This window comes from Colias philodice, chromosome 6 (assembly GCF_061535455.1).
Source record: "Colias philodice isolate Cphi_HAF_F1 chromosome 6, ilColPhil1 Martin Lab GWU primary, whole genome shotgun sequence".
Classification (NCBI taxonomy): domain Eukaryota; kingdom Metazoa; phylum Arthropoda; class Insecta; order Lepidoptera; family Pieridae; genus Colias; species Colias philodice.
The window spans coordinates 13,384,928-13,529,106 of NC_143091.1; the positions used below are offsets into that span (position 1 = coordinate 13,384,928).

Below are 144,179 nucleotides of genomic sequence, written 5' to 3' on the forward strand. Positions count from 1 at the left end.
ACTATTAAATTGAAAAATCTTTTCCACGAACGACAACTATCTGTAGCGACTTCCATTCAGTTCATAATTTTTAAGTTTAAGTTGGCACAAATAAATAACCAATTATAAAAGTAAATACAAAATAGAGGTCATATAAATGATGCCAGGAAACATATTGCAACTAGATATAAATATGAACTTTAACAAACTGACTATTACTTTAACTAAATCAGTATTTAAGCCACGCTTTGAAAATTAATTAAAAACCTGTTATTCATTTTCAGTCCAAAATATCACAGCAAGACGAGGAGTCATCATTGTACGTACTTTCATTGTGAAGCTTTTCATTGCATTTTGTGAAGAAATGATCGTATAAAAGATCACTTTGCAGGTATAAGAAGAATAATCTCTCTTCTCATTAGCATTTAACTGCAAAAATTTAATTGTGGGCTGTATGTGACATTACTCTCTAAAGCCACTTGGAATTATCTGGGAAACTAGAATATGAGGTTCTCATTGTTGTCTCCCGATCCATTACTCAATGGACGAAATTCGACAGTAAGGTATAGATATTGCAACTACCGCGCCAAAGTTTTTTGACCGTAAGTTGAAAGCTCTGTGACCCAATTCTTGCTAAAGCACGCTGGACTCAAACGAGCATTCTCTAAACTGTATTACTTCAGCCAGAAATTGAACACGAGTAAATTTTGAAGCCGTAAATTCGATTACAATATACAAGGAAAGTGTCCCTGTTTTTTGCGAAGTAAATTTCGCTTTTGCTCGGCTTTTCGAAGAAATTCGCTCACAACAATGTGTTTTAATTCTGCTAATTACACCCGTAACACCAATTTTACGGTCACTCTCCCGAGGTCACGTAAACCATTTTAAGGCCCACTCAAGAAGCTCCAGCTATTCTGAAGGACGCACCCTCCCAATTACCTCCCATTCAGCCCTCACTCAATACATTACGAGAGGCCAAGAGGAAAAGCTTTGGAGCAGTAACTCAGTTTATAACATAAATAAGCTGGCTTTGCAACCAACATGTAAGTAATTGATAGAATTTTGTATCATTACTGAATACTGAATACGCGGAATTATTTATAAGTATAGACGTTGTTTTTATTTCTCCGCAAAAGTAACAGAAATAAATTGCCTCAAAGTTCAATTATATTGCGAACTTTAAATAAAATGATAATAAAATTAGAAAAAGACTTAATTTGCATTTTGTAACGATCTTTTCTTTGAAATTAGCTTTACAGTCTCCGTTCCCTAGCCTACTAAAGCAATTAGTAGCCAATTAAACAATAATATTATTTTGCAATAGCTTACCGTGGCTCAAAGAATCCAGGAATGCCTCAATAACGTCCTCGATACGAAACAAAGCCCCGCTCGCTTTGAAAGACGAGATCCTTTATCATTCGAGGCGATTGACTTTACTTGTTCAAAGGAAAAATGTTTAATAGACTCGGCGATTTTTAATTATCTTTGTCTTGTTTCTTTGGAAAACTCTAATTAAAATTCTCTTGAGTTCCAGTATTTTGAATCAGTATAGAGTGCTGTATTTTTTTAAACTAGTAGATAAGTTTGAAAAGGGGATTAAATTAATACGAATGAATATGAATTTACACTGAAATTAACTATGTTGCAGTTAAGACGAAATGTGTACGAATCTCGAACAAATGTCTCTAAATACAAATTACACTATTGTTGTTAAACTTGTAAAAATTTATTTCTATGAAGTTTATTCGGTCCTATATTATTATCCTTATCTAAAACAAGTTGAGGTGAAACTGGAGGTGTGTAATATAAGTGTAGCAGGAAATTGCTAGTAGATCAAGCGGAATCGTCCATGAAGTGGCGCAGTTAATCTGTAATAATCGGAGTGAAGGAAAAGTTCGACGGCGGCGGGGTGAGGGGTGCAGTGTGGCGAGAAGCGGGGGAGGGGGGGTTCATCACGTGATGAGTTTCGCTAAACAAGTAGCGCCTCCGGCTCAGCTGCCCGTAATAAACTTTGTGTTTGCGCCCGCTGTGTACTTTGATCTCGTGAGCGAAACCTCTTGAGGGAACACGCGGGCTTGGAGCCTTGGTACCGGCACGCCTCGTGGCTACATCGCGAATGATACTACCGGAGCATTGTAATTATGTTGCAATTGACTTGATACTTCTGAAAAATTCGATTACGTGTTTTGATTTGTTGCTATTGTTTCAAAACTAAACTTGATTACTGACTAAAAGTGATTTATGCTTGTATTTTTCAATAGATTTGTAATTACACCTAGGTAATATAAAGAATCAAGTAAATAATACCAGACACATAATAGCACAACAAACTATTTATGAAATGTAGAGCTAGATTATATTATTCGTCTAAACTTATTTATTTTTCGAAGTTCTTATCACAACAGTTTAAAGTATCCTGCGAATGGTAGGTATTCTGAAGTACTTTAACAATAAATAATTCTTATTTTGTGAAAGATTTTTTCTAACGGGTCGGTACACATTACCTCCCCGTATGTTTCCGTGCATTTTTGCCGCAAACACGATATCACGCTATTATACCACCGGCGATGAGACATTTAACACAAATTGTGTTTGCCTAAAACATTTACATGAGCTCGTAGCGGTTGAGGGAGCTTCTATGAACTTTATGTTTTGCTATTAAAGTATCAAGCGCGAAATGTTTTGTAAACAATCTTAATAACGTATAAGGTTTTAATATGTTATAATGCTTATAATATACGTATATTATATATTTTTGTATGTTTTTCAAAATTCGTTTGAAAACATAGCAAATAAGGGACTAGAATATTTGAGCGTATCATTCGTTCAATTTTTTTTTTAATTATACCAAAATGTTATAAATAAGAAGACATTGAATAATACAAGACACTTGCCACAAGTTCACATGATTAATATACTCTTTCCATTTTCTATATAAAGTCTCAGACTGGTAGGGAGCGACCTTCATGAACCAATGTATAGTGATCATAATATTATAGTGATATAATCCATAACACCGAGACACGTGACACGAGCTGCCCTATCTGTAATCTCGCTAATGCAAATTAATATTATCCCACTTAACACCTTGTTAGCGAAGTCTCTAGCACCCGACTTAATCGTATTCTACGATTAACAATTACGCGCAAACTAAATTAGGTATATTTTTAAGAATTTATTAAATTCAAAAAGACTTTTAAAAATAATTTGGAAAATCCAAAAGTGCACGCCTCATAATTTTTTTTTAATAATTATTTATTAATTATTATTTTTGTTTATTTAATAACAATTAAACCACCTCGAATCAGACCCTGAAAAATGAAAGGGTTCTATTCCTGAGCATACTCAAGCGTAAGAGAAAAAAAAAGACTCGATTAGTAAAGTATTTCGGTCGCTATCGTGTTAACAAGAAAATCCTCCGCACATACAGACACACGGACGTCCAAGACAGAACTTTTTTAAACTGTTTTTTAACTAGTTTAAATAACAAAAATGACGTCAAAAATATCATGAATGTTAAAAATAGTGTTTTTTCTTAATATGTGTGTGTATGTATTATCTTACAAGTGCAATGTATGATACATAAAGACATTTTAAGTTTGAAAAATCAGATGTTTTGCGCGAAGTGACAGTAGTACCCACCTCAACGCTTCGCTTATGAGGCGTGCAATATATAGATTAGTGATTACACTGAATCTAGATGGGGTCATACATAAATTTATGCTCCTCGTGATAAATTTTTCTATGCTTTATTTATTAGTTTTTCAGAAATCCATACTATCCATACTAATATTATAAATGCGAAAGTAACTCTGTCTGTCTGTCTGTTACTCAATCACGCCTAAACTACTGAACCATTTTTCATGAAATTTGGTATGGAGATATTTTGATACCCGAGAAAGGACATAGGCTACTTTTTATCCCGGGAAAATGACGCAATCCCGGAAATCCCACGGGAACGGGAACTATGCGGGTTTTTCTTTGACTGCGCGGGCGAAGCCGCGGGCGGGAACCTAGTTACTAGTTAATAATAAAAAAAAATTGGTCATCTGTCAAGTCGGTTTACTGACGATAGTTTAACGTGACAACGTCCGATTGTGCTTCTTTGTCGTTCGTTCCGCGCTCTCGCTCGCACTTCAAGCCTTACATGGAATGCCTCAGAGCGAGGTAACGCCGCATGAGTCATGTTTTTTCGTACGTGCAGGCGGCTCTATCGAATTATAAAACGTTTTACGTCAATAAAAATTGGTTGTCTGTAAGTCGGTTTACTGACGATAGTTGAACGTGACAACGTCCGATTGTGCTTCTTTGTCGCTCGTTCCGCGCTCTCGCTTGCACTTCAAGCCTTACATGGAACGCCTCAGAGCGAGGTAACGCCGCATGAGTCATGTTTTTTCGTGCGTGCAGCCGGCTCTATCGAATTATAAGACGTTGTCACGTCAAAAATTACTGACTTAGCATCCTTTTTATTGTTGATGTATTCCGTTATTATGTTAATTGTTGATGTACCCAATTTTAAAATAGTAGAGTATCTCTATTGGCGAGAAAATAAAATTCAATAAAATATTCATTCGATTTCAATTCATCTTTCATACGAAGCCACCGGGGAGCGTAATTCAAACTTATACAGCAAATGGAAACTCAATTAGTGTATCGTATGGAATATAAATACGCACCTACGCTTTGAAATAATACAGATGTTCATTAATATTAACCAACTTGTTATACAAATTAGAGAAAATAAAATAAACATTTTAACTATCTACGGTACCTATAATTGCCTGCGCGAGAAACGAAATAAAAACAATTATAAACGGATTATCCGACACACAAATGAGAGACCGGTGAATGTACGAAACTGTGAAATACCCTTTATTGCTCTTCTACTATTTTATTAGACCCACACTACATACAAGTTTTCCAATTATTTAAACCCTGTATTTTATGCGGATCGTAATTCACTACTCGTAGTAAAAATTTTTGGTCCTCAGTGTTTCTTGTGTCTAAATAGTTTTACAGATGTAATACGATATAAAAAAATGTACTATTATTTATAAGCTAGGAATGGATATGAGATCGCCAAAACTTTGTTACACAAAATCTAACCTGTTAAATATTTTTGAAACAATCGAACACAAACAAACACGTACATTTAAATCGAATTAAATACCCAACTATACACAAACTGTAAGCCTGTTTGAACGAAAACTTAACAAAGTTAACACAAACGAATCGGACACGCAAAGTGAATAACTTTGTTTGAACAATAAAATATTAATAAGAGAAACATCAAGCATATTTCACACTGCGTGGAGCCGGGCGCGGGCGTGTTGGCCGGCGGCGTACGGGACCGCTACAAAGCCTAATATAATTACAACGGTATGACACACGCAAAACCCACATACCGTATTATGTTTTTCTCACAATTAACACTGAGCTTGCATGACTTGATAACGACTGTGCGGTATTTTTAGCAACATTCACGTTTCTGTTTGTGTACTTTTATTAGAATTTATGTTACAATTCGTATAGGAGCTACCAACGTTGACAAGAGAGAATTTTAGTATAGTTGGTTCTTTGATATACTGTTTCTCTTCCTATTTCGGTTGAGTCCGGGCTGTCTGGCTGGCCGCAGTGGTTGCGTTTATTAGTGCGCATCTTATCTGCACACGAAAATATCCGTAATTTAAAGTCATTTTTTAACGCGTAATTTTTAATCTTTTGCCTTTAGATAGATCCATCAGACATATTGCACGCCTCATAAGCGAAGCGTTGAGGTGGGTACTACTGTCACTTCGCGCAAAACATCTGATTTTTCAAACTTAAAATGTCTTTATGTATCATACATTGCACTTGTAAGATAATACATACACACACATATTAAGAAAAAACACTATTTTTAACGTTCATGATATTTTTGATGTCATTTTTGTTATTTAAACTAGTTAAAAAACAGTTTAAAAAAGTTCTGCCTTGGACGTCCGTGTGTCTGTATGTGCGGATCCTTTTTCTTGTTAACACGATAGCGACCGAAATACTTTACTAATCGAGTCTTTTTTTTTCTCTTACGCTTGAGTATGCTCAGGAATAGAACCCTTTCATTTTTCAGGGTCTGATTCGATGTGGTTTAATTGTTATTAAATAAACAAAAATAATAATTAATAAATATTTATTAAAAAAAAATTATGAGGCGTGCACTTTTGGATTTTCCAAATTATTTTTTTTTATTGCAAGACCTTTTTTTCGTTGTTAAATAGGTGCCAGACGCAATTTTTTATTTCAAAATCATTAAAATGTCATCGAAATAAGTGAAATTTCATCAACATGAGTCCCCGTGAAGGATATACTATGTATAATATTCATTTTACTATTTACAATTTTTTTGCAACAATCTATCATGGTGCCTCCTTTTCCCAACGAAACTCAAATAGGACGTTAATGTAAACTTGATAAAAACCAAATATCATCAAATTCATATTAATACCCAAAAGTGTAATAAATATGAAACCATCTATTAAAAATATTAGTTCACTAATTATTCAATATAAGTATTAAAAAAGGATAATATAATATTACTTATATATATAATATTACTTATATTATATTACTAGATATAATATATATAGACTAGATATAATATAAGTAATATTATTAGATAATATAATATTACTTATATTATATTACTTACCTTTTAAGCGCCAAGCGGACTCATGTTAATGTAATTTCACTTATTTCGATGACATTTTAATTATTATCCATCCACTACCGCCAGCCAGACAGCCCGGACTCTAACCGAAATAGCAAGAGAAACAGTATATCAAAAACCCAACTATACTAAAATGACTTTTTTTAAAACGTTAATAGCTCCCGTACCAAATTGAATGAAAGATGAGTTGTGAAATTATAATTTTATATTTTATCTCAAAAATGTGTGCTATATAAATCGTTGTCACAGGTTGGCTTAGTAAACAATGCAATGTTAAATAAATGAAGTATTAATTGTATCTAATAAAGTATAGTTTTATATTTTAATTAAGTATAAAATTCCAAGTTTCTTTGAATCGAAAATGAACTAGCGACAGATATCAATCCCGGCTGACCTGGTAACCCATACAGCCATACAACTTTTTGTCTTTTTCCGTCCTCTTCCCCGAGCGTGGAGCGTGGTGGAGTGGAGTGAGCCTTCTCTGTCACATGCTAATATTTTTCCAAGCAATTAGCTAATGGCTAGTTTGCTGGGGTTCTAGTAAGAGCGATTGAAAAAAAATCTGGAGAAAATACTGTTGCTATTAGACTGAAAACATATTAAGATTTAAGTCGTAGTGAAGTTTTAGTATATTATATTATGTGTCTGTATATCTGAAACTAAAATCGAGAATTCTACACGTAGGTAGTTATATAATTATATGGGTTTAATGTTCACATATTTCGCCCTCACCATATTACTATTAAGTGTGACATTAAATTATATAATAATTTATTTAATTTAATGTATAAATATAATTTTCAAATGCTTTCTTCAAATGAATGTGTGCATAAACAACATATTGTGTGCGAATTATTAATACCCTAAATGGATGAAATGGATGTTACGAGTTTAGTTCCAATGAATTATAATAACTCACACAAGCGCGTGGACGCATGCCAAAACAAAATTTATATGACTTTGATCCTTTTTTTTTTTTTTTTTTTTTTTTTTTTTTTTTATAGTGGGGAAATCTTCTTAGATACCCCCGGCTCCCGGGGATGGAGCCGTGGTTATGTCGGATTTCTACCGACTAAAACCCCACTCTGTTCCATCGCGCTGCTTTGGACGGAACTGCGGGAACGGTTACGACTCTACCGCGTGTCCCGCCCAGCAGATGCCCGTTTCCAGGCCCACCACTAGAACCCCCCTCGCTGGCGGCTGCTGGAACGAAGGCTTACGCCACCAACGCGCAGACAATGGATCTTTCCCCGCTCCATCATCCGCGTTCCCCCGAACCCCCGACCCCATCACCGTCCGGCCGGAGGGTGCACTCCGGAAAGTCCTCCGATGTGTGAAATACACGTCGGGGGACCCTCCGGCGCACTTTTATAGAGATTACCTCGCAGCCCCCACCTCACCAGAGGTGGCGGCCCTCGGTCCGGCCCCACGGACCGGATTACGAGTTGGCAGACGGCCGTTTTACAGCGGCCGCCGCCCCACACCTCTCTGCAGGAGTCTCCGCGCGTCATCACAATGACGCGTCGGGATCCCGCCCTCCGCTGCACGGCGTGGCTTGCTAAAACAGCGAGCCCGCCGCGCCGCGACCTCTGGCCGCCATCCACCGCCGCATAAAAGCCGGCTCCTCTCTGGCCCACAAACAGGACCTCTGCCGTCGGGTCAGTCGAGGCTTTCCAACCCCAACTGCCGTTCAGCGCCACCTTTGCCTAGTGGACACGGGGTCCGCCAAGCCACGACCTCTGACCGCCATCCCACGCCGCACACAGCGGCCGCTGGGCCACACCTAGCCCTGGCCGTCGGGCCGGTTGAATCTCCCCGACTCTAAACCAGCCGTTCAGCCCCTCGCTGGTCCAATTTCGCTTCACTCAGAGGGCCATAACTCTGAGCTACTGAGCCCCTCCGCCGCGACAAGGCCTGGACCGTTGGGGGGATGACTTTGATCCTACTTTGTTGTCACAGATATATGGTTGGTTTTAACGCCAATGAACGTATTTATCTATTTCGTATTTTATATTATATTTTGTTATATTAGATACTAGCTCTGCACCCGCAGCTTCGCCCGTCTGAGAAAGTCTTGTCTAAGATCTGGAAATAAATACAAATATTTGGGCAGATGAGAGAAGCGACTTTGCTTTATACTATGTAGTGAGATTATTCCGCTAGATGTGGCGCCCCGTAGCAGCCGTGCGAGCTCACACGGAAGGATTCTTTAATCTGCATAATGCACGGCAGCACCCCGTGTGTCCCGCACTCGCTGATTGCTGCCGAGCTTCACTTCTCCGCTAATTAATATCCACGCGTCGTCTTTTTGCTCCAACCGCCTGCGATGGGAAATCGCTTCCTAGCTTTTTTCACTGAATCTAAAAGTATGGCAGACTAGTTTTTGTTGCTTGAAATTAGGACATTTCATGTATACGAACTAATGCTAATAAAAATCCATTACAGATAGACCGGGAGATACTGACACAAAATTTCGAGTCATTTGTAACAGGATGGCGGTTCTACAGGGTTCTTAGTACGCAATGATAAAAAGAAAAATGATGGTGTGAACGCTGGTACCGGCGGCTTAGTCGCGTGGGCGTTAGTCGAACTCGTCGGAAAATAGCGAAAGTTTAACGATTTGTAACAGTATGGCACTTATTTTTCCTGTAAGTTTGAGGATCAACGAATATAAATACAAAATTTCAAAGATCTAGGTGTTGGAAATCTTCACTTATATAAATTAATAATCAATAAATTTTTCAAGTATGACAGCACTTTTCCCCCCTACTAGAAGTATGGCAAATATAATAATGGTCACATTTTATCAAATACTCTCCAAAAATCCAAATGCAATACTGGTACAAAAAGTTTGGCGAAATAAAAATTTTTTGCAGATTTTCGGCGGTATGGCGACCATTTGGAATCGTCCGAAAAGTATGGCATGGCGATTTTCGTAAATGGCTGCACGACGATAGTTACCTGTGCAAAAGTTAGCCTGGTACAAATGGTTGAATAATTGTTTTATTTAAATCAACACATTCGCGTCGGTATGGCGGGCTGTAAGTCACACCGGAAAAGTATGGCATGACACTACCGCCTACTTCTTTTTTATGGGCTATCGGTAAATTCTAAAATTTTTGTGTTACAAATCGTTTGACTTTCGCTATTTTTCCGACGAGTTCGACTAACGCCCACGCGACTAAGCCACCGGTACCAGCGTTCACACCATCATTTTTCTTTTTGTCATTGCGTACTAAGACCCCTGTAGAACCGCCATCCTGTTACAAATGACTCGAAATTTTGTGTCAGTATCTCCCGGTCTAAGAGCACTTATTCAATTTAACTCGCTTTTTGTAGTTATCTGTATTTCGTCACGTAATAAAATAACGATAAAAGCTTTCAAATCCCATAAAAACATAATCAATTCGCAAATACACAACAATTACGTCAAAATGAAGTCTATTCAAGTTGGCTCTCAGCCAGGCTGGAGCAGGGACAGCATTACGCCCATTTGCATGTACATCGCTGGCTATAAACGTTATACACGGCGCGCCTGCCAATGTGCCGTGCAATGAACAGTGTAAAACGAAATTCTAGATTTTACGGCCGAAGGCCGAAATCCGAATAAATAGATTTACATAAATGTTTCAGACTTGTTAAAATGTACAAGGCGTAAGAAATATTGTGAAACAATGGATAGAAACAAAAAATGGTTGTTATTATTTTTATATTTGTATACAATATTATACATTTTACACACTACTTTTTGTTGAATCCGACCGATGTGACCGATATTATAAAATTTTATTATTTCCCTCACCTTCGTGCTTGATTGTAAAACCTTTTCTTCTGAAAATATAAAATAGAAGTCTCATATTTTGTAAATTTTAATTATATGAGCTGTAAAAATATAATGAAGTCTAAGCTAGATTCTATGATTTTTCAAACCCAAAGCCACTGCAACTGAAGCATTGTAATTCCTGTTTCATTTTGTACATAATTTTAATTTTTCATCCAGCTTTACCATTTGCTATTCCTCATTACAATACCCGTCGCAATACAAAACGAAGGTATACGACAATTAATAAAGAATCCGACTACATCTCGACAGTTCAATATCCGAGACAAAATCTCTATCACAATAACTCCTCGTGAAATAATACCGTATTTTCCTTCCATCCCACAGGAACATGCCTACATGCGACATTAAACCGTATTACATTGCTATAGCAACGATAATAGCGGATCTAACAGGCCTCTCTAAACATTGATTTCTAATGTATCCTGTTCCAACGGGATAAAGGGGCGTTTTGCTTGGCACATTTGCCACGTAATTGAAATCTAGACTCGTGATGCGTATAGAAACTATTTTATGTGCATGTAATAATTCAGAATAATGTGTTTGCTAGATGTAGACTAGGAGCTTTATAGGATTTTAAGTACTTAACACGTTATAATTATTAATTCTAAGATATCATATCAAGATATCATTAGAATGTAAAACGAGTTCATTCATAGTTGTCATTTTCTAAAGAAGTGAGCTATATACTATGATATATAAAAAAGCAGTTTAATAGGTCATTGGCTATATACAAAAAAATGGTTATCTGTAAAGTCGGTTTACTGACGATAGTTGAACGTGACAACGTCTTAGGGCCGATTGTGCTTCTTTATCGCTCGTTCCGCGCTCTCGCTTGCACTTCAAGCCTTGGAACGCCTGAGAGCGAGGTAACGTCGCATGAGTCATGTTTTTTCGTGCGTGCAGCCGGCTCTATCGAATTATAAGACGTTGTCACGTCAAAAAATCCTCTATTGCATTCAAATTCTACCTATATTTATGTTTTTATATTATACTAGGTTTCCGCCCGCGGCTTCGCCCGCGCAGTCAAAGAAAAACCCGCATAATTCCCGTTCCCGTGGGATTTCCGGGACTGCGTCATTTTCCCGGGATAAAAAGTAGCCTATGTCCTTTCTCGGGTATCAAAATATCTCCATACCAAATATCATGAAAATTGGTTAAGTAGTTTAGGCGTGATTGAGTAACAGACAGATAGACAGAGTTACTTTCGCATTTATAATATTAGTAAGTATGGATAGTATGGATAAGTGAGTTCTTGTAAAAGGTACTTTAGTTACCTTTACTCTTAATTAAAATGCGAAATCTCTTCGATGTTGAAAAAAGTCGTCATCTCCGGGAGCAGCATATGAGTCGGTTGAAGCGCAGTCAACAAGCGGCTTAGAGCGAGCACCGCATTAGGAGCTGATTTCTCGCTATCAATGACGAGTGCGCTGCGGGGACCAGGGTTACCAGCTTCTGTACACTTTTTGTTGCTTGATTACTAGCAAAGTCTTAGAAAAAAATACCTAGTGAACACAGTATTCTATGAAACAATTTTTGCTGTTAAGGAAATATTATTAAAAACCTTCCTTTCATTGATCATAAAGTATTTCACAACGAAGGTCTTTTGCACGACTCATGATGCGAAGCATCAGAGAGTGCTTTACGATCGAAAAATTTTTTTCGCCTCATTTTTGCAGCTATTCTTATTATTATAGCCTTGTTAGTTCACGGAATCAAGATATTTTGCATACTATTGTCGAGATAATTTAATGGAGATTAATCCCATACTTTTTAAAAATTGATTTACTTCAATAGAATTGGAAAAAAACACCGAAATAGGTCAAAAAATTTTCCTGTCCGTCATGTGTGAAACCTGAAAACACTATAACTTGTGAAAAAATCCATCATTTGAGTTAATTTTTTTTTTTAAATATTCTAATCGACGATTGTAGGTCACTGAATGCGAATGATTAATTAATTCAGTGTCGTTTAATTGCAATTAATAAAAAACGAAAACTACAACAAGTTTTTTTTTTTTTTTTATATATATTTCATAATTAAATGAGCATTATGAGTCGTGCACTTTTGGATTTTCCAAACTTTTTTATGTTTATTAATAACAAACCGCTCTTCTCGGCTTTGTCCGGGTTAGTTTGCGATAAAAAAAATATATCCTATACTAAGAATACAGTTTTCTGATGATGAATTAATAATGTTTTAACATGGCTCACTAGTTTTTAGATAAATCGTTACAAACTTACAACATAATCTTCCCTCGTAATAATATTGAGTAGCTTAATATCATCAAAAGTAATATTGATACGTTTAAATCCGGCTATATTATCAAACTAGCTGTGCCCGCGACTTCGTCCGCGTGGAATAGTGACTGCATAGTAGTTACTAATTAACACACAATTATTGAGTAAACACATCTTGAAACTACCATAAACAACTAAATTATAAGTACTTACAGATTATTTTACAGTTAAGAAATAAAATAAATAATAACACAAAATAACTGTTAGTAAAATTTATTACTAAACTGAGCTAAAAAAACTTAGGTACAAAAGTGTTCAAAATTTCCAGGGTATGGCTATCCTCCCGCTCCCATATCCTTCTACTTTCACAGACTTTCAACTTTTCCCTTTCACCACTAGTAAATGGCAGAAGCGATTTTGATGTAAACCATGTCTAATTGTACCTATATGTACACGTCATATCCTTTCGTTTGGTGCTCCATTTGGATTATTTATCCCCACTATATCACTCCTAAGGTGCCCTATATGTAATAAACAGATGAACCGATTTTGATAAAACATGACTAATTGTAATTCAGACGTCAATTGATATGCCGCTTGAGTATATTATTTGACCACATTCGATTATTCATTCCCACTTTTACCGCTATAATCCAATAAATGGATGAACCGATTTTTATTAAATACCTAGATGCCTCATTATACTTCTCACGTCATGTCATGCCCTTTCATTTGATATGCCACTGTCAAATATACCCAATTTGACAAAATTCATTTTTTTATTCCCACTTTTATATCTATATCCAATAAATGGATGAACCAATTTTGATAAAATATGTATTATTGTACTTTACACGTCATGTCTTTCATTAGATACGTCACTTGAGTATATTTGATAAAATTCATTTATTTATTCCTACTTTTACCCCTAGTATATAAAATAAATGGATGAACCGATTTTGATAAAATTTGACTAATTGTTTCTGACAGGTCGTCTATTTTCATTTGATACCTATATCACTTGGGTATAACTGACAACATTCATTTTTTCCATTCCCACTTTTACCCCTATATATAATAAATGGATGAACCAATTTTGACACACTATACCTAAGAACAACTAATGTAACAAAAAAAAACCGCATCTAATTCGTTTTACCCGTTAGCGAGCTACGGTTGCACAGACGGACACGCAAACACACATAGCGGACGTAACACCCCTCTTTTTGCGTTGGGGGTTAAAAATATAATACCTACGACATAATTTAAAAGACATTTTATGTAGAAAATTTACCTAGAAGTAACCATAATGCTATTTGTGCAGGTTTTAGACTTATGAGCAAAAATCGAAATAAAGGTCCTTTGATCCCCCTACTACCCCCTCAGCTAAACCCCCCCCCACCCCACGGTACTTTCGATATGATCATCTGGACATGTCAAGGAATAACTTTACCGTATAGTTTACGTAATAAAGTTATTCATGTAAGTTATTCATGTATAGAATGCCTTAGCAAATGTTCGCCGTGATTACTTAAATGGTCATAACTTTTTTATTTATGAACCGATTGACATGAAATAAACACTAAATGTTAAGTGAAGCTTACCACAATATATTAGTGAAAACCGCATCTAAATCGGATAAGCCGTTTCTAAGATTAGCGTGCACGAACATACAGACAAACAGACAAACCGACAAACAGACAAACAGACAAACAGACAAAATTTTTTTTAACTACAGTTTTGGCTTCAGGATCGATTTAATAATAACACCTGCTAAGTTTTTTTTTAATATATTCATTGTACAGACATCACTTTTCTACGATTTTATTATATGTATTGATGATGATGATGTATTGCTACCTTTACGGTCCACTCTACATAAAGGGCATACGATTTTTTCAAACGAAATTTAAACCAAGAACGTATTTTATAATAAAAAAATATCAAAACTTGTCACTGCCAGCCCTGGGCTTGGTTCCCGGAGAGGGGGCTCCAGGCTAATGAATTAACTTCTTTGTTTGCGGTACGCGGGGACAACGCTTTGTCCGCTTGCTTAGATTGTCTATTACTCGGGTATTAAACATCATAACAAGCTGGTATGAATAGTTTAGAACGTAGATAAAAATACTTTGTAACTGGATTGTTTGAGACAAAGAACTTTCTGATTAAACTCTATAAAGGGCTAAATATACGAAATTCTTAATCAAACGCAACGGATTGGGTTTTTAAAAATGTTCTACTTTAAAAAAAAGTTTAATGCATTCTGTTTATATAAAAACAACAGCATAATATGAGGAACAACAATATAGATGACCTACCTGATAAGAACCAGATATACATACATAGAAATGAAATATTTTCACCTGTACATTTCCCACCTCTAAACATTTTAATCATACGGGTTGCAACAATCCTTTTTGAATGTAGGTCATTTCCAACGCAACTAAAACATATTTGTATTTACCGGATTTAATTTCTATACGAAGTTTATGATGGAATAGTTTAATATGAAAGTTTGAAATTAGCTGGTGCTTGGGTGCGAGAGTGCGGGGTGCGGGGTGCGGGGTGCGGGGTGTTAGTGAGCGATCAAGTCGACAAGTCGCTAAATTACTTATCGCGCGCCGCACTCTGCTAACTTCATCTGCAGCTGATGCTACGAGTGACGAGACGCAGCGGTTTTTTTGTCAAGTTCTGCTGATTCAGTAAACGGATGCACTTTTGATTTTACGCGCGAGCTGTGTCAAATGCTTGTGATGTAACATTAACTCACCATGGCTTTCCATCAGCATACAGTTTTTACCTCAATTTTTTTCACTTATAATACCACAAGAGCTTCAAAATTATCGGGTATTTTCCGATAGGTTCGCTGCAAACAAATGAAGGAGTCAAGTTTTTAGTCAAGGTTAAAAAATCACGAGCGCGAAGCGCGAGTGATTTTTCCTGAAAAACTTGACGACTTTATTTGTTTGCAGGGAACCTTGAGGGAAATGCCAGATAATTTTGAAGCTCGTGTGGTATTCGGGAGATTATTTTTCCGTCCCAAATGTCGGCCAATAATTTCACAATTGAATTGAACCTGTCAGTTTGACGTCAACGACCAGAGAAAATTTTCAAAAAATTATCAGTATAATACCATGTAGGTTGTACCACGTGACGTCGAATGGTGCAATTCTATTGGTTGATATTTGGGTCGGAAAAATAATCACCGTAATTTTTAACCACTCTATCAAAATTTAAATCTAATCACAAAAGTATAACACCTATACTTTGAAACAACTAATTCCATCTTCTATTATAAAAAAATGAATTTGTGCTCATACTTTATATTAGTAATTATATTTTGAAATGATACCTACTTCGTTTACCATTCATATACCTACATATTTCTAATGATTGTTACTTTGTACATAAACTTCAACCTCAACTACAACCTACATTGAATTCAATCAATAGTCCCTTCTCACTCAAGGGCTAACAATATAAAGCTCTCCGCGGTTCTCCCGTCCCTTCGACCAATGCAGTGTGCATACATCGCGCCGATAGTCCATCCCGGGCTAGATTGAATACGCTCTCGACAGGATTAGCTGCATCGCCTTACTGACGTTTCTGATAACTATTATATTTTAAACATGCAGATTAAAGCGCTTTTGCAAGAAAAATTCTGAACGTAAAATTTTTTGAGCCTTTAACCATAGTTTACTAAATACATAGTTGCTTTAATGTTCCAACGGTCAAAACACAGAATATGACGGAATTTAAATGTAGATTTATTCATTGTGTTATTTCCTCAAACTTTGAAAGACTTTAATTTCTAAAATCAAACAAGAAAACACCAAGAAAAAGATCATAATCAGAAAGTTTCATAATCTTTGCTAAAAGACAGCTCCACAGACAGCATTTACAAGAACTGCACTATTTAGACTAGAGTAGATAATTTTTGAAACAAAAAAAAATCGCAGTCGGATGAAACCCATTAGAAAAGGAGGGGAATATGATGAAAATTAAAGGAAAAATAAATTACGGTCAATCCGAGTTCGGGAAAAGGGAGGGGGGAACTTTTAAGAGAAAAAAATGGTTTCTCTTGATTTCCGACAAAACTACAAGTCCTACGGAAAAAAGTTCAATCGCAAAGTTGTAGATAATAAAAAGATCTACAACTTTTGTATTGACAATTTTTTCACATAACCTCAAAATTTAGGTTAAAAATTCAAAAAACCAAGTTTTTGGTTTCTTATTTTTATCTACTTCAAAATTTATTTTTTTTCTACGAAATTTGGTGGAAACTTGCTTTATTATGTCCCAAATACACTGTAATTTATTTGACTGAAAATATTTATTTTTTCGCCTTATTTTGAATTAATACCAAAAATACAACCTAATTTTCAATCGAAAAGTCACCCGTCAAAATATCAGCTTTTTTCAAAAACTTGGAGAGTCTTTTATTCATTGAAATCTCTACTTTCATATGGTGTAAAAAAAATAAACATTACCATAGTAAATGTTCTCAGAAAATGCATACAAACAGTGTGAAAATGAGCTTTTACTAAATCAGGCACACTTCTCAAACTACCTGAAATGTTTTTATCGACATCATTTTGCTTTTGAATATGCTGTAAAATATTATACTTAGAACAGATAATTTATTTTCTTTTGAAATATTACCGAAAAGCCGATACAAGAGAAGATATAGAGTTCGAGAAGTGTGCCTGATTTAGTAAAAGCTAATTATGACACTGTTTGTAAGCATTTCCTGAGAACATTTACTATGGTAAGGTTTATTTTTTTTACACCATATAAAAGTAGAGATTTTGATGAATAAAAGGCTCCCAAAGTTTTTAAAAAAAGCTGATATTTTGACGGGTGACTTTTCGATTGAAAATTAGGTTGTTTTTTTGGTATTAATTCAAAATAAGGCGAAAAAATAAATATTTTCAATCAAATAAATTACAGTGTATTTGGGACATAATAAAGCAAGTTTCTACCAAATGTCGTAGAAAAAAAATAAATTTTGAAGTAGTTAAAAATAAAACACCAAAAACTTGGTTTTTTGAATTTTTCACCTAAATTTTGAGGTTATGTGAAAAAATTGTCAATACAAAAGTTGTAGATTTTTTTATTACCTACAACTTTGCGATTGAACTTTTTTCGGTAGGACTTGTAGTTTTGTCGGAAATCGAGAGAAACCATTTTTTTCTCTTAAAAGCTCCCCCCTCCCACTTCCCGAACTCGGATTGACCGTAATTTATTTTTCCTTTAATTTTCATCATATTCCCCTCCTTTTCTAATGGGTTTCATCCGACTGCGATTTTTTTGCACTTTTTATTATTTTTAAAGGGATCTACCCCAGTGTATATTACCAACTTCGCCGAGTTAACTCAATATGCAAAATGTAATTGTAAATTGCATGCCCGTAGTTTTTCCGCTGTCAGCTCCCTGGGGTAAGGAAGGGGAGGGAGGGGAGGAGTGTGTGAGCTGTATCGCTCAACCGTGAGGGATTTCATTGTGAGATCTAATTTTTGCAGCGATAACCCGACCTGATACGATTCGCTTCATGTAATTTGGATGGCGGATTTTTGCACTAACTCTTCAATATTTAGTAACTTTATTTTATAAAATATATTTATTTTTAACGTGGTATAATTGATTGTGTTAACGGTTCATTCATATAAGTTGCAAAAGTTATTAAAGAATGAACTATTATAAAAACGAAAAACGAATGATATTGTAATAAACAAGTAAATATAAGGAAATGTAGAGAAATCTTAAATAGAAAGACTTCACTTTATGAGACGTTCGATCGATCGAGAGTCGATTAATTGGGCCCAAAAATATGCTACATATATTTACCTGTCGATTTAAAAAAATTGATTGAACTAATTTTATAATGCCCAATAGTTTAATTAATTCCCAATTGACAAAAATAACATTATTACGAGCATATTGTTGGAAGTTATGTATCAATTCATTGTAATCATTCATTCATTTCAATACAACTGTGAAATTTTACTGTGTGTATACTTTATTTTATCATTATAATATTTGATGAACATTTCTGTAAAGGAGTACGCTTTCAGGCGCTATTGACAGACTATCGAATGTCCCATTAGCTCGGCTCTTATCTCGCAGATATTTAGACAAAATTAGACCAGTTCTAGGTCAACCTTCATCATGCTAGAAGGGTAATATTGACACATCAATGGCTCATCTTTCTCATTCAATGGGATCTCTCGTTACATGACCTAAATTAGAACAATTACAATAAAAATATTATAAGTAAATAATTAAGACTCCTATCTCATTCTAAACACGAGGAGAATAGATAAACTAACTCATAAATAGTAATTCGGAACACGTCGACGCATATCTAAATTATTATCAGTATTAAAATTGTCTAATAAAGGTAAATCAGTTTGAATTCATATTAATACGTTATACCTACTTTGTTATTAATATATATCACTTTGTCACTTATATTTACTTCGGTGGTGTAATACAACATAATATCGAATTTAATTACAAAAACATTATTCTTTTGTAGTATGACACCTTTAAATATTTCCAGTAAGCGTAGATAAAAATACAGATTGAAACAAAATGGAGCCCTCTTGAAACTCGCTAAAATATTTGAGTTGCAGTGTCGGTTGTTCGACACCACTCCACCGCCGAGGGCGAGCTCAAAGCTGGGCCGATACAGGCTCGATAAGTATCTCCGATAAAACTACGGAGGGGTTGCGGCCACGGTGGCGAGCGAGGCGACTGCAGGAGCGACTGCATTGGGTGATAAATATGTTAATTTCTCATTGCACTTTAGAGGTAAATAATATAATTCTACATATAGAACTTTAAAATTCACAATATGATAAATAATGTGTACGATGTATTTTGAGTACCGAGTTGACTATACCTCCACTAAGATGTTGATAGAGAATGACTTTTATTTAGTCTAAGTTAGAATACAAAGCAAGTGCTTTCAGTATGTTTATAAAATATTTAGACTATTTTCCAGTATTCGCTACGCTCTACACCAAGGCTGTGGCCACACCGGCGACCTGAATACAGTCAGCGTTTATATTGGGCGACTCGGGGCAGATCTGTAGCGCGATTATCGAGACTTACGGGAAAGGACTCCACTAACCACGCTAGTTATCCAATTAAGGAGATTAAGATTTCGATTTGGATTAATTTAAATTATTTGCCTCACCAAATAGTACAGAATTTTAATGACTTTTGAAATTTTATTTAACCATTTTTTTTTTTCTAAATACATACACACCATGTCGTGTTCGTTACTTTACTTTCATAGTTGTACTTGTTAATAATCTGCATTGAATTTATTATCGTACATAAAACATTTATGAATTTGTGACGTATTTCAACAGAAATTTATTGAAATATTTCAAACTAATCTCAAGGGCTCGTGATAAATTACACATTTTAATCCGTCTGCAATTAATTTCTAAAATTAAGGCCAGTTTCACAAATTCTAGATAAGTTCTATTTAGCTTATCTGTCCGTTTAAATGACAAATAGTGTAAGATAAAAGGATTAAACCCGTTCCTTAATATTATTTTTATTTGTAACTATCAACACAGTTATCGTAACCTTAATACCAACATTAAGTTGGTTTACAAACGCTTTGACGATCAATTCAAATTACACCATAGTTGATATACGAATACATAGGACTATAGGAGTTCAACTTCAACTGAATGCAATAGAGTTTACACGTAATCTGTTTGTAACATGAAACAAAATGCTATTCCTGGAATAAAGTAAATTGCGGGTTATAAAGATGTATCTCAGCGCATTTGTCAGGTTGTTGCTGACTCCGGTCACGTGCTAATGCAGTGATTTATACAGGATGCATCTGTGCATGAGGAATCTTCCGTTCCGCTGAGCTGTGCTGGCTGAAACTTTTGGCATAAATAAGGTTAAGTTTTTAAGTTTAGGTTGTAAATGTACATTTTAATGCATTATCAATTCAATGTCGGCGGTGTTGAAGAAAAAATTACCATTACCTAGTTACTTCACCTTCACACAAGCATCATCAAATTATCAATATGAATGACCTTTTGACGAAGCCACCTGAAAATAAAAGCTTGTTTCTATTTTACAATAATTTAATTATAGAGACAATACACAAAATAATGGAATTTAATGTCAGAATGAGTACCTACAAATTAAATTTGAAGTCACATTTAATAGAATAAAATACCCAATCTGGAAGGCAAGGCCACAGGCAAAATCGAACCAAAACATGGACCCGTCAAGGGAGCCTAGAGTTCAATAAGACGTATGTTTCCCGAAGCAGTCGCGTGCATAAGTTATCTCAATATTGCCGCTGGTCGCACGCCACACGTCAGCTCGTACGGCGCGGTTTACGGGCTCCTAGCCTGTAACTGGGATACTGATCAATAATTATGCAAACATGCAATTAAAGTTTGTATGAAAAACATGTAAATAAAAATGCTTTTGATATGAGCTGTGTGTTATATTAATTTATTCTCTGCAATATGTATAGTTTTTATATTTTTGCGAACCCATTATTTCAATATAGTACAAGAGTTGTTTTCCTGTTTGAAAATTAGATAAATTACGACGGAGTTTCTTAAGTGCTTTTCTATTTTCGGCATCGAAAATCTACTTGAATAAATCTCCTTGTATATTCTATAACATAATTCTACTTAATACCGAATATTTGAAGCTCCAATAGACGTCAGACGATATGATAGAATCGTAACATGAATCATTTCCTTACATTTCATGACCGTGTAGCCAGTAAAAGTTTTCTAAAAGCTATCGTTGGATATCAGTCCTTGTGGAGAAGGATACAGGGTTGAGATTGCAGTGTGCGTGTTTGTCTATTTCACGTTCGAGTAGGTAGTCCAGCGCGCCGTGAAGCGTGAAAGCGGATAGGGCCAGCGCGGGCAGCTCTTAGCCTCTGGTTCGATACGATACTGCTAGCCACAATAATATATATCATCCTTACTAAGAATTGACTATCTAAGAACGATTACTTTCAATTGTATTGTCCACCTATAGAAAGTATAAATCGATGAATAGCATATTTAAGAAATGAGCTAAAAAATCCCTTACGACCGGCAAAGTATCTGCAACATATTAAGAATGTCAAATGTCCATAGACGGAGATTATAGAAAATATGAGACCCGCAGGAGTATTTTACTAAAGATTTCCAAAATACGAAACATTATAAAACCGAATAATTGTATTTCAATAAACTGCAATTTGCAAATAGAAGTTCTGATTTAAAAGTCAAATTAACTTTTAAAGTATTTAAAGGGAGACGGGAATTAAATTATGCAAAACGTATGTCATGTCTCTGGGTTCCAGGGACCGAAAAATTATTTTGTCACCAAATTAGATTTGTTGACCTGAAAATCATTATTACGTATAGCTGAAAAAAGGAGTGAAATTTGTGTATTATATTTATTTTTATCTCAAAATAAAATAGATTTACAAGAGCGTAGAGGTTCAGTGTACTTGCCAAGACCCTTAACGTAAGGTCTTCGAAGTGATCATAATTAGACCGGGAGATATTGACACAAAATTTCGAGTCATTTGTAACAGGATGCCGGTTCTATAGGGGTCTTAGTACGCAATGACAAAAAGAAAAATAATGGTGTGAACGCTGGTACCGGTGGCTTAGTTGCGTGGGCGTTAGTTGAACTCGTCGGAAAAATAGCGAAAGTCAAACGATTTGTAACACAAAAATTTTAGAATTTACCGATAGCCCATAAAAAAGAAGTAGGCGGTAGTGTCATGCCATACTTTTCCGGTGTGACTTACAGCCCGCAATACCGACGCGAATGTGTTGATTTAAATAAAACAATAATTATTCAACCATTTGTACCAGGCTAACTTTTGCACAGGTAACCATCGTCGTGCAGCCATTTACGAAAATCGCCATGCCATACTTTTCGGACGATTCCAAATGGTCGCCATACCGCCGAAAATCTGCAAAAAATTTTTTTTTCGCCAAACGTTTTGTACCAGTATTGCATTTGGATTTTTGGAGAGTATTTGATAAAATGTGACCATTATTATATTTGCCATACTTCTAGGGGGAAAAAGTGCTGTCATACTTGAAAAATTAATTTATACAGGGTGTCCCACTATTGGTATACTAAGCACGAAAGGACTTGTAGTCTTGCATACACTGATCACGGAAAAATTACTTAAACAACAAAATTACGTCAAAAATAAATGCGTCTGGAATTTTATAAGTATTTTTTACGAACTCAGCGTATGCAAAACTATAACCTCCTTTGAGCTTAGTATACCAACAGTGGGACACCCTGTATAAGTGAAGATTTCCAACACCTAGATCTTTGAAATTTTGTATTTATATTCGTTGATCCTCAAACTTACAGGAAAAATAAGTGCCATACTGTTACAAATCGTTTGACTTTCGCTATTTTCCGACGAGTTCGACTAACGCCCACGCGACTAAGCCGCCAGTACCAGCGTTCACACCATCATTTTTATTTTTGTCATTGCGTACTAAGAACCCTGTAGAACCGCCATCCTGTTACAAATGACTCTAAATTTTGTGTCAATATCTCCCGGTCTATAAAACAATACTTACTCAAAATGTTGTGACATGTTTAATAATATTTTTTGAATACGTCAAAATAGATTTTGTCTTCACTTTTATTTCACAAAACTCAATTCAATAGAAAACTCTTTAAATAATATTGGAGATTTACTGCCAATGTTTAGAAAGCAAATACTTAGCGATCTAGCTTTTAGTCTGACTCCAGTGCGGCTCTCGAGCGAAGTGGAGCGAGGCTGGCTTGGAGTTATTGCGTCGAGACAGATTTATGAGACTTCCTCTTGTCCTGCGTGTGACTGTGCGATTGGCCTTCCTTGCTAATTCTTATTCTTATATATCTATACCGGCCAAAAAGGTCCAATGACTTATTATCAAACTGTTTAACGCTTGATACCTTTTGGAAATTATTGCTCACCCTCGTCCCAAGCAATTCCATTTATTCCTCTTCATGTTAATAGTAAGTGTTAACTGCAAATAAATAATTGAAGCATTAAACTTCCTCCTAAATGTCTGTTGAGTATGCACAAGTTACTGTTAAGGTATCCAACAATGAGCAAGGAGCCACAATAAATGACTACAAACCACAATATCCATTTCAGCCAGACATGACTAGAGCGGGTTCACGACTCAAAGTGAATATGACGAGAGACAACAATGATAACTTGCAAATTAATTTAATATCCAATTAAACAAAACAAATTGCCTGTCGAGAGGAATGTTCTAGTTAATTAGCTGTCTCCGGCCTCTATGTGTCGGAGCCGATCCATACCATTCGGTATGTGGACGATATTATTATGTCATCATTTTAATATTTCTGATTAGTTTTATTTTTTAGTTTAAACATATTGTCTGGGACCGGACATAATTGAAATTAATAAGAAATTACAATACAATATGAATATTAACTGTTTCCACTTTTTTTTTATTAAGTTAAAATATATAGCAATTTCTACAGGAATTAAATCAGTACGTTTTGTATTCGGTGATAAAAACAATTGACCGATGCCCTCTTAAATTCAAACATTTATTTATCTTATATATAAAAATGATTCGCAAAATGTAATGTAATGTAATGTAATGTAAGCGCATAACTCGAGAACGGCTGAACCGATTTCGATAATTCTTTTTTTATTATATTCCTTGAAGTACGAGGATGGTTTAAAATATGTACCACGAAATATGAAATATGTACCACGGGCGAAGCCGGGGCGGACCGCTAGTTTATAATAAATAAATTTATACATTACTAGCTTTCCGCCCGCGGCTTCGCCCGCTTTGTAATAAAAATTTGTAATAAAAACATAATAAATTATATACTAAAACCTTCCTCTTGAATCACTCTATCTATTAAAAAAAACCGCATCAAAATCCGTTGCGTAGTTTTAAAGATTTAAGCATACATAGGGTCCCTAAACATAGGGACAGAGAAAGCGACTTTGTTTTATACTATGTAGTGATAATATGTATATATAATAATATTATCTGCATATAAGTGTTAACAATTATGTCAAAGAACAGCTGTCCTGTGGTTCTTGCAAAATAACTTCTCATAAATTTTCATCTTCATTTTATATTTTTCTGGTCAAGCTGCCTTACGATATTATATCGGATCGCACATATAAACGCACTCAGGAAGCGAGAAGGCAGGAGGTCTTATTACGGCCTCCGATGGCGTCGCGGCCAAATTAAATTTGGCCTTAAATCTACGAGTTTCTTTTACATTATAGAGTCTCCTTTTTAAACGGTGTTGGAAAATTAATAAACTTTTGACTTGATGACTTCTGCTTTACTTATTTTCGTTGCTAAAATCGCTTTGTAATTTTATTCTTTGCGATTTAAGAAAATATCTCTAAGAAAAGATAGATCATTGGTAAATAATATAAATTTTTAGTAGTATTTTTGTTATATATTTTTTTTTTTTTTTTTTTTTTTTTTTTTTAATCTCCTCTAAACCTGCAATCTGCTTTATTAAGCATTAAGCTGGTGGTTAAAAGTTTTAATGTTGGCATGCATGGCAAACGCCCAGTGGCGTCTCCATATAATATTTTCTATGATCATGGTGAGTCTGATTCTACGGTTGAAGGAGGTCTTGTGGAGCTCTCCGTTTTATGCGCTTAAAAGTGCGAGTGGGCTCCATCATGTTCCAGACAAGTATGTTGGGGTGATTTTTTATACGGCTTTTATATGTCTTAAGTTTCTTGAGAATTTCCTCTTTAACAGTTGGAATAAACAAGTCACGGTGAAGATGACAATTGCTAATGAACCACGGAGCTCGAGATATGATACGAAGTATTTTTGACTGGAAACGTTGTATAATTTCCAGATTAGAGTGAGCTGCAGTACCCCAAAGTTCAACTCCATATGACCAAATTGGTTTGAGGATAGACTTGTACAAAAGAAGTTTGTTGTTCAGTGAAAGGCCAGAGTTACGCGCCAAGAGCCAGTACAATTTGCGAAACTGTACACTAAGAGCTTTCCTTTTTGTGAATATATGTTTCTTCCATGTAAGACGTCTGTCCAAGTATATACCCAAGTAACGCACATCTTCTGACTGGGGAATTGTTATTCCGTTAAGTTGAACGGGTGGACAAGTATCGCGTCTGAGGGTAAATGTCACTTGCACCGACTTCGTTTCGTTGGCTTTTATTCTCCAGTCTTTCAGCCACACTGAGACATCATTTAAGCTTTGCTGTAACATTTTCGAGGCAGATACAGGATCCTCATGCATTGCGATGAGAGCAGTATCGTCAGCAAATGTCCCAACGAGAACATCTTCTTTAGTCGGTAAGTCATAAGTGTATATTAGATATAATACAGGACCCATTACGCTGCCCTGCGGAACACCAGCCTTAATTTCGTAGAGATTTGTTCTGTCGTCTCCATGCTTAACATAGAAGTGTCGTTGTTGGAGATATGACTTAATGATTAGGTAGAAGTTTATAGGTAAAGCTTGGAATATTTTATAAAGAAGGCCCTCATGCCATACACGATCGAATGCCTGCGAAATGTCCAAAAAAGCTGCTGAACAATATTTTTTGTGTTCGTATGCGTTATTAATCATCTCGACCAAACGATGGACTTGTTCAATCGTGCCGTGACCTTTGCGGAAGCCAAATTGATGGGTCGGTATTAAATCAGATTTGGCTAGCAGTGGAGCCAGGCGTTTCAGAATGAGAATTTCCAAGATCTTTGAGGCAACAGGTAGTAGACTTATGGGGCGGTAGGAGGAAACGTTTTCTGGAGCCTTTCCTGGTTTGGGAATGAGTATGATTTCAGCCACTTTCCACTGAGAAGGTATGTATTCTCTTCGCAGTATAGCGTTATATATAGCAGTTAGTAAGTCAATGGCTACGGAAGGAAGTTCCTTCATGGCTTTAGTTGTTATTAAGTCATAACCAGGAGCTTTGTTCAAGCTAAGATTATTGATTGTGGAACGAACTTCACTTGCCGTGAACTTTTTTATGGGAGGTGAAAGCTGATGCGGTGTCGATAGAGCTTCTGTTACTTCAGATATCTTGCTAGAGCCGTCAGCAGAGTTCGGCGTGAACACTCGCGAAAGATGCTGAGCAAACAAGATTGATTTTTCAGCGTCACTTTTGGCCCACGTGCCATCATCCCGTCGAAGTGGTGATTGGAAAGATATTGGGCTTTTTAAAGATTTAGTTGTCTTCCACAAAGAGTAATCTGTTGCAGAGGTGGCATCTAGGCTGTGCAAGCGATTCTCTATTTCTATGTTCCTGATGTCTTCTAGAGTGTTCTTAACTTTCTTCGCTAGTTTGTTAAATTTTTTCTTATCTTCTGGATGTCTAGAGGTATGCCACTGTTTTCTTGCCTGTCTCTTTTTAAGTATTAGTTCGGTTGCTATTTGTGGATACATGGGTATGATCTTAATATCTCTGTGTTGGGGCGTAGCTTTCCAGGCAGCAGTTTGAATGCAATTGTTAAATCTCTCAACAGCTGTGGTTATATCGTCATCTGATTTCAAGGGTATATGTTTATCTATTGTGCTGACTATAATTTCTCGAAAGTATTCCCAGTTAGTTCTTCGAGAATGAATCCTGCAAAGTTTTGTTACTTCCACAGGCTCATTATACAGTACGGCTATGACAGGTGTGTGATCAGACGATAGTTCGTATGTAGATTTGCAATGTAGGGAAGAGATGGGAAGACCTTTCGTTACGAAAAAATCAACCAGGTCAGGATTCTTCTTTGGATCGGAAGGCCAATATGTCGGTTTTCCAGTAGATGTAACGCATAGGTTAAGTTGCTCGACAGCTTTCTTTAGTTCCCGACCCTTCGTAGTAGTGGTTCTTGCGCCCCAGTCAGTATGTTTGGCGTTATAGTCCCCCGCTGCAATGAATCTATTGCCGAGTTGATTGAAGAAAGACATATATTGCTCAGCTTTTAGGTTGTGCTTTGGGGGTATGTAAAGCGCTGAGACCAGTATTGGGCCACTTGCACTCTCAATAGAGATGGTAGTGGCTTGAATTTCATTAGTGCTTATTGGATTGTGGACGTAGTGTTTGACATTGTCCCTGACCAGTATTGCAGAACCTGCATGAGCTCCGCCATCAGGGTGGTTAGTGTGATATAATTTGTACCTTGGCACTTGGAAGTGGGATTTGACGGTAAAATGCGTTTCAGAAATAAGCATAAAATCAATTTGATGAGTTTGCAAAAAATATATTAGTTCTTGAGTATGATTTGACAGCCCATTTGCATTCCACAAGCCGAGGATTATGGGTTTAAATATACTTAGTTGCGGGGGGGCACGGTGGGCCGCCTGCCTCCCGCCTGAATAAAATCCTCGCAACTGCCTTGATTTGTCGTTTGCGATCGCCAGTCGGATATTACACTTAGCAAAAGGCTTGTCATGTTGTTCAATTGTTGCATCATTTGTTTAAGCATATCCAAGAGTTCTTTAATGTCATTATTGGTTTCATTGGACTTTCCAGTTTGTTGGGTTTGAGTTTTAGGCAGATTAGGATCCTGTAGCGGAGGAGCGTGAGTTGCAACTGTTACATGCTGAGGTTTGTAAAGCCTTTGGTTTTGTGGTTTCTTATTTAGACCGTTGCGAACGACGTCAGCATATGGCTGAATTGGATGTTGGACTTGATTAGAAGTAGGGATGTTCAGATCTTGTTGAGGAGCTCTGACTCGAAGAGCAGGGTATTTCTTTTTCTGAAGCTCCTTGAAGACAGAGCAGCCTTTATAGTTCGCAGGGTGATTTCCATCGCATAAAGCGCATTTGACGTCATCCGATCGATCTTTACGCGCACATGTGGACGATGCATGATTTCCGGCGCATTTAATGCATCTTGGACAACGACGACAATAGGCTTTTGTGTGTCCGTAATCAAGACAATTGGCACACTGAGGTATAGTCCGTTTTGGTTTTGGTGGTTCAAACTTTACGCGACAATATAGCAGGTTTTTAATTTTATAAATATCTTTATTATTTGAGCTAGGTTGGAGTTCGACTACAAACATATGCAACGGGGTTTTGGTCAATGCTTGTTTGATATTCCAGATATTAGTGGTGATGTGCCCCAGCTTTGCCAATGCTTCTTTAATATCATCAGTATCAGTTGATGGATGTATGTTCTTAAGTATGACTTTAAAGTTCCGTTCTTGTTTGGGTTTGTAAGTAAAATATTCTGTGCCCTTAGCATCTAGTTCATTGACAATGATCCTGTACGCGTCTGTTGTTGCTGGTTGAATTTTTACCTGATCCTTGGGTAATACTTTAATTTCAAAAAGATCTTTCACGGTTTCGTCCAGCAATTTTATTAAGGGACGAATATTATTCACTTTGTCGATGAATATAGGTGGAGGTTTTGGTATCCTTTCTGTTGGCTGGGGTTGATGGTCCTCTTTTTCTACATCGTTATCGAGCATAGAGAAGGAATTGTGTGTGGGTGTCGGCTGGCTTAGCCAGTATGTGCTGATTTTAGACTGTTTTTGGCTTCTATCTGCTTCGGGACTATTTCTTTGTCTCTTGCGATTTTGAATTTCAGTCCACTTAGAATTATCCGGGTTTTCATTGTCGTTAGTTATATCAGTAATGTTTTGGCTGCAATCAGTGAGGGATTGCGATCTTGGTCTATTGAAGAGACTAGGGTGAAAAATTTGTTGTGTAAGCCTTTTTTGATTGGTTTGGGTTAGGATAGATGATTGATTAGATGATTCCATTTTAGTTCCCACGAGTAGGGCAAATATACAGGTCACACAACCGGGTTACTCCCATTCCGGTCATGAAGGCTTACTTCAACTTAATTTTTTTTTTATTTTTTTTTTTTTTATATTTATTATTCTTAGAAATATTTTTAAAAGTTAATGAAATTTATCTTCTATTATTATTAATTTAAATAGTGGCAACACAGAGAATATTGTCTATGGATTGTCATAACATGTCAATGTCATGTCATTTTCACTTGACAATAAAAATGTTAGGTGTAATATTGAGGGTAGTCTGTAGATTGCAAACAGTTAAAAGTGTCACTATAAAGTTTTAGCACTAGTTTTTTTTACGAAAAACACAACACTTTCACTGGATAACAATCACACATGTACTTCAGGTTGTCTTTTCCACTTTTTTCACTTTTTAACGACATAAACTAGAATATTTCCCGTAGTAACGATTTTATATTCACGAGAGTATGTTTTCATGGTTATGACAGTTGTGACATAACATATTGTTATATATTAAGTTAGGTTGATGGATGTTATGGAGGAAGGTATCACCGGATACTTTTCTCCATAACAATGAAAACAATGAACGTCACAATTTGTTTCCACGGAAATGTCTTTAAAACGTGCATTTAAATTTTAACCTGTTTATTAATACCCCGGTATTCTTACTCCATATTGTGAAGGGATTGCGAATACAATATCGAGGAGGAATACCATACGACGAGTGGGTCCCGTGATATTGTCTTTTTACGACACCAACTCGGTGCGGGTGGGCAAGGGTCGCGGGTTCGAGTTCCGGCGTCTAATTGGGTTTTTGCTAATTAAAAGTTGGAGTGTGCGGTCTCTGCCCACTATCCAACTTTCACATCGTTTATTCCCAAGGACGGGTCTATTTAATTTACATTCCATGTGATGAGTGCTCCTGGCTACGTTCAGGCTTGGAATTGAGCTAACTTTATTTCACTTTGTACATACGTGTTCCGTTTTATTTATTTGTTGAATGTACGCAATCATTTCACGTTGTTTATTCTTTATTGATTACAAGCCGTATTTCTGCCCACGAATGCGAACACATACACTTTACCTCCACCAAAATTTAATATTTTCAGAATGTGTATTTTATCATGTACTCTGTTGCACATCGATCCAATTTGACAAAATATAGACTACAGGCCCATGTTGAAAAAATTATGGGTCATTTGACCCACCACCTGACCTATCTAAAATGATATAAGACCATAAAATAATAAGATTCAGCACTATGACGTCACTCGTAAGCTGTCCACCTGAGTGCAGATGAGAATTCGAAAGTTCAGGTAGAGATTTTCTCCCCTTGTCTCCATGATTTTTGTACGGCGTTGCGGAATAATGGCTTAAAAGCAGTATAGAAATAGTATGACACAGATGCCGTACAAAAATGGTGGTCCACAAAGTCGGAATTTATTTTTATTTTTCGACAGTTGCCGGGGTAAATTTGGTCATTTGATTTTGTACGGCATCTGTGTCATACTATTTCTATACTACTTTTAATCAATTATTCCGCAACGCCGTACAAAAATCATGGAGACAAGGGGAGAAAATCTCTACCTGAACCTTCGAATTCTCATCTGCACTCAGGTGGACAGCTTACAAGTGACGTCATAGTGCTGAATCTTATTATTTTATGCTCTTATATCATTCTAGATAGGTCACCTGGTGGGTCAAATGACCCATAATTTTTTCAACACGGGCCTGTAGTCTAATAGCAGTAATAAAATACATCTTACTCAATTGACAACATTTCAAAATATTAAGCTATTCATTTATTTTTAATGAAATTTTTTTTTTCTTTAATCGCAATTGCAAAATAAATAAATGCTTTTTTTTTATTTCATGGCCTTATAGAAAATGGAATCTTATTAATTTCATTAATTAGTAATTAGCATTATTTATTAAAAAAATTAAAATTTACGACATTAAATTTTGAAGTTTATAAGTAAAAAAGAAGTAACTTAACAATTACACAATATAATACTCTTACTCTTATCTACTCTTATCTGAAGATATAATATTTATATTTTAATTTTTAACAAACTGAATTCAGACAACAACCAGTCGCATACCATACTTTAATCCGACACTCAACATGTTTTCAGTTCCGGTTATAATAAGTGGGTGTGCACTCCATGCGAGTGCGCACTCCAGTCGGCGGGCGACGTAGGCCGTAGCAAGCGGCGTAGTGGGGCGGCGTAGCGGCGTAGCGCGTTACTCGCAATTACGTAGCGTGTGAGGACCGAGCTGCTGCTAATTTGAGTACTTATCCTTTTCTATACTCCAATTCGAGTGTAGAACATTGCGTGATCTTTTAATGTTACTTGTAGCGAAGCATATTATTCGTGTCTAGATTTTCCCCCTTCTAATTTGATGGTGGATAATACTTTAGCCTATTTGTTTCAGATTCCTGAAAATCATTGTGAATATTCGAAGATCTCTCTGGCATAGATTGTATTATTTTGGTTAAAACACGAGCCTGTTTAAAAATTGAATGAAAAATATATATATCCATTAATAATCATGAAGGAACGAGCTCGAGATGGCAATAACAATACATATAAATTATAGTATCATTATTATTATCTCATATTAATCTCACAAATATGTGTCATGTTATGTAAGCCATAAAGGTCATACATGTACACCGTACAGGTATACCTGCGCAGGTTAACCGTCACGCGTGTGGGAGTAGACCTGTGCGGTTTTTTTTACCCGTACAGGACCGGAGTAAGATCGAAAAAAATCTTCCGAGTGACACTTTACGGTATACCTGAAAGTCCCCACACACTTCAGGTGACCTGTACAGGATAAGGTGGTGGCTCAACATCCTGTTACCAATTCTATATAGTATTATTATTATCGATAAGTGGTGGTAATGGATATGGAAGAAGGAAATTGTTATTATTTCTTTGAAACACGAAGTACCCTCGCCAAACCATTGCAAAAACATTTCAAGTGCGCAATTCAAAAGTTGTTTCGCTACAATAGGTATTTTAATAAGTTTGTAGATACAGTTCAAAAAGTTGCAATGCGATCAAATACCAGAGTATTTTAGAGAGTAGTTTTAGAATTGCAAGTGGGCAAGTTATCGATGTGTACTCAGAAGCAGAAATAGAATATATCGTAAATACTTCCTGGAAACAAAATTTCCGAGAATCTGTTGCACTTGACCTGGTTTAGTGTAACTAGTTTATTTTTTCTTCAGGGAAACTCAGAGGAATTGTAGCTAGCTAGCTAGTAGGACCATAATATATTGATTTTCTGTATAAACTAATGGTTTTTCATATTTTCACCCATTTCCATAGCATATTTATCTTTATTAAAGTTCTTATTTCCGGCCAAAATTAAACTATGCCTTTTTATAAAATACTTAACAATAAAGAATCTATAAATAAATACAAAATTTATTAGGCTTTTGTAATTCAGGCGTACATAAATGAGCTCGCTCGCTCGCTCGATCGCTCTTTCTTTAATCGTAATTCGGGCAATAACAATTTTTATTTCATGAAATATATTTTTATTTCATATGCTTAAAACAGAAGAGTGAATACTGTATAGTAACTCTCAAAAAGTTGGTGAAACGGCAAAACTTGTATCCAGTATACAGAAGGCAGCGCGGGGAGCGGGGCGGGCGGGGCGGGTGGAGCGGGCGGGAGCCGCGGGCAGTTATATTGAAAATAATTGGAGGACCGCATCGTTCGGACTGTATCGCTTTATTTATTCGCTTGAATTTTACAAATATACTACACATTTTTTAGAACATGTTGCATTGTAGCGTGTAATATGTTTTTAACGTGATCAGAGAAAATTTATTACTTTAAATAATAAAATTGTTATAATTTAGAGCCTAAATGATAATAAATTTGTTTCTATCATAATGTACAAACACATATATTTCACACACACATGTCACATCTGTTATTTGTGCAAAACTCATCATTTCAACAATCAAATTCTAAAAGAAACATAACAAGAAGAGAATAACTTAATAGAAAGCGGAACATCTATTACCACCATTTGCATAATATCATTTGTATTGTTTTATTTCATCGCTGTACAAGCATTACACGCGGGTTATGAACAAAGTTCAGGAGATGATAATGTCGGTGCGAAATCCAAGATGGCGCCGAAGGTCGAGCTATAAATAATTGTGGCGCACAAGTTTTCTCATTTCCTGCAGACAGTTGTACGGCCCACGGGTTTGCTTACTCTATGCTTTTCGGAAAACGAGAGCTTTTTCGCCATAAAAATGAAATTATGAAACATTTTAGTTCTTGTTTGTTTAATATTCAGTTACGTTTCAGTGGATGTGAAAGATAATTTTTCAACTTTTGTTTGTAGTTTGGCTAAGTTTTCTTTTATGCTATTTCTGCTTATATGATTACAGGCATATTGTTTAATGTATGAAAAATATATAAACAAAAGACTAATCTTCACTTCGTACGAAACACAACAGTATTATTATATTCATAAAACGTTGACAAAAATGTTTTGGATGATGATCATAATCCCATGCTAACAATCGTACATGTGTATAATATTATAGATGAAATAAAAGCATCCTCAGACAGCATCTGTGTTAATCACATATTTTGTTGACCGTGGCTACACGATACCAGTAATAATAATTAGTATTCAAATTAAGATTTTAACTGATAATGATAAGCTCATCGAATGAAATCACACGAGTTATATTATATTCAATTGTATCATTGCCTCAACGGAGCGGATATTGCAGACAAATGTATATCTCAAGTTTTTTTTTTTTTTTTTTTTTTTGTGTGGTGTCTCTCAATGTTAGCCAGAAGGGCTTCTACATTTTAACGCGGACGCGGGGGTGAACTGAAGGTTCACCCTGGTAGCGACATGCACAAGGGCGTCCCCCCTTGACGGGGACCACGAACCTCGGCTTGAGCTGTCGCTTGAGTGGAGGAGGCCAGAAGGGCCCTAATCGGACGGGCGCTCACCCGGGTGGGCGCGGGAACGCGGAACAAGGGACCTCGTCTTCGCCGGCGAAGACGGTGTACGCTTTCTGCTGTGGTGTGTGCGGTGTCGCGGTTGGTTCGACGTTGGGCTTCAATCGCCGAGTCTAGCCGTGCGTTGGCTTTGGTAATGTCGTCGTCGGAGTCGTCCAAGACGTGTCTCGGCCGCCTGCGACGACGAGTGGGATCGGGATTCGCGACGTATGCGATGGCCTTTGTCACCAATGGGTTGGGGTGGTTTTTAGCCTTGTCGAAGTAGCGCTTAGACGCTTGCTTCATCCATTGGGCTATGGTGGGGAGTTCTAGGTCCCTATGTAGGTCCACGTTACGCGAACCAGGGCGCTCCAGTCGCCGTTCTCATGAACCGCGACTGAATCGTCTGGAGCTTGTGTATGGAGCTGGGAGCGCAATGCGCGAAAACTACACTACTATAAGTGAGGATTGGACGGACCACCGTTTTGTAAAGTGTCACCTTATGTCTAAGGGACATTTTACTGCGACTGTTTATAAGGTAATAGAGCCGGCTAAGAACATAGCTGGCTTTCTTACGGACTGCCTTAATGTGGGCTTTAAATGACATGTGTGCGTCTAGAGTGACGTCTAAGAATTTGGTGTGCTTTTGCCACGGAATGACTTGGCCATAGAGTTTGACACTATCTATGGCCTCGGGGATATCTCAAGTGTACAGCGCCAGGTAAGTGTAACATATTCCAATATTATATTGATTTCTACGATGTTGTTATAGGAAGTAACCTAGTAGTCAATGTAGAAGGAAACCGCTAAATACAGATGATGTATTCCGAATACCTTTATAATCCAATAACTTATTAGGTTTTATTTAAATTAGAACTAGAAAATATTGTTAAAATATGTTGTATTAAAAAGACAGGAATTACAAAAGTAAATGTTGTGAGTATTGCGAGTACAGAATGATGTATAAGTTAAATGAAAGCACAGGTAGAATAAACATTTGACTTGAGTCAAGACGAGAAGATACTTTGATAAATTACGACAGAATAAACAATTTGTTCGTTTCTCATTAAAGATAAAAAATGTTAAGTTCATTTCTACGTAATTTATTTCATAGAGACGATCTGTTCCCGTTTCAATTTTGTTTCACATGATATTGAATATCATCAGTATTTATAACTATATCAAGAACGAAACTCGAATCTTGGATTATAAAATATGAAATTTATTCAGCGAGGAGATCGAATTTGATATTTATACAAATTCAACAAAGTCTTAGTAAATTAATTTTACGTCGATAATACATCATGTAACCCAATCTCAAAGTTTCGTCAAGAGATACATAATATCGACGAAAGACATACATATTGTTAGGGTTCATACGCACTATGCGGGTAGCCGTCCGGCTGACCGCAAGCACAATTATGTACGTAATATTCATTTCTATGCGCACTGCGATGCGGCTACCCGCAGACCGCTCCGGTTGCTCGGAAAGCTGCGGCCCGAGTGACGGCCAGCCGGACGGTTGCTATACGCACTGTGCGGTTCAGTCTGCGGCTGCCCGCCATTGAGTGAGTGTGTGAACGTGGTTGCAAAATGCTTGCTCTCGTCTCGTTTTTGCAAATAAGGATGCACCCAGTACTTCTTCCTTTGCTTTTCTTCTTTACGTAACGTGTGTAAATGTAGTAAATAGCTGCAACTTCTTCCATTTCCATCTTTGAAATGGGTTGACATAACCGCAAATCGCAACGGTTCTTCAACCGCACGTTGCGGTTTTGAATGCGGCTGCCCGCAATCCGGCTGGCCGCATTCGCAACCGCATCCTGCGGTCAGCCGGACGGCTACCCGCAATGCGGCTACCCGCATAGTGCGTATGAACCCTTAGTAAAACAAAAGAAACACCAAACACATGACTGACAACACCCAGCTCAAATTACCGTTAGCAACACACGACGCATGCCGCGTAATTCGTGAAAACAACTTCAAAGCAGTCTCGCTCTTAAGGCGCTTATAATTTGGTTCGTATTTGCGTAAATAATTTCACCTGTAGCACATTACTTGGTACGTTTGTACAGGCAGTGAAGTGGAATAATATCATTAATATACACGCAAAGAGCGGAACTAGTGTAGCCCTTACAAATTAATACGTGTTTAACGAGATATTATACTCACTGTAAGGCGCGGGACATATACAAGCGGCGCGGCGCGCATCGGGCGCACTGCGGGCGCGCTTCCGGCGCACATCGGGCGCGCTGTCGGCGTGCATCGGGCGCGCTATTGGCATTTTGTATGAAATAATTTTGGAAAGGTGGCGCAACCGTGGCACAACCGTGGCGTGCCGTCTCGACGCCTGTCCAAAATTCTTTCATACAAAATGTTTATGAAGGACGTGGTGCAAAACAGATTCAAGAGGTGCGCTTATGGCACGCCCGCGCCCGCGCCGCTTGTGTTTGACCCGCGCCTAACGATTATATTAATACGCTTTAACTACGCGCGGGGATTACACATAATCCCTTAAAAGACTCTTTCTATCAGTAGTAAACTTAATATTAATTACGTTATCGTATAGCCGATAATTCACCAGTTAATCGCTTTTACTATAACATAATTAAGCTCAATAGCAGATCTCGTAAAATTCTACTTTTAGTTTTTACACTGTAATCAATTTTGTACCTTAATAAAGACTCCTCTGTGAAGAACGAAATTTTTAAAACGCTGCAATCTAAAAAATATGTTTTTTTTTTTTTTGTATGTCAGAGCAAGCAGAGGGGCAGGTGGGCCACCTGATGGTAAGTGGTCACCACCGCCCATAAACACTTGCAACACTTCAGTGTTGCAGGTGCTTTGCCGGCCTTTTAAGGACAAATAAGCTCTTTTCTTGAAGGCCCCAATGTCGTAGTTGTTCGGAAACACCGCAGGTGGCAAATCGTTCCACAGTTTCACCGTACGCGGAAGGAAGTTGCGGGTGAAGCGGACAGTGGTGGAGCGCCAACCATCCAGATGGTGTGGATGGAACAAATTTTTACGGCGTGTGGTCCGGTGGTGGAACTGTGCGGCTGGTAGTAGGTGGAACAATTCCTCAGAGCACTCCCCATAGTAGATTCTGTACAGTATACAGAAAGACGCAACGTCTCTTCGCACTGACAGAGGATCGAGCCTATCGGAAAGCCTACGGTCATCGACAATTCGAGCTGCTCGACGTTGGATGCGGTCAAGAGAACTCGTACTGTACTCGTTGCTCCGGCCTCTATAGATACTATGTTATGCTAGTGAAGTAAAATGCTGTTTTTTTATATTATTACTACTTACTTCTATTTGCTTTCCTATATTAATTTTGTATAAGGTTTAAATTTTTAAGAGTATTTTGGAACTTTATAATCTTTAAACTTATATTAAAAACAAAGAAAATTAAAATACTATGTAGGTATAATGTAGAATTTAATTATCTAAACCTTCTCTTCACTCAATAGGCAACTGCATTGTACGAAAAACTCGACATAATACTTACTTATGCACTAAATAATATTAATATTAACAGTCCGAAAACTTATTAATTTCGGTATTGAAAATTAATACGATAATATCTATATCTTCTTATATATAAAAATGAATCGCAAAATGTGTTGGTAAGCGCATAACTCGAGAACGGCTGAACCGATTTCGATAATTCTTTTTTTATTATATTCCTTGAAGTACGAGGATGGTTCTTATGTAGAGAAAACGTAAACATGTTTCACGGGCGAAGCCGGGGCGGACCGCTAGTACATATATAAAAGAAAGTCGTGTTAGTTACTCCACTTATAACTCAAGAACGGCTGAACCGATTTAGCTGAATATTAGCAGGGAGGTAGTTTAGAGCCAGGAGAAGGATATAGGATACTAAATATGTACCACGGGCGAAGCCGGGGCGGGCCACTAGTTAACTAATAAAAGACAATATTCACATTAAACATACTTTATACTATATTCAAAAGAATTACATTCAAATAATATATCAGCAGTTACTTTCGATAAGTATACTTATACACATTTCGCAGGATCTCGTTACTGGCCGGAAATGCTCTTCACAATGTCTCTAACAACTATTGCCTTTCCTCGATACACGACGAAACGACATCGATACGGGTTTCACTTGAAACACTTGCCTATATCCATTCGCATGAGCAGCCAAGGACTGCGGTACTTCAATAATAATCTTTATATTTATAAGGACATGTTGTCCCCGGGCTTAGATGTAAGTATTGCACCTAGAGGATTTGATCCCCGTGTCACACACCTCGTGGTATTCCACAAATAGTAGCTTTTTTTACTTTTAGTTAAAAAAATGCAAAAGTAAGTAAAGATTATTTTGTTGAAAAAATTAAATTTAGTTCATGGGAGTATTTCGTTAAGCTCGTCTAATGAATTTAGCTCAAACATCGCAGAAATTCCCCTTAACATCTATATTAGCCATTCATGGAGTAATAAGTAAAATCCACTTAAGTTTTTCACAGAATGGAGCACAAAATGTTCCATGATAATACGCTTTGTACAGCGAAGTAGCTCTCGCAGCGATTCTATTATGGGAACGCGCTCCCGCGACATGCAGCGGCGGCTTCATATATTAAGCGCTGCATATAAACTCCTTTACACAATAACGTTCGAATGTACTCCAATTTCGATTCTCTGTAATATTTTAGTTATGAAACAGATTTATTTTTGAAGAAATAAACATTACAACTTACAAATGTAAAGTAAATGACAAACTTACATTTTGAAAATGAAATAAATTTCACAAGATCACTTATTTAATAGCACTTTTACAAGTATTCCGAAAAAAAAAACATATAAATACAAAGAAAGGTATTGATTAAATTATTATTTTCACCTTAAATTTCACCATAGCACTTTCTTTCCAATAAGTAGACACTTAGTAGATTCAGATGAATATAATGGAATCTAATACGGACGGAGCGAGATCTATCACTTCACGCACTTAACAGACACGTAGTAACAAATTATAAATAATTCTGTATCATAGAACTTCAAAATATCTTGTTGTATACAGGTTTATAAAAAATGAATGTTAACGCTCGTAAAGAACGATAAACCCCAAGACAGACGACATTATGGCCGCGTCTCAAGCGGTATTTAATGTCACGTTATTAGCCCGCCGAGCGCCACCTGCCGCGCACTAAATTAAATTCATTATTTATTATTCTTATTAGGAAAGCATTTGTTCATATTAATTATGCACTACTCAATAAAACGGTACCTAATTTCCTTTTTACGTTTCATACAGAATATCATATTGTATTGCACGCCTCATAAGCGAAGCGTTGAGGTGGGTACTACTGTCACTTCGCGCAAAACATCTGATTTTTCAAACTTAAAATGTCTTTATGTATCATACATTGCACTTGTAAGATAATACATACACACACATATTAAGAAAAAACACTATTTTTAACATTCATGATATTTTTGTTATTTAAACTACCTAGTTAAAAAACAGTTTAAAAAAGTTCTGTCTTGGACGTCCGTGTGTCTTTATGTGCGGAGGATTTTCTTGTTAACACGATAGCGACCGAAATACTTTACTAATCGAGTCTTTTGCACGCCTCATAAGCGAAGCGTTGAGGTGGGTACTACTGTCACTTCGCGCAAAACATCTGATTTTTCAAACTTAAAATGTCTTTATGTATCATACATTGCACTTGTAAGATAATACATACACACACATATTAAGAAAAAACACTATTTTTAACGTTCATGATATTTTTGATGTCATTTTTGTTATTTAAACTAGTTAAAAAACAGTTTAAAAAAGTTCTGTCTTGGACGTCCGTGTGTCTGTATGTGCGGATCCTTTTTCTTGTTAACACGATAGCGACCGAAATACTTTACTAATCGAGTCTTTTTTTTTCTCTTACGCTTGAGTATGCTCAGGAATAGAACCCTTTCATTTTTCAGGGTCTGATTCGATGTGGTTTAATTGTTATTAAATAAACAAAAATAATAATTAATAAATAATTATTAAAAAAAATTATGAGGCGTGCACTTTTGGATTTTCCAAATTATTTTTTTCTCTTACGCTTGAGTATGCTCAGGAATAGAACCCTTTCATTTTTCAGGGTCTGATTCGATGTGGTTTAATTGTTATTAAATAAACAAAAATAATAATTAATAAATAATTATTAAAAAAAATTATGAGGCGTGCACTTTTGGATTTTCCAAATTATTGTTTATTATACTTATTCTTTGTACTTATGCTATAATATGTATAACGACGACTATTAATAATAATTTAGGATAACTTCTAGCCTATAAAATAGTATAGGTACCAAAACAGCCAGTACGAATTCAGAAAACATCGTATCCTACTAGAAATACACTATAAGAGCAATGCAAAATTTACAAAATGTCAGTATTTTTGTACGTACGAAGTGTCTATGGACCGTTGAGTTTCTCATATCATTTACCCGCGAAGAATAAACATATTATGCTTGCCTATTTACCCTCTCCAGCCATCCGCGAGATGCACCCCCTCGCCCCCGCGCCCCGCACCCCGCACCCCGCACTCGCGTCACATCGCGACAAAGCGCATCACTTCCACGTCGCTAGAAACGTCTCCGTCACGCGGACACAATGCATGTCACCAGTAAAATAGAAAAAACTACTCTTGTTAGAGCCTATACGCACTATGCGGGTAGCCGCATTGCGGTTAGCCGTCCGGCTGACCGCAAGCATAATTATGTACGTAATATTCATTTCTATGCGCACTGTGCGGTCTGCGGTAGCCGCATCGCAGTGCGCATAGAAATGAATATTACGTACATAATTGTGCTTGCGGTCAGCCGGACGGCTACCCGCAATGCGGCTGCCCGCATAATGCGTATACGCTCTTAGAATTGCTAGTACGTAGTGTATATTTTTCTAACAATATTCACGACAGTTTCTTAGATTAGACATTGTTACTTTCAGAACCTAAACAATTAAATGAATAATTAAATTGAACTTAAATCAAGGATTATTACCATTACTAAATGTTATTTTTTTCTTTCTGTTTAGTAGTATTTATAACTTATATAGATACAAAAATACTTGGTGAACTTTTAACTTCAAACAAGCGAAATAAAAACAAATTTATTTGATAGAAGCTCTACGTAGAGCTCTCTCTATGTAATTAACTTCGCACATATCTAATATGCTACCAGATTGTTATAACTGGTATGTATGTCTCACAGCTACAATTTAGAAATTAAACGCCAGCATTACGTTTAAAAGCCTTAACTAGGAGATGTGTTGTTGTCACACATCGCATATTAAGTTGTTTTCTCTCGCGAGCAAGTTGGGGAAGTATGAATGCAAACGTGGAGTACGGCCGCAGTACGCTCACAGTACGCCATACGAGGGGGGAAACTCTATTATCCTCTAAACTTACAAATACTATCATGTTTCCTGACGCTCTGGCGCTTTTCATGTGTTCTGAAATGTGTTCATGTTTATTGTATAAACTGAATATGGAAACGTAATATTCATTTTCATATCCGCTTATGACATGCTGCAAATTGAAACTGGGTATTAACTAACTGCATACATTTAAGAGTCTGTCTTGTCTGTTGAGTAATTGTTTCAACTCGCACTCGCACTCGCACTCGCAATAAAAAACCTTATTTCTACACAGAACACAAACTATTGTAATGCAGATCAATTTCATTAATATTCAATTAAGTAAGTACTCGTTTGTCTACCTCTGGAGTAAACGAACACTAACAACACACATTCGAAGCAAAACAGTAAACATCATATGCAATTATGTGAACGTAATTTATGATTTAATTAACGGATATATTTGGAAAGAAAAGCCTTTGTGCGGGCTCCGGCCGGTGATATAGCGCCCATTACGGCGGCGCGGCCATTAATGACCTCATTAATTGGGAACCAGTACTAACTTTTGTTTCTTATTTAGTTTTGCTATCTTCTGGAATCTAATGTTTCTAATTTTGGAACGTTGCTTCTGTTATTGGTCTAAAAGTTGACATAATAATATATTTTTAATAGTTCGGTTGATTATTATTTGGATATCTTATAAAATAAATTATTGCAATTATGCGTATTATTTATCTGCAGGTGTAATTATTTTTAACTTAAAAAAGTCCAGTGAATTTTAAAACAAACACTATTCATGTACATACCCCTTTTCCAATAACATACTGTAGCATTAATCGTACCTTCCCACGTAGAACCTGTATTTATTGCTAAGGGACCGAAGCTACGGATGTCGCACCGCAGCTACGACCGTAGCGCCGTAGATACGACTTGCGGCTACACCCGCACTACGAGCTACATTCACGTGGTGATATTATATTTCATTTTCAAAGTAAAATATCTCTGTTAAGTCTGAATAAAGAATTTATTTGTAACATACCTATTTTTTATTTACTCAACGCAATTGTTATTTGCATAGAAAATAAGCGAAGCGGCTGTCTCACTTTTAGAAAATGGGATTTGAGATAGTATTGTGTAGCAAAGGGCGAGTTACAAAATTGCATGCTCACAAGATTGCTTACATTCATAGGAGCCCGGCAACAGAGAGGCTCCTCCAAGAACAATGCCCTACGTGCAGCCAAGCAACGTCTTATTTACATTACAAGAGCATCAGCGCCTCGGCTCGAGGCGGGCGATAATCTCGTTATTGCGATCTAATCAGGTCTGCAGCCGGCCGCGGGTCAACAATACCATGAATCGTTAATTAGCTGCCCGTGATATCATATAGCTGTCGGCTGCCAATAATCTCCACTGCACATAGTTATGCGCTGATGATGGGAATAACGTACCACCCATGTTTAATATCTATAGTTCTGTAGTCAGATTAGTAGTAGAAGTGCGGACGTAAAAAAGGGAACAGTTTGCATGAAATCTTTTGAATATCGATATTAATGTCAAATTGTCAATCTAAAAATTGTTATGAAACCGGAGTATAACAATATAGGAACATTAGTAAATAATTTGGAAAATCCAAAAGTGCACGCCTCATAATTTTTTTTTAATAATTATTTTTAATTATTATTTTTGTTTATTTAATAACAATTAAACCACATCGAATCAGACCCTGAAAAATGAAAGGGTTCTATTCCTGAGCATACTCAAGCGTAAGAGAAAAAAAAAGACTCGATTAGTAAAGTATTTCGGTCGCTATCGTGTTAACAAGAAAATCCTCCGCACATACAGACACACGGACGTCCAAGACAGAACTTTTTTAAACTGTTTTTTAACTAGTTTAAATAACAAAAATGACATCAAAAATATCATGAATGTTAATAATAGTGTTTTTCTTAATATGTGTGTGTATGTATTATCTTACAAGTGCAATGTATGATACTTAAAGACATTTTAAGTTTGAAAAATCAGATGTTTTGCGCGAAGTGACAGTAGTACCCACCTCAACGCTTCGCTTATGAGGCGTGCAATACCACATATACCTTCTATAAAAGTATCGACAAGTCAAAAATCAATTTACTTTTATTGAGATATACTAATTAAAACACTAATCAGTAGCCATTAACGTTATTAAAAACAAAGTAAAAACTTATCAATTACTAACAGCCGTACAAATAAAAACTTGCTTATTCAAACCTTATGCAATGAATAGCAATGATAAGAATAAATAAAGAATAAGGATGTCATAATTTCTTACAAATAAATTTGGAACGTCTAGAACGTTTGGAACGTCGATGTAACTATGCTTACGCTATATAATAGGCGCGAAGCGGCAACGTAGCAATTCATTCACCAAATTATGAAAAACATTGAAATTGTCTACAGTTAAGCCTTGGTGCTGTCATTTTGACGCTCGTTTGACTTCGTCGAATTTGTTGTGAAGTTTCATCATACGATGTTATGTTTATTTATTTTTAAATATTTATTGGAAATAATTTAAATATATGTATCATTAAATATGCAAGCAAATGAAAGAGAACGCTATCCAATATCTGGAGAACAGAAGATAAACCCACCTTGAGATAGAGAGTTGCCAAATAACTGGTACTCAAAACCTTAAAACATACAACTCCAGGCTTAGAAGATTTATATTTTTAACGAAAGTTTATATTATTGTGATAAGCTGTTTAGAAATAAGTTTTATGTATGTATGGTTTGGCGCATGTTGTAAATAAATAAATCATTATAAATATCAAAAGGGTTTTTCATAATTTCGTATATTTTGACATTTCATACAAAATTTTCCATTTCAATAGGTACGTAGGTAATGAAATTATTAATTTGCTCAACTTTTTCTACTTCTCGTATTACTCTCATTGCTATTATCTCAAATTTAGATTGAAAATTGCTTCTAAAACTTGTAAAACACAGCACAATGTACTAAAAGATAGGCTATAAACTCGGTTATGTCAGACTTATACTATATAGGGTGGTAGCCGGAATAAGGACGAAATAGCAATGAATACTTATTACGAAGTTGTACTAGGTTTCATTTATTATGTGTTTATTTGTATGATTTTTCCTTATTCTTAGTTTATTCTTTTCATAAAATGTTATAACTCGTTTATTTGTACATTCGTAAGAGTTTTTATTTAATTCCTTTATCACAATACAATAGGTATTCAGGAAAATTCTAGACATATTCCGCGAATTAATTTATTCAGAAATGCTCGCGTTGTCTATTGTTATGTAACGCAATTGTAAAGAAATGTAATTCCATCGAGGTGTATGGATACACCGGCGCGTCTCTGTGCCCGCCAGCGTTCCGCCGCGGCTCCGCGACGAGCGACGCACGGTGCGCTGAGTGGCGCTCTGACGTGAAGCCTATACAATTATACATGTAAAAGTAAAATTCATTTAATAAAGGAGAATGGCGAAACTGCGCCTAATTGTTACAGAAATCATAATATATTTAAAATTCATTCTGTTAATTTTAATAATTATTTGTAAAATATTGACTTCTGATTCTATTGGAAAACAAATCTTTGAAAAAAAAAGATAAATCGTTCACTACCGGTCTTATCAAGCAGAGATGTCAGTGTTGTCAGGAGTAAAATAGTCAAATATATAGATTAATATGAATGAATGTTTATTTTTCATTTTGAGTTTTATTGAATTCAAATGGTATAAAAATCAGAAGCAAAACTTAACTTTTTTTTAACACAAATCTTAATTTATTTAGGTCATTCTATAAAATAAAAACATACGAAAAAGTTTTACTTAATCAACTAATTATAACATTTTTATTTAGGTAGCTGGCCATTAATAAATGTCAAATTATTAATTATACTTGTGTCAGTGATGAGTGATTTGTTATGTTTGTTGTTTGACTTTTGAGTGAAGTTTTAGTAACGTTGGTAACGTTATATTCAAAATTGCCTTAATCGTCTATTTTTACTCTAAAGATATTATTTGAATTGATTAGTCTTATTATGAAAGCGAATCCTGATTCATCCATTTATGAAGATATAAAAAATGTACCTACCTAGTGATTGTTGATGTTTTGGTAAGTTAAAATGTGTGTTGAATAATATGTGTTGGATCCATTGAGATATACATACGTAGAGATAAACTACGATAACATGGCGCGCCCCTCCAAAATTCAAAACGTTTGAAAGTATTTGTGAAAGTATTTACAATGCACCATTGGATTCACAACGCATGTGTGCGTAATGAGACGGCCGTCAAACAAAAACAAATCCACGGATTTGTTGCTCGACTAGTCACGCTCTAATCGCTCATTATTATTAGTAATGGCGCTGCACTGACGTATTCTATGAAAACGACACGTGCGTTGTCTTGGGCGCTCGGCAACTTATGATTAGTTGACCAACAAATCTGGACGTAAAGTACTAAAGACGAATACGTACAACTACATACAAACTCCTTCGTAAGGATGTCACTACACACATTGAAACAGTAATTTGGAGGGGCGCGCCATGTTATCGTATTTTATCTCTAGTAATATTATCTCAATGGTTGGATCCAATATTTCTATTACCTGACTGTTCTACTGTTCCCTTTTTTTAGCTAGACAATGTAGATAGAAAATAAACTTACTTGGACCTAGAAAAAGGCAGTGCTATTCATTTAACTCAAGCAAACTAACTTTTATTTTTGTTACTTTACACCCCAATATCTCTGCTATCCCATAGAACAGATCTATAATTATTACTAGCGGTCCGCCCCGGCTTCGCCCGTGGTACATATGAAAAATAGATGTTGGCCGATTCTCAGACTTACCCGATATGTACAGAAAATTTCATGAGAATCGGTCCACCCGTTTCGGAGGAGTATGCAGACTAACATTGTGACACGAGAAAGAAAATAAACTTACTTGGACCTAGAAAAAGGCAGTGCTATTCATTTAACTCAAGCAAACTAACTTTTATTTTTGTTACTTTACACCCCAATATCTCTGCTATCCCATAGAACAGATCTATAATTATTACTAGCGGTCCGCCCCGGCTTCGCCCGTGGTACATATGAAAAATAGATGTTGGCCGATTCTCAGACTTACCCGATATGCACAGAAAATTTCATGAGAATCGGTCCACCCGTTTCGGAGGAGTATGCAGACTAACATTGTGACACGAGAATTTTATATATAAGATATTCATAGAATCTGTATATTTTTATCTATTTAATCCTTTATAAATCATCAGTGTAACGATCAGGCCCAGAGTCCTATGGGAGTTTGCCATTCTCCTTTATTGAATATTCTTATGTTCATTTACAAAAAACGTAATCGTGTAATAACATTATTTGAATATAATCAAATTTTATTTTTTAAGTAGCGGTGTTTCAACATTTTATTTTATATACATTCTAAGTGTATTCTAAACACCCCAGAGATTATTCATCTCTAAACCTCTCAAATCACGTATTGATTAGAAATTTTAATCTATACATCTATACATCTATACAAATATTATAAAGAGGAAAGGTTTGATTTTTTGTTTGTTTGTTTGTTTGTATGAATTGAATAGGCTCCGAAACTACTTGGCAGATTTGAAAAATTCTTTCACTGTTGGAAAGCTACATCATTTCTGAGTGACATAGGCTATATTTCATTTTCAAAAAAAATAGGCATCCTTACTAAAATTACGATAACGTAATCCAAGGTGTGAAAAAAATATCAAAAAACTACCTTACATCGCGTGCGCTGCGAAAACTATTGATGATAGAACAAAATGATATACTACATTTTTTTAGAACACACCATTATCTACAAAAAATCAGCGGCAGCATATCTTACGCTTTTTCGATCAGGCCACGTGTCCTGACGCGAGTTTAAGATTTTACACCCAACGCCGCTAAAGAAGTTTTCACTTCAAAAATATGAAATAAAAACACGATGCGTAAAAGTTTTCATTTAGATTGAACGAAGTTGAACGGTTTAAAATGAGTGAGTAACATCGCTCCCGGACTCCGGGGTTTCATTACGGACACCTCTTTGTGTTGTAAGATGCTTCGAGTACCGTTGATATAACACTCTGCTGGATTTATTGAAACCAAATATATTTATACTTACTTCGATAAATTCGCCCAAGGCGACCCGGGATAATATGGCATTTTTCATGAAAAAATATAACTTTCTAGTGTTGAAAAATACTTAGGTAGGTGTCAATAGGTACGTTTTTAATCTTAACTACATTGCATTCAAACTTAAAGACACACGATAAAGCTTTTATATTTTTAATGTTGGTTAATTTAAATAATCGAAAATATATTATGTTTCATTGTTTCGAATCCAATAAATTGAACAGCCATCGGCAATTATCCGTATCCCTCACATCACATCCAATTAACTAATGTTAACTAAGAGCTCTTAGGACTTAATGCTACGTACAACGATCGCGATGGGAGACATAATTAAAAACGTTGTTACGCCTGTTAAGCGCGATCCTGTTCATTAAGTCCACACCATTTCATTAAATATATTGCCATCGCGTTGCTGTCCGTACTTGTTCACGCAGAAAGAAATTAATTTGAGTCCCGTCACGTCGCTCGTCAGTGTACAGTCCACAATTAAGTGTTGCACAAAATGCATGTCTTTTAATTCTTGTATCATTCCTCGTCCCCGCGGCCCGATCCCCCTCCCCTCGCCCCACGCCTCGCGCCCCGCGCCGCGCCGTTCCCGCGACGACACACAATGCCGTGCAATCTCGTCTGCTTCAGCTACACAGATCACTAGTGGATAGAGTAGCACCACTTGAATGCAATACTGAAAAATGATACTTACAAGCTTCTGAAACAGGCTAACGATAGCACATCATAAAAATATGTACGCTCTTTAAAGATGGCATAATATGTTTAATAGTCAAGAAAACCATTTCTTTGGTGTGCCACAAAAAATTCTTAATATTTATTATCACGAATTCTTGTTAATTAAAATAATTGCATCGTATTTTTCTTTTCCTTCAACACAATTATATTGATTTATGCGATATATACTGATTTGAATAATTACTACAATAATTTTTTATAAGTACATATCTCATACCGTGTCACTAGGATCTGTCTGCAGATTGAATGCTCTGTACTTGGCAGTGTTACATCACGCCGGTGCAGGTTTCATTTTCTTTTCATCAAGGTATCTTCACGCTCGGAGGACGTCGTCTCCGCGCCCGGCCCCGCGCCCCGCGCGCCCCGCACGCCGCCCTGCAGCCGCCCGTCGCTCGCAGCCGAGCCTCTGTCCCCGTGAAGACTCCTTAATTCAAGTCCAGTTTCCTTTTAAAAAGAATAAGAAAAAAAAACAATGATACGTAATGCTGAATTAGTTGGACCTTTTCATTTGGCAACTTGTTAAAAGCGGGAAAATTGAATGAATTGTTCTCCTTGTTTTAAGAGTTACAATTGTATGTTGTCCAGTTTTTTTTTAGGTTTGTATTAGTTATAAAGATTAGGATTAGTTATAAAGAGGTTCGAGAAATCGACAAAATACGATGTATACCTGCTCATTTTGACTTAATTAAAGACATGCACTACAATAAAACATTTAATACTTCGAGACTATAGCCTCCAGAAGCAAGATTCAAGATAGATTGAAAACAAAACCAAATAAATAAGTTTACATTGAGTTATGCGGAGTCGCTTGAAGGTCCTCATTTCGAGTGTCAATTATAAGACAATATTATCTGGGCTCGAGTCGTCGTGTCGTTATTAACGTTCCATTGTATTCTGTTTATTTATTTCTTCTGCAGAAATATGGCAAGATATTGCTTTAATTACAATATGCCTCGTTTGTCGAGTGCTTTAGATTTCACTGCTATCGTGAATAGGCTATATTTGCCCTTTCTTCGAGCTTATGTGTATTTTAATTTGAAGGAATTCCCGGTGTTTGTTTCGAATCTGATAGTCTTTCATAATATATACCAATTATTTTTACTACTTTAAAAGCGTTAATACATCGTGTGTGTGCGAAAAATGTATTTATTTATTCATAGACATATAACACAAGACGTAAAATATAGCATTGTGTTATACATATTTTATAAACGGTCCTCATTCACTTTGGCGTTAATAATGAAATATAACCTTAACATTAAGAAAACATTATTTATATTTTACCTATAATTGCAGCAAGAGACAAAAGATCTTTGTATTTATTGTTGAGTTAACAAAGCTCTAATTTTTTTAATTAATAGTAGACGCACATAGAAACAAAAACCTAAGTTTTCTTCAAGTCCACGTAGAAGAACATGTTTTATTAAATTTATTGCTCCGGAATGTTCTAAAGAAAGAGAAAGAAAAATAAACCCAGAAAAATGCGATAAAGTTCAAAGGAAGCCGACGCGGGTTTTAAGTTTCGAATATGTCTCTCCGCCTTTGATACCGACTGCTTTTCATTTAGAGCCGCTCTCGATGTGTTTTATGGCCCGGACGGACAAACTTATATGAAATAAACCCATTTACTGCAATAAAGGGGCAGATTTATATTATGAGGGCAATTTAAACAGGTTAATATAAATGAAAAAAAAACATACACTTCGATTAAAGTAGATAATATTAAGCTGTCCTGCTCTTGGTAAGAGTAATAAATACATTTTCATCTCTATATATAAAAATGAATCCCTATTTCCCTTGGTCACGGCATCACGCGTGAACGGGTGGATCGATTTCGATAATTCTTTTTTTATAATATTCCTTGAAGTACGAGGATGGTTCTTATGAAAAGAAAACGTAAACATGTACCACGGGTGAAGCCGGGGCGGACCGCTGGTAATAGATAAAAATAGACAACTCACTTGTTTATTAGAACAATCCATACTAATATTATAAATGCGAAAGTAACTCTGTCTGTCTGTCTGTTACTCAATCACGCCTTAACTACTGAACCAATTTGCATGAAATTTGGTATAGAGATATTTTGATACCCGAGAAAGGACATAGGCTACTTTTTACCCCGGGAAATAGGATAGGTTTTATCCCGGAAATCCCACGGGAACGGGAACTATGCGGGTTTTTCTTTGACTTCACGGGCGAAGCTGCGGGTGGAAAGCTAGTATTTTCATATAACATTATTCATAGAATATATTAACAGAGGGCCTATCTTCACGATTCGCCGGAATATCGAATTAGTCCCTCAATGGAGATGCGAAGTTTCATTTCAAAGCAATCGCCTTTATTAAATGTAGATTAATTTATCTCTCCGCTCGAGCTCTATACAGCCTGCTTTAAGTCCTTGAATATGAATCAGTTTGAATCCCAAATACAATTGCGAAATTTAAAGACATAAAACAAAGAATTGTTGAGCCCCGCTGTGGCATTGCGTACATTTATACGTTTGTGTAGCTCGTTAATGTTAACGTTTAATAAGTATTACATTTTATTTTGAATATTATTTATAATGAGAGCTGAAAATATAATCTTATTTTTATTTAGTACTAGCGGTCCGCCCCGGCTTCGCCCGTGGTACATATTTACGTTTTCTCTACATAAAAACCATCCTCGTACTTCAAGGAATATAATAAAAAAAGAATTATCGAAATCGGTTCAGCCGTTCTCGAGTTATGCGCTTACCAACACATTTTGCGATTCATTTTTAGGGTTCCGTAGCCAAAATGGCAAAAACGGAACCCTTATAGTTTCGTCATGTCCGTCTGTCCGTCTGTCCGTCTGTCCGTCTGTCACAGCCGATTTACTCGGAAACTATAAGTACTACAGTGATGAAATTTGATGGGAATATGTGTTGTATGAACCGCTACAAAAATATGACACTAAATAGTAAAAAAAAGAATTGGGGGTGGGGCCCCCCATACATGTAACTGAGGGATGAAATTTTTTTTTTCGATGTACATACCCGTGTGGGGTATCAATGGAAAGGTCTTTTAAAATGATATAAAGTTTTCTAAAAAACATTTTTCTTAAAGTGAACGGTTTTTGAGATATCAGCTCTCAAAGTCGTAAAAAGTATGTCCCCCCCCCTCTATTTTTATAACTACGGGGTATAAAATTCTAAAAAAAATAGAGGTGATGCATGCTAATTAACTCTTTCAACGATTTTTGGTTTGATCAAAGTATCTCTTATAGTTTTTGAGATAGGTTGATTTAACTGTAATTTATTATATTTGCTGCTACGGAACCCTTTGTGCGCGAGCCCGACTCGCACTTGGCCGGTTTTATTATATATAAGATTAATGTTTAGTATTCCGTGTTTAATTTCGGTTCCGACAGTCAAACAAGGCAAAGACTATATTGTTAGGCAGTGTATACTTCTTTGTAGTAATTTAATAGAATGAAAGAAATATATTTTATTATAAAATAACTAATAAATGGATCTTAATGGGATTTAGAAACTCCTTAGTAAAATATACTTAAAAAAAATTAAATGTATTAAAATACATTTTAGAAATCAAAGCGGCAATCGTTACAAAAGTTTACTTTATTTAAGACAATTGCGTTTAAAGGTCTCCAACTCAATCAGAGCAAAGTGCGAGCCGCTCGTAGTCCCGTAGCTCGGTCAGGAGTTTAGTTCGTCCTGCGCCGCGAAACGAGTCGCACATGCCGTGCGGTGCGCTACGCGGTACTCTACGCGGTTACGTCGCTACGAGGCTACGAACTTGCCGAACATTATTACATATTTAGTAATTGTGTAGTGAGTGTTATTTATGATACGGATATTTTAATGGTAAAGTATTATTTTATAAATTTTACTCATTCATATTATTTTCTAAAAGAGACCAACATACAAATTCAAAAAAGTTTTTAATTGTTTAAAATTTATATAAATAATCCGATTGAAAAAAAATATTACCAGTATATTTGATAAGTGTGAAACGTACTGCTTCACATGAATTAAATCTGTTTTTTCATATTTATAATGTTATATCAATAAGAATAACATCTTGGCCTTTTCTTTAAAAAACTCAAATTATTTATAGTTGTAATCTTCGGCACTTTTTTGTGGACCATTGATAAAAGAAGTTAAAATAAAATGAAGGTACGAAAATCATTTATTATTACGTTCAAGTGTTGAGAAAACTACCACGAGTAATAAAGACGATTATTACAATTATACTGTTACTAGGTTTCCGCCCGCGGCTTCGCCCGCGCATGCAAAGAAAAACCCGCATAGTTCCCGTTCCCGTGGGATTACCGGGATTGCGACATTTTCCTGGGATAAAAAGTAGCCTATGTCCTTTCTCGGGTATCAAAATATCTCCATACCAAATTTCATGAAAATTGGTTCAGTAGTTTAGGCGTGATTGAGTAACAGACAGACAGAAAGAGTTACTCTCGCATTTATAATATTAGTATGGATAGTGCATTCAAGAGAAGAAATAATAAAAAGTACACTAAAAATAATAAGAAATGCATATTGCATAATTTAAAAGAGCAAGTCAGTTTCAAAAGTTCGGACGTCAAGCGCCGGAGCTGATTGTGAGGTGCAAGAATAGACTAGGAGCTAAAGCACTTATTTATGTTGCACTTTATATAACACTTAATTTATATATTTTTTAAATACTTTATTTCAGTTTTAGAAAAAATATGTAACCTCATTACTTTGTAACAAGTTGAAATATTTTTTTTTTGCGTAATGACGCAGCTTCGCGTTTGTCTAAATTAAGTAAGTGAAGTGAAAAGACAATAATGTATACTATATATTATACTATAATAAAATAATGATAGTAAATAATAATCTGGAAGACAAATAAGCATCCATCCACCCATCATTCGATCTCTTCCTTATGTAATTATTATGAGTAGTGGTAGAATAGGACCTATACATATAAAAATAAAAAATATAGTTTGGTAAAGATTTCATGAAATAAGAATAAACGCTAATGGTTATTGAATCAATTTTAGTCAAAACTATTTCTATGCATTATTTTTTATTCGCCAAAAAAATCCGCAACTCTATGCCTAAAAAGTGGCATCTGAAGTGATAGTAGAATGAGGCCACTCTACTGAGTGAGCTCACTACACTCGCTGCACTCACAACTGCTCACACATCTGGTGGAGAAACCACACCAGATATCAAATAATAATGTATCAGTTAAAAATTCACGTAGTAACTGGAATAAGAAAATTATAGAAAAAAAAAGTAAGATAAAAAGGTAAAAAATTCCGCCGTTATTTTTATTGAGTCTCGTTATTTCTTCTGTGAATTGTGCAACTAATCCAACAGTGATTTTTACGATAGGTACCTATAGCAAAATTAAATAATAATCAAAATCTTTACGTTTACGTAGTCTATAAGCCTATATTAAATACATTGCCTTATCGTATTGAATTATATTCCCAGTCAAGCCACTCATAACAAATTCAATATTCAATTTAGTGCGAACACACAACACGCTGTAATCACAAGACGGGTCGAGCGAGCTTGCTCCTAGCGCCTGCTTCGAACGAATTAAAATTTGCTACAAAACTTACTAAAAATACGTATATATTAACATCTATCCTTATTTTTTTTACAAAGGATTTTAAAGAAATTCAAGAGAGGTTAAACTTTACTTAAACGTTACTTTTGTAAAGTTCGTTTGGTAAAATATTATAATTTGGAATCAGCAAGAAAAAATCACAGAACAAAATTCAGATCGTGTTTTACTAATGAGATACATTTGAAATGAAAGATGTTTCTCGAACGATCAACTTAATTACAAAATATTATATGTATATGTTACCTATAGTCAAACCCCGAAGCTCGGGTACTCGTAGATTGGACTTTTACTGAAAATTGATTTTAGTTAAACATTTAATTGAAGCACTAATATTCTAGATTAAAATGTTTCAAACTGCAAAGAATATGAAAAATTTATTAATAATCACTTTATAAAGAACTACAATAAAATTCTAAAATATTGCTTATGAAATGTTAAATGTTTTAATTTCCTTTCCATTATGCGGTGACCTTAAAAAACTTTTTTTCCTTAAAACATTCCACTGTAATAACGTTTATGCTTTTAAGATATTAAAAATAAATTTCCCCTGTGACGAGTTTTCAATCCTAATAATTATACAATCACATGAAATTATACTAAGAGCGAGCGCGCACGAGCAACTTAGTTGCCCGGCAACTATTTTGTCTCTGTCGCTGTCTCCTCGCAAAGTTTTGAACGATGCGCTCACGAAAGCGACAGCAACGCAACTTTTTCTTTAAAATTTTCAGCATTTATCAACATGGATTTCGAAGAAACGGTTGTGGTCTGTGCTCTTGTCCCGCATAGTTCCCATTCCCGTGGGATTTCCGGGATAAAACCTATCCTATGTGTTAATCCAAGTTACCCTCTATATGTGTGCTAAATTTCATTGTAATCGGTTCAGTAGTTTATGCGTGAAAACTGAAAACCATACATACATACAAACCTTTCCTCTTTATAATATTAGTATAGATATGTAATCGTAATTGAAAAAAGTTAAGTAAATGTGCAGTTCCAACAAAACGAAATAACATATTTTTCTATGGCGTCGTTACTAGATTACGTTGCTGAATTTTGTTGAACTGTCAATGTTGCCTATTAAAATGGCTCTACTATAGACAGAAAACTACTAATAATAAAAATAACTTAATTAAAAACAATATTATTAATTTATTAAATAGGTTTGAAGTCGGTGCCAAGCACTAAGCACTTAGTATTAAGCCCGTGCATCGACATCAAACCTTTTTAGTAAATAACACATCTAAATAATATGTAGTAAGTAATTAATAATATCAATATCAATCTTTTTTATTTTTTACTTTTCCGTTTTTGGAGTCGGTTGTTTTTAACGAAGTTATTTTTATTTAATACTTTTTAGTGTATTTTTCAACACGAATCAAACGAGCCCAAACTCGATAAAGTTGAGTCAATATATTACTAAGTTCCTATGGCCACTTTCCGATTCCATCATCAAATCAGCTCTATCTCATAATAATGTTTCATCGCTATCCAATTTACATGCGTATACAAAATTTCAGCTCAATCGGTTTCCTGAAAATGAATCAAAGTTACTTGCTACATTTCAATTAAGGGGGCGCATAAAGCAAAATAACCAATCTTCTATTAGATGATACGTGTAATATGCAAGACTAAATCTAAAAAATAAAATATATATCAAACTAGATGATATGTTCAACGGTGGTTCAACGATTCTGTTTAATCAAAAACATAAAATATTAAAATTTACTCGTTAAAAAAAAATCACCAAGTTAGCTCTAATTTTCACACTTTTACGTTTTCTACTTGACATGGTAATACTTATTATGATTTTTTTTTCATAAACAATTATATTAAAACATTTGCAAGATATTTGTCAGAGCATTTTGTGTAATAACTTTTAGTTTTGGTTTTATCTGCGATAAACCACTTTTGGCGCTCTTTTTTTCTCGAGATAAACGTTTGATTTTGGTTTGTGGTTTATCGCAGATAAAACCAAAACTAAAAGTAATTACACAAAATGCTCTGACAAATATCTTGCAAATGTTTTAATATAATTGTTTATGAAAAAAAAATCATAATAGGTATTACCATGTCAAGTAGAAAACGTAAAAGTGTGAAAATTAGAGCTAACTTGGTGATTTTTTTTTATCGAGTAAATTTTAATATTTTATGTTTTTGATTAAACAGAATCGTTGAACATATCATCTAGTTTGATATATATTTTATTTTTTAGATTTGGTCTTGCATATTACACGTATCATCTAATAGAAGATTGGTTATTTTGCTTTATGCGCCCCCTTAAGTCATCGAGATCAGACAAAAATGCTCACAAAATAAAAACTACTGGGCTTATCCGAATAAATTTTATGGGACCAATCCCACACCATTCTGCATCAAACAAAAAAAGAGTCACGTAAATCGGTTCAGAAACCTCGGAGTAATCGGTGTACATACATACAAAAAATATACCGGCCGAATTGATAACCTCCTCCTTTCTTTTGAAGTCGGTTAAAACTACTGTGTACGAGAATAAATACGTTGACATAAATACGTATTATCGCTACGCCGGTTACGCGGCAACTGGCCGGCGGCCGTCGCCTGGCAACATTTTTGTCGCCGTGCGCGCACTTGCATTGAAACCAATAGATAGGGCGACAGTTGCGTCGCGGGCTTGTCTCCGAACCCGCGGACAAAAAAGTCTCCCGGGAGTTGCGTCGCTACGTACGCGCACTTTCATACTAGCCCATGGCTGGAGAGACAAAATAGTTGCGGAGACAAAGTTGCTCGTGGGCGCTCGCTCTAAGACAGTGCGCGCACGAGCAACTTTGTCTCCGCAACTTTTTTGTCTCCGCAACTATTTTGTCTCTCCCACCCATGGGCTAGTATGAAAGTGCGCGCACGTAGCGACGCAACTCCCCATACAAATTGATGGGAGAGACAAAATAGTTGCGGAGACAAAGTTGCTCGTGCGCGCTCGCTCTAAGTAAAAATTTTGATTACTTGCGACTTTTGTTATACATTACAAATTTTATAAGAATATTAATTGCATTCAACTTAATTAAACAATATTAATACGAAATATAGTGCCTTTTCTATTAGACAACTCAAAAAAGATCAACAATATTGAAGAGTTATTAAAAAAACTGGAACAAATTCGCAGAAGTTGGCAAATTCTTACAGTCAACGATGTGTTCATATTAAGGCACGCGAAACGCGAGCTTAGAGTTCAACGAGCGTGTGCCTCGCCCTTCAATATTTAATTCGATTCCAGCCTAAGCTGGGTTAGCGTAAGCATTTTTTATGAAAATTAACTTTGTAATAAGTTGGCCTTCCTTTTTCGGGATTCGAAAACCTGATCAAAATAAATAGATTATAGGAGCGCTAGATTCTTGCTTATTAATAAGGCCGATGATATTGATCATTAAATCGGATTTACTGATATTAACCTTCAGAGCTCTTTTTAGAATAAAAAATATAAATGGACAATTATTATTTTTTCTAAGTATATCATAAACAACATCATTAATGATGCAATCGTGGTGTAATGAGCTCGCAGAAACACGTTAGTTTGGAGTGTAATAATGTGTGGTGAAAATTATAACTTATAGGTGTTTTGTAAGCTTTTAAATTTATTTGCAATTATTATCCTAATCTAAGTGGAGACAAAAACAACAGCCAACAACCAGTTGCACTGGAACTTACCTAAGGGAAAGGATTACCAAGTTCTAAGTTGTGTAAGGACACAACTTTCTTTTACATATATATATACACATACATATATATTACATACTATACAGATCGTCCGATTGTATACTTAATTATTTTTATTTCTACTTTATTACTAGTTCTACAATATTACGATAAATTGTCATACCAAAAGAAACGTAATCTCATATAATTTGTCTGCAGGTGACAGCGAAGCAGCGTCATGTTCCACATTACCCTGTTGTTCCTCACCTCAGTGTTCAACAGTAAGTAGTTTAGTTATTTATCACGAACTAAGCTAACGTCCATGGTTCTGCACACACGTCATCACACGCCACACAGGAACCCATGTCACGTTACCGATTTCATCTTGAAAGCTTATTTTCTCATAAAACTATTTTTCATTAAATATTATTTATGAGTGTTCGTGTTTGAGTGCAATTAATAATTTTAGTTGCACTATATAAATTAAATTCCTAAATTGGATACACGAACTAAATAATTGGAAATATCAATTTGGATCTGTTTCAAGCGTATAATTATAAAATTAGAAACAACAAGAGTCATAAATCCGTTAACAATTATTAACATAATATTTCATCAACTAAACGCATTGTTATAAGGTACAGCGTGGTATAGTGGTATAGCCGTTGAATGTTATTGAATAATCAAATGTAATTAATTTCCCAAATGCTGGCACACGTCAAGTCCCAACAATGCCGCTGCTCATTCAACCCGTATTCCACAGCCGATAGCTGCGGCTCGGCCCCACACACCCGTAGATTCGGTTTCACAAGACGCGCATTGTTCTCTCCTCCGACATAAAGCCAATCCAATTAAACGAGAATTCCGTACCGTTGCTATTATTCAAACCTCTAACGTGACTACAGATAAGGGCGGCCGTAGAGCGGCGCTCCCACATCTCGTATAAAATTAACATGTTTGTGCGGAGGAACACAGTCAACACGCTGGATTGGAACTCCACTAGAATAATGATTGGTAGGCGTAGATAATTCCAGCGCAAAGTTTAGGAAAGTTCGGTACTTGTCGAGAGCATAGCGCCGGCGCTCTTTAACATTATTGATACTTAAAAGTTTAGTACTTGCACGTAATATGTAATAATTAACAAAGCAGGCGACTAAAATGCAACCGATTCTCGACTAATCGCTTATATAAGGTCGGTCTTACTAGGATATTCTATTCAATTATTCGCCAATGAACCGTCGACTGTAACTGAATTCTGCCTAAATCAATGTTTCAATTTACCGCGCTTTCTACTTCACAATTATGTCAGGAACACGCCTTGATTAAATCAATTCAGCGCGGGATATTGCACGCGTTCGCGCAGTAATTAAAAGCACTGCCGGGGCTTTGTTTCATTTAGGTAATACAGACAAAATTAGTGCAAATGTTTTTTTATAAACTTTATTCATCTTTCTTAATCTCATCTTCACTCATTCTCGACACTGAAATGTTAATACAACTGATGCAGAATAAAACTTATAAAGTTGATAAGAAATTTGGAATCCTGCGGTAATAAACTTTTATGGTTAGTCGCAAGTTAGCGATAAAACTAAAACACGAACAAACAGTAAACTAGGAACTTAAGAGAATTACGCTTCTGAGGACAATCGCCAAGTTGCTCCGCTTTTTTAGGTCGAACAGTTTGAAACTCCACTTTTGCTGTTGGACTTTTAAGTGGCTCGGAGTTCGGTTTGTGGCGACATTCCGCTCAACTTCACGTCACAGCGTCTCCGGATAAAGAAGCTTCCTTCAAATGTAGTAAAGTGCGTGTACGAATTCGGCTTACGTACGTAATAAAACTTACTTTTTATAAACATGAATACTAAATTACATTAACATCAAAACAATAATTTAATAATCAATAATATTGTTGTTTTTAAAAAAGTAAAGAACACACTTAAATTTATTAAATTATTCGGTATTGTAACCGATCCGTCCAACTAATAAAAGTTTAAATAATAATATATTGTCAATAAATCTAATAAAAATGAGTAACATACTACGGGACACGGGCATAGAATTGTTATAAGAATAGAGTCTCGCTTATCGCACATGTTTGCAACAATATGTTCCGTCAGCAGGCGTGTGGTCGGACGGGGTGTCGCGCGCGGGGCCCGTGTTCACGGAGGAGCCGCCGGCGCTGGTCCGCTTCGCGCGCACGGCGGGCGCGCGCGTGGCGTGTGGGGCGCGAGCCGCCCGACCCGCGCCACCGCCGCGCCTCACCTGGCTCGCTGACGACGGCGCGCCGCTCACAGATCTGCCCGGAGTCAGGTAATACATTTTTTAGCATTGGCATATCAAACAATATGTAGCGGGTAGCCAATCGGTGGTAAGTGCAGGGGGCCCATTACCATCGCAACTACTCCGTTGCTTTCCATAAAGCAGAATCGTCATATTATTTATGTACACACACACTTGACGTACAAATATACGAAACATTTCATAAAGTAAAATAGTTTGGAAAATCCAAAAGTGCACGCCTCATAATTTTTTTTTAATAATTATTTATTAATTATTATTTTTGTTTATTTAATAACAATTAAACCACATCGAATCAGACCCTGAAAAATGAAAGGGTTCTATTCCTGAGCATACTCAAGCGTAAGAGAAAAAAAAAGACTCGATTAGTAAAGTATTTCGGTCGCTATCGTGTTAACAAGAAAAAGGATCCGCACATACAGACACACGGACGTCCAAGACAGAACTTTTTTAAACTGTTTTTTAACTAGTTTAAATAACAAAAATGACATCAAAAATATCATGAACGTTAAAAATAGTGTTTTTTCTTAATATGTGTGTGTATGTATTATCTTACAAGTGCAATGTATGATACATAAAGACATTTTAAGTTTGAAAAATCAGATGTTTTGCGCGAAGCGACAGTAGTACCCACCTCAACGCTTCGCTTATGAGGCGTGCAATAAATGACAAATATGAAATAACCTTGTAAGTATTAATTTATGTTCTATTTTTTGTTCAGTTTCTATAATATTATAACATCGGGCGATGAGGTGAAAAGCATGAAGGAAATAACTAATTAACTGCAATGATATTTTATGCACGATTTTGTAACTTATGCATCTAAATACCGCTGTAAACTATGATGAACACGCGACACCGTCTAAACTGCATTTGCAAGGCATGCAGAGTCGCGGGAGCGTCAAGTGACGCGACATGAATTAGTAAATTTGAATATTCGTTAAGAAAAGGGGCGAGCAGCGGCGACAGGTGCCGCGTACGCTGTAATTACACGAGGACAAATTGTGGCCGGCGCCGCGGCCATTACTTCACCATTTTCTAAAAAATGGCTCTCGTTAGCACTGTTTGTTCCTGCTCTGATGAATTCACGTTAATTTTTCATTGTCTCTAGAATATTCTCCATTACTTTCAACGTTCTAGTTATTTTGCGACCTGAAATATTGTCGCTTATTTTCCCAGAATTTGCCTTTCATAGATAACTAGAGGTTCGCCCCGGCTTCGCCCGTGGTACATATTTCGCAATAAAAGGTAGCCTATGTCCTTTCTCGGGTATTAAAATATCTCCATACCAAATTTCATTCAAATTGGTTCAGTAGTTTAGGCGTGATTGAGTAACAGACAGACAGACAGAGTTACTTTCGCATTTATAATATTATATAAGTATGGATTTTTGTAATGATAACCAAATTTCATTCAAATTGGTTCAGTAGTTTAGGCGTGATTGAGTAACAGACAGACAGACAGAGTTACTTTCGCATTTATAATCTTCTTATATATAAAAATGAATCGCAAAATGTGTTGGTAAGCGCATAACTCGAGAACGGCTGAACCGATTTCGATAATTCTTTTTTTATTATATTCCTTGAAATACGAGGATGGTTTTTATGTAGAGAAAACGTAAATATGTACCACGGGCGAAGCCGGGGCGGACCGCTAGTATTATATAAGTATGGATTTTTGTAATGATAATTTACAACTTATCTTTCTTTTTTATGTTATTTTTAAACGTAGGCATAATGTAAAACACATAAGTGGGAGAAGACCCGCTTCCTGGGACACGGTGTTTTACTTGTTCAAGTGCATACGGAGTCAAATTCAAGCTGTATTTATTATGTCAATTAAGTTTCGTTATTATTTTAAGTGTGTAATAAAAAAAAATTCAGTAATTTAATGCTTAACATGTAATTTTGAAAATAACGAAACAATTTATAATGTTTAGCTTCAGAGATTTAAAGAACACATCATTCAAATTATCTTGTTGTTCATACGTTGTGTCAGGCGGATCTACCCGAACGGCACGCTCGAGCTGCTGCCGGCGGGCGGGTTCGCGGCGGGCGGTCTGCCGGGCGGGCCGCGCCTTGTGCGCTGCCGGGCCGACAACGCGCACGGGACCATCGTCTCACGAGACGTGCACATTGTGCCTGGTACGCTAATTTTTTAATGGTTATGATTTTAACGTGATAACGTTTTTAAAATCGTTTTAGTCGGGTGACATGTTCAGAAACTTGTGTCACACCAAAACCTCACGAGCGCGATCGCAGGTATAACGAGAGAGAGACGGACCGATCTCCCGTCTCATCTCGAGCGCTGCCACCAATAAGACGTTATCACGTAAACATCTCGATCGTAAACCTACTTTACAAACAACCAATTTTTTTTTATCGATAGATTATACCTACTTTGTTTCGTATTAAGTAGGGAGCAATTTTGTACCATAGATTATTAACTAGTAGTGTCTAAACGCAACATTCCGAAGCTACAAAATCAATAAAGAAAAGCAATATCACGTAGCATATCCGCGATGTTACCGTTTTAGTTGTTTTGAATGTTTTGTTGGAATTATCTAGCTGCAGTGAAATATGAGAACTGCAGCGAAATTGCAGTCGTGATTTTGTATTGTCACAGACAAGCCAGGCACATACCATAAAGCAATAGATTACCCGAATTGGCTGTTATTTATGTAACTTTTGTAAAATGTCGTCCCGGATGCAAATTCAAAAATATTTTATGCTACTAATTTCATGGTATGCGTCATATAACTTAAATTCGATTATAAAGTAGACGAATCAGTTCTTAGTGATTATATAAACAACATAATATTATGTACAATACACTTCTATGATAATAACGTTATATTAAAATTTCATAAAGGACTGCTTTGTCTTACCCACAACTACTGAACTTCGCGTTAACAACCAAATCTGAAATCATTATTATAAAAGGTAGTCATTGTTTAATTACTTTATTATATCATAATTTACTAGCTGTCTCGTCAAACACTGTTCTACCTTACTGAAATACAGATGCTGTTCGATTATTGATTCTCAAACCTATCCGATATGAAATATATCACAAAATTTCATGAGAATCGATCAACCGTTTCGGTTAACTTGAACACCACGACACGAAAATTTTATGAAGCTATTAGTACTACATCACATTATTATATTGTAATACTGTGACTACGTTTTTATTAGTGACATTTGTTGTGCAGTAGCGGACGGCAACTGGGAGGTGACGGTGGAGGCGCCGGCGGCGGGCGCGGGCGGCGTGGCGGCGCTCACGTGCCGCGTTAGCGGGGCGCCCGCGCGCGCCGCGCTGTGGTACCGCGCCGACAGCGTGCTCTCCGTCGACGCGCCCTCGCCTGGTGCGTACCCACTAGCCATACTTCTATGCTTCTATGTTACACTTCCATAGTCAAATAACTAAGTAAAGTTTGCGCATTTTAATATAGACCGTATCACTAATCTAGTAGGTACCACACATAATGACTGTATTCAATTTTTGTAAATGCCGTCGATATTGAGCGACAAACATTCTTGATTCTTTCATATTGTCTTTAAAAATCATCAATTTTAAAAGATCTGGATTTAGTGATTAATATATACAGTACTAGCGACCAGCCCCGGCTTCGCGCGCCGCAAACGCTACGTCCCGCAATTTTTAAATCTGTAATATCTTCGAAAATATTCACTTAAATCATACGGTGTAAAGGGCCATATAGATCTATATTAAATGAACAATGTATTCAAGGTATTTAATTGGTTAAGGATTAATGCTGTATTGGTTAAAATCGCTTCGAAAATTAGCTATTATTTGTCGTAAAAAGTAAATGACAAAAAAAAGTTATTGTGGGTTATCCATAAGAGATAGACATATACCATCACGGACTTTTCTGTAGACCTTTTCAATGTGTACAATACTTAGTACATTATTTTGATAAAACTCGTAGGGTTCAGCCTGCGTTTGCAATGTAAGCGGAAAAAATGTAATTATTTACGACATCACATTAGAAACCTCAAAAATAACAGTACTTCTCCACTATTTAATGGATGTTATTATACATATAAACCTTCCTCTTGATTCACTCTATCTATTAAAAAAAACCGCATCAAAATCCGTTGCGTAGATTCAAGATTTCAAAGATTTAAGCATACAAAGGGACATAGGGACATTTTTTATAGTGGGAGTCGAGCATGCTTCGGCACGAACTGGGCCACGCTCGCACCGGGGAAGGTACCACACCCTCACAGAATATCGGCGCCATAGTGACAGTTTACTGTCGCGTTCCGTACGGTGAGTGAGGGGTCCGGAGGCCCACATCCCTTCCTATCCCCTACCCATCCTCTCCTCCCCTATCCTTAATCCCTCCCATCCTCGCCCCTTTCTCCCTAATTCCTTCCAAATCCCTTAATCCTGGTAGGCAACAACCATAACCTCTGTTATGGTCTATGGGCGACGCAACCTGCTTACCACCAGGCAGTGCGTCCGCTCGTTTGCCTTCCCATAACATAAAAAAAAAAAAAAAAAATAGGGAAATAGGGACAGAAAATGCGACTTTGTTTTATACTATGTAGTGATTCAGTAAAATTTAAAATAATAATTCTCTCAGCTAAAATTTCTTCTCCCTGTCGATTTCAATTTGTATCAATCTTGTTTGTTATGAAAAAGCGTCTAAAAAGTTTTATCATCAAAAGCTAAAGTAACAAGAGAGTCAAAATCCTTTTTCCTCTTGAATTATTGGCGCACATAAATAGCGCTGAAGGGGGAAAAGTGGACACCGTAAAGTGGGTGTCCATAAATCTATCATCCGACGAGACCCGCTCCGTCGCTAATTAATGGAGCAGCTAGATGAGCTCTAAAAATTAATATCTTAGTGTGGAAGCATCTTTGACATGAGCTTTACGTGTTCAGGTAGTACTACCAATGAAATGAAAAAGCAATCCGCTATCCCAATGGTTTATATCGCATAATATTTGGCTATTATGTCATGTATCATATTCATTTAAAAAGTCGTGTTATTATATTAATTACGATAGGAAAGTCACATTAATTGCGGTGCCTGTACAATAAATATCTCAAGACATTGTATTCCGAGGGTGTTACCAGAGCAATCGATCGATCATTGATCGTCGGCATCGACCCTTGCTAGATTTAAAGGTAAACAAGGATATTGAATTCTTGAAATTATGAAATAGTAAAAATAAATTCCTACTGTACTAACATTATAATTAATCTATCGATTGTTGAACGCTTGCTCATTCGTCGTGCAAACGTCGCAATCTAATGAACTCAGAACTCAGAAGGCACTTCCCCTAGAAGTGTAATAATGACTGCAATAACTCGCATGCGTCGGTTTAACGCCCAATATTCTCTCTCTCTTGTCGGTCCCTCATGTCTGAGGATCGTGGTCAGCATCAGGGTTGCATCTGGAGCGGATGATTTGCCTCCACCGGTCTCTGTCCATGGCGTCTCTTACGACCGTGTAAAAAGTAGTGGCAGATGAGCTTTTGACTTGGTCTGCCATCGTGTTGGTGAACGACCACGCGATCTTTTTCCCTCCGTGTTCCCAACCACTATCAGTCTCTCCAGATTTTCATCGCCTCTGCGTATCGTGTGGCCGAAGTATGACAAGATGCGTTGTTGGCATATGGTGGATAACCTGGTTTTTATATGGAGCTGGGTCAGGATTGATGGATTAGTGCGTCTCGCAGTCCAAGGTATTCTCAGCATTCGCCTCCAGCACCACATTTCGAATGCATCAATCCTTTGTCTTTCTCGAGCCAGAATTGTCCATGTCTCAACTCCATATAGGAAGATAGGGAAAACAAGGGCTCGTACCAGTCTTATCTTGGTTCTGATACCAATTCCTCTTTTCTTCCAAATGTTGTTCAGACGTGTCATAGCATCTTTTGCCATCCCAATACGCCTTTTTATTTCGGGGACACAGCTGCCGTCATTGCAGATTTGGGCTCCCAGGTAAATGTAGCGATCGACGGTGTCAATGCCAGGAATGTTGAGAGTAACATTTGATAGCTTTCCGGCTCGATCGACTATCATCACCTTGGTTTTCGCCCAATATTAAAACTTAACAAATTCGATACATGCCACTTCGCAATAACCTTTAATGAGAAAATAGTGATATTGCCTTTCACACACCTACTCACTAATGAAACGTTCTTTAAATTATATTTAATTTAATGGAATTTAAAATTGATACTATTGTCAATCAAATAATATATTTAGTGGATTCCAAATACAATTAAATTTGAACAATGACGTGGAACATGAAGCGCCTTGCATGAGCCGCTTTATGCAACTTAACTCGTAAATCTCATTCCTGACTGCACTCTGGGCTAATCTGCACACAAGCGCTAGTTCTTTATACTATATAAAAGCTGTAGGTAGTTCGGCTTACAAGGCAATATTAATTAAAGCGATATCTCATCGGGGCGGCGGTAACTCAGGCCGACGTGATGTATGGCGCTCCCTCACACTCTTGTGTAATCTTCCTACCAGCGTTTTATCTCGTCCAACTTACTAATCTTGCGATTAAACCGGATATTCTAATTAATTCACGCTACGTCCTCTGTAGGGACACACATATGCAATTCGCAGCCAATGTTGAGTAGTGCTGCTGCCCCCAAGGTTGCCCAAATAATAAAGCCTATCAATTTAATCACTTTTAATCCTTTTTACAATGTGTGTTGTTTAAGCTAGCCGTTATGCACTACTGACTAATAATTATTCTAATAAATCTAAAAAGCGTCGGGGAAACAATGTGGACGCACACATATACAAAAAGCTCGGTCAGCGAATTGCATATGTGTGTCCCTACATCCTCTATAAACACTTATTAAAACTAGATATAACATCCGATATTGTGCTTAATATGCGCGTCTGAATATTAATGAGTGAACGGGAACTGAAAGTAAACAAATCGAATTCATTAAATTTGACGCCAAGCAAACATATTATACAGTTACCGCTTTCTTACCTGTATATTTGTTTGATATAAATTGACAATTTACATAAGTGTTGTTTCGCTGGTAAAAAGTTAAGAAGTTATGGTAGTTAACGCAATCCATTCAGTAGATTGGAGCTTTTCACATAATTGGTCTAAAAATCATACACTACACATATATGTTTGCACGTCAGAGTCGCGCTACCTGTCGGCGGGCGACACGCTGCTGATCCGCGGCGTGTCGGCAGCGGACGCGGGCGCGTACAGCTGCCTGGCGCGCCACGACCTCACCGCGCTCACCAAGCGCTCCCGCCCGGCGTTGCTCGACGTGCTGCGTTAGTAATCCCTTGCGTTCTGACTATTGTTACAATAAGCAGGGCAATTCATCATTGTTTTAATACAGCTGTTTATAACTGTAAGATTATTATCTATACTAATATTATAAAGCTGAAGAGTTTGTTTGTTTGTTTGTTTGTTTGAACGCGCTAATCTCGGGAACTACTGGTCCGATTTGAAAAATTCTTTCAGTGTTAGATAGCTCATTTATCGAGGAAGGCTATAGGCTATATACCATCACGCTACAACTAACAGGAGAGGAGCCACGGGGGTGAAACCGCGCGGAGCGGCTAGTAATATTATAAAAATGGAATAAAACAATTTTCAAAGATCAATGATCAACTATTATCTTTCCTCATAACATATTCAAGATATGACGAATGAATTGACTTACAGTGTAAGTTTTTATTGCGGCAAACCTTTAGGAAGCTTCACCGCTGCACGTTTGTTAACGCCAGACTAACAAAGTTGGCAAATTGCCAACATTTGCCACTCCGACTACACAACTGGATCCACTCAATTTATATCAAAGTTCAGCTTAATGTATTTACTTCAGAGACGTTCAATACTACAACTTATTTCAAGGTTTATTAAAAGCGTTCCTATCTTTCTTACTTAAAGCTTATATTATACTTTATTTTATTATGGCTCTTGTAATAATGATAATATGAAATTGATATCTATTGATAATAATTTGCTCGGTACCTGTGGGCCACGCAGCGAGCTCGGCGGGATCTGCGCCGCGCGTGGTGTCGCCGGCCCGCGAGCTTGCGCCGCCCGCCGGCGCGCTGCTGTGCCTGCCCTGCGCCAGCACGGACTACCCGCCACCACATTACACGTAACATCTCACTTCCATAAGCAAAATTATTTATAACTTTATTTTATTTTCTTCCACTTTTTACAACAATAAAAATGCCTCTATCTTTAATTTATAATTCTAAAAGCTTGTTTCAACGACTGGACTTTTGTTACTTATTTCTTATTACCTAAGTGAAATATTGAAGATCTCACTATTTTCATTCACTATTTGGTGTAGTTGGTACCGCGAGTCGCAGGGGCGGCTGCAGCCCGTCGAGGCGTCGAGCACCGCCTGGCTGTGGAGCGGCGGCGCGGCGCTGTGCCTGCGCGCCGGCCGAGACACCAGCGGGGCCTGGCTCTGCAAAGCCTATAATGTCTTCGGCGACGCCACGGCTCAAATAAGACTAGATGTGCAGCTAGACATTACGGTTGACGTACAGCCAGAAGTCACGGTGAGTTTTTATTGATGGCTCAGTATTTTAATAAAGTCATAAAGTGTGAATATTAAAAATTTTCCTTTTTTTTGTTCAATTTTAGTGCCAAGTTGACAAAATAGTATCTTTTATTCCGCAAAAACTAAGACGGTCAAGTTGGGATACTAACTTTATCATTCAACTTCTCTTCCAAAAAGATTGGAGAGCATAATTAAGTGCAAAGGATATTGACAAATAGCAACGCGTGCAGGTGGCGGAGGCGGGCAGCACGGTGCGGCTGAACTGCAGCACGAACGAGCCGGGCGCGTCGCTGCAGTGGCTGCACAACGGCGCGGCGCTGGCGGGCGCGGCGGGCGGCGCGCTCGTGCTGCGCGGCGCCGCGCGTGCTCACGCCGGCGTCTACCAGTGCGTGGCGCGCGCCGGCCTGCGCAGCGCACAGGCCTCCGCCGAACTTCGACTAGGGAGTAAGTGCTTCCTGTAGCAATCTGCATTCGACTCTTGAATGTATTGAAGATTTAGCTACGCTCATGATATTTAATAGGTAAATTATAATGTTTTGAATTTATTTTTTTAAGCTATTGCATAGCTTCTATCGCGGGCCTTGAGCGCGGGGACCGAATCGATAAATTCCGTAACGAAAAACCTCACGCTCCCCACTCCGACGGGCTCGGAGGTGTGGCTTGAAGGCTATGCAATAGCTTTACCGCGGCAGTCCCCGAGTGCCACACGTCTTTTTTATAAAATTGTACGCATAATTTTATATTATTATCTAAGGTACAATTTCATAAAAAGGGTTTGCGTAAGTATAGATCACCAACAGGCAACAACACTTGATTGACGCGCCGCGAGTCCCGACTCTCCCGGCCGACGCTAATTAACCCCCGCGTCCATCATCCGTGACTCGTGACCCAAATTAATTGACCACTGACAAGCTCACGCCGCTTGTCACATTATTATAATATCATATGCCTACTGAAGCCATTCATAATAAAAGAGACGAGAGGATATTAATCTATACTTATACTTATAATAAATCTGTAGAGGCCAATTCTGTACATGAAATATATTTAAAAAAAAACTATGAAGGGGTGATAAGGGATCGCTACTGATGCCAAAAATACAATCAGTAAAATTTTTGTCTGTCTGTCTGTCTGTCTGTCTGTATATTCGTTATAGAAACAAAAACTACACGACGGATTTTAACGAAATTTGGCACAATTATTCTTCATACTTCTGGGCAGGTTATAGTATATTTTATTGCGCTACGATCAATATGAGCTGAGCAGTGAAGGGAAATATTGGGAAAACGGGAGAAGTTACTCCATTTTTTAAGCTTCCGTCGCGTGTGCAGCCTTAATGGTTAAAGCTACATAGAAATCATGTACGACACAAATTTTCTTAAATTATTATTATTATAATAAAAATAAATTCTTAGACAGCATATTATGTCTATCTTTAGTTAATTGACTCACAATAACACGTGAAACTTCAATAGCTTAGCAATTCGGAGCTTTTTGATTATATTTGTCTACTCCTACGTTTACAACACTCTCACTAATCCCTTATTAAAAAAAGTTAACATTATTACCTATTCAATAAAAAAAGAATCATGTAAATCGGTGTAGAAACACCAAAGTTATACATGAAATACGCTGTAAGTCATCGCGCGTGAATACAGAATCATGCCATAAGGATTATTTTTGTGTATCAGTTGCCGCGTTCGACGCTCTTCGCGGCGGGAGCTATAAAAAGGCTGCGAGTCCGCACCCGTTTTGCGTTGTCACGGCATCACGTGTGAACGGCTGAACCGATTTCGATAATTCTTTTTTTATTATATTCCTTGAAGTACGCGGATGATCTTATGTAGAGAAAACGTAAATATGTACCACGGGCAAAGCCGGGGCGGACCGCTAGTATATAATATTTTTGTGTATCAGTTGCCGCGTTCGACGCGCTTCGCGGCGGGAGCTATAAAAAGGCTGCGAGTCCGCACCCGTTTTGCGTTGTCACGGCATCACGTGTGAACGGCTGAACCGATTTCGATAATTCTTTTTTTATTATATTCCTTGAAGTACGAGGATGATCTTATGTAGAGAAAACGTAAATATGTACCACGGGCGACTCCGGGGCGGTCCGCTAGTATCAAATATTATTACAGAAAAATATAAACACCTATCTAACGACAAGCTCCGACGAATCAACTAACGAGAATTTGTCTTTAGGGTCGAATAAAAATTAATCTTTTTTAGTCGCCTATTTTAATGAACTATGTTAATGAATGCCAAAGGAAGAAATAGGTCAAGCGTCAACTTCATTAACCATTCGCTGTAAGAAAACAGGAGAAATATCCGATATATAATAGCGCTAAATTTATTTGTGTAATTCGGCCCAGTCACATCGTAAAGTGAATCATTATTTATGGGATTATACGGTTTACTTCTTAATAATTTTATAATAGAGTTTAAGTAACAAAGGCGTGCAATATGCGATGAAATGAAATATTAATATGTAGAAATATACGATGAAATGAAAAAATAATCTTATATATCATAAATGTATCATTGTCGATAAAAGCAAAAATATATTTCTATAATATTAATTACTAGATTTCCGCCCGCGGCTTCGCCCACGTTTGCAAAGGAAAACCCGCATAGTTCCCGTTCCCGTGGGATTTCCGGGATAAAAACTATCCTATGTGTTAATCCAAGTTACCCTCTATATGTGTGCTAAATTTCATTGTAATCGGTACAGTAGTTTTTACGTGAAAGAGTAACAAACATCCATACATCCATACATCCATACATCCTTACAAACTTTCGCCTTTATATTAGATTTATATATTTATATAATATTAGATTAGATATTAGATTAGATTGTTTCTTGAATTGATAAAGGCATTGTAATATTCACCATTTATCGCTGTCCTCTCGAATAGATTCACAGTGTTGGAAGTCTTAATAACTTGTTGTCTAAGATCCAATCCGATATGAAAAACGATTTCATTAATTAAGTGCTGCGAGAGATGCCAATCGGGGGGTAGCGGGGCGGGAAGCGAGGGGGAACAATTCCAATAAAGTGTTTGAGAGGATGAAATCAATCAGTAAATTGAGTTTGTTTCCGGAACGTATTGTGCGATTAAGCGCATAAATCTACGCTGTATAATGACCGGATAAATTACAAGCGCTGACTGAAATTGTAGAGTGTGTAAATTTCATTTACAAATTTAATATCATCGGCTTATTACTCGTACTGGGTATCTATTTATGTCATAACTTTCTGGGATTCAAATAATAACTTATTTTAACTGCTTAATGACAATATCTAGGTCAATCTGCAACTACAATAAAAACAACATTACAAGCTGCTCTACCTGTGGTCTCTAAAAAGCTAACGCGATTCGGAAAACTTTTACATATGGCTTAACAACATAATAGCACAAAATAGTACCTATGCAATACGAAATTTTATTATTTTGTGAACTCATTATTCTTTTGAGTAATTGAGGGTACAACTGACAGATTCCCCGCCGGAGCTCCAGTACACGTTCATAGAGCAGGCGCTGCGCGCTGGCGGCCCCGTGGCGCTGCGCTGCGCCGCCGCCGCCTCGCCGCCGCCCGCCTTCGTGTGGCTGCTCGACTCGCAGCCGCTCGACCGCTACATTGCCAGACACAGGTATCGCAAGCCTCGCCGATACCGCAGCGAGAGACCGCGTAAACAATGTAACCCCATGTTATATAGCCAGTAACGGTATGAGCTCGGACAGGTACTCCATATCGGAGGAGACGACGGTGTCGGGCGAGGTGGTGTCGCTGCTGAACATCTCGGCGGCGGCGGCAGCAGATGGCGGCCGCTACACGTGCCGCGCGCACAACCCGCTCGGCGCCGTCGAACACTCCGCTAGACTCAATATTTATGGTATCTATAACTATATACATCCAATATCATATCTTATAAGTATCAGAGAATAGTGTAATGAATCGAATCGATAAAAAAGTGAACTTGAGTATCGTAACAGATTAATCTAGACACGCGGCAGCGTGTCAAGCCGAGTTCAAGCGAAGAGAACTGGCGAGCAGCAGCCGTGTGTATATTTACACGAACCATTTCGAGCCACTTTTCACCCCCTTATAACTCGAAAACTATTTAAGTTGAATAAATTAAATTTGGTACATATCAAGAGGACCTCAAGATAAACAAGAACCTTAAATTTCATAAATACAGATTAAACAGTTGCGTAGATATTAATATCCAAAAATCGCAATTTTTAAGACTGACTGACTCATAGATATATACAAAACCTAACCCACTTCCAGATGACCTAGAAAGTTCAAATTTTGTAATCGACTAGGTAATAGTGAGTGTACAAAGGAAAAATTCAGAAAATACTGAATTTATCTGTATTTAATTTTTTTTTCAATGACATTAATTTTGTTTGTATGGAAAAATGGAAAAGTTTATAAAAATAGAAAATATTATATTCACCTTACTAGTCTTAAAAAATTGATCAAAACTAATCAGTGGCCGAAAAAAATTTTGAAATCCATCAATAAATGACTGAGATATAGATTATTGAAGTTTACATATTTTAGCACGAAACATCTGTAGTAGTAGGGGAGCCCAGGATGCTAAATGTGGATTTACTCGAGCGTCACGGGAACCTATTAGAATTGGTAGATTATACCATAGCGAGAAAAAAAGGTCCTATAATGTTTTCACTTTTAGCGGTGGGGAAGGGTTTTTTGATTTTTTTTAATTTAAAAAAGAAAAAAATTGGCTTGGAAATACTCAAGCGCGTTAGATATTGATATTTTGCATGCTCCAGGACGTCACTGAAAAAAAGTATACGTTAATCTGACGATTTAAGTGGCGATTTAATCGCTATGAAGAAAGGGTAAAAAATTAAAGTAATATTATTCGAGCGCGTCAGATTAATATATGGGGGGGTTAATTACAATATAAGAAGTCCCCATTTCGCTAATCTGACGATTCGAGCTCAACCTTAGGGAATTATGGATTATTCAAATTTTCCAGCGGGGCCCCTGAGCGCACCCACCAACCATAACTGCTCATATTGACTAGAGGTACTAATGAATAGCTAAGGTACCGTCCCTTATAGTAATCTGACGCGCTCGAGTAAATCCCAAAATCCCCTCTTGGGCTCCCCTACTATAGATTCGATGCGCCTCTAACATCACACTCACTCGCGCTAGTATCGCTAGGGCGGATTACTTCGATTGCATGATTTCTTTATTCAAAACTGTTATTAAACGTAAAATAAAAGAAAATTGTAATAAAAATATTGCTCATACAGTTAAAAATAATAATTATATAATTTTACATATTCACATTTATTTATTCTTTATTTATGAGTGTTTAGTTTAGTTTTAATTTCATTGTAATGGAAGAAGGCTTCGTCGAAGGTCGAAATGATTTAATTTGCGTAATATTAATATAAGTGAAACATCTTTAGGCGCGTTTATAGTAAAATTTCAAGATCGCGTCATGGATATACCGTAACGTCATGGAGTAAGGCGACGATTCTTCTACAACGATCTTTGCATCTTGGTAATAGTGTGTGTACAAATTCACGCTGGATGTTTAGAAAATCATGTAATCTTTTAAACAGAAAACGAGTTTAAAAAATTGCAGATAATGACGGGGCAATGTGCGCTGACATTCATAACATACAAGAAAATATAGAAAATAATACTAAACAAATCATACAGAGAAACCGCAAGAAAAAAAAAATCGTATATAAAAAGTATTATATTCATAAAGTAAATCAAATTTGCAGAGTAATTTTCTGTACAAAAAGTAATGATATCCCACCAAAAACATAAATGTAAAAATTGGAGCCGAGTTCAATCGTTGACTTAATTTGCCAAAAAAAGAAATGAGATCTAAATGTGTGCCAAGTTCTGCAGACAGTCCAGAAATTTATTTACAAAGATGTATTAAGTTCTTAGGTTGACTGAAAACTCAATTGTTTTATTTTCCCTTAGAGAACAATGTTTATTCCAAAATATAACTTTTTTATTTGAATAATATAATTATTTTCACAAAGCAAACAACTAATGACCTATTGAACCCCATAATTTGATGAGGCTAGTTTTACATACTGTTTATATTTTGTGAGGTTCTAAAAACTAGCCTCATCAAATTATGGGGTATGAATTTATGGAAAATGTTCCAACAATTGAACAGTTCTATTTTTTACTATATTTTACATACCTACTAGTAATTACAAGTCGAAGCTTAAGGCAATTACACGGTTCAACGACCTTAATGATTCTGTCACTACATTTGAATTTGTTTTTTTAACCGCCCTCTATAAATATACATCGTTGTTGAAGTAAAAGTGACCAAAGATTATGGAATTGTATACTGTATCGTATTGTATCGTAATGTGTTAGTGGTTTCTACCTAATTTATGTTTTCTCTGAGAGGCAGTAACAAATTACATTTATGAATAGTAAATATTGTGTACTATGTATGTTGTAAATGAAATGTAGGAAGACTCATCTTTCAACATTAACCGTTATAAGCAAAGTCTCTACTACATGACCCATTCTGGAGACCTTAAGATGACTAAGCAAGTAATTATAAGTTCTAGAGTGGGGAACAGTTAAGAAAACACCGATTTAGAAATTAATTTTATTCAACACGGACTCTACTATATTCTGGAGACCTGATGATGGCTAGGGTGGAGAACATCTCACCTACAGAGATATAAAAGATGGAGTACTTACATTATTTGACGTAATTCTATAGAACGGCCTCTACCATGTCATGGTGTATCGAATGTTAATGGTGACCAGGCAAATGTATTTAGCGTTCTCTGTATATCTCTTCATACCTAGTAGGAATATATGCATGCAACCTACACACACCGAAAAAAAATAGGGGAACGGACAAGAAATCACGTTTTTTTTCGACTTGTTATGTATTTTGTAGTTAGTTCGGGGTTAATTTTTTAAATCCTAATTTGAATGTTGGGTTGTAGAATAAAAACGCCTTCGTGACAATTCATATTTTATTATGCCTTCACTTGGTACATTCACTTGATAGTTTTCTTAAATCCATACTAATATTATAAATGCGAAAGTAACTCTGTCTGTCTGTCTGTTACTCAATCACGCCTAAACTACTGAACCAATTTGCATGAAATTTGGTATGGAGATATTTTGATACCCGAGAAAGGACATAGGCTACTTTTTACCCCGGGACTTTGGATACGTTTTATCCCGGAAATCCCACGGGAACTATGAGGGCTTTTCTTTGACTGCGCGGGCGAAGCCGGGGGCGGAAAGCTAGTCTTACATAAATCACAAGGCACGGCTATGGCACTTATAGACCGCACTGGTCGGCTGTTTAAGATCAATTGGCTCGCTGATCGTCTCTTCAAAAAATGTAAGCGATCGACTAACAACTATCCAACTGGAGGGGAGGTTAAGTTGTCAGGCGGTAGATTAAAAATACCAGAAAACCTTGTCGATGGAAATGTTCTATGTATGATTTTAAAATTTGTAACACGAATCTATTTCTTTTTTCCTCGGAGAGTCACTGCAAAGGAATTATTGTTATATAATTTATATTTTTATGAATCACTAGCTTTCCGCCGGCGGCTCCGCCCGCGGTTTCAAAGAAAAACTCGCATAGTTCCCGTTCCCGTGGAATTTCCGGGATAAAACCTATCCTATATTAGTCGTGGATAATGTAGCTTTTGAATGGTGAAAGAATTTTTAAAATCGGTCCAGTAGTTTATGAGCCTATTCATTACAATCAAACAAACAAACAAACAAAGTTTTCCTCTTTATAATATTAGTGTAGAAGAAATCATCGGTTCACCCAGTTAAAAGTGCGGAGGTAACGGAACCAACAAAAAATTCAGTTGAATTGAGAATTTCGTCCTATAATGGCGTCGGCTAAAAATGTTGCTATACGTTTATGTCAGTTTTGACTTTCCTACGATTTTATACAATAATATAAAATTAAATGATTTTATACAATATAAAAAAAATTACTGATTTTCAGCGGTATGGCGACCATTTGGAACTGTCTGAAAAGTATGGCATGGCGATTTTCGTACATGGCTACTGGACGATGATTACCTGTGTAAAAATTAGCCTGGTACAAATGGTTGAATTTTTTTTTTAAATCAACGCATTCACGTCGGTATTGTGGGCTGTAAATTACACCGGAAAAGTATGGCATGAAACTACCGCCTACTTCTTTTTTATGGGCTATCGGTAAATCCTAAAATTTTTGTGTTACGAATCGTTTGCCTTCCGTAATTTATCCGACGAGTTCGACTAACGCCCACGCGACTAGTCTGCCGGTACCACTGTTCTGACCATGATTTTTCTTTTTGTCATTGCGTACTAAGACCACTGTAGAACCGGCATCCTGTTACAAATGACCCAAAATTTTGTGTCAGTATCTCCCGGCTTTGGATTGTTTTGGACCCTTAAAATATATGATAGAACAGCAATTAATCTTTTTTAAAAAATATTCAAGGCACAGGGAAAGTCTGGTTACTGTTTTATAGGTAGGTATGTGTTTTCTGATAATATATTTTTACTGTCAAAAATTATCAACACTGGATATTATTCAATGACGCCTTTCAAAAACAAAACTAATTTACAAACAGATTTTTATATCTTTACATACCTATTTTTAACTTTCATTTCATGAACTGCTCATGTAAATACCTATTACAATCTGGTTTAATTTAACAAAACATTCAATTCGGTGAATTTTAGCGTTATTTTGCAAAAAAAACCGCACGTACAGTCCCCCGTCCGAGTCGAACTGACACCGTCAAATTTCGTCGAAAATATGCAATAGAGGTGAGGTTTTATGTGGGTTTTATTATAAATTCGAGTTTTTTCTTCATAATTTAACGATAATAATGAAAATTGAAAAAACAATCAATACAAATTGTTACAAATATCATAACATATTTTTTGGTATAAATTTCATGTATAAATATGTAGCCGTTTTCCTAACAAAATGCGTTTTATGTTCAAAAAGGGGTTGATTTGTATGTATTTTTTTTATGTTTAGGCCGTTCTAAACTGAAAAGTAAACAATACACTTTGTTAATTATATCCTTGAGTATCACATATATTTTTTTTAAGACAATCGTACCAACAGTTTCCTCAACAAAATTCAATATGTTTAAGGTGTTTTTCGGTTTTGACCATAGTGATCACCTTAACGTGTATTTTTCATGATTTTGTAGCATGTATATTAATATGTATGTATACGTATATTATAATGATAATAATATGGGGAATGAAATAAAGACAATTGCGTTTTTTGTTGTTATCAAAAAACAACATTTAAAGCCTTTAATACACTTGAAAATGCTACAATCTACAATACAGAGCCTCGATGTCACTTTGACATTTCAACAGATAATCTATCGACATAGAAGAAAAATGTATTCTTTTTTACATGTATATTATAGCATGTAACAATAACACAACTAAATAATGTTTTGTCGGATGGCAGGTCCCCCGTCGGTGCGGCCGCTGGGCCCCGTACGCGCGGTGGCCGGTGACAACCTCACGCTGCTGTGCCCCTACGCCGGATATCCGATCAGGTCCATAGAGGTGCATTTGATAGCATAATTCTAAACTTTACATTAATAACATTCTAAAATGGTTGTGCTTTTAACATATTTTTTGCACTAACAATAAATATTAATATTAAACTATATCTATAATATTACGTAAATGTAAAGTTTTGTATAAACTGCCTTACTAGAAATTAAAATTTTTTATGGCCTTCTTTATTAGAATTATCATTATTTCTGTTCCTTATCATGGGAAGAATATGAAACAATAAACAGATTGTTGAACAAAAATAATAAAATAGCATGGGGGTGCACAGTTCGGTGCGGTGGTCGCGGCGCGGCGGGGCGGCCCTGGGCGGTGCGGGGCGCGTGGCGGCGCGCGGGGCCGCGCTCTCGCTGGCGCCCGCGCTGCCGCAGGACGCCGGCCATTACGCCTGCTCCGTCTCCGCGCCACCCGCGCACCCCGCCTCCAGAGATATCGAAATACAAGTCAGAAGTGAGTGGATTTGACTATTTTGAATCAAAGGCTACGATTACATAATGTACCTAATGTATTCTTGAATTGAGAGTTAATCGTAGTTTGTGTATTAGGTAAACCTTGTTTATGTTGATATGATGACTCAATAAAATACACTCACCGGCACGGAATCTTGGCCACTTACAAATTTGACGATAAAAAAAGTTTGAAGCGTTTTTCACGATTTTTTTGTATGCAGATATTTTAACATATTATTTGTTTAATTTTATGGTAAGAAATCATTAAGTTTGAGAATAATCTTTTACCACTTTTTAAGAGTTACTCGAAATTTGTGATTTGTGCGGTTAAGCCGAAGTTACGAATTGTTCGTTTTAAACTTTTTTCGATATCATTTATGACGTTTTAAGATATTGTTATTGTTGTACTGTAGTCAATGATCATAACAAACAATAAAAAAAACCGGCCAAGTGCGAGTCGGGCTCGCGCACAAAGGGTTCCGTAGCAGCAAATATAATAAATTACAGTTAAATCAACCTATCTCAAAAACTATAAGAGATACTTTGATCAAACCAAAAATCGTTGAAAGAGTTAATTAGCATGCATCACCTCTATTTTTTTTAGAATTTTATACCCCGTAGTTATAAAAATAGAGGGGGGGGGACATACTTTTTACGACTTTGAGAGCTGATATCTCAAAAACCGTTCACTTTAAGAAAAATGTTTTTTAGAAAACTTTATATCATTTTAAAAGACCTTTCCATTGATACCCCACACGGGTATGTACATCGAAAAAAAAAATTTCATCCCTCAGTTACATGTATGGGGGGCCCCACCCCCAATTCTTTTTTTTACTATTTAGTGTCATATTTTTGTAGCGGTTCATACAACACATATTCCCATCAAATTTCATCACTGTAGTACTTATAGTTTCCGAGTAAATCGGCTGTGACAGACGGACAGACGGACAGACGGACAGACGGACATGACGAAACTATAAGGGTTCCGTTTTTGCCATTTTGGCTACGGAACCCTAAAAATGCCGTTAACATCTGAACAACCCGCTCAGGCCACCACAATGTTAGACCAATGACTGCCGCAACGTAAAGTACCTAATGTACAGTACGTAACACGTTCAGCGGTGCACTATGCATGGAGAAGATACCAGGAGACTGGCAGCTACACGTGCAGACCAGGAAATGAAGGCGTGAGGTGCACATCAGCTCGAGAAGACCCGTTTAGTGTTCAAGAGATACTCAGAAATGGCTTTCTGACAGTTTTTGAGATACACCACCGGCTCTAAAACACCAGGATAATAAATGTGAGTGAGCAATCGGTGAGAAGACTAATGAAGGAAGTTAATTTGAAGGTTTGCAGACCAGCACGCCGTCCAGAACTCCTCAGACATCACAGAGAAACACGTCTTCGTTTTGCACGAGAACATGAAAACTGGACCCACAGCCAGTACGCTCGTGAGGTGTTCACAGATGACTGCTAAGGCACTTTACGAGCTTCTGATAGCCAAGAGTCAGTATAGAGGAGACGAGAAGAGAGATTTTCACCCATCACCACACTCATACTGCGATTTTTCATGGAGGGTCAATAATGGTTTGGGGAGGTATAAGTTCCGATGCTCGCACAGAGTTAGTTATCGTAGATAATGCCTTAAATTTGATCAGGTACATTGAGGAAATTCTCCAGGAACATGTTCAGCCCTATTACAGGTTTATCAGTGAAGAAAATTTGCTACTAAAACACTATAACGCACGTCCGCGTGTCGTACGATGCGTATAAGAGTATCTTCAAGAGGTTATTATTGAAAAATTGGAGTGGCCAGCTCGTAGCCCGGATCTTAATCCAATAGAACACACCTAGGACATGCTTAAAAGAAACATAAAGTTCGATTCCAACCCAGCACCAATGTAAGATGAGCTTAGAAATACAGCCGGGGCCGTTTGGTACACTATAGCTCAAGTGGACATCAAAAATGTCTTCTAGAGTATGCCAGACTGGATGCAAACAGTGTTTAAGGAAAGAGAAGGAAACACCCTATATTAAAAGGTTAATTTTTTTTTTATGGAAACGTTCTTTCTAATTTTTGTGCATTTTTTAAGAAATCATTTAAATTTCACAGGAAAAGCGTAAATTCTTGTTTAATTTATATCTACGCGGTAGTACTTTTTATAAACTTCCAATTATTACTAAAAGTTAGTAAAAACATTAAAGTAACTAGTTTTGATTAAATTTTTATTGAATTTTGTAGTAGAAAAGAAATATTGTCATTTTACCCAAAAATTTGCAGTGGCCAAGATTCCGTGCCGGTGAGTGTAATTATTATATCTTGTGCTGTTATCTAGATCCGCCAAAAATATCACCGTTCATGTTCTCGCCGGAGCTCACAGAAGGCAGTTCTGTGCAAGTGTTATGTGGAGTGTCGTCGGGGGACAAGCCCATGTACTTCTCTTGGCTGAAAGATGGAGCGCCTTTGCCACCTAATTTACAGGTTCAGTTTTATTAACAGAATTTGTTTAGTACCTAAATAACTCACAGTTTCATATTTCTCATTGCTCTATACACCTCAGATCGAAGAGAAGAGCTTGAACGAGTTTTCTCTCCTAATGTTTTCCGAATTGACGGCTCAGCATAGCGGTGCCTATACTTGTCGAGTCGCCAACCACGCCGCCACGGTCAACTACACTGCGTCACTCACGGTCAAAGGTAACAAAATCAAAACTTTGCAATATAAATTATTTTGATATTAGTTCATCAATTGATAGGAAATAATAATCGAATTTTAATATTGCTATTTAGTTATTTCTAAATTCATGGCTTCATTTGTTGGTCGTTATAGTAGGGTTCATAATTAGGTAATTAATTAATAAGAGAGTCAAAAAATAATAACAGATTATTAAAATTAGTTGCTCCTTCGTGGGTCATGGAGGCCGTTGATTCCGCCGTGCTGCTGGGAGCGCCGTTGCAGTTGGAGTGTGTTGCTAAGGGACATCCCACGCCAATTGTAACGTGGTATAGAAGAATAGGTTTGTATTTTTTTCCAAATGAAGTTTGGTTTATTATCAATGATTGATTACTATGCATGAAGGTAAGAGCTGGCACGCGGTTACATCTTGAATCCCGCTAACATTGATGAATCATGTCATTATAAAATAGATGGTGTCAAGGGACTGGAAGGCTCTGAGCGATGGGAGGTGACGGGCTCCGAGTGGGGGACCGCAGGAGATCAGCAGAGTGAGGGAACGGGACGAGCGGCGCTCGCGGCGCGCGTGGTGTCCCGCTCGCACCAGGGACTGTACCGCTGCAGCGCGGACAATGGAGTCGGCCCGCCGCTCGTCAAACATGTTAATATTACAGTGCACGGTTAGTGATCAAGTATCGATATACTTCTTAAGGTTACAATCGTACCGTATCGTTAGTGACGATTTATACCGTTTTAATTTAGAACCTGCTAATTTCGGTACATCGAGTGAGGTGGCACGGAACATCACAAGCGTGCGTGGTCAAAGTGCAGTACTAAGTTGCATCGCCCGGGGCGATTCCCCGCTCACTCTGCATTGGACGCATCGCGAACAAAGACTCGACCTTGATAGCTATCGGTACATATTTATAATAATAAAATAATAATATGTAGAATGTAGATCATCAATTTTATGTACCCACACAAATAACAAGAAATGTATCCAAGGTGGACCATATCCGAGGTGCGCACAGCGGAGGGCGTCCGCTCCTCGCTCACGCTGCGCGCCGCCGAACGGGAAGACGCAGGCGAATACCGCTGCCACGCCGCCAATAAGTACGGTCGCAGCGATCTGTTACTGTTTCTACATGTTGAAGGTAGGTGTTTAAACGTTAAATGTTCAAACAAACTTCTCAAACTGATTTACATAATCAAATACATAAATAGGAATCGAGGATCACATGCTTACTATCTGTTTTGCACCAGAGCCGCCAGGCGCGCCGCGGTCGCTGCAGCTGTGGGGCGTGGGCGCGGGGTGGGCGCGGGTCCGCTGGCGCGCGCGCCGCGCCGCCGCGGCCGCCGTGCTGTTTGCCGCGCTCGTGGCGCCGCTGCACGCGCTGCCCGCGCACCTCACCTCTGACCCCGCGCACGCCACCTACAATCTGACACTCGATTTATCTGACGACAAGTACCTACTATAAACTTACCTTATACGCTTACTTAGTTACATTGTTTATTTGTCGGATAATATTGTTTAGAATTATCATATATTCAAGAAATATTGCGATTAGGAAAAAAAGGAAAAGGACCTAGACCCGTAAAAGTAACTTTTATAACCCTTGGTAGAAAGATAGAAATATTCAAGCAAAAAAGAAAATTAGACAACACAGAGTACTATATCAAAGAGGACTACCCAAAGTATGTTTTAGAAAAGAGAAAAGAGCTACAGGAAAGAATTAAAATAGAAAAAGAAAAAGGAAATAAAGCTGTCATTAAATACGACAAACTCATTAAACTCCACAACAAGTCGGAAACATATAATAACAAAAAAAAATGTTCTCTATTTCACCAGAAACTAATACATCAAATCCCCATAAAATAACAGATAGAAGACCACAAGAGACACGAAATATTAAACAAAAAACACACTCTTCATTGCAAAGGTCAGCTAGTACCACAGAGGGAGTTCTTAAGCCTAGTATGCTAAATTATTTAGTAAGCAAAAATACGAACAGCCCATCAAACCAGCAAGATAACCATGACCAAAACAATGATTAACAACCAGCGCCTCCTCCTATCGTAAGTAAAACAAAAACTTATAACACCAAAACAAATAAACGAAGTCCCCCAATACGGCCGGTCACCGCGGGGGTCAAAGACCACAACCCTCCACTCCATCCAATACATATATGTACATACAACGCTCGATCACTACTATCATATGAAAGGCTAATAGAGTTCAAACACGCCATATCAACTATTAAATATGATATCATTGGTCTATCAGAAATTAGACGTACAGGCTATAATATAGAAGAAACTGAAGACCATATATTCTGCCACTTTGTCGAAACTAAAGGCAAATATGGTGTAGGATTCCTCATAAAAAAACACCTAAAAAATAACATAGAATGCTTTACTGCAACAAATGAAAGGATCTGCACACTACACTTAAATTATAATAATACAGCTCTATCCATTGTCCAAGTTTATGCACCGACTTCAGAAGCTACCGATCAGGAAATAAAAGAATTCTATGAACAATTACAAGAAACTCTTATACCGTGCAGCAAAAATGTTATAATCATAGGAGACTTTAACGCTAGAGTTGGTCAAAAAATTAAAGGCGAAGACAGAATTTTGGGAAACTCATGCTTTGGAAAAAGAGACAAGAGAGGAACAACTCTAATCCAATTCTGCTGGGAAAATAATCTTTTCATTATCAAAAGCCTATTTGAGAAGAAAAATAAGAATCTCTGGACATGGCTTTTTTCCATGTAAAAGGAGAAGTCAGATAGATTACATTTTATCCAACATTAAAAGCAAATTTACAAACTTTGAAATAATAAACTTATCATTCCCGAGTGACCATCGACTTTTGAGAAGCACTTTATTGCTGACTAAGGAAAAAAATCTAGAAAAACATATAAAGGTAATAAATTTTCACTACAAACTAAAGAACTACAAGAGAAATACATTGAAGCATTAAAATCTAATTTAAATAATATAAACCCGCAGGAAAATGATGGAATAGAGAAGTATTATGAAAAAATAAAGCAAGCTATTGATAAAAGTTTAAAATCAATAAGTAATGAATACAAAAATACCAATAACCACTTTATTATTTCAGACATAACCAAAGACCTGATAAAAAGAAGAAATGAGTTGGTGAACAAAAAACAATTAACATCAGAAGAGAAACAAGAAAGAAGTTTCTTATTTAAAAACATTCATAAAATTTTTAGAAAGGAATATCAAGATCACAGGCTAATTTAGATTAAAAAACATCTGAACACATCAAAAAGTGTGAAAAAGAGTTTAAAAGAATTGGCAACAACCAAAAAATGGATACCTTCATTGAATAAAAAGTATGACAACAAAAATACATTTTGTAGGACTGAAATATTAAAAGAAGCCACCGAGTTTTATAAAGACCTTTACACTTGCAAAACAACATCTATAATAGAAATCCCCCTTACGACTAATAATAAAAAACTACCTAGGTTCACAGCACAAGAAATTTCCTTAAGAATAAAGAAACTAAAGAATGGAAAAAGCATGGGTCCTGACAACATCCCGAATGAAGCCATTTTAACAGGAATAACTCTTCTAACACATCCCTTAACCAAGCTGTTCAATAAAATCCTCGATGAGAGGAAAATTCCAACTGAATGGGCAAAATCGGACATAATACTACTCTACAAAAAAGGGGATCCTAACGACCTTGGTAACTACCGACCAATCAGCCTACAATCAAACCTCTACAAACTGTTCGCCTCCTGCCTTGATAAACGCCTTGAAAGATACACTGAAGAATTTCAGCCCGTAGAACAAGCAGGCTTTAGAAGCACATATTCAACTATAGATCACATACACTCACTGGAACTCATTATAGAGAAATACTTAGAAATGCATCGCCCGCTTTACCTAGCTTTCATTGATTATGCTAAAGCATTTGACTCAATATCTCATAGTAGCATGTGGAGTGCTTTACAAGGGTGAGATGTACCAACAGAAACCATAGAGCTCATTCAGGACATATATATGAAAAGTTAAAGTAAAATAATATTAGATAGAACAAGCACAGAAATTGATATATGTAGAGGCGTCCGTCAAGGTGACCCACTCTCCCCCAGAATATTTATTAGCGTTTTACAAAATATAATGAAGACACTAAAGTGGGAAACCAAAGGCATAAACATCAACGGTCAATTTCTTAGCAACTTAAGATTTGCCGATGACATTGTACTCTTTGCAGAAAGCTCATCTAAACAAGAATCAATGATAAATGAAATTAACTACATCAGTAATGAAATTGGACTAGAACTAAATACAACAAAAACAAAAATAATGACAAACAGCACTAAGACACCAATATACATTAAAAATGTTTTATTAGAATATGTACCAGAGTACATATATGTTGGCAAACGGGTATCATTTTCAAGTTCAAGACATCAGGATGAGCTAATGAGACGTGTGAATGTGTCTTGGAGCAAATTTTGGAGTTTAAAAGAAATTCTAAAATCCAATATTCCAATAAAGATGAAAAAAATTGTACTAGATTCGTGCATCCTGCCATCCCTCACATATGGATCCCAAACATGGATTTTTTTACAAAAAAACCACTGAAAAGATTCAGACAACCCAAAGAACCATGGAACGGAGTATCCTAAATTTAAAAATAAAACATAAAAAAAGAAACACAGATATAAGAAAAACAACAAATGTGATTGATGCTCTGGAACAATGCAAAAAACTGAAATGGAAGTGGGCTGGACATATCGCTCGAATGAAGGCCGACAGGTGGGCAAAAAGAGTAACGGTATGGAAGGGACCCAGTGGTAAGAGAAACCGTGGCAGACCGGCAGAGAGATGGCTAGACGAAATTCTGAAACTAGCTGGAGAAAACTGGATGAAAAAAGCAAATGACAGACTAGAATGGAGAAAACAGGAGGTAAGGAGGCCTTTACTCTTAAGAGGTCCTTAATAATTAGATAAGCAATTCAACAAAATTAAACTATGTATTAACTGTTAAGGAAATAAAAGGCTTTATTATTTTTATTTTTTTATTTATTTATTGTTTAGAATAAAATATTATTATTTTTTTTCATTCGTAGGATTGACGTCGATGGCTCCAGCATATTAAGCGCAAAAATAGAGAATTTAAGAGCGGCAACTACGTACTCGCTTCGCATAGTCGCGTCTAATCACATAGGGCAATCCCCACAATCCGATGCTCTTATCTTCACCACTCTGGAGGAAGGTAGAATCAATTATATAACTTGAAAATGAAAATAATATAATATTAAGAAAACTTATATTTCTAACGTTATTTTGGACTTAATTATTGTTTGCCCTTGGTTTCAGCTCCAAATGGTTCACCGCTAAACGTTCGCATCAGACCAATCAATTCCGGAGAAGTACATATTTCATGGTCTGTAAGTAAATTATTGTTAGGTACTTATTTACTTACTTACTTAATATCCTAATGCCCTTAGCTGGGGCTAAGGGCGTCGACAGTACTTCTCCATGTATCCCGATTTTTGGCAGCATCTTTTATCTCGTCCCAGCATTTTCGTATAGACTTGGCCTCGGGTACTTTGATTTTTGCTTTTTGATTTTTTTCCTTTTAAATATATGTAAGAATACTCGCAAATGAATCGGAGATTTATCATTTAGAGTGAAAACAAAATTACCAATGGCCAATGAATGAAATAAATTTTAAGCTATTGCATAGCTTCTATCGCGGGCGTGAGCGTGGGGACCGAATCCAGAAATTCCGTAACGTAAAAACCTCACGCTCCCCACTCCGACGGGCACAGAGGTGTGGCTTGAAGGCATGCTATGCAATAGCTTTACCGCGGCAGTCTCCGAGTGCCACACGTCTTTTTTGTTTGTAAAAAAATATAATTGTAAATCCAAGGCTCCGGCGCAAAACAGTTGGAACGGCGAGTTGCTGGGGTACGTAGTTTCATGGCGCGAGCTGATGGAGGCGGCGGGCGGCAGCACTGGCGGCGGGGCGGGCGAGGGCGCCGACGCGGGCAGCGCCGTGGCGCGCGGCTGGAGCAGCGCCGAGCTCGTGCTGGGCGGCCTGCGCCAGTTCCGCCGCTACGCACTCGCCGTGCGCGCCTTCAACCGCGCCGGCCCGGGCCCGCCTTCGCCCACTCTCTACACCACCACTGCAGACGGAGGTAGAAATCGACATTATATTATGTACATTCATTACTTTTGAAATAGCTTTATGTGTATGTATTAATTATATGTTTTGTTATGTTGGATAGTTCCTGAAGATGCGCCTAGCCAGATTTCATGTGAAGCCGTTTCGGCCCGTTCGCTCCGGGTGCGCTGGGCGCCGCCGCACGCCGCGCACGCGCCTCTTGGCTACGATGTGCTCTACGCACCCATGTACTTCTCACAGTGTTAGTGTAATTCAATTATCTGTTACTATTTGTATTAGAAGTTAGCAAAACTCGGACCAAATTGTTATCTGATGTGAATAATTGTGTGATTTACTATAAAGACAAAAAAAGAGCTTTAATTTGGAAATAATTGAAAGAATTTTTCTTCATTTTGAACACTGAATTATTATGTTCAACAATAAAGTAAAAAATATGTATATAAGGATGTACGGCTAGCCCGTAATGTATATGACATAATATGAAAAAAACTACAACAAAAAGGCTGTATGGACTCTGAATTTGGTGAAAATAATGACCATTACCGCTATTTTTTACCCATATAGCCTGTTGTTACACCACTAATGTCATACCTACGAGTACATTAAAAAATTTAAAAGTTAACTACTATACACAAGAAATCGTCTCAAACATACACTAAATCTATACTAATATTATAAAGAGGAAACCTTTGTATTTTTGTATGTTTGTATTGAATAGGCTCAAAAACTACTGGACCGATTTCAAAATTTCTTTTACTTAGATGGATTCTTCCGAATCCGTATAGGCTATATTTTATCCCGGAAAACGTAAATATGTACCACGGGAGAAGCCGGGGCGGACCGCTAGTATAATAAATATTCAGCAAGGTAGATAAAGGAGTGGCCCTAATTTTGTGTTCAATAGTATCATAGTATAAAGAGAACAAGTAGGCCCGGCGTTTAGGAGCGCACGGTACCACAGAATAATAACTAGTAGCTACGAGAAATACTTAGCCTACAAAAGGTATACGAAAATTTTGGAAAAGTGGCAATTTATTTTTCAACATAGTCTCCTTTTAGTTCGATACACCTAGCCCAGCGATGCTCAAACTTTTTTAACCCGTCTGAAAAATAGGTTTTCTCAAACTCTTCAAAATAGGCCTCCGTGGCAGCGATAACCTCCTCATTTGATCCATATCTATTCTCGGCGAGGCATTTTTTCAGATTAGGAAACAGAAAGAAGTCACCAGGGGCCAAATCTGGAGAATACGGTGGATGAGACAGCAATTCGTAGCGTAATTCGACCAATTTGGCCATGGCAACGGCAGACGTGTGACGGTGTGAACCAGTGCGTTGTCGTGGTGAAACAACACCTTTTTCTCACCCAGATGGGGTCGTTTTTTCTTTAATTCGGCGTCGAATCGGCCCAATAAATCGGCATAGTAAAGCCCTGTAATTGGTTTACCCTTCTCGAGGTAATCGATGTAGACAACTCCTTGTGAATCCCAGAAAACGGTGGCCATAACTTTTCCGGCCGATTTTACAGTTTTCGCCTTCTTTGGAGCACGTTCCCCGGTCTGGATCCATTGTTTTGATTGTTCCTTGGTCTCTCGTGTGTACCAGTGAATCCAGGTTTCATTGACGGTAACAAAACGGCTAAAAACTCCCCTGGATTCCGCTTAAACAGCGCCAAACACGTCTCCGATGTGGACTCACGGTTGCGCTTGTTTTCCGGTGTGAGTAAATGCGGCACCTATCGCGCCGACAGCTTTCTCATGCCGAGTTCCTCGTGAAGAATATGATGCACTGTTCCTTCTGAAATGCCTACTGTCTCAGCTAGCTCCCAACCTTCAATCGGCGATCTGTCAATACGAGATCATGGATTTTTTAAATGTTTTCATCCGTAGCAGCTGTTTTTGGTGCACCTGGACGTGGTTCATCAAAAACCGTCGTACGGCCACGTGCAAACTCGTTGAACCAATTCTTGATGGTGGCTATCGATGGAGAAGAGTCACCGTACACAGCATCCCAGCGGTCTTTGATTTCGATGCGCTCTTTCCCGTCCAAAAATAGGAATCGAATCACCGAACGATATTGCTCTTTTTCCATTTTTGTAAAACCGATCGACACGTTCCCTTCCATAGGTTGTCAAATTAAAACAAATGAAGGGATTGGAATGAAAATTAAAGAAAATAATTAAAAAAGAATGAGCTACACTGTGGTAAAACTATTTTGAAACAATAGCGCCCTCTGGCGATGAGGCTAGGTACTTATTGAATGCACCAGGTAGCTACAGAAGCTTTTCTTCGCAATGGTTTTCAAAGAAATATGTACTCAATCTGATAAACAATAATGATTTAATTTAGCTTCGCGTTCCAGTCGAGCACGTGTTCATTTACATACCAACCAAATTTTTTTTGAGGGAATAAAGGCCTTAATTCACGGGAGAACGGTTCATAATAAGTTAAATGTGGTTATACGTATTGAAAACTTTAAACTGATATTGAAAGTACTATACCTAATGAGTAAAATGACAATAATAACTTTTTTTTTAAAAAATGTGTGTGTGTGTAGTGTACACACGTAAGAAGTGAAATTTCTTTTAGACCTTATTTTTCAAAAAATGAATTATTTTATGCAACTTTACAGAAATACGACGAGTCACGCGTGGTAGGGATAAGAAAAAGATGGCGCGTAACGGAAAAATGTCACGCGTAACGAAAAAATGTTACACTAATTTTTTTTCCAACCCCGATAAAGAAGTTTCACTTCAATAAAACGAGAAATATCCAAAAATGTTACATGAAACGCTCCCATACATTTTATTTCCCATACATTTTGTATTCAAAACAAATGTTCGAAATGACTACAGTCTCCAAATGAACTTTCATTAAGATTTGCGAAGTAATTAAAGCACAAAATCAATTAAAAAAGCAAAACCTTTCAAAAATGTTTGGAATAGTCATATTTCATACTAAATGTATGGGAGCGTTTCATGTAAGATTTTTGGATATTTGTCGTTTTACTTTTAAAAAGTTATTATTGTCATTTTACTCATTAGTATAGTACTTTCAATATCAGTTTAAAGTTTTTTGATATCTGTAGATTACGGAATAATCGCCTGTGCACACTTAACGATTACACCCTGTATATAGGAACATAATGTTATCCAATCAAAGTAGATTTTACCTGTCAGTGTCTTTAGGAAACCAAAAAAAAAGTTAAATTTCGATCACGTTCCGTATTTAAACAATTAAATACTGCACAGTATCTTTTGCACGCCTCATAAGCGAAGCGTTGAGGTGGGTACTACTGTCACTTCGCGCAAAACATCTGATTTTTCAAACTTAAAATGTCTTTATGTATCATACATTGCACTTGTAAGATAATACATACACACACATATTAAGAAAAAACACTATTTTTAACGTTCATGATATTTTTGATGTCATTTTTGTTATTTAAACTAGTTAAAAAACAGTTTAAAAAAGTTCTGTCTTGGACGTCCGTGTGTCTGTATGTGCGGATTCTTTTTCTTGTTAACACGATAGCGACCGAAATACTTTACTAATCGAGTCTTTTTTTTTTCTCTTACGCTTGAGTATGCTCAGGAATAGAACCCTTTCATTTTTCAGGGTCTGATTCGATGTGGTTTAATTGTTATTAAATAAACAAAAATAATAATTAATAAATATTTATTAAAAAAAATTATGAGGCGTGCACTTTTGGATTTTCCAAATTATTTGCTTTTTTTTTCGTTTTGTGTCCATCTTGCAATTATCGAGAAAGTTAAACGTGGTCGAACAAACAGCGCGCGCGCGTGATTCTTTTTTCGCTTGCAGCAGCCTTGGCCAGATTAACCCTTGCGCCTGTAGGTATGTTTTTAATACCTATACGCGGAGATATACAGGCTTGACGGTACCTAAACTCGCCAGGCGCAGGGTTGCCACTTGTCACATTGATAATATATTTTAAATAATTCGTCATAATATTATAAACGTGAGTCAAGCTTGCATACAAATTGCAATACATGAACGGGGCCGTGGCCAAGCGCTCCGCGTACATACAAACGGCGCGATGTACCTTTGCTCGAAGATAACTTGTTCACGTTATACTATGGGAGTATAATATTATGATGGGTAACTGTGCAGCGTGGAGCGGCGCGGTGCGGTCGCAGACAGCGCGTGCGGCGGGCGGCGAGGCGCTGCTGCAGGGGCTGCGCGCCGCTGCCAACTACTCCGTGAGCGTGCGCGCGCGCTCTGAACGCGGGCCCGGCCCGCCCTCCGCACCCGTCTACTGCCTCACTAGAGAAGACGGTATAATATGATATTTCAATGTTTAAGCTGGAACTCTCGTGACCGCCTCTGCTTTATAACCTTATACGTTGCTATAGTTCCCGGCGCTCCTGAGTTGGTCCGTGCGTTGCCTTCGTCGGCGCAGTCGGTGCGCGTGGCGTGGCTGGCGCCGACGGAGCGCGCGGGCCGCCTCACTCATTATACGCTCTATACGAGGGAACTTGGCAAGTACGAACTTAACTATTTAATAACGATATTTTAAATATTATATGCCCCCAATTATTATTATGAATATTGGATATAACGTTGTTGCAACAAAATGCACAAACAACACCAACAACGACAACAAACAGCATTCTTATGCACCACAGAGATAAGTACAATAAAAATAACTGCGTTAAAAACAACCGACTTCAAAAACGGAAAAGTAAAAAATAAAAAAGATTTGATATTATTTATAACTATACATTATGTATATTATTTAGATGTGCTATTTACTAAAAAGGTTTGATGTCGGTGCACGGACTCAATACTCAGCGCTTAGTGCTTGCCACCGACTTCAAACCTATTTAATAAATAGCACATCTAAATAATATGTGGATAATAATTTATAATATCAAATCTTTTTAAGCTATTGCATAGCTTCTATTGCGGGCCTTGAGCGCGGGGACCGAATCCAGAAATTGCGTAACGAAAAACCTCACGCTCCCCACTCCGACAGGCTTGAAGGCATGCTATGCAATAGCTTTACCGCGGCAGTCCACGAGTGCCACACGTATTTTTTATTTTTTACTATTCCGTTTTTGAAGTCGGTTGTTTTTAACGCAGTTATTTTTATTAAGCCAAAAGCAGTAAACAAAGTTTGAATTTGGAACAGTAAACAGAACTCAAAATGACGGTAGGTCGTAAACAAACGGAGATATTGATAATCCATACTAATATTATAAATGCAAAAGTAACTCTGTCTGTCTGTCTGTTACTCAATCACGCCTAAACTACTGAACCAATTTTCATGAAATTTGGTATGGAGATATTTTGATACCCGAGAAAGGACATAGGCTACTTTTTATCCCGAGAAAATGACGCAATCCCGGAAATCCCACGGGAACGGGAACTATGCGGGTTTTTCTTTGACTGCGCGGGCGAAGCCGCGGGCGGAAGCCTAGTAAGTTGATAATTTAGACCTAAGATTTAGATTTTTACAAATTATCTTTACTTACGCGACAAACAAATTTTTTGAAACGTAATATAATTAAGTTAGTAGGTTCAAGTCAAAGTAAAGAAGTAAGTAAGTAAGTTAAGTTAAGTTAGTAAGTTAAGTCAAGTTCAAGATGCAGTAAGTCGGTGACTAAAGCAAAACGTCCTTAGAGTGGGGGGCGAGTGGTCTCAACGCGCTGAAGCTAGCGGCCCGGCTGGCGAGGGCTGGGAGGGCGAGGAGGAGCTGAGCCACGACGTGCGCGGGCTTCGCGAGCGCGCCGTATACGAGTTCTGGGTGCGCGCCTCCACGGGCGCCGGCGCCGGTCCGCCCAGCCGCGCAGTCACGGCTGCACCCACTCCTTTAGGTAAACGCTTACACCTATTTATTACCTAATTTACCCATATCGATAACAGTCAACACCATTGTACTCCATTGAACAACATTGTAGTTCAATAAATACCATAATTTGTCAGGAGTGGCCCGCATCTCATCGCTGGGCCGCGTGGTGCGCGCGCCGCTAGGGGCGCGCGTTCGGCTGCCGTGCGCCGCGCTGGGCGCCGCGCCGCTGCTGCGCCGGTGGGCGCCGCTGCCGCCCGCGCACTCCGTCACCGACGCGGGAGATCTCATTATACACAGTGTGTACTTACACAATCTTTTACTTCCTTACTCATTTTATAAGGGCGAAAGTGTGATTGTTTGACTAACAATGAATAATGTTATTGATTTTTTTACAAAATAAGTACTTAAGTAAATAAATTGCAATTGTGGCTAACAAACTTTATTTCAACGATATCTGTATCACAAAGAACTGATCGGCGGCCGTTGACTTTCCAAAATAACATTAATTAACAGTAGAACATACATAATATTATATTGTGGTGTGTCGGTCGGTCAAATCCCTACTTAATATTATAAATGCGAAAGTAACTCTGTCTGTCTGTCTGTTACGCTTTCCCGCTTAAACCTCTCAACCGATTTTGATGAAATTTGGCACAGACAATCTTTAGACCCTGAGAAAGAACATAGGCTACCTTTTATTGCGAAATATGTATCACGGGCGAAGCCGGGGCGAACCACTAGTATACTTAATAATAATATAATATTAAGATTAAAAACAATAGGGTACCCTTGGGGAGGAAAACTATGGGTATTTACAGGATTAAACAAAATCCATACTTCCATACTTTTATATTATAAATGCGAAAGTAACTCTGTCTGTCTGTCTGTTGACTGTTACTCAATCACGCCTAAACTACTGAACCAATTTTCATGAAATTTGGTATGGAGATATTTTGATACCCGAGAAAGGACATAGGCTACTTTTTATCCCGGGAAAATGACGCAATCCCGGAAATCCCACGGGAACGGGAACTATGCGGGTTTTTCTTTGACTGCGCGGGCGAAGCCGCGGGCGGAAACCTAGTATTATATAAAAGGATACAATTTACGATGTACGTTACCACCGTTGTACAGCCAAGCACACTACATCGCCATTAAATGCGTTATTATGATTATAAAAATTAATTATAAAACAATTAGAAGCAACCAAAACTTCCCGAGAAGTGCTATTGATAATCCGTATCAAATTAGATATCTGATGATGTGATTACTACCAGTGCAATATATCTCGAGTCCGAACAACGAATACTAATAGCGAATACAAAAACTGAGTCCCGATGACGAAAGCCGCTCCCATTGGCCGATTGAAAATATCGCGTACCCTCAACATTAATTATTTTATTTCTACCTATTCTGATCAATATCATAGAACGTTTTTCAACTTAATTCAAACTATTTCTTGATAAAATCGAATACCTACCTGTTCGGTGCAATGGCCACCGAACACCCTAGTCAGCAATACTAGGTATCGCGGGCGACGTTTAACATAAATTAATTCAGTCCACAAAATAACATATTACCGTCGCGACGCGTAACATTTTAACATACATATAACATAACATTTATTTAACAGAATAATTAACATAATATAATTAACAATTATAGCATTAACAGTTAAACATTAGCCAGTAACAGAGTTATATAATTTTATACTTAATTCTTATGTTAACAGTTATATGTTTTACTAGCTGCTTCGCGCGGTTTCACCCCCGTGACTCCTCTCCCGTTGGTCGTAGCGTGATGATATATAGCCTATAGCCTTCCTCGATAAATGAGCTATCTAACACCGAAAGAATTTTTCAAATCGGACCAGTAGTTCCCGAGATTAGCGCGTTCAAAGAAACAAACAAACAAACTCTTCAGCTTTATAATATTAGTATAGATTTATTTTTTACATTAGTTTATGTCGAAGTTTGTGATGAAGCTATGAAACATTACATACAGAATTAGATGAGAAATGGTCCCGCAACTACACTTGCTCAGTACGGAACTCAGTCGGGGGCGACGCTGCTCAGTTCAGCGTGCAGGCGCTGCGGCCGCCCGCTACGCCCTCGCCGCGTCTCGCACGCGCCGCGCACCACCGCCTGCACCTCGCGTGGGACCCGCCAAATGCAGGAGGGGCACCACTTTTAGGTAAATTTAAGGATTTACATAAAAATATTCACAAATATATTAAAAACTTTTTTAAGTGTAATGTTGTGAAATGGTTTGGTGCGCTAGGTTACACAGTGTGGTGGTGGGAAGGCTGGGAGGGCCGAGAGGCTGGCGCAGCGAGGGCCCTGCGTGTGCCGGCGGGCGAGGCGGGTGCGGCGCTATACGGGCTGGCTTGCGGCGCACCGTACAGCGCGGCGCTCAGCGCGCACAACGCCGTCGGCGCCTCGCCGCCGTCCAGCCCGCTCAAACTTCGCACCAGAGGAGACAGTCAGTACTCGTTTTTACTAATCAATGAAAACTGACCAATAGTTTAGGTATTTTACGTTCTGCTTAAACTAGTAAAATATAGTTAAGTATGTAAAGCGATATTAATATTGTGTGCAATAAAGCAAAAAATCTGTTATGGGCTCGATCACGACATAAGGTTCCGTATAAATAAGCTATTTTTTATTTTCTTCAATTACATCTTGTTTTATTATCGTAGTTGCCCAACAAATACTAAAAATAAAAAATAAAAAATTAAGGGGGGTCCCCATAGTACGGAACCCTTCGTGCGTGAGTCCGACTCGCACATGGTCGGTTTTTTAGTATTAGGTAATTGTTGTTATAGCGGCAAATAAAATTTCTCTGAAATTTTCAAATTTCCAACTATTACGGTTCACGAGATCATATCATCTCAGTCAGTAATAGAGTCCTGTTTAACCCTTTCGGTATGGAACACTAAAAATCGATTGACCGTAATTCCCTTCAATGCATAAGAGATAATCGGTTTGCGTAGAGGCTAAGGCGCCGTCGGGCAAAGAGAGTATCTGGGCGAACAGTAGCGCGCTGCGCGTCTCGCTGCTGGCGTGGGGCGGGCGCTGCCCCGTGGCGAGCTGGCGCGTGGCCGTGCGCGCGGCGGGCGGCGCCTGGGCCGACCTGCGCACCGACGGGGAGACCGTGCATGTGAGACATCATATTATGCATATTCCATTTGCCACCAAAAATCTAATTTATTCTTATATCCCCAGAAAAAGTTTTCTCTAGCGTTTCGACTTGAGGGTCTCTATGAATCTCATTTAATGTGAATTTAACTAGTTATTTTAATATTAGGTAGTGCACAATGCACATAATTTTTTTTTGATCAAAAATTGTATAGGTATGACATGAATGACGATAAATATTATTATTATTCACACCAGGTAAATAGCCTGGAGCCAGCGACGTGGTATGAAATTCGTATCCTAGCACGTTCGCCCGCAGGCGACACGCCGGCGCTGTACCGGGCAGCTACACGCGCCCATACTGGTGGTTGGTACATTTGCACTGAACCTAATTTGATATTTTTCCGGCTTTACCTAAACACAAACTAAACACTATTTATGAAAAATCAAATGATAAAAACAACCTTATGAATATGTTTTGCTTATACTAACGCCATGGCATTATTATGTGTTATTATTCTACTTTGTTTAACTCTTTACAAGCATGTAAAGGACGAAATGGATAGCTTTAGTCTTTATTATTCTAAACTATAAGATAAATTAGGTATTTATATATTTTCACCTACAAAAAAGTAAAATAAATTAAAAGTTTGTATGTTATGGGCAAAAATCAATCGCTTCAATGATTTTTGCTCTACATTTAACTCACGTGGTGTCAATCAGATAAAAAATGATAATGTGGTACAATGCGTAGAACAGATAGGCGAGCCGATAGATTTGCCGCTGGAGGCGCGTATGAGCGCGGCTGACGGCGGCGCGGAGGCGGAGCCGCGCGGGGAGCGGGGCTGGGGCCGCGCGGGGCTGGCGGCGGCGCTGGGCGGCGCGGCGCTGGCGCTGCTCGCCGCCGCCGCCCTGCTGCTGCTGGCCTGCCGCCGCCACGCGCCGCCTCGCCACTATGCCCTGCCGCAACCTACGCACAATAACGGGAAGACGCTGGACCCACCTGACAGTGAGCTATATTCAACTTTCATTTACTTAAAAAAAGAAGAAACAAATGAATTTGAATTTGTTATAAAATACAGTTATAAAATACACAATAATAGTGTTTGGAAGGTGGGTGCAAAGCTTTAAGGGGATGATGGAGCATTTAGAACATTTTGAGCAACAGTTGTCTTAGACCAAGTTCAATATTTTTTTTTTGGGAGCATTTTACTTTTTTTTTGCAAAATTCCGAAATCTGCCATTAAATTGCATACAACGTTCAAATTACGTTGAAATGTCTACGGTATACAATTTATTTCGCTAGTGCATTGTGTGTTCAACTGTATCCAAGCATTTAAAAGTACCATTTATCTCAAAAAATACATTTACCAATCGTTTAAATGTAATAAAAAAAATTGAAAAAATAAATAAAATAGCTACAGATGTTCAAACACATTTAGAAACATGCTTGGGTATTTCCCTTTCTTTTGATACCTATATCATTTGTGCAGATATCTTACAATTTCTTGAAGTAAGGGTGTTTTAACTAGTTACTTGGTCTAAGACAACTGTTGCTTTTGAGCAACATTTTGATGTTCTAAATGCTCCGTACTATCATCCCCTTAAAGCTTTGCACCCACCTTCCAAACACCCTGTATATCTTTAACGAAACTGTATAAGTCTATTGTTGAAGAATACCAATAAAACATGAGCATTTTGAGCACATTATGTTTATAATATTATTTATTTTAAATGTGTTTGTGGTTTTTCATCAGACGACATGCACGAAATAAGCCCGTATGCGACGTTCAGTATGTCGTCTGGCGCGTGCGAGAGCGCGGGCAGCGCGGGTGGCGTGTGCGGCGCGGTGGGCGGCAGTGCGGGCGCGCGCTCCGAGCGCTCCTGCGCGCTGCATCTGCGCTCCTTCGCGCGCGAGCCCATCGAACTCGCCGCGCCTCCGCCCCGACCGCATCTATTAGCCCACCCTAATGGTATGTCACTAGTGAGATAAAATCTTATATATAAAATTCTCATGTCACAATGTTAGTCTGCATACTCCTCCGAAACGGGTGGACCGATTCTCATGAAATTTTCTGTGCATATCGGGTAAGTCTGAGAATCGGCCAACATCTATTTTTCATATGTACCACGGGCGAAGCCGGGGCGGACCGCTAGTATATTATAATATTACTAGCGACCCGCCCCGGCTTCGCACGGGTGCAATGCTGATACTAAATACACTACAGAACAAGTAAATTATTAAAAAAACAAAATACCCGACTGCACACTAAAAAAAGAGTGATTGAAATGAATCTAATGATACCGCATACATATTTTTTTAAAGGGAAATTTAGAAAAAATATTATTATGTCTTTATCCCGTGGGACTTTTAGGATAAAATGTATCCTATGACACTCCCGTAATCAAGACAAATCTAACGATACCTCATACATCAAAATCCATCAAGCCGTTTAGGCTACAGGTGGTCACAAAGGAAAAGACATACATACATACTTACATACACTCGAAAAACATTACCCTCCTTCTTTGGCAGTCGGGTAAAAACTGTGAAAACATAGCGACCCGCACCGGGCGGCCGGCCGGTACCGCCGCAAACGCTACGTCCCGCAATTTTTAAATCTGTAATATCTTCGAAAATATTCACTTAAATCATACGGTGTAAAGGGCCATATAGATCTATATTAAATGAACAATGTATCCATGGTATTTAATTGGTTAAGGATTAATGCTGTATTGGTTAGAATCGCTTCGAAAATTAGCCATTATTTGTCGTAAAAAGTAAATGACAAAAAAAAGTTATTGTGGGTTATCCATAAGAGATAGACATATACCATCGCGGACTTTTCTGTAGACCTTTTCAATGTGTATAATACTTAGTACATTATTTTGATAAAACTCGTAGGTATCAGCCTGCGTTTGCAATGTAAGCGGAAAAAATGTAATTTTTTACGACATCACATTAGAAACCTCAAAAATAACAGTACTTCTCCACTATTTGATGGATGTTATTATACATATAAACCTTCCTCTTGAATCACTCTATCTATTAAAAAAAACCGCATCAAAATCCGTTGGGTAGTTTCAAAGATTTAAGCGTACAAAGGGACATAGGGACATAGGGACAGGGAAAGCGACTTTGTTTTATACTATGTAGTGATGTGCTTTCAGCATTTACTATCTGACATAAAATATTATTAAGCTATTGCATAGCTTCTATCGCGGGTCTTGAGCGCGGGGACCGAATCGAGAAATTCCGTAACGAAAAAACCTCACGCTCCCCACTCCGACTGGCTCGGAGGCGTGGCTTGAAGGCATGCTATGCAATACTTGCGCTTTACCGCGGCAGTCCCCGAGTGCCACACGTCTTTTTTTTGATATTCAATGAATTATTAGCACATGAATAGAATAAAATAGAATAAAATCATCTTTATTTGGTTCTCACAACATTAATAGGTTACAAAACTTAATTATATTACACAAAGTACAGTAGAGGATAACGTTGTGAGAAACTGGTGCCTGAAATAGACTGCATAGAAGTCTGAGGTACAGGTCACCAGCCCCCCTGGCGGATATCATACAAAGTAGGTTAACACAAGTTTACGTACCTACATAATGCATAAAAGTATACAAAATTTACCAGATGACAATTTTACTGTAAAAACACCAATACAAGAAAGACGAACAAATTTTAAATTAAATTAAATTCCTACCAAATCTTAAAGGAATGAATGTGTATGTGATAATGCGAGTATGCTGCTGTGTGTGTTTGAGTATGTGTGTGTGTATGTACGCGCTAGTGTATGTGTTCGTGCGTGTGTGTGAGTGTGGAATGTGTAATCATATTGGTAAGTGTGTTTATGTTAATTATTATTCTTTATTTTCCAACACAAGTAATTTACAGGTATGTATACCCAAAATATTACAAGGCAGTTACTTAACTAAAATTATATCATTTTTAGGGTTCCGTAGCCAAAATGGCAAAAACGGAACCCTTATAGTTTCGTCATGTCCGTCTGTCCGTCTGTCCGTCTGTCCGTCTGTCACAGCCGATTTACTCGGAAACTATTAGTACTACAGTGATGAAATTTGATGGGAATATGTGTTGTATGAACCGCTACAAAAATATGACACTAAATAGTAAAAAAAAGAATTGGGGGTGGGGCCCCCCATACATGTAACTGAGGGATGAAATTTTTTTTTTCGATGTACATACCCGTGTGGGGTATCAATGGAAAGGTCTTTTAAAATGATATAAAGTTTTCTAAAAAACATTTTTCTTAAAGTGAACGGTTTTTGAGATATCAGCTCTCAAAGTCGTAAAAAGTATGTCCCCCCCCTCTATTTTTATAACTACGGGGTATAAAATTCTAAAAAAAATAGAGGTGATGCATGCTAATTAACTCTTTCAACGATTTTTGGTTTGATCAAAGTATCTCTTATAGTTTTTGAGATAGGTTGATTTAACTGTAATTTATTATATTTGCTGCTACGGAACCCTTTGTGCGCGAGCCCGACTCGCACTTGGCCGGTTTTATTTATAACTAAGAAAGAACAAAATAATATTTTTAAATTTATACAAACTTAAACAAAATATATCGCAATCATTGCTGTGAGCGAGCATGTCATTGAGCAGCTTTATTCCTCGTATAAGGGGAGCATTCCTACCACTATTCGTTCGCCCTCCCAACTGGACGGTGAACAAATCGCGAAGGCGTCGCAGGCCCACGTCCTGACCCCCCAACGGTCCAGGCCTTGTCGCGGCGGAGGGGCTCAGTAGCTCAGAGTTATGGCCCTCTGAGTGAAGCGAAATTGGACCAGCGAGGGGCTGAACGGCTGGTTTAGAGTCGGGGAGATTCGACCGGCCCGACGGCCAGGGCTAGGTGTGGCCCAGCGGCCGCTGTGTGCGGCCGCGGCGTGGGATGGCGACCAGAGGTCGTGGCTTGGCGGACCCCGTGTCCACTAGGCAAAGGTGGCGCTGAACGGCAGTTGGGGTTGGAAAGCCTCGACTCACCCGACGGCAGAGGTCCTGTTTGTGGGCCAGAGAGGAGCCGGCTTTTATGCGGCGGTGGATGGCGGCCAGAGGTCGCGGCGCGCCGGGCTCGCTGGTTTAGCAAGCCACGCCGTGCAGCGGAGGGCGGGATCCCGACGCGTCATTGTGATGACGCGCGGAGACTCCTGCAGAGAGGTGTGGGGCGGCGGCCGCTGTGAAACGGCCGTCTGCCAACTCGTAATCCGGTCCGTGGGGCCGGACCGAGGGCCGCCACCTCTGGTGAGGTGGGGGCTTTTTTTTTTTTTTTATATGAAAGAAGGCAAACGAGCATGTGGATCGCCTGATGGTAAGCAATTCCACAGCCCATAGGCATCTACAGACGTGTCCGAAGATGTGTTGCCGACTTTTTAAGGTGGAGATATATTCTCTTTTTAAATGCCTCGATGTCATAGGCGTTCGGGAATATCGCCGAAGGCAGGCTGTTCCACAATTTGGTTGTGCGCGGAATGAAGTGGCGGGTAAATCGCACCGTACTAGAGCGCCAGAGGTCCAGCTGGTGAGCGTGGAACTTGGTCTTATGCCGTGCGGTACGGTAGTGGAATTCCGCGGCAGGTATCAGCTCAAACAACTCCTCAGAGCACTCCCCATTATACAGACGGTAGAAAACGCATAAAGATGCAACGTCTCGTCGTAAATCTAGAGAATCAAGCCGATCGGTAAGTGCTTGTTTGCCAATAATTCTGACGGCTCTTCGTTGCACGCTATCAAGTGGCAGGAGCTGATATTGTGGTGCCCCGGCCCAGAGATGGGAGCAGTATTCCATATGAGGCCGTATTTGCGCTTTGTAAAGTAGTAATAGATGTTCAGGCCTGAAATACTGCTTCGCTCTATTTAGGACACCCAATTTTTTGGAAGCTAGTGTAGCTTTGCCTTCCAAATGATAGCGGAACTGAATGTCATCAGAAATATTGACACCAAGAATTCCGATACTAGACTTGATACTAAGGGGGGTGCTCTCAAATAGGGGCGCTGTGAGAAATGGTGCTTTTTTAGCTGAAAAAAGACATACTTGTGTCTTGCCAGGGTTAAAACGGACAAGATTTTGTCGACCCCACTCTGAGACTTCTCCAAGGAGAGTCTCAATTTTGGACACAAGTATGTTGCGGTACTCTTGGACGTGTTCCAGAGAAATATTAGTGCGGCCGGTATATATAGCATCACCAGTACTGTCATCTGCATAACAATGAATGTTACTAATTTGTAACATGTCATTGATATGCAGAAGGAACAGTGTGGGTGAGAGTACGCAGCCTTGGGGGACGCCAGCGTTCACAGGTAATAAGTCAGAGCTTGATCCATCGACCAAGACTCGAATACTGCGCGCTGTTAGAAAACTGGCAATCCACTTGCATAATTTCTCTGGAAGTCCATGGGAGACTTTCGAGAGGAGCGCCTGATGCCACACCCGATCGAAGGCTTTTGCAACGTCCAGACCAACCGCTAAAGCTTCCCCCTTGCTCTCAACAGCACTTGCCCATCGGTGAGTTAGGAAGATTAGAAGATCACCAGCCGACCGTCCATGACGAAAACCATACTGTTGGTCACTGATCAGCTGGTTCTCTCCAAGATAACCCAATAGCTGGCTGTTAATGATGTTTTCCATCACTTTGGAGAGCAGGGAGGTAATAGCGATTGGTCTGTAGTTGGATGGATCCGATTGATCGCCTTTTTTAGGGATCGGGTGCACTGAGGCAGTCTTCCATGAGGCAGGTACAATGCCGGTGTTATAAGAGTACCGAAACAGCTCTGTAAGAACCGGTGCCAGTTCAGGAGCATATCTTTTCAGCACAATGGCGGGGATACCGTCGGGCCCACTCGACTTATGTGTATCAAGAGAGAAGAGAGCTTTTCGCACAGCATTCTGTCTGAAATGCACATTCGGCATGGAGCTCTTGCACCGAGGTAATCTCTATAAAAGTGCGCCGGAGGGTCCCCCGACGTGTATTTCACACATCGGAGGACCTTCCGGCGTGCACCCTCCGGCCGGACGGTGATGGGGTCGGGGGTTAGGGGGAACGTGGATGATGGAGCGGGGAAAAATCCATTGTCTGCGCGTTGGTGGCGTAAGCCTTCGTTCCAGCAGCCACCAGCGAGGGGGGTTCTAGTGGTGGGCCTGGAAACGGGCATCTGCTGGGCGGGACACACGGTAGAGTCGTAACCGTTCCCGCAGTTCGGTCCAAAGCAGCGCGATGGAACAGAGTGGGGCTTTAGTCGGTAGAAATCCGACATAACCACGGCTCCATCCCCGGGAGCCGGGGGTATCTAAGAAGATTTCCCCACTATAAAAAAAAAAAAGGCCCACGTCCTGAGGACCCGCCACGCTGTACATGATCTTAGGCGGAACGTTTAGACAGATCTGCTCTAGGGCGTCTGGGTTGTCCACGCCCCCGTGTAATAGGGGTGATAGACGTACGAGTAAGTACGCGAACTTGTGGCTCGACGACCTTTTTCGCTCGTGTGTCACCCCAAGTACGCGTACTTAAAAACCGTCGAGTAAGTTCGTTGACGATCCAACATGTTTGAAATTTTACTCGTAGCCCACCTTCGCTCGCACGTCTGTCACCGCCGCGAGCCGCGAGCCTAGCCTGTCTAGCTATAATAGGTGTTACTAAGTGCAAAAGTTCAATTAATTTCGTCTTCTTCTTTTAGTTTTATGAAAATAATTTAATATAATTAATATGAATGAATATAATATAATTGAATATTGGCGAAGGTATCTTTGAATCACGCCAAGGAAGTTTCACTCCTGACGCGTGGGCTCGGCGCACACGCCCTTTTTTTGTAAAGTACCCTCAAAATATAATAGTAAAAACGAAAATATCCTTCAATTTTTGAACATTTATTTTGTTAGAATGCTATTTACTTAAAATAAGTGCTGGTTATTAAATTAAAAATGTCTATATTTAATTCCTGAATAACATAAAATTCCCTCTGTTGATGACATAGAGACATTCGATATCGGTGACACGCGAGAAGCTACTGACCAAGCTCTACGTGTGTCACCGACGTCGAGCCGAGTAAGTACGCGAACTTTAAAACCGCGATTTTAAAGTTTGTACGTCTATCAGCCCTTTAACAGTTGGTACATTATATTATGTATTAGAGATAAACTACGATAACATGGCGCGCCCCTCCAAATTACTGTTTCAATGTGTGTAGTGACATCTTTACGAAGGAGTTTGTATGTAGTTGTACGTATTCGTCTTTAGTACTTTACGGCCAGATTTTTTGGTCAACTATTCATAAGTTACCGAGCGCCCAAGACAACGCACGTGTCGTTTTCATAGAATACGTCAGTGCAGCGCCATTACTAATAATAATGAGCGATTAGAGCGTGACTAGTCGAGCAACAAATCCGTGGATTTGTTTTTGTTTGACGGCCGTCTCATTACGCACACATGCGTTGTGAATCTTGGTGGTGCATTGTAAATACTTTCACAAATACTTTCAAACGTTTTGAATTTTGGAGGGGCGAGCCATGTTATCGTAGTTTATCTCTAACATATTATAATATTTGCGTCGCGACTCCAGTGACATAAAGCCTGTCATGCCATAAACAAATAAGGAGGGATAAATGTATGGATAGTATCCGTACATTTTTGACGTGACAACGTCTTATAATTCGATAGAGCCGGCTGCACGCACGAAAAAACATGACTCATGCGGCACCTCGCTCTGAGGCGTTCCATGTAAGGCTTGAAGAGCAAGCGAGAGCGCGGAACGAGCGACAAAGAAGCACAATCGGACGTTGTCACGTTCAACTATCGTCAGTAAACCGAATTTACAGATAACCATTTTTTTTTATAAATGAATCTGCAAAATTTCTGTTGGACTTTTTCGAGCTTTAAAATATATTTATGTTCGTAGGGGTCCCATATAGTACAATTATACTCGAGGCTGCTTCTTACATATGCGATATAAAGAGAGATGGCACATTTTATATTATACTAGCAATGCCCTGCGGTTTCACCCGCATAGATAGCGATATCGTTACAGTGAAAAGTCTACTATAGGTCGGACTATAGGTTTAATTTTTAATCACATGAAACACACACACACCTTTACCCCGTCCCGCACTACGGCCTTTTTTTTTTTTTTTTTGTTTTAGTGGGGAAATCTTTCATAGATACCCACGGCCTCCGGGGGAGGGGCCGTGGGTTATGTCGGATTCCTACCGACCAAAACCCCACTGTGTTCCGTCAAGACGCATATTGATAGAATTCCTCCGTGACCTCCGCACTACGGCCTGCTCGAGCAGTATACCTACTATTTTCTGTAGATTGACACTTTTAAAAATTCGTTATATCTTTTGAATGGAATATCCAATTCTTTTCATTTAAAAAGTATTTTGCTGGTATTGAAACAGTCTATAATAAAACATCATTTAATGGGATAAGGATTAATATATGTGTATGGATAACATGGTTTGATTACTGTCGGCACTTCTATTGACTTTGAAAACGTAAAAAAGTTGTTGTAGTAACATAACTACTGAAGATGGACATATGGTATCGCGGACTTTCTTGTAGATATTGATCCATTCTATAATACCGTAGAACATTTTTTTGTTCTATCTTCAATAGATTCCGCAGCGCACGCGATGACAGAAGTTTTATTGAGGATTTTTTTACACCTTGGGTTACTTTATTGCATTTTTGGTAAGGATCTCTAATTTTTTTGAAAATGCAATATAGCCTATGTTGCTCAGTAAAGATGCAGCTTTCTAATGGTGAAAGAATTTTTGAAATCGGTCCAGTAGTTTTTGCGTGAAAACCATACATACATACATACATACATACATACATACATACTTACAAACTTTTCCTCTTTATAATATTAGTATAGAAAAATGATGACTAGTACCTACGGATTATAAATCCTAGCGTTTTTAGGGATTTGTTACATAAGTTTATTATATGCTCTTTAAAATCTAAGCGAGTTGTAAAGGTGACACCTAAGGGCCGGCGCCCACTGCCGGCACGGCACGGCATGGCACGGCAGAGCATCCCGCGGCGTGCAATGGCATCCCGCGGCGTGCAGTGGCATCCCGCAGCATTCAGTGGCATGCCGTAGCATCCTGCTAAAAGCCCAGCCACTCTGGCATCCATCAGTTTTGCTCCGCGCTAATGCTGCATAAGTTTCAACCTTATTTCAACTAGCTAGAAATCATAATTACTCGACCCCAAAGTGACGCATACGCCTCGCGGGATGCAATGGTGTGCCGCGGCATCCCTTGGAATGAAACAGCAAGACACGTCATGCCACCGCATCCCGCGGCGTGCCGCGTCATGCTGCAGCATCCTGCAACACGTCGCGGCATCGTGGCATCGAAATAAAGTAACTTGAATTCTAAACTGATTGAAATAAGATTCAAAATAACTTCATTAGTAATAAAAACCTCTGCCCTGCCATGCCATGCCGTGCCGGCAGTGGGCGCCGGCCCTAAATCTTTTATATTTGAAACGCGCTGCAAATTTGAATTATTTAGTTTGTAATTGAAGTTTTGTTGCACTAGGGAGCGCGAAAAGCTCATTATTTTGCACTTTTCAGTGTTGAAAAGCAAACTATTTTCTACACCCCACCGGGCAACAGAATTTATATCGTTTTGAATCACCTGGTGATCAGTAAAGTTATTAACTGTCAAGTATAACTTGAGGTCATCAGCAAACATCAGACATCTAGCGGTGATGACTACATTTGGCAAATCGTTTATTAAAATTAAAAACTGGGTTGGCCCTAAATTCGAGCCTTGACTTATACCCGATCTCGTGTAATACATATGTGATTTATAATTTCCTAACTGTACATACTGTTTCCTATCTTTTAGGTAATTAGCGAAAAATTGTAAAAGCTTCGGATTGAAGCCAAATAGAGCAAATTTATGTAAAAGTATGTCGTTGTCTATTTTATCAAAAGCTTTTTGATAATCAAATATCAAAATATCAATGTCAGTCTACATCAAGTGTTCTTAATTTGCAGTAGAAATTTAGCCCAGGGAATTTTTAAATATGGCCTTTCAGAAGGTCTTCGGTTTGCTGGTAATCTAGTGATTTTAAAAAAGTAGTTAATGTTTGGACTTTAGGTGTTCTCGTGATAATTGCACACTTTTACTTTACCCACAGAACACGTGGTTATTGACACTACCACACCTCACAAATTTAAGTTTACATATATACAGGGTGGAAGGTTAAGATGGGGCATGAAGGGCAGGTACCTTAACCGTTGTAGCTACATGAAAACGTTCTTAGGAGACTATCCTTAAATTCTTGAGAAATTTTAATCTGCATTCACAGATTTTTAAAAAAATGTACGGTCAGCAAGGAAATCGGCAGTTTTCAAAAAAAATTTTTTTGATGCCAATTGATCCAGTTTCTCATGGGGATCAAAACACTCTAAAAGACCAACTGATGTATGAGTACTAGAAAAGTCATAAATCGCGAAAAACTATTTTCATTCATGAGCAAGTAAAAAGACAAAGGCACAGCAGCATAACATGCCAGCGACGCGGGGCGTGAGCGGGCGGTGGCTGGCAGCTCGTGCACGAGATGAAAAATTATTTAAATTTGAATATCGAACGAACAGGTCACATTTTTATGGCTTATTTAACAATAACACATAGAAAACAAAAGTTACCAAAAGTTACTCTGTCCTCACTAAAAATGTCCTTAAATAATTTGGAACGTTTAGATCTGTTAGTCGCTTACTTTTTAAATAATAAAAACCCAACAGTTGCATTGGAATCGTACAGGAATAAATACCCAATGCGACATGTACCGACGCGAAAGGTTATTGCGAATCTTGTAAAAAATCTTGTCAGCTGCTACGCGCTCAGTAGTAAAACGAACAAACCTATGTTTACGTCAAAACGGTGACCACTTTGAGCATCTCATATCATAAGTTTTATGTAAATTATTTCAAAAATTATAAATTATTATTATTAATTCAGGAATTATCACCACTTTAAATGTTGTTTTTGTTATTATTTTGTTATTTTTTATTTTCTTTGACAACCGTTTAATTAAATTAATGTTTCTTCTTATTATCAGTACTAGCTAAAAAACCCGGCTTCGCCCGGGAGTTGATATGAGATGACGTGGTAGAGTCGAAATAAAAAAATAAACTATGACGTAAAAAGTAAAAAAAAAGTTTATTGAAAACGTTTTCTCATTATTTATAATACTTGTTTATAAACAACATTTTTCATTTTATTGTCCGGAGTATATATATACATAAATTTTTCGGATTTCCTACTCTTGAGCAAGCTACATATAGCTGACCGTGAGAGAAGCAGGATTCTTTGAGGTTAATGCCACAATATTTTAAAGTTTATCCTTGCGCTTTGTTAATTGTAAAACTAAAGGCTAATTTTATTGGAAACTACAGTCTTTTAAATTGAAATGGCAATTCCGAAGAGATCAGTGGTATTCTAGGTATAAATACTGTCTGTCCTTTGGTCTTTCCAGAAATAAGTTCAGCTTCAATGATATTATTCGATAGCTGTTTTACGATCATTCTAGTTCCATTACATAATTTTGGGGAGTTGAGATTTCTGAGTAGTATGATTGGAGTTCCAATTTTCAGACGAAGGCAGTGTAATGGCATTCCTGGTACTTGTAAAGAGTTTAGAAATTCAGTGGGGAAGTTGACACTTTCTTCAATAGATACCATCGTGTCGATCGATTTATATATTTTCTCTTCACCAGGTATTTTCTTCAGAATATTAAAATTGATATCGTCAACGATATTATTTTTAGTGGCCAAAATTGCTCTTTGAAATAACCACTCTGCATTAGTATAGTTCTGAATAATATTTGGATAAATTTTGTCGATTAGTTCGTCTTCAGTAGTGGCTATATTACAGAAATCACTATTAAGTTCAATGAGGCCGGTCGTTTGGTCAGTAGGATATGTACCTTCGCCGATTTGTAAAAGTATTTTAGCAAATTGTGCTGTTGTTTCATCTCTTGATAATTCAACTCTCATGTTTTTTGTTAATTGCAGTATTTGGACTTGTGGCCAGAGATGTGATTTTTTCAAGCATGCATTGATCTCGTCTGCTGATGTTGTCTTGGGAATAACTGGAAGTGTTTGTCGAAAATCACCTGAGAGTATGAGTAGAGCTCCTCCCATTATTTCAGAGTTTTTTCGCAATTCTTGTAATGTTTTGTCCATGGCTTCTATAAATTTTTTATGGGCCATGGTGCATTCATCCCAGATGAAAATTTTAGCTTGTTTTAGAATTTGACCACGTCCAGATTTTCCTGAAATTTTACATACCGGGAATTGTTGTTCGGCTATATTCAATGGTATTTGTAAGGCAGAATGGGCAGATCGTCCTCCTTCCATAAGTGTGGCTGCAATGCCAGATGATGCTAGTGCCAGTGCGATGAGTTTTTTAGCACGTATTTCCGCCAGTATTAGATTTATGAGAAACGTTTTACCGGTGCCTCCTGGTGCGTCCAAGTAAATAATTCCACCAATATTGTTATTTATCCGGCTCATTATAACGTCGTAAACTTTTTTTTTATTGTCATTGAGAGTTGTGAGCAATGTATTCAAGTAGTTCATTGATGTTGTAACTTTTTTCCTTCATAATTTCGTAGTTTAGCACACTAAAAGCATTTCTTTGTGGTGCTGGCATTCCAAGTTCTACTTAGGCTTGATTATTTATTGCTAAACATTTATCTTCTAAGCGAATGAGTGTTTCATTGAAGATCTCGTCATTGAATTCTATAGTCAGTTCAGGATTAGCTTGTCGGACTTGGTACAATATATCATCACTCATACTCCTTTTGAAAGAGTCCCATAGCTGTTTTGGGTTTGATGGGTTACATGTTGTTAATATTATAGGGAAATTTCACGAAAAAAACCCACAAATAACTTTTTTCTATTTCGTTTCAAAATCGAGAGTTAATTAAACACACTATTAAAAATACTCACACGTGATACTTCTAAATAAAGGCTCACAGATAACTTCTCTTCTTTTCGTTTTGAAATCGCTCGTTTCGCTGTTCAAATTAAACTAACTCTGGTGAGCGACACCGGGCTCTTATATATTCAGAGAGCCTAGGCTCTAGAATATTCGAGAAAAGTTGAAAATATTTTCCCTCTCACACCTTCTAGAGTATTCTGGTCACTATCGTCCGCCATAATAAAAGGTTCTATAGCGGTAGCATTTGTACTAAAAGCGCGAAATTTTAAAACCTAAATTTTTTAATGTTTTGAGAACTAATTTGGATAACTAAATGTCGCTTTAACTCCAAAATATAAGTTAGCTAATGACGTACAAATACACAAAATTTAATAACTTTATTATAGCAACAAATTAAATTTAAGACTTTATTGAAATTGGAATTTTAAAATAATTTCGTGTCACTACTACACATGCTACAATTGCTCGCAACGCTTTTGGAAATGCAACCTAAACAATCGTTGTCCTGAATGAAGTTCAAATATTCGATAACAGATGGCGCCACTATGTAGGGTTGGAAAGTTCCTTATATCTTTAGAAACACGCCCTTAGATTAAAACGGGAACTTTCTAGCTTCTGTAGCGGTAGCGTATGTAGTAAAGGCGCGAAATTTAAAAACCTAAATTTTTAAATATTTTGAGAATTAATTTGGATAACTAAAATTATGTCACTTTAACTCCAAAATATACGTTAAATAATGACGTATAAATACACAAAATTTAAATTTAAGATTTTATTGAAATCGGAATTTTAAATTTCGCGCCACTACTACACATGCTGCAATGGCTCACAACTATGGAGACTATACACTATGTCTATTGGAGTGTAATATAGTCTCCGAAGTTCAAATATTCGATAACAGATGGCGCCACTGCACTTAATTTCCAAGTTGAAGGGTCGGAAAGTCCCTTATATCTTTAAAAACATGCCCTTTAGATTAAAACGGGAACTTTCTTGTTCGAGGGGGGATAAAGGGCTATCACACCACATAAGTCCCTTTATCGTGTCGGGACTCCTTTTTAAGTTTTATCGGCACGCACATTTTATCGACTTAGTTTTATTATATATATAGATGTGTTTTAATAATCAGAAACAAAAAATATTGAAGCCTGAAAATCTCTTTGGAGTTTTCTATTAGCGCATCTTTTGTTGAATCACTTATTTTCTTAGTGAATGTGTGGAAATAGTTTTTCGCGATTTCTGACTTTTCTAGTACTCATACCTCAGTTGGTCTTTTAGAGTGTTTTGATCCCCATGAAACTGGATCGATTGGCATCAAAAAAATTTTTTTTGAAAACTGCCGATTTCCTTGCTGACTGTACATTTTTTCAAAAATCTGTGAATGCAGATTAAAATTTCCCCTGAATTTAAGGATAGTCTCCTAAGAACGTTTTCATGTAGCTACAACGGTTAAGGTACCTGCCCTTCATGCCCCATCTTAACCTTCCACCCTGTATATAGTTGTTGACCCGTATTTACGACAACCCTAACATAAATCGAACGAGTACCTAATACAATTGTTATGTACATAATATTATTATCCATGTACTTACTGTAAGATTTTAGAAAGAAAAGAAAGTTTAAAATACAATAAATATATTCAAATATTAGTTCTCAGCAAGGCTTAAATAAATACCTGCTTATTTATTTTGAATGTTAATGAATTTTTAATACAGACTACGGCAGCGCTCGCGACACAGACTCGGAGTCGAGCGGGTCGCCGTGCGCCGCCTGCGCCGCCGAGCTGTACCGCCTGCCCGCCGCGCACCTCTCCGGTAAGTTATGTTAAGTTATAAACTCGAGTCGGTTTAAAATATCAACGCGGAGTAAAATATAATAATATAAACAGACACGCTGCCGGCCGGCGCGACGACGGCTGCGGAGTCGAGCACGGAGGACGGCTCGTACGGGTCGCGGCGCGCGCGCGACTCGCAGCCCAGAGCACGCGCGCGCCGCCGCGACCACGCGCGCCCCGCGCATGCGCCCACTGTGAGGTGAGCCTTCGTGTACCCAGTGCCCACCACTACTCACTTCAATTCCAATAAGTAATCACTTTCTCAATAAATATATATAGTCCAAGATCCCAGAGCGATAAGACATAACTTATTTTCTAAAAGATTAAACTTTAAGTTCTCAGTAGTGTCTCATGTACTTTGTATACCTGCGTGTTTGTAAAGTTTGCCCAGTGACACCTGCGCAGGTACCAGGTGAGAAAGGTGACTAAAAATAAGAGTTACTTTACTTAAATTTAGATGGCTGATTTTTAGATATATTTTATAGAATATCATTCTCAAATGGTATCGCAAGTATCAGACACTTTTCATGGACCAAAACTTTTGTCAGACGCTTTAAAGCTCCACCAAAAATAAATAAACTTTACTTATTTTTTAATGTCTGATTTTTAACACAAAAATTTTAGAATTTACCGATAGCCCATAAAAAAGAAGTAGGCGGTAGTGTCATGCCATACTTTTCCGGTGTGACTTACAGCCCGCCATACCGACGCGAATGTGTTGATTTAAATAAAACAATTATTCAACCATTTGTACCAGGCTAACGTTTGCACAGGTAACCATCGTCGTGCAGCCATTTACGAAAATCGTCATGCCATACTTTTCGGGCGATTCCAAATGGTCGCCATACCGCCGAAAATCTGCAAAAAATTTTTTTTTCGCTTAACTTTTTGTACCAGTATTGCATTTGGATTTTTGGAGAGTATTTGATAAAATGTGACCATTATTATATTTGCCATACTTCTAGTAGGGGGAAAAAGTGCTGTCATACTTGAAATTGAAAATGAAAATGCGTCAAAAACGCAGGCGTGCCTTTTCACAGCGAAAAAAAGTCCACTTCACCTAGCTCCGACTTTTCGTGATGTGCCGATCGTGGTGTCTGACAGTCTGCAGTTGCTTGGCGTCACCGTTTCGTCGAACCTCAACTTCAGACAGTTCATCGAATCTAAGGCGCAACTTGCTGCTAAAAAGCTCGGCATTTTGGCCAAAGTAAGGCGGTACTTCACACCAGACCAACTTCTTAGATTATACCAAGCCCAAGTTCGGTCTTGTGTGGAATACTGCAGCCATATATGGGCTGGTGCTGCAAAAACTCATCTAGGCGCCTTAGATTCGATGGAAAGGCGTGCTAAAAAACTTATAGCCGACCCGAGTCTGCTCAGCGGCAAACTCTACACTCTGGAGCACAGACGCAAAATTGCTTGCATTTCAGTCTTCTACCGGCTTCTATACATTGCGCGCACATACACAGTAGACTGAAACAGAATGTGAATTAAAGAAGGAGAACCGGGTTACTATGGACGTCTCACTCGCTCTGAAACGCATGCATAATGCTCTCGCGTTCGTACTCACGGCCGAATATTTTTTGTGTTTAGTGGATTTTTGGTCATTCCAATTTGTCTGACTGATTAAATATAATTTTGTAATAGTTATGTTGATATATTACATATTAAAAATTAGATACATATTAAAAAATAAAGTTTAGTTAATTTTGGTGGAGCTTTAAATCGTCTGACAAAAGTTTTGGTCCATGAAAAGTGTCTGATACTTGCGATACCATTTGAGAATGATATTCTATAAAATATATCTAAAAATCAGCCATCTAAATTTAAGTAAAGTAACTCTTATTTTTAGTCACCTTTCTCACCTGGTACCTGCCCAGGTGTCACTGGGCAAACTTCACAAACACGCAGGTATACAAAGTACATGAGACACTACTGAGAACTTAAAGTTTCATCTTTTAGAAAATAAGTTATGTCTTATCGCTCTGGGATCTTACTCTAATATATGAATTGATTCAATGAAATAGAAAGTGTAAATTTATATTTTAATAAGTAATTATATGTATTACATCTATAAGTACTAATAATAATATCACATATTTGGAATAAAAATGTGAATTTTTCTGTTCCCACGAAGCCACCGGTTCTAGAGAGCGAGGCGATAGATAAAGGTTCGGTTCGACAGCCTCCGTAGACCACCTGTAGTGTGCCAACCCTAGCATGGCTTTTAGCTATTAATGATTCATACTGATAACTAATCAGGGATAATTATAATTCATTTGGGAAATGGCAACAAAAAAAAGTTTGGAAAATCCAAAAGTGCACGACTCATAATGCTCATTTAATTATGAAATATAAAAAAAAAAATATATATATATAGATATACAGTCTTGTAGTTTTCGTTTTGCACGGCTCATGATGCGAAGCATCAGAGAGTGCTTTACGATCGAAAAATTTTTTTCGCCTCATTTTTGCAGCTATTCTTATTATTATAGCCTTGTTAGTTCACGGAATCAAGATATTTTGCATACTATTGTCGAGATAATTTAATGGAGATTAATCCCATACTTTTTAAAAATTGATTTACATACTTCAATAGAATTGAAAAAAAACACCGAAATAGGTCAAAAAATTTTCCTGTCCGTCATGTGTGAAACCTGAAAACACTATAACTTGTGAAAAAATCCATCATTTGAGTTAAATTTTTTTTTAAATATTCTAATCGACGATTGTAGGTCACTGAATGCGAATGATTAATTAATTCAGTGTCGTTTAATTGCAATTAATAAAAAACTAAAACTACAATAAGTTTTTTTTTTTTATATATATATATTTCATAATTAAATGAGCATTATGAGTCGTGCACTTTTGGATTTTCCAAACTTTATTTTATTAATTGCAATTAAACGACACTGAATTAATTAATCATTCGCATTCAGTGACCTACAATCGTCGATTAGAATATTTAAAAAAAAATTTAACTCAAATGATGGATTTTTTCACAAGTTATAGTGTTTTCAGGTTTCACACATGACGGACAGGAAAATTTTTTGACCTATTTCGGTGTTTTTTTTCAATTCTATTGAAGTATGTAAATCAATTTTTAAAAAGTATGGGATTAATCTCCATTAAATTATCTCGACAATAGTATGCAAAATATCTTGATTCCGTGAACTAACAAGGCTATAATAATAAGAAAAGCTGCAAGAATGAGGCGAAAAAAATTTTTCTATCGTAAAGCACTCTCTGATGCTTCGTATCATGAGTCGTGCAAAATTGTTGTTTTGGTACGGGAGCTATTAACGTTTTAAAAAAAGTCATTTTAGTATAGTTGGGTTTTTGATATACTGTTTCTCTTGCTATTTCGGTTAGAGTCCGCGCTGTCTGGCTGGCGGTAGTGGTTGCGCTTATTAATGCGCACAGGAAAATATCCGTAATTTAAAGTCATTTATTAACGCGTAATTTTTAATCTTTTGCCTTTAGATAGATCCATCAGACATAAATTTGTTATTGCAAGACGTGTTTTTCGTTGTTAAATAGGTGCCATACGCAATTTTTTATTTCAAAATCATTAAAATGTCATCGCAATAAGTGAAATTACATCAACATGATTCCGCTTAAAAGGTAAGTAATAACTTTATTACTTATATTATATTATCCTTTTTTAATACTTATATTGAATAATTAGTAAACTAATATTTTTAATAGATGGTTTCATATTTATTACACTTTTGGGTATTAATATGAATTTGATGATATTTGGTTTTTATCAAGTTTACATTAACGTCCTATTTGAGGTTCGTTGGGAAAAGGAGGCACCATGGTAGATTGTTGCTAAAAAATTGTAAATAGTAAAATGAATATTATACATAGTATATCCTTCACGGGGACTCATGTTGATGGAATTTCACTTATTTCGATGACATTTTAATGATTTTGAAATAAAAAATTGCGTCTGGCACCTATTTAACAACTAAAAAATGGTTGCCTGTAAAGTCGGTTTTACGGGCGAAGATTTTACGTGACAACGTCTTTTTCTCGATCATAGTTGAGTGGGAGAGAGACGCAAGGCATTCGGCGGGCCTCTCTCTCGTTCGGTGACTCATCGTAACGTTACCGAGCGTTACACTTTTTCATAAGTGACTCCCAGTCGCAACCTAATTTAAGACGTTGTCACGTCAAAAAAGGTCTTGCAATAAAAAAAATATGTCTGATGGATCTATCTAAAGGCAAAAGATTAAAAATTACGCGTTAAAAAATGACTTTAAATTAAGGATATTTTCCTGTGCAGATAAGATGCGCACTAATAAACGCAACCACTGCGACCAGCCAGACAGCCCGGACTCTAACCGAAATAGCAAGAGGAACAGTATATCAAAGAACCAACTATACTAAAATGCTCTCTTGTCAACGTTGGTAGCTCCTATACGATTTGTTATTAATTGCATGATTCGGATTTTAAAATAAAATGTTCGATATAAAACTGGATAACGAGTTCTAGTTAGAAATAAATAATTGATAGAATGTAATTTAATAAAATTGATTAAATAAAATAAGAGGTAGAGATTATAAGACAGGGCTACAGTTCCGTCCTGTCCACTCGTAGCAAGCGTTACTACCCCCATTGCCCCGTAGTCGTCGCAGATATTGGCCGATTAAGGAAAGCTGGCATCTTCACAGTACTCACACTTATGCAATTTTACTATACAGTATGTTCGAAAATAAATACGATTTTAGTTTAAGAGTAGACTTGAATTGTAAAATAGGTGCGTTGTAGATAATATGTAAGCTCTCATAATTTATATGTAAAATTACAATTTAAAAGTAACTCAATCGATGAACTTAATTATTTATTCTCATAATCAATTGTAAAATAGTATTGATAATCATTCAATTATCAAATAATAATTAAATTTAATGTCATATTCAAAATAACGATATAAACAATACAAATAACACATGCGCTCACTCCCAATTCAATACAATCGAAACCCTAGCACGTAAGAGATAAGGTTACATTACAATAAAAGCTGTATTGTTCAGCTATGTATGAAAATTTTAACTAACGGCGTTTACATTTTGTTTACAAAACATATTAAAATTATTAGGTAAAGTAAAAAAATATTCTAATCCGCGTGCCGCGAAGTAGTTATCTCGTCGAATATAGTTAGTAGTATACCTACCTGTCTTTGTTTAAATTACATCACCCTGTATTTATAAACAATTGCAAAATAAAAACAATAATTGTCCCCTTCACTCTCATAAGCTAGTCTGCGCGCGAGAGAGACTGGCAGACTTTTCATGATGCGTATGCAGTATGACGTCACGCCGCGCGCGTCTTCATAGACACTACACATGTGCAATGTGTAAATGTGTTTACGTTCCAGCTCTTCTTAATCGGCCAATTATCGTTGGCTGACACACATGTGACGTCAACACGGTACCTAATTATTCTGCTTGTTCTTCAAGATTCCATGAAACCCAGTTTGAATATAAACTATTATAAGTATTTTTATAGTTAAGGATTTAAATGCGCGAAAAAAATAATAAGAAAAAAACAAGCGCTGGGTATGTTTTGCCCCGTGCGATACTTTTGATGATGTGTATGCGTGTGTGCAGGTACATTGCGCCCGCGCCGGGCCAGCGGGAGCTGCTGTAACCAGACGCAGGAAATGTTGCAACGACTGTAAATATAGATTTATTTGGGTAGTCACTTTGTAAACGATTTTCATGTTTTCTGATTCCTGACTGAACTTATTTTATTAAATAAAATAATATAATGTTTTCGATGTTTTTGTTTCATTTCCTAATGACAGGAAATATTAAAATATCATAAAAACGTAATAAAAGTATGAACTTTTATTAACCCGTGACGCGTCCTACGTACAGGCGGTTGCTCGTAACTCAAAATGGTACTGTAGCGTCCTGCGTACAACGCCTGTTCATAACGCGGCCAATGACTTTGAAGGTCACCTGTAGTTCTTACAAGTGAATGTTTCCAGTATAAAAAATATTTCTCTATGCCTTAAACATTTATAATTCGAATCGACACGACTCCGAGACAGGCAATAGAGACCAAAACCACAAAATAAAAAAAAAGTGAATCATTGATTGAGTTGCGTCATCGGCCATAGTTTGTGACATTTGTCTTGTTCAACGAATATTTGGATTGTGAATTATGCCGAGAGGAATAATTAGATGAGTGATAATTGAGACGTATATTACTGGAAATTTTACGTAGAATACGTTTATGATATTGGTTTTAGGGATATTTGAAGAATACTCAGTGAAAAAGTGTCTCAACTTTTCAGTGCGGAAGACGCAAAATGGCGCTTTTTTTCTTGTTTGTGAATAATGGAGATTTGTTATTATTCATAGTGAAATACGTTGTGTTAAATGTGTGAAAATATAAGTGAATGTATTTGGCAATCGTGTAGTGATATGAAAACGTGAATATGATCATTTGATGACTCAGCATTATCATGTAAGTGTTAGTATGTAAGCAATTAAAATTAAAACAAAAGAAAATCAATTTTTTATAATTTTATAGAAAATCAAAAATATATCGTCATTTTTATGCTATAACTAGTTTCTTCCTCTTTCCAAAAATATATCATACATGGCATATAATTATAGAACAATAAGGTAAATAAAATTTTCAAACTCGGTAGTCATAAAAAAGCTAGATTTCGTGAACTCCCTTGACACTATCGGGATCGGTGCCGGCTGTGCGCCGGACGCGTAACGGGTTAAGTACCTATGTATGATTGTTTAATCACTACATAGTATAAAACAAAGTCGCTTTCTCTCTCCCTATGTCCCTTTGTATGCTTAAATCTTCAAAACTACTCAACGGATTTTGATGCGGTTTTTTTTAATAGATAGAGTGATTCAAGAGTAAGGTTTTAATATATAATTTATTAGGTTTTAGATAAAGCGGGCGAAGCCGCGGGCGGAAAGCTAGTATACATATAAAATATACATTTTATGGCTAAGAAATGACCTCACTACTGGTGAATTTTCAAAATCATTGAAGTAGTTTATGCGCCGCAAACGCTACGTCCCGCAATTGCACGCCTCATAAGCGAAGCGTTGAGGTGGGTACTACAGCTGTCACTTCGCGCAAAACATCTGATTTTTCAAACTTAAAATGTCTTTATGTATCATACATTGCACTTGTAAGATAATACATACACACACATATTAAGAAAAAACATTATTTTTAACATTCATGATATTTTTGACGTCATTTTTAGGGTTCCGTAGCCAAAATGGCAAAAACGGAACCCTTATAGTTTCGTCATGTCCGTCTGTCCGTCTGTCCGTCTGTCCGTCTGTCACAGCCGATTTACTCGGAAACTATAAGTACTACAGTGATGAAATTTGATGGGAATATGTGTTGTATGAACCGCTACAAAAATATGACACTAAATAGTAAAAAAAAGAATTGGGGGTGGGGCCCCCCATACATGTAACTGAGGGATGAAATTTTTTTTTTCGATGTACATACCCGTGTGGGGTATCAATGGAAAGGTCTTTTAAAATGATATAAAGTTTTCTAAAAAACATTTTTCTTAAAGTGAACGGTTTTTGAGATATCAGCTCTCAAAGTCGTAAAAAGTATGTCCCCCCCCCTCTATTTTTATAACTACGGGGTATAAAATTCTAAAAAAAATAGAGGTGATGCATGCTAATTAACTCTTTCAACGATTTTTGGTTTGATCAAAGTATCTCTTATAGTTTTTGAGATAGGTTGATTTAACTGTAATTTATTATATTTGCTGCTACGGAACCCTTTGTGCGCGAGCCCGACTCGCACTTGGCCGGTTTTATTGTTATTTAAACTAGTTAAAACACAGTTTAAAAAAGTTCTGTCTTGGACGTCCGTCTGTATGTGCGGAGGATTTTCTTGTTAACACGATAGCGACCGAAATACTTTACTAATCGAGTCTTTTTTTTTCTCTTACGCTTGAGTATGCTCAGGAATAGAACCCTTTCATTTTTCAGGGTCTGATTCGATGTGGTTTAATTGTTATTAAATAAACAAAAATAATAATTAATAAATAATTATTAAAAAAAAATTATGAGGCGTGCACTTTTGGATTTTCCAAATTATTTTTTTTAAATCTGTAATATCTTCGAAAATATTCACTTAAATCATACGGTGTAAGGGGCCATATAGATCTATATTAAATGAACAATGTATTCAAGGTATTTAATTCGTTAAGGATTAATGCTGTATTGGTTAAAATCGCTTCGAAAATTAACCATTATTTGTCGTAAAAAGAAAATGACAAAAAAAAGTAATTGTGGGTTATCCATAGACATATACCATCGCGGACTTTTCTGTAGACCTTTTCAATGTGTACAATACTTAGTACATTATTTTGATAAAACTCGTAGGCTTGCAATGTAAGCGGAAAAAATGTAATTATTTACGACATCACATTAGAAACCTCAAAAATAACAGTACCTCTCCACTATTTAATGGATGTTATTATACATATAAACCTTCCTCTTGAATCACTCTATCTATTAAAAAAACCGCATCAAAATCCGTTGCGTAGTTTCAAAGATTTAAGCGTACAAAAGGACATAGGGACATAGGGACATAGGGACAGAGAAAGCGACTTTGTTTTATACTATGTAGTGATAAACCTTCCTCTTGAATCACTCTATCTATTAAAAAAAACCGCATCAAAATCCGTTGCGTAGTTTCAAAGATTTAAGCGTACAAAGGGACATAGGGACATAGGGACAGAGAAAGCGACTTTGTTTTATACTATGTAGTGATGAAGTAATTGTTTATCCGACTTTCTAATGTGTCTGCTTGTAACTTTGTAAACAAGGCCAATCTTGACTGAATTCTGTATATTGTATGGATATAGACCAATATTAGGTAAAATATAATTATAGGCTACGTTTTGGAACGAAGTTACTTATCGCGCGTTTTGAAACTAGGGGGCTAGACGGAAAAAATTCTTACGAAAAGTTGTCACGACACTTTTTCTAACATTTACGACCCTTTTTAAACCTTCGTAATTTTTATATTAATAAAGTTGTCGTGATGAAAATTCTTGACAAGAAAGTTCAATAGTAACACAATACGTGTACCGTTTTAGAAACATGATTCCATGATATTTTCTCGATAGAAAAAAATACAAAGTTTTCATTGTTATTTTTTTTTTAATCTCTGGCATCTTCAAAATAACAAACGTAAAGTTACGACTTTTCGAATATTAACTATAAAATATACAACCTATACGTGTACCGAGTTAGAATTTTGAAATATGCGATGGTTTTGAAATAAACAAGAAATACTTGAAATTAGCGCACGACCATCCAATCTAGCGTGAGACGCCCTGTACGTTCCTACCCCGATCGCTGCACGAGCCAGTCCCGCTTCAATTGACGATGTAGTAAAAGTTTCACTTTAAAAAAAATAAAAAAATTCGTTGTTTGTAAAGTAGGTTTACTGTGAGGTTTACGATCGAGATGTTTACGTGATAATATAATGCAGTGGCAGCGCTCGAGATGAGACGGGAGATCGGTCCGTCTCTCTCTCGTTATACCTGCGATCGCGCTCGTGAGGTTTTGATGTGACACAAGTTTCTGAACATGTCACCCGACTAAAACGATTTTAAAGACGTTATCACGTCAAAATTTTATTACAATTATATAAAAATACTAATTAACAAAAATTAATAAGTATTAAATAGAGAATTCTAAACTGGTTTTGGCTAAAATAATTAATCATTGACGAAATAGCTAAACGTCGGTAAAGTGCGAGACGGACTCGACACTGAGGGTTCCGTAGAAATCCATACTAATACTATATACTAATATGCTAATATTAATATTATAAATGCGAAAGTAACTCTGTCTGTCTGTCTGTTGCTCAATCACGCCTTAACTACTGAAGCAATTTGCATGAAATTTGGTATAGAGATATTTTGATACCCGAGAAAGGACATAGGCTACTTTTTACCCCGGGAAATAGGATAGGTTTTATCCCGGCAATCCCACGGGAACGGGAACTATGCGGGTTTTTCTTTGACTGCGCGGGCGAAGCTGCGGGTGGAAAGCTAGTAAATAATAATCTATTTTTAGTTTCTTTAAAATATGACCCTTTTAAATAGCAATGGTATTTTTATTGTTGTGATAGCTGCCCATTTTTCAAAATATAATTTTCAAATGTATTACTTACGTTTATTGATACTTTCTAGATCAATAGATATTAATCTCAAATAACTAAATAATTTGGAAAATCCAAAAGTGCACGCCTCATAATTTTTTTTTAATAAATATTTATTAATTATTATTTTTGTTTATTTAATAACAATTAAACCACATCGAATCAGACCCTGAAAAATGAAAGGGTTCTATTCCTGAGCATACTCAAGCGTAAGAGAAAAAAAAAGACTCGATTAGTAAAGTATTTCGGTCGCTATCGTGTTAACAAGAAAAAGGATCCGCACATACAGACACACGGACGTCCAAGACAGAACTTTTTTAAACTGTTTTTTAACTAGTTTAAATAACAAAAATGACATCAAAAATATCATGAACGTTAAAAATAGTGTTTTTTCTTAATATGTGTGTGTATGTATTATCTTACAAGTGCAATGTATGATACATAAAGACATTTTAAGTTTGAAAAATCAGATGTTTTGCGCGAAGTGACAGTAGTACCCACCTCAACGCTTCGCTTATGAGGCGTGCAATAGTTACGTAGTTTCTAGTTTGTTGAATAAAATATAAACCTGAGCTAAGAAAAATGTTGCAGCACATACTATAATAATATAACAGAATGTAATAATGCTCTACCAACTGATACAAAGTGAACTAAACTAGCAAGGAAAGTACAACACCGGCAATTTTTAGCTATGGTCTTGTAGTAATGACGTTCCTTATCAAAGAATTCCGTGTGATCTCGACCTCGATCGCTTTTTAATCATCAAGCTGACACCTTTTTTTTTTTTTATAGTGGAGAATGCATTTAGGCATACCCACTACCCAGGGCACTCGGGTGAAGAGCCCTGGGTTATGTCGGACTCACCCTGCTGAGTGCAGGGTCCTACCGACTAAACTCCACTGTGTTCCGCCGTGCCGCTGTCCGCAGAGGCATCAAGCTGACACCTCGAAGGCGAACTGCCCCTCCCCGCGGGCCCGCGCCACTTCCCCCCGCACCTCCGGCGCCGAATCCCGCGCCCCGCTCCAGCCACCGCTTCCTTCCGAAATTCTGTTTTGATTGCATCTGACGTAAATCCGCCCCACAATGGACCAGCTAATACAAACTAAACTAGATTGCACACGGGTAATCTGAAGCTTGTCATGCTATTAAAGACTCATGGCTAAACTTCAGAAACAATTTGGTAATTCATTGATACATTCATACTAATATTATAAATGCGAAAGTAACTCTGTCTATCTGTCTGTTAATTAATCACGCCTTAACTACTGAGCCAATTTGCATGAAATTTGGTATAGAGATATTTTGATACCCGAGAAAGGACATAGGATAGGTTTTATCCCGGAAATCCCACGGGAACGGGAACTATGCGGGTTTTTCTTTGACTGCGCGGGCGATGCCGCGGGTGGATAGCTAGTAGATAATAAAATTAAATTAATAATATTTTCATTTACAAAAGATGAGATCATTCCACGCCCTTCTTAAAACCTATTTATTAAATTATTTTAGTAAAAAAATGTTTTAGTAATTTTTCCTTTTTATGTGGTATAAGAAGTTGCTTTTTAATATGTTTCGTTCCTGAGAAAAAGGATCTTGACAGGCAGACAGGAGGACAACAAAGTCATCCTTTAAGAGTTCCGTTTTTTTTCGAATTTTGAGTTTCGGAACCCTAAAAATGAGAGGAAATATGAATTACGGTCGATCTGAGTTTGAGCCGTGGGATTGCTTTAAGGGCAAACAACGGGCTATTTCTGGATTTCCCGAAAACTGCAAGTCCTGTGGAAAAATATTAATGGCACAGTTGTAGTGAATTAAAAGATGATGCAAAAAATTACTTAGTTTTTGGTTTTTTATTTTATTTTTTTATCTTAGTCTATAATAATATCTACTTTAAAATTGATTTAAAATACTACTGATAATATCAAATTCAGATTCACTTAGTCAAACCAGATACAAAGTCTATTATAAGAAAAACTATTCTTATAAAGTTATAATCTTCAAACGCGCTCTTCTCTCTCCAAGCGAGTTGTCGCGGTCGCGGCGTCGCGGTCGGTGTTCTACAATTCTACTCATATACATAGTTTTATTACGGCCTTTGTGAATATATTTTTCGTTGAGAATCAATGTGCAGTATAATAATAATAAGTCGAAATTTTATTTAGGAGTGACCTTATTTTGTTTGACGAAGTACAGCGTAAAATGTGTATGAGGATTTTAGAATCTGAAAAGGAAAAAAAAACATTATTACTTGGATATTCTATTCAGAGTGAAAATAGATTTGAGAGGGCAATAATAGGGTAATATTAAGTAGCAATCTGATAATGTAGTGGTAGACGGTTCAGGGTGGCCGGCAGTGGGTTCACCTTAAGGAAGGTATCGAGCGAGAGCGGCACGACGCGCGCGGCGGCGGGGCGCAGCGGGCGGCGCGCGCGCTCCATCAGCAGCACGAGCACGCGCCGGAACCGCGCGCTCGTGCCCAGCCACCGCATCGCGTACACCGAGCTGGCCAGCCGCTCGCTCTGTCACATGTTATATTACTGGATTTTACTTGCGCATACTCATTAATTACCATTTTAAGATATTATTGACAATAAGGGGACGATACCTCGACTGTGAGCTCAGTGCCATAGTAGCAGTACAGGAACAATTCCGTGAGGATACAGAAAATGAACAACGTCATCGATGCAAACTCGATGCTCAGCACGTTCAACTATATTATTATGGTAATAAAAGATAATATTAGTATTGCATTTTATGTCACTTATTTTCGATTGAACTCAAATTATTTCACTTATAAACTTACGCTGACAAGTTTATAAGCAGCCATGCACAATATCCAACCACCTATCCCAAATTGAACCACTATTGCAGTGTTGAAAATATCTTGTAGAAGACTTGCCATCCTGGAAAGTATTATTTTGTATGAAATATTTCTGGGAATATTCCAATTGTTGAACGTTGCATAACTCTACTTACTCTGTAATACTTTTATAATGATGCAATCGTTCGACAAACATTTCCATCAGAATCTTGTCATAATCCAAACCTGTTTTCAGGCTGAACTTCCACGCACTATCTGGTAGCTCCTCCAACTCCATTCTAAAACAATAACTCTTTCGCTAAAAAGAATCCTTTCAACGAACAAACATAAACGAGCTGTAATATATTTATTTATAAAATATTTTTGAAATAAAAACCGACCTTAGAATTTTAAATTGCGTCTGACATTGATAAAGAATAGTAGCTATGAAGGCATCCATTGTTGTGTTGGCAATACCGACGAGCGTCGTGACGTAGTAGGAATATAGTAACACCAACGTAAATCTGCGTATCAATTGAAACGATTATTTTTCATCTTTTGAATTTTGATGTCCAATTCGGATGTCAACCGACTTTGAAGCAGCCACCGTGCACTTCCTCGAAATTGGTTTTCAGTTTCAGTGTATAATTTTTTGAAGTGACACTTCTTTAGGCGCTTTAAGAGTAAAGGGGTTTGGGTACTTTTGTATGGGCTAGTGGCGTCGTGATGAAATTTCGCGGCCAGTGATGAAACTTGGATATTTTAAAAGAGCAATATATTGCGTATATAAGCGTCCATATTATTCATACATAGTTTTGATTAGAATTCTAAATAAATAAAGGAGAAAGCTAAAAAACTCAGAAAATGTTATAATAAATCATCTAGATTCTAGGTAAATGAATAATACAAAACCAAATATCTCTGTTCCTATTACGTTTCGAGATTTATGTCCATAATAACTTTTACTCACAATATTATATTGCTCTTTTCAAATATACAAGTTTCATCACTGGCCACAAAAGTTCATCACGACGCCAAATTTATCCAAACCCCTTTTACCCCTTTTTTTAAACAAAAATGGTCTCACTGGAGCGGCTGGTCGGCGTGGAGACCGGTGCAGAAGGGGAACTCGACGGGGCGGCCGCGCGCGCGGTCCAGCGCCGCGAACAGCAGCCACAGCGTGCACGTGAGCACAGCGCAGCCCGCGTACACCCGCACCACGCGCCGTGCGCGCACCCTCGTGCACGCGCGCATCCGCTGCGCGCGCTCTCCGCCGCCGTTGTACACCGCACCTTAAGCGTAAGGCAGATTTGCTTCGTGCTGAACTTGGCGGGCCCCCAGATAAAAACCGTGCCGCTCTAAGGGCCGATTTTTCAATGCTTGGTTAAAACTTATCCGTCCAATAAAGTATTACACGATAATATTAAAATGTCACGTAAACTGTCAAATACGGGCAATTAGAATACGTTTTTAAAATGGTAGTTTTATACATTATTCGACGAATAAGTTTTAACCAAGGATTGATAATAAAAAGTAAAAAAACTAAAACCCAACTACGACAAAAAACGACGCTGAAAAAGTATAAAACAAGATTTTCAGAATTCCACTATGTAGAGATAAATTTTCATGTTTGGAAAGGCGTAGTCACACGTTGTCAAAGTGCTACGGTAGATATATGTAACGTGTGACTACGCCTTTCCAAACATGAAAATTTATCTCTACATAGTGGAATTCTGAAAATCTTGTTTTATACTTTTTCAGCGTCGTTTTTTGTCGTAGTTGGGTTTTAGTTTTTTACTTTTTATTATTTGTACTATTTTGGTGTTAAAGTGTATTTGTGGCGCATAATATTAACAAAAGTTAAATTGATGAACTAATAAAGAAGCTATAAACGAAAAGATGTAAATTATATGCAATCAGCCCATGAATACAGGTAAAGTCACAAGCAAATGCTAGTAATATATATATATATTCAAAATATGCAAGTAAAAAGCTTTCAAATGATACCAAACACGGCATATTTATCTTAACTTTATTTTTTTACTCTGTATGTTTTGTCCGCTAGAGGGCGCCACATTAGATTTTGTGAAACCCCATATAGCCTATAACCAGCGGACAATTAAGACGCTTCTAATGATATGTCATTTGTCGAATTCTGATAAGTAGTTTAGAAGTTACGAGGGAACAGATGAACATACATACATACATACATACATACATACATACATACATACATACATACATAGCCTGTCAAAATCATAACCCTCCTTTTGCTTTGCCGTAGTCGGGTAAAAAATCAGCCCTAAGTTAATTAAAAGCTGTTACTCTGGTCAAATTGTAATGTGTTGTACTTTACAGAAGTAAAGAAATTAACAGACAAATAGCCCAAGGATGGAGGAAATACTGGTCGATGCAGGAAATAATGAAAAGTAGGGTGCTGGTGCTGGACAATCGTATAAAAAAGAAAACGTTCGACACCTGTATTCTCCCAGTTCTCTCTTATGGCTGCGAAACCTGGTCGACAACTCACTACCACAGAGAGAAGCTTATAAAATGTCAACGTGCCATAGGAACGCAGACACAAGAAAAAGAACAAAGCTCACAGATATACTTACCCGGATAAACATACAAAAATGGAGATGGGCAGGGCACCTATGTTTAGGAATAAAAGGCTATATATATACTAGCTTACCGCCCGCGGCTTCGCCCGCTTTCTCTAAAACGATTTGAGATTTAAACTATCCTATCTCTCAAGTTGGATCGAACTGCACATGGTGTGCGAATTTTATTATAATCGGTTAAGTGGTTTAGGAGTCCATTGAGGACAAACATTGTGACACGAGATTTATATATATTACTAGCGGCCCGCCCCGGCTTCGCCCGTGGTACATATGAAAAATAGATGTTGGCCGATTCACAGACTTACCCGATATGCACAGAAAATTTCATGAGAATCGGTCCACCCGTTTCGGAGGAGTATGCAGACTAACATTGTGACACGAGAATTTTATATATAAGATTATTATATTCCTTATATAGTATATTCCTTATATAATTATAATTGTAATATGTATATATCAATAAACAATAATTTAATACTAGCGGTCCGCCCCGGCTTCGCCCGTGGTACATGTTTACGTTTTCTCTACATAAAAACCATCCTCGTACTTGAAGGAATATAATAAAAAAATAATTATCGAAATCGGTTCAGCCGTTCTCGAGTTATGCGCTTACCAACACATTTTGCGATTCATTTTTATATATAAGACTAGCTTACCGCCCGCGGCTTCGCCCGCTTTCTCTAAAACGATTTGAGATTTAAACTATCCTATCTCTCAAGTTGGATCGAACTGCACATGGTGTGCGAATTTTATTGTAATCGGTTAAGTGGTTTAGGAGTCCATTGAGGACAAACATTGTGACACGAGATTTATATATATTAAGACTAGCAATGCCCTGCGGTTTCACCCGCATAGATAGCGATATTGTGACAGTGAAAAGTCTACTATAGGTCGGACTATGGGTTTAATTTTTAATCACATGAAAATCACCTTCACCCCGTCCCGCACTAAGCCTGCTCATTGTATTAAACAGTATACCTACTATTTTCTGTAGATTGACACTTATAAAATTCGTTATATCTTTTGAATGCAATACCCAATTTTTTTAATTTAAAAAGTATTTTGCTGGTATTGAAACAGTCTATTAATAAAACATCATTTAATGGGATAAGGATTAATATATGTGTAATGTGTGTGGATAACATGGTTTGATTACTGTCGGCACTTCTATTTACTTTGAAAACGTAAAAGTTGTTGTAGTAACATAACTACTGAAGATGAACATATTATGGTATCGCGGACTCTCTTGTAGATATTGATCCATTCTATAATAACCGTAGAACATTTTTTTTTCTATCTTCAATAGATTCCGCAGCGCTCGCGATGACAGAATTTTTATTAAGGAATTTTTTACACCTTGGGTTACATTATTGCATTTTTGGTAAGGATCTCTAATTTTTTTGAAAATGCAATAGAGCCTATGTTGCTCAGTAAAGATTCAGCTTTCTAATGGTGAAAGAATTTTTGAAATCGGTCCAGTAGTTTATGCGTGAAAACCATACATACATAATTACTGTTGAAATATTGAGTTTATAAACAAAAGTTTCTCCTTTTAAAAGCTATAATTTATTTCGACATTTTCAAGTATTATTATTACAATGACCTTTTTCTTATAGTAAACATTTGGTAAACTAATTATAAGCCCTGTAAGTACCACGTCATTTGGAGTAACACATGTTCACAACTTGTGAAGATTTATATTATTATAGACACAAGACTACAAGACTATTCTGCTGCCCAGTTACAAATTACTGAACACATAAAAGAGGCAGATTACTTAATAAAGTTAAGCAATGAAAATATGGATCGCTTCGAGTCGATGACCAATAACTATGTATGTCAGTGTTCCATAAGTGACAATGAGCAACCGTCGCCCCATAAGCCCATTGACTGCACTGACATACATAGTATTCAACCAATGGCAACAATTTCATCTAGTAAAACAAAACATCTTTCCACGCAGGAAATTATTGTGTTGTCAGATAATATAGGTCAGGGTTTTGGCGCTTTGCTTAACAACTTAGGGCATAAAGTAACCAATTTTTGCACTCCTAATAGTTCATTTACATATATCATGAATTCATTAGATAATTTTAGTTTTAATGAAAATAGTATTGTTGTTATATTATACGGAGATAGTTTTAATTTAAAAAAACATGACATTGATATAGGATTTCAAAAAATGTTGAAAGTTAGTAGTGAAACAAAATGCAAATTTATGTTGTGTACATTACCATATTTGCCTGGTTTGACACAAAATCAAAATAGATTTATCTATAATATTAACTTAAAATTAAATAACTTAACAAATCATCATAGTGATGCATTTATAAATTTTGACATAAATTCTTGTACAAAATCTTTTTGTTTGACAAGGAATACAGTGTATCTGCCATCTAGATATAAGAGAGAACTTGCTATGTTAATAGCATATAAAATTATTAACCAGTCTGATACATGTTCAGTAGCAGACCATCGATCTACTATAATTTTATGTAGTAGTGATTATATACATCAACCTAGGTTTAGTGTTGACAGACAAACTAGCCCTAAGCTAGATTTAAACTAGTATGTAAGACAACAGCTAAGCAGCCTTTTTCCATTGTACATCAAAATAGCAAAGGCTAGGCTTGGCTAGCAAATTATTAGAAATAGAATTATTTTTAAATCATAATAGAATTAAAATAATTTGGAAAATCCAAAAGTGCACGCCTCATAATTTTTTTTAATAAATATTTATTAATTATTATTTTTGTTTATTTAATAACAATTAAACCACATCGAATCAGACCCTGAAAAATGAAAGGGTTCTATTCCTGAGCATACTCAAGCGTAAGAGAAAAAAAAAGACTCGATTAGTAAAGTATTTCGGTCGCTATCGTGTTAACAAGAAAAAGGATCCGCACATACAGACACACGGACGTCCAAGACAGAACTTTTTTAAACTGTTTTTTAACTAGTTTAAATAACAAAAATGACATCAAAAATATCATGAACGTTAAAAATAGTGTTTTTTCTTAATATGTGTGTGTATGTATTATCTTACAAGTGCAATGTATGATACATAAAGACATTTTAAGTTTGAAAAATCAGATGTTTTGCGCGAAGTGACAGTAGTACCCACCTCAACGCTTCGCTTATGAGGCGTGCAATATTTTGTGTAACAGAACATTGGCTTAAACAATGTCAGTTGTTATAGTCCTTTTCACCTATGATGATTCCTGTGACACTTCATCGTGTTCCGAATTACGAATTTTATGTTTAAAAAGTCAAAATAATTTTAGTGCATAATATTTTTATTTTATGGCGGCATTATTACCAAAAATATAAAAATGAAACATCTTAAGCTTATAAATCAAAAACAGTATTGTTTAGTTTAATATAATGAAAAATAAAATAAAATAACACAAAAATATAATACCTACGCAATTCGTGTACATGAAATGGATCGTTGAAAAATCATAGAGTTGGAAAATCATATAATCGGCGCCTATCTTGTGATCGTTTGTCAATCGAGTCAATCGTCTGTACGAGTGCGTCAGCCTTGTATACAAGTTGCATTTTTATATTGATACTTTACGTGGTATTCTGTTATTTTTACTAATTGTTATTGTTGACTTTTTGTTGCTGTTGTTTGCTAAGTTTCCTTAGTTAATTGTTGGCGAAATGCCGAAAAAACTAATTTTGGTACTTTATTCAAATCGATTTCATTTCCATATAGAATATTATCGATTATCAGAAACAATTGATACGATTTCAGTAATCGACATCTCTACACGTGTCAAAAATCGATGTGTCACAGAAATCATCTTAATGTATCTACAGACGCTCCGATTTGGTTGGTGCCAACCATCCGACCACGACCAAATCGGAAAGTGTAGAGAGCGGTCGGTCCGACATAATTATTATTAATATTGGTTTGACGTGGTCGGATGCGCCAGCAATACCGACCAAACCAACTTCCTATCCGATCCAACCAAATTGGAACGTTTGGAAGCTTTGTTCCGACCAAATCGGCTCATTCCATAGAGTAATATAGGTAATTGGCTCATTCACATTTGCAACGCCGCCGGTGTAGGACGTCAACATGAACGCCGAGGGAGTTACGGTCACCGAACGTGACATATTAATAAAATTACTGGAACTATATAAAGACTTTCCCTGTTTGTGGGACATATGTAACAAAGATTACGCAAATAGAGATGCCAGAAATCAAGCGTATTTTATTATGTTAGAAGTATTAAAAAAATTGACAGTGCGGCTACATTAAAAACCTTAAAAAATAAGTTATAAGAGCCGCATATGACTGTAATTTTCTCTATTTCTATAGTAGAATTTAGCCCATTCTCTTCGTACTATGGTCAACTGACATATTACTCTATGGTCAACTGACAGTTGGAAGGCCAACCGTCGGACAATCTGTAGCAATGTTGGAATGGTTGCCATGTCGGTTCCAATATGGTTGGCACCAACCAAATCGGAGCGTCTGTAGATACACTAAGGTGGAAAGGACTATAATAAATATTGATAATTATAAATTAAAAAGTATATACTTTAGGACAAATGCTATTCATGGAGGTTCTCTTATTTTTGTACACAATAGTTTAAAATGCAAGGAACGAACTGACATTGTTAGCCTTTCTGTAGAACGCACCATTGAACTGTCCTGCAGGCCAAGACGAACGTCAAAACGCCAAGGAATAGAATACGCTATCGATAGAAATTGACATTAGCGTATGATGTTTTGCCTAAGGATTCGGTCACCCTACCAACGACAAGGACGACCACGAACAAAATTTTCATCCAGTCGCAATTAAATAAAATTGTGCAAAACACAATTAAAAATGGAATTTAAGAATTTCCTGTCGTATTGGTGTTTGGAAAAAACTTTTTTGAGATCAATGGATAAACAAACAGGTTTTTCATAGAAACGGTGGCTCCTAGAAAAAAATGTATTTAACCTTTTTTATAGATAATTAGGTAATCTACAATTTTGGTTCAGGTGATTGTATGATAAACTTACCGTCTCGGCGAAAATCGTAAATAAACCCTATTGCACGCCTCATAAGCGAAGCGTTGAGGTGGGTACTACTGTCACTTCGCGCAAAACATCTGATTTTTCAAACTTAAAATGTCTATATGTATCATACATTGCACTTGTAAGATAATACATACACACACATATTAAGAAAAAACACTATTTTTAACGTTCATGATATTTTTGATGTCATTTTTGTTATTTAAACTAGTTAAAAAACAGTTTAAAAAAGTTCTGTCTTGGACGTCCGTGTGTCTGTATGTGCGGATCCTTTTTCTTGTTAACACGATAGCGACCGAAATACTTTACTAATCGAGTCTTTTTTTTTCTCTTACGCTTGAGTATGCTCAGGAATAGAACCCTTTCATTTTTCAGGGTCTGATTCGATGTTGTTTAATTGTTATTAAATAAACAAAAATTATGTCATTAATAAATATTTATTAAAAAAAAATTATGAGGCGTGCACTTTTGGATTTTCCAAATTTTTCTTTTTATTAATTGACCTCGAATTTTTTTATTTCCGAGTACCAGAATGACGGGAGATTTTAATATTGATTTTGAACAAATTTCGGCAAGATTGGAATTTTGGTCGTGGTCGTCCGAACCATTACCAAAATGTCATGAGCTTATTTCAATAATTAGCGTTAGCAGTTTCTATTCCATGGCGTTACGTTCGTTTGTCTAAGGCCCTGTGTTGAGCTTGAGCGTTACATTATTGTTTGCGTATACAGACCTCCTTCCAGTGACTATAATTTGTTTGAGACAGTCATAGAAGAAATATTAAAGCGTTTAGGCAGGAGTAAAAAGAAGGTAATAGTATGTGGTGATTTTAATATTGATTTACTTTCACACACACAAACGGCAACACGAATAGTTAATTTGTTTCATTCATTTAATCTGTATAAACTTTCTGATGAACCCACACGAATAACACCTACTTCTGCAACTTGTATTGATAATATATACTGTGATTGCAAATGTTTAGAAAAATATATTCTCAACACGCTAACTTCGGATCACTGTGGCCAGAAAGTAGTTTTTGAATGGGATTGCATACCTACATTTAAAAGAATTAATGTTAGGCCTATAACTAGGAAAGGCATTCATACATTTAGAAATAATATTGATAATAAACTGCCTGACCTGAATGATCAATCCTTTCATAAAAATCCTTGTGAAATGTTTACAAATCTTTTTAAGTTCATTCATAGTGAATATGAAAAAATTTTTAAAATTAAATCTTTAACTATTACCAAGGATTTACCATTCAGCCAATGGGCAACTCCTAGTATACACAGATGCAGGAACGTTCTTTACGAGTTTTATGGTATGAAACAATATAACAAAGACTTGTCATTTCTTAGTTATGTTAGAAATTATTCAAAAACATTTAAAAAAGTTTGTCTCACTGCCAAGAGTTTGTATGTCAGAGATAAAATACGCAACTCTGACAATAAAGTTAAAACGGTTTGGACAATTATTAATGGTGAATTGGGCAAAAGCCAATCGAATGATAGTACCATAAAACTTGTCAATTCTGGTAGGGTCATTGACAAAAGTGCTGATGTTGCGCTTGCTTTTGAAGATTTCTTTAGTAATATCCCTGCTAGTATAACTAAGCATTTAAATTCGTCTTCAGCGCTTGCAGAGTCTTTATTGAGGGATCATGTTGCTGAGTGTAACAAATTATTTGAATTGCGACACGTGACTGCTGATGAAATTGTTAAAACTTTTAAAACATTAAATTTAAAAAATAATTTGGAAAATCCAAAAGTGCACGCCTCATAATTTTTTTTTAATAATTATTTATTAATTATTATTTTTGTTTATTTAATAACAATTAAACCACATCGAATCAGACCCTGAAAAATGAAAGGGTTCTATTCCTGAGCATACTCAAGCGTAAGAGAAAAAAAAAGACTCGATTAGTAAAGTATTTCGGTCGCTATCGTGTTAACAAGAAAATCCTCCGCACATACAGACACACGGACGTCCAAGACAGAACTTTTTTAAACTGTTTTTTAACTAGTTTAAATAACAAAAATGACATCAAAAATATCATGAATGTTAAAAATAGTGTTTTTTCTTAATATGTGTGTGTATGTATTATCTTACAAGTGCAATGTATGATACATAAAGACATTTTAAGTTTGAAAAATCAGATGTTTTGCGCGAAGTGACAGTAGTACCCACCTCAACGCTTCGCTTATGAGGCGTGCAAAAAACATGTGATCTCTGGGGTATGTCTGCAAATTTAGTAAATAATATCATAGAAAACATTGCCAATCAACTGGCGTTTATATTTAATCAGTGTTGCGACTGTGGTATATTCCCTGATTTACTAAAGTTTAGCAAAGTTATTCCTTTATTTAAAAGTGGTGACCAAGAAGACAGTAATAACTATAGGCCAATTTCCATATTACCAACTTTGAGCAAAGTCTTCGAGAAACTAATTTTAAACCAATTAAGTAGTCATTTTGCATCAAATGGTTTACTGCACGCCAAACAGTATGGTTTCACAAAGGGGCGCTCTACCACTGATGCCGGAGTAGCTCTTTTGTCACATATACAATACAAAGCATGGAAAAATTCAAAGAATGCTTTGGGGATATTCTGTGACCTTTCTAAGGCTTTTGACTGTGTAGAACATTCCACTCTATTACGGAAACTAAATTTTTATGGTACCAAAGGTTTAGCTCAGGATCTCATAGCTTCATATCTTCAGAACAGGGTACAAACCGTTGTCGTTAATGGAGAGAAATCTCGCGGTGCGCCGATTAACATAGGTGTTCCGCAGGGATCTATCTTAGGACCGTTTTTGTTCTTAGTGTATATTAATGACCTACCTTATTATTTGGAGGATATGTGTGAAATAGTACTGTTTGCAGATGACACCTCATTAATATTTAATGTGGATAGACATGACACAAATGTTGACGAAGTAAACTCTGCTCTTTTACGCATATCCAATTGGTTAAATACTAATAATTTACTATTAAATACAAAAAAAAACAAATTGTGTAGAATTTATCCTCCCAAACACGGTCATAAATAAAAGTGTGATGTTGAGAGTTGAATAGACCCTTAAAATTTAACACAATAAGTTAAATCTTTTAGCTTTAAGCGTTAGTTCATTTTGTACCTTCAAAGTGTTAAGACATACCTTCGATACTCTATATTTTGAAGTTAAATAAAGTGATAATATTAAAACAACAAAGTTCTTAAATTATTTAGTGAAAATTAATCACACCACCACCCATAATCCCAATAATTACAAACCTTTCCTCTTTATAATCTTAATATCTTAATCTTAATACTATTATAAAGGCGAAAGTTTGTATGGATGTGTGGATGTATGGATGTATGGATGTATGGATGTATGGATGTTTGTTACTCTTTCACGTAAAAACTACTGAACCGATTACAATGAGATTTAGCACACATATAGAGGGTAACTTGGATTAACACATAGGATAGGTTTTATCCCGGAAATCCCACGGGAACGGGAACTATGCGGGTTTTCCTTTGAAAATGCGGGCGAAGCCGCGGGCGGAAATCTAGTATTAGTATAGATATAGATAATGTAATTATTCACCATCCAAATCCTCGATCATTTTATCTATTCTGGCCGCATCGACGTGGAACACTATCTGCTTGACGATCGAGGTGACATGGCACAGCAGAAGGAACATGACGCGGGACAGCTTGGCCATGTCGCTGCGCGCCCGGTACGCGTACAGGCACTCCTGCGCCAGGTACAGCGAGGTGAGCGCCAGCACGGCCGCGCGGTACGCCGCGTGCGCTGCGCCGCCCCCGCCTCCTGCACCGCCCCCGCCGCCCGCACGCAGGAACCCCACCAGCCGCAGCAGCCGCGTGTGCTCTGCTATGCACTCGCCTGCCTCTGACATCTGCTCATAAACAATCATATAAATTATGTTAAATCGCCTTCCAAATAAATAAAAAGTTGCCCGACCAGTTAACCGACTTCTTTGTTGGTTGAACTTTATCGATGCCTACTATGTTACGTATCACTTTCACAGTGGCTTCAAATTCAAATTCAAATTATATTTATTTGCAAGAATATAGTACAAACTAGCGACCCGCCCCGGCTTCGCACGGGTGCAATGCTGATACTAAATACACTACAGAAAAACTGTGAACGTTGTATATAAAAACATAGCGGCCCCGCGGCCGGCCGGTACCGCCGCAAACGCTACGTCCCGCAATTTTTAAATCTGTAATATCTTCGAAAATATTCACTTAAATCATACGGTGTAAAGTGCCATATAGATCTATATTAAATGAACAATGTATTCAAGGTATTTAATTGGTTAAGGATTAATGCTGTATTGGTGAAAATCGCTTCGAAAATTAGCTATTATTTGTCGTAAAAAGTAAATGACAAAAAAATGTTATTGTGGGTTATCCATAAGAGATAGACATATACCATCGCAGACTTTTCTGTAGACCTTTTCAATGTGTATAATACTTAGTACATTATTTTGATAAAACTCGTAGGGTTCAGCCTGCGTTTGCAATGTAAGCGGAAACAATGTAATTTTTTACGACATCACATTAGAAACCTCAAAAATAACAGTACTTCTCCACTATTTAATGGATGTTATTATACATATAAACCTTCCTCTTGAATCACTCTATCTATTAAAAAAAACCGCATCAAAATCCGTTGCGTAGTTTCAAAGATTTAAGCGTACAAAGGGACATAGGGACAGGGAAAGCGACTTTGTTTTATACTATGCAGTGATTATAGATGTTTAAATTACAATATTATGTGGCTAATACATTCTACCCATTGATTGGGTGTGCAAATATTAAAAAGAAAGTTGATTAGTCTAATTACTTATTTTTGTAATAAAAGAAGAAAAAGTACTTGTAGGGCGATATACCCAGTGGTGGGCTACGTGGCTAGTGTTGGAGGGATTTGTTATAAAATCAAACTAAAATGCACACTAATTAATTTATTGCTAAAATCACTGCTATTACACTTTTAGTTGTTACTGTTTAATTGTTACTGTTAATTGTTATATTATATGTTAATTATTCTGTTAAATAAATGTTATAATTATATTCTATGTTTAATGTTAAAATATTAAGCGTCGCGGTAATATGTTGTTTTGTGGACTGACCCGCGATACCTAGTATTGCTGACTAGGGTGTTCGGTGGTCATTGCACCGAACAGTACTAAATTCCTATACAGTAATATTATAGTACTAGCTGTGCCCGCGACTTCGTCCGCGTGGAATAGTGACTGCATGCTACTTAACACACAATTATTGAGTAAACACGTACTACCATAAACAATTAAATAATAAGCACTTGCAGATTATTTTACAGTTAAGAAATAAAATAAATTAAATAAATAATAACACAAAAGAACTGTTAGTAAAATTTATTTCTAAACTGAGCTAAAAAACTTAGGTACAAAAGAGTTCAAAATTTCCAGGGTATGGCTATCCTCCCGCTCCCATATCCTTCTACTTTCACAGACTTTCAACTTTTCCCTTTCACCCCTAGTAAATGGCAGAACCGATTTTGATGTAAATCATGTCTAATTGTACCTAATATATGTACACGTCATATCCTTTGATGCTTCATTTGGATTATTTATTTCCACTATCACCCCTAAGGTGCACTATATGTAATAAACGGATGAACCGATTTTGATAAAACCAGACTAATTGTAATTCACACGTCATGCCCTTTCATTTGATATGCCGCTTGAGTGTATTATTTGACCACATTCGATTATTCATTCCCACTTTTACTGCTATAATCCAATAAATGGATAAACCGAATTGTATAAAAATATGACTATAGTAGAGCCATTTTAATAGGCAACATTTGACAGTTCAACAAAATTCAACAATGTAACCTAGTAACGACGACATAGAATAACATCATATTTCGTTTTGTTAGAACTGCATATTTGCTTAACTTTTTTCAATTACGATTACATATAGCTATAATATAATAATAATAGTTTAATAAAACTAAAAAAACACGCTTTTTATAGAAAACCGAACTAAAAAATAGAAAATTTTATCAAATTAGTGTATTGTCATCGGTCCTCAATAAATCTACAAAGTTTGAACGAAATCTGGCCGTTTGAAGTGGGTCAAAATCGCGCCCAAAGAAGTCGGTTACAAACATACAAACATACAGGTGAAGCTAATATAAAGCGTGTAAAAATGAATCGCAAAATGTTTTGGTAAGCGCATAACTCGAGAACGGCTGAACCGATTTCGATAATTCTTTTTTTATTATATTCCTTGAAGTAAGAGGATGGTTTTTATGTAGAGAAAACGTAAATATGTACCACGGGCGAAGCCGGGGCGGACCGCTAGTTTATAATAATAATGACCGATACAAGTAATTTTAAGATTTCATTTTACTGATAAACAATTCTAAACATAATAAACAATTTCTGAATTAAAGAACAGACGTCTCTACAATTTTGTGTCAATAAACTTTTTTTCTTTTTAAATACCAGAGACGTTACTCTAAAAATCGAAATCTGACATCTAGAATCGAATTCATTGATTACTTGTGAATAAAAATCATCATAAATTAATAAAAGTTTGGAAAATCCAAAAGTGCACGACTCATAATGCTCATTTAATTATGAAATATAAAAAAAAAACTTATTGTAGTTTTCGTTTTTTATTAATTGCAATTAAACGACACTGAATTAATTAATCATTCGCATTCAGTGACCTACAATCGTCGATTAGAATATTTTAAAAAAAATTTAACTCAAATGATGGATTTTTTCACAAGTTATAGTGTTTTCAGGTTTCACACATGACGGACAGGAAAATTTTTTGACCTATTTCGGTGTTTTTTTCCAATTCTATTGAAGTAAATCAATTTTTAAAAAGTATGGGATTAATCTCCATTAAATTATCTCGACAATAGTATGCAAAATATCTTGATTCCGTGAACTAACAAGGCTATAATAATAAGAATAGCTGCAAAAATGAGGCGAAAAAAATTTTTCGATCGTAAAGCACTCTCTGATGCTTCGCATCATGAGTCGTGCAAATGTGTTTCAAGTTCGATTGACAAATGTTTCAAGTCCGTATCGATTAATTCGCTTTAATCGATGTTTTTAAGCAGGTTACCTCTCTTCGAAGATAAAATTGATAGATAGACCGGGAGATACTGACACAAAATTTCGAGTCATTTGTAACAGGATGGCGGTTCTACAGGGTTCTTAGTACGCAATGACAAAAAGAAAAATGATGGTGTGAACGCTGGTACCGGCGGCTTAGTCGCGTGGGCGTTAGTCGAACTCGTCGGAAAATAGCGAAAGTCAAACGATTTGTAACAGTATGGCACTTATTTTTCCTGTAAGTTTGAGGATCAACGAATATAAATACAAAATTTCAAAGATCTAGGTGTTGGAAATCTTCATTTATATAAATTAATACTAAATTAATTTTTCAAGTATGACAGCACTTTTTCCCCCTACTAGAAGTATGGCAAATATAATAATGGTCACATTTTATCAAATACTCTCCAAAAATCCAAATGCAATACTGGTACAAAAAGTTTGGCGAAATAAAATTTTTTTGCAGATTTTCGGCGGTATGGCGACCATTTGGAATCGTCCGAAAAGTATGGCATGGCGATTTTTGTAAATGGCTGCATGACGATGGTTACCTGTGCAAAAGTTAGCCTGATACAAATGGTTGAATAATTGTTTTATTTAAATCAACACATTCGCGTCGGTATGGCGGGCTGTAAGTCACACCGGAAAAGTATGGCATGACACTACCGCCTATTTCTTTTTCTGGGCTATCGGTAAATTCTAAAATTTTTGTGTTACAAATCGTTAGACTTTCGCTATTTTGCCGACGAGTTCGACTAACGCCCACGCGACTAAGCCGCCGGTACCAGCGTTCACACCATCGTTTTTCTTTTTGTCATTGCGTACTAAGAACCCTGTAGAACCGCCATCCTGTTACAAATGACTCGAAATTTTGTGTCAGTATCTCCCGGTCTAAGACGTCAAATGTTGCCTATTAAATTGGCTCGACTATAATTGTACTTTCACACGTTATACACTTTCATTTGATATGTCACTTGGGTATATTTGACAACATTCGTTTTTTAAATTCCCACTTTTAACCCTATTGTGAGAAATTACACGCGAGGCCGGGTTAAATATTAGTTTGAATGTAATAAGAATGTACTGCGATTCTACTCAGCTACCTAATTGATGCAGGTAGTTGATAAAAAATCGCAGCTAGCCAACGACTATTTACAAAGTGAGGGTAGTTGGGTCAAACGTCGTAAAAAAAATGTCCGAGCCCCTAGGCACGATTCGTACGAATGCGCCACGAGTCAAAGGAAAGCGGCTTTTTATAGTATTCGACAGCTAAGCATGTTCAGACATGAAATAATAACAACTATAGTCGAGCCAATTTAATAGGCAACATTTGACGTCTATCAATTTTATATTCGAAGAGAGGTAACCTGCTTAAAAACATCGATTAAAGTGAATTAATCGATACTGACTTGAAACATTAGTCAATTGAACTTGAAACACATTTATTAATTTATGATGATTTTTATTCACAAGCAATCAATGCATTCGATTCTAGATGTCAGATTTCGATTTTTAGAGTAACGTCTCTGGTATTTAAAAAGAAAAAAAGTTTATTGACACAAAAAATGTTGTGTGGTTTTATGAAACCACGGTAAAAGTGAAACTGTTCGAACTGTTCCGAACACTGCTTTGTGTAGCGCATGTCGCGTGTCGGTCGGCTGCCGAGTAGGTATACCTACTCGGCAGCCGCGATACACACGACATGCGCTACACAGACCAAAAAGTTTGAGACGATGTAATAAAAGTTTCACTTTAAAATTGTAGCGACGTCAGTTCTTTAATACAGAAATTGTTTATTATGTTTAGAATGGTTTATCAGTAATATGAAATCTTAAAATTACTTGTATCGGTCATTATTATTATAAATATGTAATCGTATTTGAAAATAATTTGGAAAATCCAAAAGTGCACGCCTCATAATTTTTTTTTAATAAATATTTATTAATTACTAGCGGTCCGCCCCGGCTTCGCCCGTGGTACATATTTACGTTTTCTTTACATAAGAACCATCCTCGTACTTCAAGGAATATAATAAAAAAAGAATTATCGAAATCGGTTCAGCCGTTCTCGAGTTATGCGCTTACCAACACATTTTGCGATTCATTTTTATATATAAAGATTATTTTTGTTTATTTAATAACAATTAAACCACATCGAATCAGACCCTGAAAAATGAAAGGGTTCTATTCCTGAGCATACTCAAGCGTAAGAGAAAAAAAAAGACTCGATTAGTAAAGTATTTCGGTCGCTATCGTGTTAACAAGAAAAAGGATCCGCACATACAGACACACGGACGTCCAAGACAGAACTTTTTTAAACTGTTTTTTAACTAGTTTAAATAACAAAAATGACATCAAAAATATCATGAACGTTAAAAATAGTGTTTTTTCTTAATATGTGTGTGTATGTATTATCTTACAAGTGCAATGTATGATACATAAAGACATTTTAAGTTTGAAAAATCAGATGTTTTGCGCGAAGGGACAGTAGTACCCACCTCAACGCTTCGCTTATGAGGCGTGCAAAAGTTAAGCAAATGTGCAGTTCTAACAAAACGAAATATCATGTTATTCTATGTCGTCGTTACTAGGCTACATTGTTGAATTTTGTTGAACTGTCAAATGTTGCCTATTAAAATGGCTCTACTATACATTGATAACTATTCATCCACAAAAATTTTAAATCAAAAGTTATGTCTAACACGGCCATACTGACAATCGTACGTCCTCGTACGCCTTTTCTCGTACTACAATAGTACGGTAGTTCATCTCGGGATTTCAAAAACACACTGCCTCGGCCACACTGATCTTACAGAACACCAATCACTCCACATGACAGAGGCACTTCGTTAGCGTATCATGGGAACAACACCAACTCATTTGTGACATAGGCATCGAGGATCGCTTATCACAAAGAGACACAACTACCCTGGACCGCAGCCCAGATAGAACACACAATTCCTTCGATGAACTATATTCCCGTTACAATAATCCACGTAACAAACTTTTACATTACACAACGCACGAAAAAACACAAACGCCTGTATGCCGTTACAAAACTACGTAAACTTAAACACATTTAAAAAGTATGGGCTTGAATTCTATCCCACTTCTGATGTAAGAAATAACACGCGAGGCCGGGTTAAATATTAGTTTGAATGTAATAAGAATGTACTGCGATTCTACACAGCTACCTAATTGATGTAGGTAGTTGATAACAAATCGCAGCAAGTCAACCACTAATAGCAAAGTGAGGGTAGTTGCGTCGAACGTCATATAATCAACGTCCGAGCCCCTAGGCACGATTCGTACGAATGCACCACGAGTCAAAGGAAAGCGGCTTTGTATAGTATTCGGCAGCTAAGCATGTTCAGACATGAAATAATGACAACTACATTGACAACTATTCATCCACAAAAATATTAAATCAAAAGTTACGTCTAAGGGCGCTTGTGCACTACAAGGAATTTTACTGTCCGGCATTCCGATTTTTTACGGTCCGGTGTGGCATGAAAAAACCGATGAATTGCTTGTGCACCTGTCCGTCTTTACTCGGATCAGTGCGGTACAGTTCAAGGAAGTTTGGCGGTATAATGCCATCATAAATGATTTTTTTTGCATTTTACAAGAAACGAGTAAAAATATAGAAGGTGAAATATTATATTATTTCGTTATAATAAAAAGTAAAGTTCCGTAAGAGATTTAAAATGCGTGTTTCACTTATTTATTTTAATCGGTGACGAGGAGCTAAAGCTATTCCCACTTGAACTTTAACTTACCAACACTTACTTAGATAATAATTATAGGTCAATGC

General features: G+C 37.1%; 2 protein-coding genes across 2 annotated transcripts; one reads left to right on the top strand and one right to left on the bottom strand.

The window, feature by feature from the left end:
* Positions 1-40,998: 40,998 nt before the first annotated feature.
* LOC149488162 (cell adhesion molecule Dscam2-like) lies at positions 40,999-118,371 on the top strand. The gene is made up of 40 exons (XM_089695805.1): positions 40,999-41,157; positions 58,963-59,071; positions 60,178-60,367; positions 62,354-62,499; positions 63,570-63,722; positions 67,514-67,654; positions 68,376-68,493; positions 68,692-68,905; positions 69,138-69,351; positions 72,406-72,559; positions 72,651-72,802; positions 78,404-78,494; positions 78,785-78,963; positions 81,300-81,445; positions 81,525-81,660; positions 81,861-81,980; positions 82,111-82,317; positions 82,400-82,553; positions 82,643-82,791; positions 82,901-83,102; positions 83,261-83,332; positions 85,030-85,632; positions 86,755-86,900; positions 87,005-87,075; positions 87,561-87,828; positions 87,919-88,056; positions 91,946-92,110; positions 92,188-92,317; positions 93,458-93,651; positions 93,761-93,922; positions 95,631-95,819; positions 95,907-96,107; positions 96,619-96,785; positions 97,022-97,130; positions 97,518-97,772; positions 98,521-98,600; positions 98,643-98,736; positions 112,464-112,562; positions 112,637-112,781; positions 118,202-118,371. Exons 1-40 carry the CDS (start codon positions 40,999-41,001, stop codon positions 118,239-118,241), a joined length of 6,462 nt encoding a protein of 2,153 aa, XP_089551931.1. The 3' UTR covers positions 118,242-118,371.
* Positions 118,372-124,944: 6,573 nt separating this feature from the next.
* Positions 124,945-137,141, bottom strand: LOC149488163 (odorant receptor 4-like). Its single transcript, XM_089696925.1, has 8 exons — positions 136,829-137,141; positions 126,662-126,866; positions 125,976-126,098; positions 125,751-125,873; positions 125,578-125,677; positions 125,380-125,484; positions 125,138-125,293; positions 124,945-124,995 (listed from the first exon to the last, which is right to left on the bottom strand). The coding sequence occupies exons 1-8, from the start codon at positions 137,139-137,141 to the stop codon at positions 124,945-124,947; spliced, it is 1,176 nt and encodes a 391-aa protein (XP_089553051.1).
* Between the last annotated feature and the right edge of the window lie 7,038 nt (positions 137,142-144,179).

Coding starts and splice junctions, on each gene's coding strand:
- LOC149488162 (XM_089695805.1), top strand. CDS start 40,999: ATGCTTGCCTATTTACCCTCTCCAGCCATCCGCGAGATGCACCCCCTC. Junction 68,906..69,137: donor ACGTACAGCCAGAAGTCACG/GTGAGTTTTTAT, acceptor CAACGCGTGCAG/GTGGCGGAGGCGGGCAGCAC. Junction 81,661..81,860: donor TGCGTCACTCACGGTCAAAG/GTAACAAAATCA, acceptor TATTAAAATTAG/TTGCTCCTTCGTGGGTCATG.
- LOC149488163 (XM_089696925.1), bottom strand. CDS start 137,141: ATGTCAGAGGCAGGCGAGTGCATAGCAGAGCACACGCGGCTGCTGCGG. Junction 125,678..125,750: donor CATTATAAAAGTATTACAGA/GTAAGTAGAGTT, acceptor AATACTTTCCAG/GATGGCAAGTCTTCTACAAG. Junction 125,485..125,577: donor CTGCTTATAAACTTGTCAGC/GTAAGTTTATAA, acceptor ATAATAATATAG/TTGAACGTGCTGAGCATCGA.